The 104,866-nt window shown below is 49.5% G+C and overlaps 5 protein-coding genes and 1 pseudogene across 5 annotated transcripts; 5 read left to right on the top strand and 1 right to left on the bottom strand.

Annotated features, from left to right (window-relative positions):
- The first annotated feature begins 4,728 nt into the window (after window positions 1-4,728).
- On the top strand, window positions 4,729-11,416 carry KRT4 (keratin 4). The gene is made up of 9 exons (XM_026000050.2): window positions 4,729-5,214; window positions 6,830-7,044; window positions 8,157-8,217; window positions 8,577-8,672; window positions 9,225-9,389; window positions 9,647-9,772; window positions 10,204-10,424; window positions 10,676-10,710; window positions 10,819-11,416. Exons 1-9 carry the CDS (start codon window positions 4,729-4,731, stop codon window positions 11,004-11,006), a joined length of 1,593 nt encoding a protein of 530 aa, XP_025855835.1. The 3' UTR covers window positions 11,007-11,416.
- An 11,149-nt stretch (window positions 11,417-22,565) lies between these two features.
- On the top strand, window positions 22,566-36,328 carry KRT3 (keratin 3). Its single transcript, XM_072765214.1, has 10 exons — window positions 22,566-22,798; window positions 30,252-30,936; window positions 31,991-32,211; window positions 32,772-32,832; window positions 33,142-33,237; window positions 33,531-33,695; window positions 34,126-34,251; window positions 34,570-34,790; window positions 35,131-35,165; window positions 35,641-36,328. Exons 2-10 carry the CDS (start codon window positions 30,262-30,264, stop codon window positions 36,003-36,005), a joined length of 1,965 nt encoding a protein of 654 aa, XP_072621315.1. The 5' UTR covers window positions 22,566-22,798; window positions 30,252-30,261; the 3' UTR covers window positions 36,006-36,328.
- An 11,380-nt stretch (window positions 36,329-47,708) lies between these two features.
- On the top strand, window positions 47,709-56,597 carry LOC112921010 (keratin, type II cytoskeletal 2 oral-like). Its single transcript, XM_072765087.1, has 9 exons — window positions 47,709-48,365; window positions 49,649-49,869; window positions 51,239-51,299; window positions 51,983-52,078; window positions 52,672-52,836; window positions 52,944-53,069; window positions 53,706-53,926; window positions 55,234-55,268; window positions 55,688-56,597. The coding sequence occupies exons 1-9, from the start codon at window positions 47,709-47,711 to the stop codon at window positions 56,050-56,052; spliced, it is 1,947 nt and encodes a 648-aa protein (XP_072621188.1). The 3' UTR covers window positions 56,053-56,597.
- Window positions 56,598-61,762: 5,165 nt separating this feature from the next.
- LOC112921261 (ADP-ribosylation factor-like protein 2-binding protein pseudogene) lies at window positions 61,763-62,381 on the bottom strand (annotated as a pseudogene).
- Window positions 62,382-71,512: 9,131 nt separating this feature from the next.
- Window positions 71,513-77,307, top strand: LOC112921260 (keratin, type II cytoskeletal 3-like). Its single transcript, XM_072767880.1, has 9 exons — window positions 71,513-71,764; window positions 71,882-72,096; window positions 73,228-73,288; window positions 73,811-73,906; window positions 74,416-74,568; window positions 74,916-75,041; window positions 75,715-75,935; window positions 76,669-76,703; window positions 77,042-77,307. The coding sequence occupies exons 1-9, from the start codon at window positions 71,513-71,515 to the stop codon at window positions 77,305-77,307; spliced, it is 1,425 nt and encodes a 474-aa protein (XP_072623981.1).
- Window positions 77,308-94,419: 17,112 nt separating this feature from the next.
- Window positions 94,420-102,731, top strand: LOC112921008 (keratin, type II cytoskeletal 3-like). Its single transcript, XM_072767881.1, has 9 exons — window positions 94,420-95,248; window positions 96,998-97,218; window positions 98,259-98,319; window positions 98,942-99,037; window positions 99,268-99,432; window positions 100,510-100,635; window positions 101,270-101,490; window positions 102,152-102,186; window positions 102,490-102,731. The coding sequence occupies exons 1-9, from the start codon at window positions 94,520-94,522 to the stop codon at window positions 102,729-102,731; spliced, it is 1,896 nt and encodes a 631-aa protein (XP_072623982.1). The 5' UTR covers window positions 94,420-94,519.
- Window positions 102,732-104,866: the final 2,135 nt, after the last annotated feature.

Below are 104,866 nucleotides of genomic sequence, written 5' to 3' on the forward strand. Positions count from 1 at the left end.
CCTCAGGATTCGATTCCAGAGTCCAAGTTCTTAACAACTGGCTTATGCTGCTTTTCCAGAACGAGACGCCGAGAAGCAGGGGGTACGAGAGCAGTAAGGGACCCGGGACGCCGTCTAGGCCAAACTTCACGTATCGGCTGAGAGCTGGAGGGAGCTTGCTCCTGGTAGAGTAAAACAAGCCAACGGTGCCACTGAAATTACATTTAGAGCTTAAAAACCAAATCGAGACATTTAGATGATCATGCAATAGAAGTCAAAGGTCATCTCACTTGTCAGGAAGGTCCACTAACAACATGTTACTTAGAAATACTCGTTGAAGGCTGGGAATGGGCTCCCCACGCCGAGCTCCTGGAGTCTGAGGCCCCCAAGGGCCGCGCAGGGGTGGAGGCAGCGTGTGGGAAGCTCATACCCTCCCGCTCTGCACCGATCGGAGCATTTCTCCCTTCGTCTGTTTTGCAAATGGGGATATGCTTGTGTTTGGTTTTGCTGTCAAAATGTGTTGGGTACCCCCACTTGCTCATGCCCAGAGCCCTCCCTCCTGCGCCCCCTGAAGGTAGGAGTCCCAGCTCTCACTGTCCCCCCTCCCCGACCCCCTGCCCCTTCCTGAAATGCTGCCGGGCCCTCTGCTGCAGAGTCTCTGATCACCAGCTTGGCTCTGGCTCCCCAAAGAGTGACTCAGGCCCAGGAGGCCCAGTGACAGTGACTGAGGACCAGGGAGGGCGGGGGCGCTTCTCACAGCACACACCGGCTTTGGGGCCGAGTGAAAGGCCCTGGGATCCCTGTAATCCCCGGCTGAATGCGAGGGCTCGCCTCCCTCGCCTCCCTCGCCCAGAAAGCCCAAGGCAAACACACCTTCCCACCCGCTCCACACCCCTGTCAGCTGCTCATCCTCTTTGATAAGATCAGGAACAGCTGCCAGAGGAGGAAGGGTCACAGAGGGCAGGAGGGGAGGCTGTAGGGGTGGGATGGGGACCAGCTTGCAGCCATTGCAGTCTGCGAGGTCACCTTGTCCAGTCTCCTGGTCCCACCCCGGGCGGGCAGGAGGCATTTCTCCCTTTTCCAGGGAAAACTCCTTGCTGTCTCTCTCACTTCAAGGGTTAGATCCCTGTGCAGAGTGAGGGCGTGTCTACCTTCAGTTTCTCAGGCTGCAGTTTGAGGGGCTTGTGAACTTCTGGCAATTCTGGCTATTAATAAGGCCACAGAATATGGCTCTAGTCTAGACCTTTCTTCCTGTTTGCTTTGGGTTTATCGTAGGATTTGTAATTAAGTTAATTTGGATTTGCTTAATTGAAGGACATGGAATCGGGCCCTCGGGACAACATCCTACCTTGTTGGATACTTGCGAGGACAGGGCCACATAAAGTGAGCAACCAATCATGTGACGAAAGCAAGGACAGAAGGAGCAGAGGCAGCTCTGCAGAACGTGCCCCGGGCTGGTCGAGACCCTGTTGCTGCTCTGGTGGGTCATAGCTATGGGTTTGCAGACGTGGCCATATGCTTTATTTATTTTTTTCCCCCTGCAGGTATTGTGTGGGGCAGATGTGAAGCACCGTGGTGCAGAGTTAAGGTCACGGGCTTTGCAGTTAGAGACGCCTGGCTTCCCCCTGCCATCACCTCCTAGCTGCGTGAGCTCAGACGAGTTACGTGACCTCTCTGGGCCTCCGCGTCTGCAGCTCTGAGCAGAGCAACACCTCCTCAGGGTTATTGTGAGCAACGAACGTTCTGAGAAAAGCCCTCCGTGTCCAGCACATAAAGGCAGCTCTGGATGAGAGTCCCTTCTAACGGCCTTTCTCTTGTTTTATTTTTTTAATCTCAGGATGGTATGTGCCTCCGTTTAGCATTAGCTTTATGAGGAGTGCCTCAATGGGGAAGTACCCACAGGCACAAAATTAGACTGATTATAGATTATTTATTATCCCCCCCACCCTCAAATCCCTTCCACACCCACCTGCTTTCTGTTTCAGGCTCCGGGCATGAGTGGACACCCCTCTAGGTACAACACATCGCATCATTTTCTCCTAGCATTGGAGTGTCACGGCCACAGACTACAAGACCCAGCGGATGCATCAGAAGCCACCTTGGGGCTTGAGCTTTGCAGATACAAGCCTTCCTCCTAGCCCATGGGAGTTCTCATCACCGCAAGAGAATGGGGTGGTGAGTGGGAGGTGCAGAGACCCGGGTCGGGTGTGGGAGGGGTGGGGGTGGCCAGGGTCTGAGCTCCGGGCCCTCCCTCAGGCTGCGATCTTGGTGGCCTCCCCATCTCCTCTCGGGGCAGGACAGCTGGGAATCAGACCTCGGCTTCCCAAGGGGGTGGTGCAGACAGAGACGCCTGGCTTCCCACTGCCATCACCTCCTAGCTGCGTGAGCTCAGACAAGTTACGGGACCTCTCTGGGCCTCAGTGTCTGCAGCTCTAAACTGAGCAGAGCAACACCTCTTTCTCAGCTCTTTGCCAGGTCTCCTCTGCTCCCATAGCTGCAGCCCCAGATACCTGCAGTAACCCCACCTTCCCTCCCAGCCGCGCCCCCGCCTGGGGTCAAGGTGGGAGTCAGCAGACCCTGGGATACCAGTGCCCTCAGGGCCCCCTTGACCTGAATGGTCAATTCAGCCAGGTTTGTTCAGGTGCCCAATTCTGGATTGGCTGCTGTAGAAATTAAACAACTGGTCTCATCCCAGGCAGGATGACACAGTGAGAGGCTGGGGGTGCAGAGCCTTTGGGAGCAGACTGATATGAGTTCAAGTCCTGACTCCACCACGTGCGACTGCATGACCCCCGGGGAACTTTTAGGAAGGCAGGGTGGTGTCGTGTGTATAAAGCACTCAGCACGGGGCTGGCACAAAGCTGGTCCTCAGTAAATACTCACTGAAAGAGGGACTGAAGGTTCTACTGCATTCCTTGTAGGAGGTGGTCCTGGCTCTAAGATGCTCACTTACTACAGGTGGATGGACTATCCATTGGGCTTTCTTCCACGGACCTTCGATAGAGCCTGGGGCTTCCTGGCCTTGCTGTCACAGCTCCTCCACCTGCCCTCCATCTATTTAGAGGGCACCTGGGTAGGGCAAGTGGAGCTGAGCAAAGGTGGAAGTGGGGGATGCTGAGGGTGGGGTACAGACCAGATGTAGAGGTAAGAGGAGGGCCGGGAGAGGGGTTGAGGGTGGGAGTGGGGAGGGGAGAGAGCTCCGAGCCAGTCCAGTCCTCCTAGTAGCCCCATCCCCAAGAACTGGATCCACTGACCTACCTCTTTGCACCCCATGGGTCCTGCCTTTTCTCTTTGCAAGGGGGAAGAGCTGGTCATTTCTGTCGTGGCCAGCTTCCAGGTGGTCAGGGTCAGCTCGAGCCTATGGGAATTGCCCAGGCCCTGATCACTGCTATTCCCCGGATTTGGAATGGCAGTTTTATTAGGGCTTTAGAAGACGGGGAAGGGCTGCAGATTTGTCTAGTTTTTCATCCTAAGCAGCAGTGGCAAAGTCTGGGCAGGCTAAGAATGAATGCCCACTGACCTACACTGTGCCAGGCACTGCGAGGACGTAAGAGGCAGGTGTCCCTTTATAGATGAGAGGATGGGTTGAATGAGTTCAGCTGGTTAGTGGCCACAGGTGGGATTTGAACACAGATCCATGCCACCCAGTGGAGAAGAATGTAAGCGAGGGCTTAAAACTAGGACTTTGCATTTAAAAACATTGCTCTGAGAAGGTGCTCGTGGGTTTTGCTACTCTGCCAAAGGGATCCTGAGCACCAAACGGGTTACAGACTCCTGCCCTGAATGCTGAGACCGTTAGGGGAAAGCAGAACATGCTCTGTCCTGGGGAAGCCAAGCAAACGTTTGGGCAGCAAATGGAGCAGCGGGGCATGCCCGACGGGGACCTAGACTGGAGAACACTGATCTAGAATCCTCCAAACAGACACCCAAACAGAGGCCGGAGAAGGAACATGAGTTCCTTCTTATGAGTTCCTCAGTCCCCAGCTCCGCAATGGGCACGAAGTAGGTTCTCAACAACTGTGTCAGGTCGAGGTGAATCTTGATCTAGGTTTGGGAGGCTTCATAGGCTGGAATACGGATTTCTTCTTTTGTAGGTGCACATGGGGCTGAGCGCAGATGGGGGATTAATAATGCTGGTGATCAATATAGGTGCAGCTTCCGACAGTTTACAATGATCATAATCTCACTGCATCTGGAGAGGGGGTGAAGGCAAATATTCGTATTATTTCTCATTTCTGGGTGAAGCAACTGAACCCCAGACAGTGACGTGCTCAGGTTTGCAGAGCACGTATGAGTGGGCAATGCCCTGGAATCCAGGCCCTCTGCTTCCAGACTCGTGGAGGGAGAGGACGGGTGATAGGTCATCTCATGTGGAGCTGGGGGCCCGCAGGGAGGCTGCCGAGATGGTGCGCTGGGTGGCAGGCCCGAGGGGCTGGGCCTGGGCAGAGGCCTGTGATTCAGGAGGCCCTGGGGCACTCGTTGAGGCTCTCCCGAAGAGGAGTGTGTTGGGATCCTGTAAACTGTGCCCTCGGAATGACATCTGAAGGTGTGTTGTGACATACTCAGCAGGTACGAGAAGGATGGGCCTGTGCCAAAGGCCAAGCCCAGAGATGTTTCAGATTTTTCCCTTTATGCCCCTGCAACCAAGCCCTGCTGCTCCAGCGCATATAAGAGGCCGGGGCTGGGGCCGCAGCACTCACGGCCTGGCCCCCGGCGCTCCTCGAGGCTCCAGCTCGCTCTCCCCGCACCATGATCGCCAGACAGCAGGGCACCCGCGGCTCCCGGGCCTTCAGCTGCGGCTCCGCCGTGGTCGGAGGGGGCAGGCGGGCCGCATTCAGCTCGGCCTCTGTGTCTGGGGGCGCGGGCCGCTGCTCCTCGGGGGGCTTCGGCAGCAGGAGCCTCTACAGCCTTGGGGGCAGGAAGAGCATCTCCATGAGCGTGGCTGGGGCCCGCCAAGGCGCTGGCCTTGGGGCTGCTGCCGGTTTTGGTGCCGGCAGCTTCGGGGCAGGTTTTGGAGCCGGCAACTTCGGTGGTGGATTTGGGGGTTCCTTCAGTGGACGGGGTGGCCCTGGCTTCCCCGTGTGCCCTGCCGGAGGGATCCAGGAGGTTACCATCAACCAGAGCCTGCTGACCCCCCTCCACGTGGAGATCGACCCCGAGATCCAGAAGGTCCGGACGGAGGAGCGCGAGCAGATCAAGACGCTCAACAACAAGTTCGCCTCCTTCATCGACAAGGTGAGCTCCCCTCGGCCACAGGTGCTCGAAGCCGAAGCCCCGGGCTCCCGAGTGCTGGGATCTCAGACCTGGGCCTGCCGCAGGGGTGCAAACCACTGAGCTTCTCTGGGCCTCTGTGTTCCAGCTGTTAAAGGGGGGGTCCTTCCCCCAAGTCTTTCTCTTGGGAAGTGGCTGGTGGGCAGGCAGGCTGCTCAGACCAGCGCGATGTTTGGAGTCTTCCTAGATGTGCCTTGTGATACTCTGCAAGTCGCTCAGCTTTTCTGAATCCAGGCATCCCAGCGATAAAGTGGGTTCATTATTTCCCTGCTCTTTCTCAGATTTTCTGTTTCAGAAGTAGCATGGTTAATAATTTAATAATTAACTAAAATTAATCATAGTTGAGATAGTAATTTAACTATTGGCACTTTTGTCGTCAGAGCAGAAGAAAACCAGGCTGGTTTCCCAAACGAAAAAGGGACCATCGCCAATGGCAGATTCTGGGTTCCTATAAGACCTTGGAGGGTCATCTCCTTCATCCTCTTGACTCTGGGCAAAATTGCTCATTTCTGATTCTGTTTGGAGAGAGGAGGGGTTGGGTGTCTCCTTTGCTTTTTGTGATCCAACATCCTTTCCCATGCAGTGTCTATTGCAATAGGATGGATGATAACAAGCAGCTCAGCCCCGATTACCGAGTCACCTGGAGATTAATGAGTGAGTGGATGAGTATAGCCACTCAGCCAAGGATGCCCTGGCTCTTCGTGCATCAGTCTTAGTCCTCTAAGATGTGTGGGGCAAGACTAAAGAGTCTCGAAGTGACTGAGTGGAAGTGTTTGCTCTCCTGGATAGTCGAGTAAACCTTCAGTAGCTTAAAGAGGCTTTATGTGTGGTGACTCCAGGACATACAGATATAGAAGCAAGACCCCGGGTTTGGTGCTTCCTTGTCTCCTCTCCCCTCATCTCACCTTTTGGGTTCAAAGTGTGATCGGTCACCCTGACCTGCTTTCCTTTCAGCTCTGAAGCACATAAAGTGGGAATATCATGCTAAGCTAAGCTGCTACCCTGGTTTATCTGGTTAGATGTCTTCACAGAGAGAGGGAGAGTTCCGGGAAGTCCCCTTGCAGGGTGAGCCTGGCTGAGACTCAGAATGTGTCTTGGGCCTTGATCTTAACTACTTAGACTCAATCATGCACAGGTTTATAAAAGAGACACACCAGGTCCATTTATTTAAAAAGTTGTCAGTGAATTTATCACTCCTTTGCCTTGGGTCAGGATCACTTTGAATGCGAGAGTCCCCAGACTGTGGTTGTATCTCCTAGTTTTGTTTATTTTATTATTTCCTAGAAGGTCAATGTTCTTGTCGGCACCTCACCCCAGGGTCTCTGGATCGCTGTGGTCAAGAGGACATACTTGCTACATAGTCAGGCCCTATTGCTCTGGCTGTTGCTCCATCTTCTACAACACGTGTGGCCCATTTGCTGCCTCGGAGCAGCACCACCATGTTGACCCCAGTGGATGGTGCCTGGAGTTGCAACATGGTGGCCCTGCTTGCATGGCTCTTGGGTGACCTGGGTGGCCTTGGCTGGTCCTCCTGCCAAAGCTTCAGGCCCTCATTGATTGGTGCCTTTTTAAAACATAGGTGCGGTTCTTAGAGCAACAGAATAAGGTCTTGGAGACCAAGTGGAGCCTCCTCCAGCAGCAGACGACCACCACATCCAGCAAAAACCTTGAGCCCCTCTTTGAGGCCTACATCAGTGCCCTGAGGAAGCAGTTGGATACCTTGGTCAATGACAAAGGACGCCTGCAGTCTGAGTTGAAGACCACACAGGACAGCGTGGAGGACTTCAAGACCAAGTATGTGTGGAGGATAGAGGGATGCCACCTGAAAAAGTCTGCCCAGCCATGCCCCAGGGTCCCTGGGCTCCTGTCCAGTCATTTAGAATCCCAGGCTCTGAAGAGATTCCAAAAGGGTCAGAAAGGTTTTCTAGTTTGTTCCCCTGCATCTACATGGGCCCTTTTTAATGAGGGGAGGCCCAGTAACCCTAAGTTGCCCCAAGTAGAAAATTCTTGATACATTCAGGGAGTTGGGCTTGCCGTATACAAGATCAGAGACCATCCAGATGAGAAGTGGTGGACAGCATGGTCAGAAGAACACAGATTGTAGACAGATGGACCTTGTTTGGATACTGATTCCTCCACTTACGAGCTTTGTGCTTTTGTGTAACTTGCTTAACCTCTCTGAGCTTTATTCTTATTTATCTCTAAAATGAGGATAGTAACTCTAGTTCTTGAGAATTAGATGAAATTAAATGAGATTGAGAAAGCAGGTAGCATAGCACTGGACATATAATGAGCATTTAATGCACAGTAGCTCTTATTATGCTCACTATGGGATGGGGCTGAGAAAATGCCAACCTCCTCTCTCAATTCACTCTCACACCAAAGAGAGCTGGAGTGTTGGCAGCATCCTCGAGAACTCAATCCACCAAACAGATGGCCCTTCTATAGAAATAAAACCGACCAGGTTGTGGCTGGTTGTCCTCCTCACATCTTGTCTCTTGAAAACGGTCTTTATAGTTTGATTTTCACTTCTCTGAATAAACCAGGGTCTAGATCAGTATTTCATATATGTAATTAATAAATGTAAGTTGAATGAATATTTGTATGAAAATGAGAAAATGTGGCCAATTACCTGGATATGTCCAAATAGGTGTTTTTTTTTTAAAATATTTTATTTGTTCATTCATGAGAGATACAGGCAGAGGGAGGAAACAGGCTCCATGCAGGGAGCCTGATGTGGGACTCGATCCCAGGACCCCGGGATCACGCCCTGAGCTGAAGGCAGTTGCTCAATCACTGAACCACCCAGGCATCCAGTTAGGTGTTTGAAACGTAGCAGCAAGAGAACCGGGAAACACTAGCTCATTGTGGGGCGTCTGTCTTCTCCTTCCCATCCCTACCCCCAGGTATGAAGATGAGATCAACAAGCGTGCAGCTGCAGAGAATGACTTTGTGGTCCTCAAGAAGGTAAGAGAGGAAGGAGGGGAGGGAGAGGCTGTGAGGGTGCCCCTTCCCTTGGGAGTGGCCTTTGGTTTAAACCATGGATTTGGTCCATCCTGGCCTCACTTTTACCCCACTTGGTACTATCCAGATCTATGTGGTCAAAGGAGTGGGTAACTGAACCACACCCCAAGGAATTGAGGTTGGGGAAAAAAGTCCATTTGGATAATTAACTTCCATTTCTGCAGCTGGCTTTAGGGCAGAGTATGTCAAATGATTAGTCCTTTGCCACCTTGCCTGGTGCCGAGACTACCTTTGTGCATCACTTAACACTCCCCTGCCCTTATTGTAATTTCTGTACCTTGTCTCTTCTGTCTCCTGTGCAGGATGTGGACGCTGCCTACATGAACAAGGTGGAGCTGGAGGCCAAGGTGGATGCTCTGAATGATGAGATCAACTTCTTAAGGGTCCTCTTTGCTGCGGTGAGGACTCCATCCCCCTGCATTGGAAGAATGGAATCCCATATCTTCACAGATATGTTGTGGGAATTCACAGTTCTTTGAAAGGACCCCAGCTCCCTAACTTGCTGAGGATGCTCTTAGCAAGGTCATAGGTCAAAAGAGTTAAAGTGAGAGACTCACCCAGGAGGTTTTCAAAACCAGATGTTGTCTTAGAGGGGTGATTAGATCTGAAGGTTGCATGGGATAGAGTTTCTTGTTGTCTAGCATTTCCTTGGTGAAAGGAATCTATTCCATTCCCTTTGGTTTAATGCACTGAGCACCTACTAACATGGGGTAGCTTATGGATCCCAGAGAGCAGTAAAGACTAGAAACATTACTTTTCTGTCTTGAAATGTCACCAATCAGTTGATTTCTACATAGAAACTTACCATTCTCCCCCCTCCCTACACACTGGGATGCCAGCTCTGCTTCCATCTGAGCCTGTGGCATTGATTTTTGACCACAGTAGATTTCTGGTGTCAGAGATTAGGGGAGACTCTCTGGGGCACCTGACATGAGACATTTTCCCTGCAGGAGCTGTCCCAGATGCAGACACACGTCTCAGACACATCCGTGGTCCTGTCCCTGGACAACAACCGGGACCTGGATTTGGACAGTATCATTGCTGAGGTCCGGGCCCAGTATGAGGAGATTGCCCAGAAGAGCAAGGCTGAGGCTGAAGCGCTGTACCAGACCAAGGTGCGTGTCAGGGATCTCTTAGGAGATGGTTTCTGGGGCTCTGCTTTTGGTGTCTGTGAGCAGGTGATCATCATCTCAAGCCCAAGAGAAGTCAGAGATGAATTGACCTTCCAGGCATTGCTGATCCTGGTCTGATTTGAGATTGCTTGACAGTTTATATTATCCCTGACGCCTGTGCCTATTACTGAGCTCACTTGAGAATAGACCCTACTCAAATGTCTCTGACCCCTTGTTCCCTGTGTTTTCCTGGATATTAGGTCCAGCAGCTCCAGATCTCCGTTGACCAACATGGTGACAACCTGAAGAATACCAAGAATGAGATCTCAGAGCTCAACAGGATGATCCAGAGGCTGCGGGCTGAGATTGAGAATGTCAAGAAGCAGGTAAGTGTCACCATTTTCTGGCCATGGTACGAGGTCAAGGGCCTAAGAGAGGTCTACACAATAGACAAGAAGATCAGGCATTGGGCCAGAAGATCCTGAGCTTGCATGCAGGGGATTTGTGATTCCTTATAAAAGCCACACCCAGGTCTTTTCAGCAATGCCCTACTTAACCTGATATGACACCCACATAAATAAGGTTTCTTGTCTCTTCTTCATTGGTTTTTGCTCATCTTCATCTAATCAGCCTGGTGGGGACATTGGTGGGCCCTGGCTGGAGTAAATGAAATGCATAAGAGTAAAGCAGGTGAGGAGTAGGACAGACAGCACCCTCACATCTTAGCTCAGGAAGAACCGGGACAGGACAGGGGATAGATGGCAGGGCCTTGACAGCAGGACACTGATGATTGCCTGCTCAATGCTGTCATCTACAGTGCCAGACTCTGCAAACATCGGTGGCTGATGCGGAGCAGCGTGGGGAGCTGGCCCTCAAAGACGCCCAGAGCAAGTACAAAGAGCTGGAGGCCGCCCTGCACCAGGCCAAGGAGGAGCTGGCCCGGATGCTGCGCGAGTACCAGGAGCTCCTGAGCGTGAAGCTGGCCCTGGATGTGGAGATCGCCACCTACCGCAAGCTGCTGGAGGGCGAGGAGAGCAGGTGGGATAGGGAAGGCAAGAGCAGGAGTGGGAGGGAGGGAGAGACCCCAGCACCAGGAGTTTGCACCCTGCTGGGCCATCTGCTGCAGCGCCGCACAGGTGCATTACGATCCAGCGCGGTGTAGATACCAGGTTCACACGCAGTCCTTTAATTTGGCTGCGTAAGGATGGGATAGGTGCTCGAGGGCTGCTTATGGGCCAAGCATGGCTCGGGGTCCTACTGTGACTCACTGCTCTTTCTCTCCCCCGTAGAATGTCTGGAGAGTGCCAGAGTGCCATGAGCATCTGTAAGTTCCTTCTGTCCCTGCGATAGCTGGTTGTTCCCCCTGGTTTGGGCTGAGAGCCCTGGTGGCCAGTATTGTTGAATAACCGTATCCTTTGCCTCTCTCCTGCAGCCGTGGTTGGTGGTAGCGCTAGTGCCGGGGGCATCAGCGGAGGATTAGGAAGCTGCTCTGGGTTTGGCCTGGGCAGTGGCTTTGGCTCTGGCTCCGGAAGTGGCTTTGGATTTGGTGGTGGTGTTTGTGGCAGTTCCGGCAGCAAGATCGTCTCTACCACCACCTTGACCAAGAGATCCCACCGATAGAGGAGACAAGGTTCCTGCAGCCCCTGAGCCCAGCTGGGCCCAGCCCTGGTGTCTCTGTGCTTCTTTCACCCCCACCTCCACCCTCCCTCTCTGGGGCTCATCATACCAAAGTCACCTCAGTGTGGACTCTGCCCTCTTGGAGTTTGGTAGCTTCTTCTCGATTTGGGCCTAGTGACACACCTGGAATGGGAGGGGTGTCAACTGACAGAGGAGAACACTATCGGGAGCTTCATCTCCAGAATCATCAGGGTCATGTATGCCCCCTGCCAGCCCATGATCCCAGATAGCCCTCTACATGAGCACCAAACTCCCTTGTCACTTGGCAGCAACTGGCCCTACAAGTCAGGATAGGAACCACGCTGTGTCCCATCCACCTCTTTCCCTTTATCCGTCTTTGGGTGAATCTTTAATAAAACGCTTTTGTCATTCACTCTTGAGCCATTGTCCTTGTTCCCTGGGGAGAAGTCTCTAGATTTCAGGTGGGAGTAAAGGAGGCTGGGGCCGGAGGGATCTGCCTGCAACAGATCAAGATCATCAGCTAATTTGAAGGAGGAGTGCAGCGTGTGGAGCCTGAAGGCTGCCTACGGAACAGGGACACAAACTCAAAGTAGCCAGCACTTGCATAAAAATGAAAGGCAATCAGAGCAGAACCATCTTAGGGTTGAGGCTGCAGGGAATCTGGAGGGGAGGGGTTGAGGAGAGGCAGCCGAGGGCCTCTACTGAATGTGCAATGAGGGGTTAGGGAGCTTATGGAGATTTTGCACTCAGCGTCTAGCAAGGCCTCCCTATTTTCATGAGACTATGCAGAGGACTCCGTCCCACTGGACTGGCAAGAAACTGGACTCTCAGAAACTTGTTCCAAGAATCAGCAATGTCCCGACTGCTGGATGGAGGAGTGGAAGCCTGTCATTCTCACAGAGCTTTCGTGCTGGACTCACTTTGCCATCTCAGGTGGTTGTATCCGGGGTTATGTCTATACTGCTGTCCCTGAGTGATGGGGGTGTGGGGGAAAGGAGGCAGGTGGGCTAGAGTGATGGGGGGTGAAGCGGCCTGATTGGGGGCAGCCCTGGAGGTTATGACTGATGAAATGAAGAATGGGGTGAGGATAGTCAGAGGTGCGGATCTGGGCATAGCCTTTGTGGACACCCTGTTTCCATAACGGGACCACTTCCAAGATACCCGGAGGAGCCGAGGTTTCCTGCACAGCTTGCCATGTGGTCTGACCCAAATCCCTCTCACTGCAGATGCAGGATACACTCATTCCCTTGGCCACCCCGTTGGTACCTGCCACCCGGGGCTGCCAGGCACTTCATTCAGACTCCAGTCCCTCCAGCACTGTGCCCACGGGGCCCTGGTTGTGTGCAGACAGAGGACACACAGTTTGCCCAGGCAAGTCCCTGCCAATGTGGCCTTCACACCGACCGCAGGCAGGCTCAGGGCGGCGGGGGCAGGGCAGCAAAGGGTTAATGTCAGGGGCTTGTGCTCCCCAGCTGCCCTCATAAACCCCACCCTAATCCCCTCCTGTTTTGGGACTCACCCCCTAGTCTGCCACCTTCCCTTGGGGGAAAATGCTGAATTGGTTCTTTCTAAGTTCCCAGAGTGGGGAGGAGGAATCAAAGGTTAGAAGCAGGGGAGGGACTTCTCAAGTTCACTTACCAGGAAGGGGCAGGTCGTGATGGGCCACATGGAGGAGTTGGGGGCAGGTTAACAAATTTCTCCTGCCCTCTGAGCAAGGGAGGTGTGGAAGTAGCCACCCCGAGTGGGGTTGAATAAAATGATTTACAGGAAACTTGGATCAAGTGTGTGTGTATCTTAGAATAAATAAGTCTTTGGGGGCACCTGGGTGCCTCACTGAGCCCCTGCCTTTGACTCAGGTCATGGTTCCCAGGGTCCCGGCTCCCCGTAGGGAGCCTGCTTCTCCCTCTGCCTGTGTTTTTGCTTCTCTCTATCTCTTATGAATAAATAAATAAGTAAAATCTTTTGGAAAAAAAAAAGTGTTATTGTAGGAAGTGGCGATGTGGGTATGTTTGTGTTTTATTTCTATGAAGAAGACTCTGGTTGACATTCCTGTTGGTCTCTATTACCAAAACAGTTCAAGGGAGTGGATCCTGGCCATGATCCATACAGGTTTGGAGCTGGCTGGCTACACAAAGGGGACTATTCGAAGGGGAAAATCCACTTCTGGGATAATAGGCACCACTCTTCTCTTGGATCCTTTGAATTGGATCTGGCCAGCTCCTTGTGTTCAAGGGAACTATGGAGACAGGTTGCATTACCTGCCCCTTGGAAGGCCCCGCACTCTCTACCCTATCCAAAATGCTTTACCTTGAGGCCTCCTAAAATCACTTCTCACACTGTAATGCCCCCAGTGTGGGTGGGCAGATCTTTAACTCAGTTTATTGGGTTCCTCTGCTCTGACCCCCACTCTCCAAGCTCTTGACTTCTAGCCTTGGCTATAACCTCACAGGTGGTTTGGCTCAGGTTCCCAGGCTCCCAAGCAATGACCTCATTTGCATAGGTCTCTCTCCCTTTACCAAGACCTTGTTCTCTCAGTCTAGCCCTCCTGGTTTCAGAAAACTCTTGCCAACACTTCTGAAGTCTCTCTCCTTTGTCACTGGTGAAACTGAAGGATATTTAAAAAAAAAAAAAAAAGAAACTGAAGGATAAGGCAAAGAGGGGTTTATTTAGTGTTGCTTCTTGTGGATTTTGCCTACTGTTGGGACCTAGGCTTTGGATTCTAAGACCAGAGGACCTCAAAATAAGGCAGGTCCACTACCATGTCTTGGGTGATGGTCAAGGTTTAGTGAGGTAGCTATCTAGGGAAATAACTATGGGGGATATGTCCCCTTTTACTACCCCTTAGGGCAAGGTAATAGTGGGAAGCCCAGAACAAAGGGAAGGAGCAGGCTGAGAGAAGAAGTCATTTTAGCATCTGCTCCATCTTTTTGCTGTGTTGAAAGTAGAGACTGAAGAGTTATAGTTGCAGCCCATGGGGAGAAGGCTGGAAGTGTAGAGCTTTGGCCATGAAGGGTCTTGGGATGGGGCCCAGGACTCAGGCTGGTTGTTGCTCATGGTTTCTTGGTTGACTTGGGGTCAAGGTAAAATTGTTCTGTATCTTCAGGTTGTTTTACTAGAAGTGTGGATTCAGTCCTCAAAAATTCAAAGGAAAAGTTAGATGAGCTAGGAAGAGGTTTTTGGCAGAAAGTGTTTGGATTAACATTTGCCATTCACGTATCCATCATCCGCCATCTTTCAATCTATCCATCCATCCATCCATCCATCCACCCATTCATTAGCCTTTGAATTCTGTAAGGACAGGACAATGGTTTATTCATTTTGATATTTCAAGGCCAGTGTGTTTGTCACATCGTAGATGTTTAACGAATGTTGGTTTAATGAATGAACAAACATCCTAGGCAATGTAATAAGAATTAGACTATTCTTGGGCAGCCCGGGCGGCTCAGAGGTTTAGCATCGCCTTCGGCCTTGGGCGTCATCCTGGAGACCTGGGATCGAGTCCCACGTCAGGCTCCCTGCATGGAGCCTGCTTCTCCCTCTGCCTGTGTCTCGGCCTCTCTCTCTCTCTCTCTCTGTGTCTCTCATGAATAAATAAATAAAATCTTTTTAAAAAAAGAATTAGACTATTCTTTCAAGGGGTTTTCAATTGGAATATTAATTTCTAGATAAAAACACGAACATATATTACTTGGTAACCAGATAGACCTGCTCTTGGGAACTGCAAACAGGAGTCCATGGGAGTCCAGGAAAGGGTGAAATTACTTTCAGTCTTGGTCGGGGGCCGGCAATCACAGGCGGCTTCATGGAGGAGGTAGCATTGAAGTTGGGTCTGGAAGGATAGGTAGGCCTGGATGCTAGAGATGGGGGTAGGGGGTGGGGGGAATGGATGTGACAGAGGGCAGGATTCTAACATCCTCTAAAAAGAAATCCTTTTTTTCAGGAAGTCTCTTGACTTCCTTATGTTGGGGGCTGTCCATCACTGCTTCTAAATCTCCTGGGACTACTTCCATGGGATCCCGTGGTCACCTTATTTCCCACTGTGATCACACCCTCTGCTTTATGTCCAACTGGATTCCCTCGAAGTCTGCCGTGGAGAGAGTGAGAGCGCAGCTTTTCAAAACGTGGTGGAAAAAGCAATTGAAGTTTCCTGTTCACTTTCTCTTCCTCAGGTTAAATGATCATTTGACACTTTTCCCCTCTTCCCCCTTTAGGCTTTGTTTCAAGCAATTTATTTCATCATTTCCTAACTGGTGTTTGGAACCTCCTGGTGAGGACAAGATGAGGCTTCTGCTATTTGACAAGCTGCAGTTTGAGGAGCACACCGGACAGACGGCTCAGCACCAACACAGAGGAAAGCTCTATCACGCAGAGGAACCTCACTGATAAATGGTTATTGAGGGCGAGCCTCCCTCTCAGTTTCACTGTCCTATTTTTTAAAAAATATTTATTTATTTATTTATTTATTTATTTATTTATTTATGACACACACAGAGAGGCAGAGACACAGGCAGAGGGAGAAGCAGGCTCCCTACAGGGAGCCCGATGTAGGACTCGATCCCGGGACCCTGGGATTATGACCCGAGCCCAAGGCAGACAACCGCTGAGCCACCCAGGCGTCCCTCATGGTCCTATTTATCTTTTCCATATGTGCACTATTCCTTCAATTTAATCTTACAGCAGGATATGGAAGTGAGTTGTTTAAAATCAGGAGGCAAGTTTCCATCCTGGAAGGTAAGGAAGAAGAGGGTCTCAACGCCTTCTCCGTTGACCGCATAGTCTACTCTCTACACAGCAGCCATGTCTGGCCTTTGCTGAGGCACTTCAGTGGCTTCTCCTCTCAGAGCGAGGGATGGCCTTCTTCAGTGTCCCAAAGCCTCCATGGTCTGCCTCTCAGCTGCCCCAGACCTCGTCTATGAGGCCTCTCCTCTTCCTCAGTGTGCTTCAGATATGCTGCCCCAGGCCAGTCCTCACATGCTCCTCACACTCCTGCCTCAGGGCCTTTGCACTTGTGGCTCCCACTGCCCAGGATGCCCTTTGCTGCCATGTTTGCATGCCTTGTTCCTTCACTGTGTTCAGATTCTTGGCTCAGGTCCTCTTAGATCGTCCTCTGAGTTAGCACCCCCTGGTCATGCCTACTTCCTTCTCCTGCTGCGTTTATCTGGTAGTGCCTTTCATGGCCTGACCCACGTGTATTTATTTCTTTATTGTCTGTCTCTTACTGGTGTGTGGACTCTAGAAGAGTAGGGATGTCATCTGTTTTGTCCCCTATTGCATTCCCAGTGCCTAGAATGATGCTTGGTAGACAGTAAGTGCTCAATAAGTGTTCATTTCTTGAATAGACAGAGCCTGGGAAGGCTGAGCAGGCCTGATGTTTTTCATCTGTGGAAGAAGAAGGACATTATTCAAGAATGTGATGAAGAGGGGGCCCTGAGTGGCTCAGCCCATTGAGCTCCTGACTTCGGCTCAGGGCATGACTTCGGCTCAGGGCATGAGGCCTAGAATGGAGCCTCAGGTCAGGCTCTGTGCTCAGTGGGGAGCCTGCTTGAGGATTCTCTCCCTCTCCCCCTGCCCCTCCCCCCTGGATCGTGCCCTCTCCCGAATAAAGAAATAAAATCTCTAAAAAAATTGATGAAGAAAATGGGGTGCTTGGGTCATTACTGGAGCAATTAATTCATTGAATTGGCCTATGATTGTTCGAGAACAACAGAAGTGCTCATGTTAGTGCTCATTCTCATGTGAGGACAGAAGCACATCCCAGAGTGATGCAAAATGAGAAATCCAAAATAATAGCGAATGTTTTCTCAGTTTTCAGGGTGTCTAGGTACCATCCTTAGTGTTTGCTGTGCATTTTTTTTTTTAAATTTATGATAGTCACAGAGAGAGAGAGAGAGAGAGAGAGAGAGGCAGAGACATAGGCAGAGGGAGAAGCAGGCTCCATGCACTGGGAGCCCGACGTCGGATTCGATCCCGGGTCTCCTGGATCGCGCCCTGGGCCAAAGGCAGGTGCTAAACCGCTGCGCCACCCAGGGATCCCAGCTGTGCATTATTTAATTCAATTCTCACAACAGCTACAGAAGGTTAATCTGTTATTATTTTATCTTACAGATGAGGAAACTGAGGCTTGGAGAGGTTTGAAAACTCATCCAAGAACACAGGCCAGTGAGAGGCAGAGCCAGGATTCAAGCCCAGGACTGCCTGGCTTACCTGAGGAAAGCCTCCATCTTCCCCCAGGCAGGACCCATGTGGGCCAAGGTGAAAAGAGACAGAATTTTAATTTGCATTAGAAAGAAGCACTCAGTGTCCACAGCACAGATAGTAAGGGTCCTCCTAGGAGTTTTGCCACACATGACATCACCACACCTTAAACATTTTTTTTTAATTTTTAAAAAAGATTTTATTTATTTATTCATGAGAGACACCGGCAGAGGGAGAAGCAGGCTCCCTGCAAGGAGCCTGATGTGGGACTTGATCCCGAGACTCCAGGATCACTCCCCGGGCTGAAGGCAGGTGCCTAACCGCTGAGCCACCCAGGGGTCCCGTCAAATGTCTTTCATGCATGTGTATTACCATTCTGAAGTGTTTGCAGTTATAAAATGTAATTTTATTTAAAAGCATTTTTGAGTTCATAGTATAAATATAGGTTCTCAAATGATACTGGAAATATAAGTTCTAACCAATATGAAGGTCAATATAATTTTTTTCAATATAATTTTTTAAAGGCATTCATTCATTCATTAATTCTTTCATGAGAGACACAGAAGAGAGAGAGGCAGACACAGGCAGAGGGAGAAGCAGGCTCCACGCAGGGAGCCCGACGTGGGACTCGATCCTGGGACTCCAGGATCACGCCCTGGACTGAGAGCAGTGCTAAACCGCTGAGCCACCCGGGCTGCCCTCAATATAATTTTTTAATGTGGAAAATGGGCCTTCAGATCTGGAGAGGAGTGGGTGCCATGGAGGCAGCAAGGTCAGGCGAGTAAGACTCCTGTGGACCCCAACTTCACTGATCCCATGAAGAAGAGGTAGGCTCCCGCTGGAGTAGAGAGCACTGAAGCTCGATCCAAGCAGCACTTCCTCAGTTTAGGGTGGTGACTTGTGAGCTGGACAAGCTGAAGATTTGGTAAATAGCCTTCCATGGGGATCCTGAAGACGAGGAGAGGCTACGGGGAAGGAGAGGGGATGCCTCCTGGCTACAGCACCCTATGAGGCTCCTATTTTATATACTGTAACACAGTGACTCACTCACTTATCTAGGGAAGAAAGAATTTAGGATACTCAGTTAAGCTTCAAATAATCCAGATGTTCAGGATGAGTTGTAAGCCAACTGTGCTTTCTCCAAATATTTATTGGGTCCCACTGGTCCCAGAGGGCTGGGCCAGACCATCATGAATTTCAACCCAGGATTGCTTCCTCCCCCTCATCACCTGTATCACTCATGACTTTTCAATCAGAATCGACGTCCTAGTCCTGCTAAGACACTCCCAATCCCTGGTTTGCTTCCTGTTCCCTCGTGGGCAATGTCTGCCCTGAAATCCTGGCTGCAGAACAAGAATAGATTGTCCTTCCTCCTACTCCTTCTGCCGTGGGTGATAACAATGGTGGTTGTGACTTTGTTTCTCAAATATTCTTCTCCAAGCTAATTCCCTCCAGGGGAATGGCAAGTATGGCTCAGAATAAGCGGGCTCTGGCGATGGCTGGAATCTGCTCCGGTTGGGGGACAGTTGCATACCTTGATTCACTATGGGCTGAAGAATCCTAGGGGTTCATTCCCTGGACTTTAGGGCCCACACCCAGCCATACAGCAGCCTCATTCTGTCTGGCACAAAAGGCAGCCCCTCCCTCCTGTTCCACCCTCCAATCCCTTCCCACCCTAGCCAGGCCTAGCTCATCATTGTATTAGGGTTCATATTTTGCAAATATGAACATCCGTTCTGTCTAACATAAATGGAAAAGAATGTATTAAAGGACATTATTGCTCATGGCCCCTCTGGGGGCTGGGTCACCTGGAACCACGCTCAGCCACACCTGGGGGCTGCTCTGGTGACAATGACGTGGCCATTGCTGCTGTGCCTGTGATGCTTGGCATGAAATGACAACATCCCACCTCTGCCCATGGAGGCCCAGATGTGTCCGTCATCGCGCTCCTCAGGAAGCTCAATTGTTCTGTCCGTCCATGGCTATCTCCTTACATCCTCTGCTACAGAATCTGAGTCTCACGAGGGTCTACCTCCTTGGAAGATTCTAGGCCATAGGCCTGGCCTCCAGCTGTAAAGGAGTCTGGGAATGTGTATTCTGGCTTTTGCCCTAGGAACGTGGGGATCAATGTAGGAAATTGCCAAAACGTAGGAATGGTGTTCACAGATGTTGTGTAGACACAAATGACAAAAGTCCGCCACGGTCTCTCTTTTCTGCATCCTACCATGCTTGTTTTCACACTGAGCCTTGGCTCGTGAGCCCCTGGGCTGGGAAGCCTTCCCTTCTGTCCAATCCTGCCCTCCTCGAAAGTTTTGGCCCACGTGTCTTCACGAAGCCTCCTGCGTAATTCCCTGTTTTCTGACTCTCCACCTCTCACAGCACCCAACACACAGCACACAGTTTTACAGTCCTGCCCTGTTTGGCTTGTTTAGACCGTGAGCTCTTTGAAAACTGTCCTATCACATGGAGACTGAGAGTCAAGGCTCAGTAAACACTCCTCATATTCGTCCACTGGTTTCTCCGCGGTAGGCCGGCAGCTGAGCTCGCTTCCCTTCATCCCAAGTCACAAAGTTAGTATGATTTCTGTCTACCCAGCCCCAAGCTGTGCGCCCATTCCCTGTGGGACTTCCATGGATAAATGCAAGTGGAATCATCATTTTATGGGGTTCTTTTGACAGGTACAAAAGCTGAAATTCTCTGCATGAGTTGCAGAGGAAGGTAGTTAACACTGATAAGGAAGACTGCCTGAACCCACGTGGTGTGCTAGGTACTTTCTAGGCATCACAATGACCTTATGAGAGAGGCATCGTTAATAATTGAATTTTATAGATGAGGAAACTGAGGCTGAGCTTTAAAAGCTGTGCCTATGAGGCGCCTGGGAGGCTCAGTCGGTTAAGTGTCTGCCTTTGGCTTGGGTCCTGATCCTAGGGTCCTGGGATCGAACCCCATATCTGGCTCCCTGCAGCTCCCCCTGCTTTTTTTCTCTCTCTCTGTCTCAAATAAGTAAATAAAATATATATTTTTTAAATTAAAAAAACCGTGTCTATGTACACCTGACCTAATATGATGTTGCATGTCAATTAGACCTCCATTAAAAAAAATTTAAAAACTAGTTCTGTTTGGCTTCAAAGTGCCTACTCTTTAATATTAAGAAAATGAAATATGGCCTGATTTTTGCAATACATTTTTTTAAAGATTTATTTGCTGAGAGAGAGAGAGAGAGAGAGAGAGAGAGAGAGCGCTTGAGTGGGGGCAGGGCAGAGGGAGAGAGAGAAAGAGAATCTCAAACAGACTCCGTCCTGGGTGCTGAGCCCAACATGGGCCTCAATCTCACACCCTGAGCCGAAATCAAGAGTCAGACACTTAACGGACTGAGCCACCCAGGCACCCCTGCCATACATTACTTGAAACACTTGACAGATCCCATTCATCCAGCTCTGTTCCTGTAAGATCCAGAGGGATGGAGTGATTGGCCATTTAAAAAAATTTTTTATTTATTTATGATAGTCACACACACACACACACACACAGAGAGGCAGAGACATAGGCAGAGGGAGAAGCAGGCTCCATGCACCGGGAGCTCGATGTGGGATTCGATCCCGGGTCTCTAGGATCGCGCCCTGGGCCAAAGGCAGGCGCCAAACCACTGCGCCACCCAGGGATCCCTGATTGGCCATTTTTAATGGTTAATGATGCTGAAACCCACAGGATCTAAACAGCTTTGGTCATGTTTAATCCCAGGATGGGGCTCTGGCCCAGCTCTAGGTTTGGTTTGTTCTTTAAAGTCTGATTTTTCTGAGGGAGCAAAGTGGAGGATGGTGTCTACGTGTGGCCACCCTCTGGGCCTTGGGCTAATTTCACATGCCAGTAAGCCTGGGGCAGCAGCTGGGGAACGTCAGGGATCTAATTTAGACCTGTTGGAGAGGGGCTCTCAGGACTGGGCAAGAGGCAGACTGTAGGACCTCAAATGCCCAGTGAACTTCCAGCTGATTCTGTGATTGATTGATTTTTTTTTAAAGATTTTATTTATTTGAGAGAGAGAGAGCACGCTAGAGAGAGAGAGAGAGAGAGAGAGAGAGAAAATGCACAAGTGGGGAGAGGGACAGAGGGAGAGGGAGAAGCAGGCTCCCTGTGAGCAGGGAGCCTGACCACAGGGCTTGATCCCAGAATCCTGGGATCCTGACCTGAGCCGAAGGCAGATGCTTAATCACCTGAGCCACCCAGGTGCTACTGATTGATTCTTTTTAATTAAAATATAATTGACATACAATATTATGTTAGTTTCAGGTGTGCAAATAGTGATTCCCAAAATACATACATTACACAATGCTCACCACGATAAGCGTCGTTACAGTCTGCCGCCATGCAAAGTTACTGCAATACCACAGACTATATTCCTTATGCTGTGCTTTACATCCCTGAGACTTATTTTACTTCATTTTTAAAAAGATTTTATTCATTTATTTATTCAGGAGAGACACACACAGAGAGAGAGGCAGAGACATGGGGAGCCGATGCAGGACTCGATCATAGGACTCTGGGATCACGGCCTGGGCCGAAGGCAGACACTGAACCCCTGAGCCCCCCAGGCCCCCGACTTATTTATCGTATAAGTTTGTACCTCTTCATCCCTTTCACCTATTTTTCCCATCCCCCGACCCCTCTGGTTGAGTGATTCTTGACTGATTGGTTCTTGAACTGTGAGTCTACAACATTTTTTTTTCTGCTGGAAAGGAGGACACGTTCATTTTACATGTATATTTTGTTAAATTGCACATTAAATTTGAGAGGTCTGGTTCCTCAAGTTAAGTTGGTCTTAGCTTAGGCTACCTCAAATGGAATTGAACCCACTTTTGACCGGTTTTATTTGGTTGTAATCCAGCAAAGGCTTAATTTATTCATTAATTCATCAGTTGATTAATTGATTGACTCATTCAACCAAACAACTTTTATGAGCACCTACTATTGGCACAGCACTGTGCTAAGAACCAAGGGATCCTCTACATTAACAAGATTGTAAACTCCTGGAAAGCTTGTGGCTTTATTCTGGGGAGGGGGCCCAGATGATGGGTAGCCTGGGGGTAACAAATGAGGGAGAGAAGGACAAAATGGGAGAACCAGGTCACAGGAGAAAATTTCATTTCCTCTGCACTTGGGTCATTCCCAGCCACACCCACCGTTGAGGAACCCCCTGTCCTTTCCTCCTTGCTCTGCCAATGCCGCACAGGCCACACCCTTAGCAGGGCCTAACCTGCAGCAGGCAGAACAAAAAAAGACCTGTCCTGGAGAGATAAGCGGCTAATTTGGCAGGCAGGAAGGCTTTCCTCTTGGACAAGCCAAGCCCAGTCCCTAAGCCTGTGAAAAACACCAGGCTGGCAGGTTCTCAGGCTTGTGGAGTCAGGCATGTATGGCAGTACCGTGCCTCTGGCAGGTGTGGCTTCCTGGGGCGAGTGTGGGGTCTGGATCCTGAGCCCACAGACTCCTGGGAGCACAGCCCTGTGACCCAGGAATGGTCCCGTGTGTCTTGTTCACCACCGAGTCTCTACCTTGCACAGTGCCTGGCACAAGTCAGACAGTCTGTAAGTATTGGTTGAACAGGGGGGCGGGGCCAGATGGCGGAGGAGTAGGGTCCCCAAGTCACCTGTCCTCACCAACTTCCCTAGGTAACTTTCAAATCATCCCCAAAACCTATGAATTTGACCTGAGATTTAAAGAGAGAACAGCTGGAATGCTGCAGAGAGAAGGATTTGCGCTTCTAACAAAGTAGGAAGATGGGAAAAAAATAAACAAGAATCCAGTGGCAGAGGAGCCCCCGTGAGGAGCCGCCAGGCTAAGGGGGGTGGTGGGAGCCACGGGGACAGGAAAGCCCAGCCCTGGAGACGTGGGAACTTTAAAAATCCACACTGGATTCTTCCCAGATGGAAAGGTGCTCAGCAGGGAACTGGGGGCGGGTGCAGGGGGGCAGTGGAGACTCCAGGTTCCTGGGGTCACTAACAGAGGAGGGGTGCCCTGGGGAGAGTGCACCCACACCGTGGGCTGAGCTCAGTAAAGGGCTGGAGCACTCGGCGGGGCCTCGGGAGAAGCCAGGGGGGCTCCGGGTGGAGGGGGCTGCATCCCAGGATCCTGTGCTCCCCCCCAGGACAGGTGGAGGCAGCGAGGGCCCAGGACAGTGAGGGCCCTCCTGCCACCGGGCGCCCCCAAGCTGTGCAGATCAGCACACCTGCCCTGGGAGCACCTAGGCCAGTGTGGACTGGGAGCTACAGGTGGTTACTGGGGGAGCTGAATCCAGAGCTGGAGAGCTGGCTGCTGCCACTGTTGTTCTTCTTCCTGGTGTCACCCTGTGCCTGGGACAGAGCGGGCTGCCAGGGAACAGGGGCCTCATGGGGTAAACAGCTCCCACTGAGCCGTGCACCTGGCAGGGGGTGGGGTAGCACCCCCAGGTGCACACACCTGAGGATCAGCACAGCAGGCCCCTCTCCCGGAAGACCAGCTGGAAGGACAGGGGAAGAGCAAGTTCTTGGGCGAGCAGCACTGGAAAGCTCCAGGGGAAGTTTAGGGATTTACAGTACATAGAACCAGAGGATACCCCTCCTTTTTTTCTTCCTTTTTCGAGAAAAACTCCTTTTTAGCCACTCTGTACTGAGCAAAATGACTAGAAAGAACTCATCACAGAAGAAAGAATCAGAAACAGTACTCTCTGCCAGAGTTACAGAATTTGGATTATAATTTGATGTCAGAAAGCCAATTCAGAAGCACAATTATCAAGCTACTGGTGGCTCTGGAAAAAAGCATAAAGGATTCAAGAGACTTTATGACTGCGGAATTTAGATCTAATCAAGCTGAAATTAAAAATGAATTAGGGGATCCTTGGGTGGCTCAGCAGTTTAGTGCCTGACTTCAGCCCAGGGCGTGATCCTGGAGTCCCAGGATCGAGTCCCACATCAGGCTCCCTGCATGAAGCCTGCTTCTCCCTCTGCCTGTGTTTCTGCCTCTCTCTCTCTCTTTCTGTGTCTCTCATGAATAAATAAATAAAATCTTTAAAAATAAAAATAAAAATGAATTAAATGAGATGCAATCCAAATTGTAGGTCCTAAAGACAAGGGTTAATGAGGTAGAAGAACGAGTGAGTGACATAGAAGACAAGTTGATGGCAAGGAAGGAAACTGAGGAAAAAAGAGAAAAACAATTAAAAGACCATGAGGAAAGGTTAAGGGAAATAAATGACAGCCTCAGAAGGAAAAATCTACTTTTAATTGGGATTCCAGAGGGCACGGAGAGGGCCAGAGGGCCAGAAAGCATATTTGAACAAATCATAGCTGAGAACTTCCCTAATTTGGGGAGGGTAACAGGCATTCAGATCCAGGAAATAGAGAGGTTCCCCCCCCCCCCAAATAAATAAAAACCATTCAACCCTCGACATTTAATAGTGAAGCTTGCAAATTCCAAAGATAAAGAGAAAATCCTTAAAGCAGCCAGAGACAAGACATCCCTAACTTCTATGGGGAGAGATATTAGATTAACAGTAGATCTCTCCACGGACAGCTAGCAGGCCAGGAAGGGCTGGCAGGATATAGTCAGGGTCCTAAATGAGAAGAACCTGCAGCCAAGAATACTCTATCCAGCAAGGCTCTCATTCAGAATAGAAGGAGAGATAGGAGCTTCCAAGTTAGGTAGAAACTGAAAGAATATGTGACCATCAAACCAGCTCTGCCAGAAATATTAAGGGGTACTCTGTAAAAGAAAGAGGAAGTCCAAAGAAACAATCCACAAAGACAGGGACTGAGTAGGTATTATGATGACACTAAATTCATATCTTTCAATAGTAACTCTGAATGTAAATGGGCTTAATGACCCCATCAAAAGATGCAGGGTTTCAGACTGGATAAAAAAGCAAGACCCATCTATCTTCTGTCTATGAGAGACTCATTTTAGACCTAAGGACACCTACAGCCGGAAAATGAAAGGTTGGAGAACCATTTACCATTCAAATGGTCCTCAAAAGAAAGCAGGGGTCGTAATCCTCATATCAGATAAATTAAAGTTTATCCCAAAGACTGTAGTAAGAGATGAAGAGGGACACTATATCATAATTAAAGGATCTATCCAACAAGAGGACCTAACAATCATGAATATTTATGCCCCTATTGTGGGAGCTGCCAAGTATATCAATCAATTAATAACCAAAGTAAAGACACACTTAGACACTAATACACTAATACTGGGAGACTTCAACACGGTGCTATCTGCAAATGACATATATTTAAGCACAACATCTCCAAAGAAACAAGAGCTTTAAATGATTCACTGGACCAGATGGATTTCACAGGTATATACAGAATTTTGCATCCGAACACAACTGAATACACATTCTTCTCAAGTGCACATGGAGCTTTCTCCAGAATAGACCACATACTGGGTCACAAATCAGGTCTTAACTGATACCAAAAGATTGGGATTGTCCCCTGCATATTTTCAGACCATAATGCTTTGAAACTAGAACTCAATCACAAGAAGAAATTTGGAAGAAACTCAAACACGTGGAGGTTAAAGAGCATCCTGCTAAAAGATAAAAGGGTCAACCAGAAAATTAAAGAAGAATTAAAATATTCATGGAAACTAATGATAATGAAGATACAACTGTTCAAAATCTTTGGGATACAGCAAAAGCAGTCCCGAGAGAGAAATAAATCACAATACAAGCATCCCTCAAAAAATTGGAAAAGACTCAAATACACAAGCTAACCTTACACCTAAAGGAACTGGAGAAAGAACAGCAAATAAAACCTAAACCAAGCAGAAGAAAAGAGTTAATAAAGATTCGAGCAGAACTCAATGAAATAGAGACCAGAAGAGCTGTGGAACAGATCAACAAAACCAAGAGTTGGTTCTTTGAAAGAATTAAGAAGATAGATCAACCATTAGCCAGCCTTATTAAAAACAGAAAAGACTCAAATTAATAAAATCACGAATGAAAAAGGAGAGATCACAACCAATACCAAGGAAATACAAACGATTTTAAAAACATATTATGAGCAGCTACATGCCAATAAATTAGGTAATATAGAAGAAATGGAAGCATTTCTGGAAAGCCACAAACTACCAAAACTGGAACAGGAAGAAACAGAAAACCTGAACAGGCCAATAACCAGGGAGGGCATTGAAGCAGTCATCATCAAAAACCTCCCAGGACACAAAAGTCCAGGGCCAGATGGCCTCCCAGGGGAATTCTATCAAATGGTTAAAGAAGAAAAAATACCTATTCTACTAATGCTGTTCCGACGGATAGAAAGGGATGGAATATGTCCAAACTCATTTTATGAGGCAGCATTACATTAATTCCAAAACCAGACAAAGACCCCACCAAAAAGGAGAATTATAGACCAATATCCCTGATGAACACAGATGCAAAAATTCTCAACAAGATACTAGCCAATAGGATCCAACAGTACATTAAGATTATTCACCAAGACCAAGTGGGATTTATCCCAGGGATGAAAGGCTGGTTCAACACTCGTAAAGCAATCAACGTGATAGATCATATCAACAAGAGAGAAACCAAGAACCATATGATCCTCTCAATAGATGCAGAGAAAGCATGACATAATACAGCATCCATTCCTGATCAAAACTCTTCAGCGTGTAGGGATAGAGGGAATATTCCTCAGCATCTTAAAAGCCATCTACGAAAAGCCCACAGCAAATATCATTCTCAATGAGGAAGCACTGGGAGCCTTTCCCCTAAGATCAGGAACAAGACAGGGATGTCCACTCTCACCACTGCTATTCAACATAGTACTGGAAGTCCTCGCCTCAGCAATCAGACAACAAAAAGACATTAAAGGCATTCAAATTGGCAAAGAAGAAGTCAAACTCTCCCTCTTTGCCAATGACATGATACTCTACATAGAAAACCCAAAAGACTCCACCCCCCCCCCCAAAAAAAAAAAAGACTCCACCCCAAGATTGCTAGAACTCATACAGCAATTTGGCAGCATGGCAGGATACAAAATCAATGCCCAGAAGTCAGTGGCATTTCTATACACTAACAATGAGACTGAAGAAAGAGAAATTAAGGAGTCAACCCATGTACAATTGCACCCAAAAACATAAGATACCTAGAAATAAACCTAACTAAAGAGGTAAAGGATCTATACCCTAAAAACTACAGAACACTTCTGAAAGAATTGGAGGAAGACACAAAGAGATGGAAAAATATTCCATGCTCACGGATTGGCAGAATTAATATTGTGAAAATGTCATTGCTACCCAGGGCAATTTATACATTTAATGCCTTATCAAAACACCATGGACTTTCTTCATAGAGTTGGAACAAATCATCTTAAGATTTGTGTAGAATCAGGTAAGACCCCGAATAGCCAGGGGAATATTGAAAAAGAAAACCATAGCTGGGGCCTCACAATGCCAGATTTCAGGTTGTACTACAAAGCTGTGGTCATCAAGACAGTGTGGTACTGGCACAAAAACAGACACATAGATCAATGGAACAGAATAGAGAACCCAGAAGTGGACCCTCAACTTTATGGTCAACTAATATTCGATAAAGGAGGAAAGACTATCCACTGGAAGAAAGACAGTCTCTTCAATAAATGGTGTTGGGGAAATTGGACATCCACATGCAGAAGAATGAAACTAAACCACTCTCTTGCACCAGACACAAAGATAAACTCAAAATGGATGAGAGATCTAAATGTGAGACAAGAATCCATCCAAATCCTAGAGGAGAACACAGGCAACACCCTTTTTGAACTTGGCCACAGTAACTTCTTGCAAGATACATCCACGAAGGCAAAAGAAACAAAAGCAAAAATGAACTATTGGGACTTCATCAAGATAAAAAGCTTCTGCACAGCAAAAGAAACAGTCAACAAAACTAAAAGACAACCTAGAGGATGGGAGAAGAGATTTGCAAATGACACATCAGATAAAGGGCTAGTATCCAAGATCTAGAAAGAACTTATTAAACTCAACAGCAAAGAAACAAACAATCCAATCATGAAGTGGGCAAAGGACATGAACAGAAATCTCACAGAGGAAGACACAGACATGGCCAACACGCACATGAGACAGTGCTCTGCATCACTTGCCATCAGGGAAATACAAACCCAAACCACAGTGAGATCCCACCTCACCCCAGTGAGAATGGGGAAAATTAACAAGGCAGGAAACCACACATGTTGGAGAGGATGTGGAGAAAGGGGAACCCTCGTACACTGTTGGTGGGAATGTGAACTGGTGCAACCACTGTGGAAAACTGTGTGGAGGTTCCTCAAAGAGTTAAAAATAGACCTGCCCTACGACCCAGCAGTTGCTCTGCTAGGGATTTACCCCAAAGATACAGATGCAATGAAACGCCAGGACACCTGCACCCCGATGTTTATAGCAGCAATGTCCACAATAGCCAAACTGTGGAAGGAGCCTCGGTGTCCATTGACAGATGATGGATAGAGAAGCTGTGGTCTATATACAATGGAATATTCCTCAGCCATTAGAAATGAGAAATACCCACCATTTGCTTCAACGTGGATGGACCTGGAGGGTATGATGCTGAGTGAAATAAGTCAATTGGAGAAGGACAGACATTATATGGTCTCATTCATTAGGTGAATATAAAAAAAATAGTGAAAGGGAATAAAGGGGAAAGGAGAGAAAATGAGTGGGAAATATCAGTGAGGATGACAGCACGTGAGAGACTCCTAACTCTGGGAAATGAACTAGGGGTGGTGGAAAGGGAGGTGGGCGGGGGGATGGGGTGACTGGGTGATGGGCACTGAGGGGGGCACTTGGCGGCATGAGCACTGGGTGTTATGCTGTATGTTGGAAAATCGAACTCCAGTAAAAAAATATACAAAAAACCCAAAAAAATATTGGTTGAACAGGTAGTAGAATTCATGTTTGAATTTCCAGTCATCTGGGGCTTGGGCTGAAACCAGAGAAGTGCCAAAACTGTGCGGAGCAAGAAAATAAGCTTTAGAGATGCACCAAGGTGTGGCACAACGTACAGTTTCCCTGGGAAGTTTTCAAAACCAACAAGCAAGCCAGCAAGCTAACATTTCTCATGCTGAATTTTGCTAATGTCTCATCAGAGTGCATAGGTGCTTTTTTTTTTTTTAAGATTTTATTTTATTTATTTATTCATGAGAGATGCAGACAGAGGCAGAGACACAGGCAGAGGGAGAAGCAGGCTCCCTGCGGGGAGTCTGATGTGGGACTCGATCCCAGGATCCTGGGGTCACGCCCTGGGCCGAAGGCAGAGGCTCAACCACTGAGCCACCCAGGTGTCCCCAAAGCACATAGGTGTTAACTGCCCTTTTTCTCAGAAGACCGTCATGAACCCAAATGCCACTGCCTCCCGAGCTGCAGCCTGGGCCAGAGAGGGGGCCCAGGAGGCAGATTTGTCATGGCTCTGAGCTTTGTTTCCGGGAAGGGAGGAAGAGAGGCATCATTCCCTTCCCAAGCCCAGCGCAGAGCTGGGCACACAGTGGCTGTTCCATGACCACGTGTTGACCGCGGCGTGAACGGAATCACCCTTCTGTTGAGACACTTGCGCTGAGTCTTGGAGTGGGCTTCACTGTTTCCACTACCCAGACAACCGGACCCCCCGCAGCCTACCTCCCACTCCACTCTTGCCACAGTGGAGGGCAGGCAGGTGGCCGCTGAGCACCTGGCAGGGATGCGTGTGCCTCCTGGGTCCTGTCAGACAAAGCTAGGAGGTGGCCGTGCCCAAGCACGGGGCACGCCAGGCACCACTCCCGGCCACGTAAGCCTGCCACCTTAGCATTTTTACCATTTCAGATTATTTTTAAGGTGTGTTTGGTAGCCTGGAACAAACTTATTGCCTTGGAGGCAAACCCCACCCATGACTATTTGGGATTAATTATCTCTCCTTCGTTTGAGCCCAGCCACCTCCTTGAGGTATATAAAGGGATTTATTCTGCACAGGTCTTCAGTTCCCTTCCCTCTTCCTCTGACTCTCAGTGTCCTGCTTAACTCTTGTGCTTTTCTTTCATCAAGCTCTCTCACCATGAACAGACAAGTCTGCAAGACATCTGGTGGCGGCAGCCAGGGCTTCTCAGGCCGCTCCGCCGTGGTCTCAGGCAGCAGCAGGATGAGCAGCGTGGCCCGCTCCGGGGGAGCCAGTGGAGGGGCCTGTGGGTTCCGGGGTGGAGCGGGAGGCTTCGGCAGTCGCAGCCTCTACAGCCTGGGTGGCAACAAGAGCATCTCCATCAGCGTGGCTGGTGGCTCCCGGGCTGGTGGCCTTGGGGGAGGGCGTAGCAGCTGTGGCAGTGTCTTTGGGGGCGGCTATGGAGGTGGCTTTGGTGGTGGCTTTGGTGGTGGCTTTGGTGGTGGCAGAGGAATAGGAGGTGGCTTTGGAGGAGGGGCTGGTGGCTTTGGTGGAGCTGGTGGCTTTGGTGGAGCTGGTGGCTTTGGTGGGGCTGGTGGCTTTGGCGGGGCTGGTGGCTTTGGTGGAGCTGGTGGCTTTGGAGGGCCTGGTGGCTTTGGTGGCCCTGGTGGCTTTGGTCCTGGTGGCTTTGGTGGTCCTGGTGGCTTCCCCGGGGGAATCCAGGAGGTGACTGTCAACCAGAGCCTCCTGCAGCCCCTCAATGTGGAGATCGACCCCCAGATCGGGCAAGTGAAGACCCAGGAGCGCGAGCAGATCAAGACCCTCAACAACAAGTTTGCCTCCTTCATCGACAAGGTGATGGAGCTTTTACTGGGCCCCATTTCTAGGCTGGGACTTTGAGTCTGACATCTAGACAGCGCTCAGGATCAATCTCAGATGAGCCAGGCTGGAGGGGATGGTTAGGTAGAGCTCTAGGGTTCTGGAAAGACGTTAAGGGCTGATGAGCTTGCCCAAATGGTCACCTGAGTGGGAAGACAATGGGCCCCTCTTTGGTCCTGGATATCCCCAAGTCCTGCTTGTCTGGCTCCCTGCTCACATCTCCTGACCGTTGCCTTATCTAGGCCTTGACTGGCAACATATGTCAAGAGCCACGACCACCGGCAGGAGAGGGTCTGACCCAGAACTTGGCATTTTCCAGACCTGGCTGCCCTTTCAGGGTTTCCGGGAGGCCTGTTACCTCCATGCCCCCATGCCAGGCAAAGGTGGTAGATGCCCTCGAGAAGGGATTAAAGAGGCTTACCTGGAACCTTAGTCCTTGGAGGGCTGCAGACAAGCTGGCAACTAATTTGCACCTCTAATCGGCCTGGTCAGGAAGAGAAGGGTGCTTGTGCCCTCCCGACCAGGCTGGCTTACACCGATGGGCTCCCTCCTGTAGTGCTGATTGTGACATTTCAATTGTATCAGTTCCCAGTGATTCACATCCTGAAGGGCTGAGTGTCAGCAGAGCTTTAGGCGGAAGCTATGCCGCTGAGGTTCAAGCGCCTTTCTGCAGAGAGTAGACTCTAGTTTTGGAAGTTGGGCTAGAGTCCCAAGGTCCTTGGAGAACAAGTCCCGTGGTCATCTTTACAACTGTGCTTCCGGGACAGGGGCTACTTCCAATTTCCCCCACCTTTCTCTCCTCCTCCTGTAACTTCCCAACCATGCTGCATCTTTAGTGGCCCGACCGGAGCAATCATCTGCCCATAGCCTCTCCAGCTACAGTAGGGTACAGTAGGGACCTACCTTCGCATCCTTTCTAGGTCTTTGTGCTGGGGGATGGGGAGATTCAGACCCTCAGTCCTACCTGAGCCAAGGCCCCCCTGTTCCTCTGCTGCTGTTGCCTGATGCGGCTTCCCCCGATGCCCTGCAGGTGCGTTTCCTGGAGCAGCAGAACAAGGTCCTGGAGACCAAGTGGAGCCTGCTCCAGCAGCAGGGCACAAATTCCATCACAGGCACCAACAACCTAGAGCCCCTTTTTGAGAACTACATCAGCACCCAGCGGAGCTACCTGGACAGCATCCTGGGGGAGAGGGGCCGCCTGGACTCGGAGCTGAGGAACATGCAGGACCTGGTGGAAGACTTCAAGAGGAAGTGAGTGACAGAGGCACGAGTAGGAAGTTGCCCCTGGGCAGCCCCGTCTCAGAGTCCCAGCTCTTCCTGCATTCCTCCTGCCGGCGGCAGTGGTGTCACCCAGCCTGGCTTCCTCTCTTTACCTTCACAGAGGGCAGCTGGGTTCATTGGGCTCTCCACTCGCCCTCCTTCTCCAAGGACAAGTAAAGTAATGGCAAGAAGGAGGAGTTTAGGGTTGAGGAAGCACTTCCTCGTGATCCATGTTGGGAAAGATTCTGGTTCTAGGGTCTGAAGGATGTTGGGACAACTCATGGTGTAGTGACCAACAATCCCAGTTTCCCTAGGCTGGGGTCTTCTCAGGACATGGGACGGTCAGTGCTAAAACCAGGCCAGTGTGCTTGGACAAACTGGAATGGCCGCTCCTCCTAACCTGTAGGGGGGATGGTAAGGAGGATGTGTTCAGCTAAGAGGGGCAGCAGAGGGACAGGGATGGAGGGATGAACTTTCAGAGCTTCAGACAAAAGCGGTGTTTATGACTACCTCAAAACCCAAACTCAGCTATTCCTTTTTAATCCGTACAGGTATGAGGATGAAATCAATAAACGCACAGCTGCTGAGAATGATTTTGTGACCCTGAAGAAGGTAAGGGCTGTGTGTGAAGTTCCTGGGGCCTGTGGGCACAGGTTTCCAGCTGAGCTTACTCCACCACCAAGGAGCTGCCGAGTTCAGGCAGGAAGGGTAAAAAAAGCAGAAGCCAGGTGTGTCGTAGTCTGGAAAGATCCCTAAAAGAGTCAGTTTCTTTGTTTTGTTTTGAACCATCCCAGATGGGAGAACCAGCCTTGGACAAGAACCAGTCAGTCCTCAGCCTGTCCCGACTCTTTCCTGCTACATGTGCAGTTTGTTGTTTGTTCCTTGGGGGGAATGAGGCCTTTCTGCTTCTGTCTTTCTCAGGATGTGGACGCCGCCTACATGAACAAGGTGGAGCTTCAGGCCAAGGTGGACGCCTTAATGGATGAAATCAACTTCCTGACAACCCTCTATGATATGGTGAGGGTGCTACCTCCTAAGGGGGGGCAAGGGAAGGTGAGATATTCTCAGGGCCCGGGGCACTTTGGTATCTAGGGCCCAGGAAGACAGCCTAGAGGTAGGGCCCCTTGTTGGGGTTCCACAGGATGGACTGCTGACATGGGGTTCTCTGAGGGGCTGGGGGCCAGGGTAGGGCAGATGCAGCTTCAGAGCTGAGGCAGAGAACAACAGGTCTGTTGTTCAGGAGTCTTTCTGGGCCTCTGTGTGCTTGTTGCAGACGCCCCAAGAGTTAACAGGCCCCTCTGTGTTGGCAGGAGCTGTCCCAGATGCAGAGCCATGTCAGTGACACGTCCGTGGTGCTGTCCATGGACAACAACCGCAGCCTGGACCTGGACAGCATCATCGCCGAGGTCAAGGCCCAGTATGAGGACATCGCCCAGAGGAGCAAGGCGGAGGCTGAGGCATTGTACCAGACCAAGGTGAGAGTGAGGCACCTCTCAGAGGGTCTACTGAGGGTCTCAGGGGGGCTGTGGCCTATGGGGCTGCTGGGTGGGGAGTCCCCCGTGGTCATTGCGTGAACTCCTCTTGGTTCTGCTCTCTGGAGAGGTCTTTCTAATGGTTGTTCAGTTGCAGAAAGTGCTGCCTCTGGTGGAAAGTGGTTCCACTGCCTCCTGCCAGGCCACATGGGGCAGATTCTAGCTTGCTCAGGGACTGCAGGGAGGGAGAAGTACCACGGCAACCCAGGTGTTCTCTTCTCTGCTGCCTCAGAAGTGTCCCTGCTGAGACATAAACAGTGTCATCTGAACAAATGCTTACTAAGCACCTCAAGGTTGGGTGGGTGATGTCAGGGACGGAGAAACCCGTCAGGCAAAACTGCATCCATACCCCATCTTCCCTTCTGCTCTCCAGTTGGGAGAGCTGCAGACCACGGCCGGCAGACACGGGGATGACCTGAAGAACACCAAGAGTGAGATCATGGAGCTCAACAGGATGATGCAGAGGCTGCGGGCTGAGATCGAGAATGTTAAGAAGCAGGTGGGATGGCAATGGATACGGTACCGAGACGGACTGGTGGGGGTGGGGGCGAGGATCTCAGAACCCCTGGTCTGGAGTGGGCTTCTGGGGTCATCTCCGGCAGCACTGGCCTCTGGGGAGTTCAAAGGCCAAGCCAGTCTAGACAGCGGGTAATCTATAGGGAAGATACCTCGGTGGACGAAGACAAGATAGAGGTGTCGGGGAAAGTGATGTTGCCTGGCTTTCGGATGCTTGCTATGGCACAAGCTATTGCAAGATTCAGAGGGTCTGGGACCCTCGTCCTAGGCTCACCTCTTCCCCCGCCTCTCCCTGCCCCAGAATGCCAACCTGCAGACGGCCATCGCCGAGGCTGAGCAGCGTGGGGAGCTGGCCCTCAAGGACGCCAATGCCAAGCTCCAAGAGCTGCAGGCTGCCCTCCAGCAGGCCAAGGATGACCTGGCCCGGCTGCTGAAGGAGTACCAGGAGCTCATGAACGTCAAGCTGGCCCTGGACGTGGAGATCGCCACCTACCGCAAGCTGCTGGAGGGCGAGGAGTGCAGGTGGGCCTCTAATTCCATCTTCTCACCTTTCCTGACCGAAGGTACATGCTGAGGGCCAGGTAAGTGACGGGGCAAATGGGAACAGACGCCTGCTGTATAGGAGGGGCCCCCCTCTGCCACAGGCCTCGTCGCTTTCAGCAGCCCACTCTCTGCAGGGGGTGAGTGCACGCGCAGCCCGTGTGCACAGGGCTCTGTTACGGCCGGAGAAGGGGTGCAGGAGGGTGCTCATCGGCCTGGCTTCCAAATTCAGTCCTGGTTCCTGTTCGACACCTTCACCTACGAAAAATTGCTGGAAATTTGTTTGGTGACAGAGCTATCTCTCTTTTGCTTTCTCCTACAGGATGTCTGGAGAGTGCCAGAGCGCCGTCAGCATCTGTAAGTAGCCGAAACAACCAGACGGTCAGAGCTGATTCTGAAATCAGTGCCCTGAACTAACACAGGGCAGCAGCACCTTAGTTAAGAAACCCTTTCAGGGAAGTGGAGAGGTTCTCCGTGGGTGGAAGGGGCGGCGGGCCTGCTTTGGTAATTGTTCTGGGTTTAGGACACTATTAATAGGTCTGGACGGAATGGGGAATATCCATTAGGGGGCCTGTTAATGGGAGGAGAAATTCTGGGAGGTCTTCAACGGGATCATCAAGAATTGATTGTAGGAACTGCTGGAAAATTCCTAACGACTTAGCACCATGGGGCGAGCACCTTGTGTCATTAGAACGTATCACAGGGAGGACTAGGAGCAAAGCGGCCTTGGTGGCCTCCCCAGCATCCCGGGCCCAGGGGGTCGGCAGTTATGATACAGGGGGGTGGGTGCTGGGCCTGATCACTGATCGCTGCTCCTTCCTTTCTCCTGCAGCCGTGCTCAGCAGCGGGACATCAGTGGCAGGTGGCTTCGGCGGTGGCTTCGGCGGGACATCGGCGGCTGGTGGCTTCGGCGGCGGCTTTGGTGGTTCATCGGCGGCAGGTGGCTTCGGCGGGACATCGGCGGCAGGTGGCTTCGGCGGTGGCTTCGGCGGGACATCGGCAGCAGGTGGCTTCGGCGGCGGCTTGGGCGGCAGCTGGGGCGCAGGAGGAGGCGCAGGTGGCGGCTGGGGCCGGGCGGGCGGCCTCAGCTCGGGCTCCGGGGGTCGCTGCGGGCTCAGTGGCGGAGGCTTCAGCTCGGGCAGCAGCCGGGGCGGCAGCATCAAGTTGTCCCAGTCCTCGCAGCGCAGCTCCAGATGAGCGCCGCAGCCCCTGCCCGCAGCCGCCTCTCCCCTCCGCCCTCGGTGCCCCCCCAGCCTGCTCCCCTGCACCGACCCCTGCCCTGGGCTGCTCCCGGGGGGCTAGACGACCCAGGCCTCTGGCTCCTCCTGCATCCAGACCCCTGGCCGAGCAGCAGCTCGGGCTCCCCTCTGTGCCCGATTGTCCAGGTGTGGCCTCCGCCACTACCCTCTCCTGCCCTTGGGGTCCCCTCCCTGGGGGCAATGGTCACCAGCCCTGATGTACATAACACACAGACCCCTCTGCCAACCGTTCTGTCGCCAATAAAGTGCATTGTGTTTCAATCCGGCCTTTGGGTCCTCCCTGGCCACCTGGCTCCTCCCTGGCCTGACCCCTGTCACCCTCTCCCAGCGGGCTTGTAGCTGATCCGCACAACAGCTGGAGCGCTGATGCTCTGGCCTGAAGGCGGGCACTCCCTACTGTCCACTGTGTGGGATCCAGATGGGCGAGAGCTGGTGGTTCATGCATTGGTTGATTGGGGGTGGGGGTGGAGGCATGGGGGCCCTCACACTCCAGGAGGTCGTGTGGCCTCACAGTTCTTAGAGAGGAAGGTGGAACCTTGCGGACTACTATCTCCCCCTTGCCTTCTCTCTAAGAGGCCCTTGGGTTGGTGGGGGGCTTGGGGTCACAGGATTTCTTTCCTTGGCACTAGTCCCTACTCCAGCTGACATCCTGGAAGCCTTCCCCCCATCAGGTTGCACCTGGGAAGGGGTGAGCTACTAGAGCCCCAGGACCAGGCAGGGATCTTCCGAGAGCCACCCATCTCAAAATCTGACCACCAACCCCAGCCTGCTGGGGGTGCCCTGCAGAAAAGCATTCCGTGTCCATTAAATCTTTCCTCTTTGGAGCACATATTAGAGTTTCTGAGAAGTCTTGTAGCAAAGACTACCTGTTAGCTGTCTTTAACCCAGCATTTCCCACAGAGGCCTCCTTCTGGGTAAAAAACTCTTGACACCCCTCAGAAAATATCCTACATCTGTCTGCATGCACTCCGGGTCCTCAGGTTGTGTGCCAGTCATGGAAGCTTCTAGCCCCAGGAAGCCCTGATAAAGTATTAGTTGGCCATGGCAGTGCTGTCTGGAAGGTCATGGCTGAAAGAAACTCAGGGTCAAGGAGTCCAAGAGCTTTATTTGCAAAGGAGGAGACTGAGGCTCAGAGAGGTGTGGTGGTCTGCTTGGGGTCCTAGAGCCTCTGAGGGTCTGAGCAGGGAGTGCACCCAAGTATCCCGAGTCTAGAGCTCCTGCCCCTGTCCTGCACCCTCCTGACGTGGCCAGCTGCCTGGGCACCCAGAGAACATGTAGGCAATGGAGTAGAAACATTTAGCCCAGCTGAGCCAAGGAAGCAATATTTCCATCCTAGGCCAAAGCTGAATTTCTTTCAGAGAAGAGAAATGATAATTAAAGAAAAACAGAAACTGGGGCTTGAGGTTCATATGGGGATGCCATGTTCTCACTTAGCAGAGCGATCCAAGGCCAATTCTATCTGATTTCCCAGGAAGACTCTTCGAAGAAGGGGAGATTTGGTAGTTATTGCTTCAACTTTGGGCAGGAAGGTGCCTTTCTGGCCGGCATCCTTTTGTGGACAAGACTAGACGAGTGAGACTCAATGTCTGCCCCAGTTCAGACAGTTGGCCGGGTGGGAAGGCGCCAGGCCAGTGACGGGACAGCTGCTTCCCCCTGGACAAAGTCACTGTTCATGAATTCCTTCCTGCAACCAATATTCATTAAGTTAACTCTTGGGCACTGTGTAAATGTTGGAGATACGTCGGTGAGCAAAAATAAGATGTCCCGAAAAAAAAAAAAAAAGATGTCCCGCCATCGTTGTAGTAAGGGAGTACGACAACAGCAAAGGGAGCAAGCGAACAGATAAAAGAACTTCACGCTGTGATAAGTGTATGAAGAGGAGAACCTGGGGGCTGACGTGGAGAAATGGCAGGAGTTGTGAGCAGATCGGATGCGGGGTGGGCAAAGGAGCAAAGGTTTCCTGGTGGGAGCAGCTGGGTGGTGCTGGGGCCGTCTGCCGAGGGAGGGGAGGGGAGGGATGGAAGGTTGGATGGGTCTGAGGAGGTCCTTCAGGAGCTCGGCTTTGGGCAAGTTGGAGCTGCTCCCGAGATAGACATGTGGCCCACAGCTGGAGTGGTGAATGCGGTTTCGAAGGGACACATGTCAGGACTGGAGACTCAAGTTGGACGTCGTCTGCATAAGGACATTTAGGGTAGTTTCTGGAGCCCGGGAACCGGTGCCTCTCTTAGGTGGAGGGAAGAGAAGAGGGCCCAGGCTGAGCTCCAGCATCTAGAGACAGGGAGAAGAGAACAGTCAGCCAGGCAGTAGGGCCTGGTCCAGGTTTTCTAGAATGCCTACCCCTAAGAAGTCAAGGGGTTTCTAAATGGGCTCCGAGGGAAGCTCAGAACAGGGCCAGCCTTTCCGGGGACACTGTTCATGGGTCTCAAAGTTCACATTCAGCCGGTGGCCTCTTTTCTTTGCTGTTCTCCCTGGACTCTAGTCTATGCCCACTGCCCCCTGTGCATCCTGGGCGGGGTGGGGGTGGCTTACAGGAGATCCCCACTACCTAGTAGTCTTCAGGAGGCAGAGGGGAATCTATGCAGCTTCTAAAGGAAAGAAGTACCCAGAGGGGTAGGCTGGCTGAGGAAGAAGGCACCATGTAGAGGGCGATTTCTTGAAGGCGTCATTGTCCCAGAGGAATGACCAAGTCAGTGATTTTGGGGCTGAGGCCTGAGACCGAAGGAGTTAACTCCATGCTTGGCTGGATACTCTCCATCCAGCCCTGGTCATTTCTGACCTGGGATGCAAACCCTTCCAGGGAACTTGGCCTGATTCCGAGTGCTCTTCTTTTCTTTCTTTGCTTCAGCTTTTACAGAATTTCTGTGTGAAATCCCACGGTGATTTTTCAGGCGCTCCTAAGTCTTTGGGCTTGGGGTTGCTTTTTTGCACTTGACTAGATATTTTTATTCGTTGAGTAAGGAGCCAATTAGTGCTGTGTTGTCCATTCTTTTCCTGTCCTCTGAGGCATGTTTGTTTGCCCAAAAGGAAACTCTCTGAGATGGTTGAATAATGCTGACTTGAATGCCCTAAACTGGGATTTGGGGCCATTGGTGGTTGAATATTTCTTCTGCTCTCTCTGCTTTGTTTCATTCCTCCTTGTTTACTCCTTAGGTGTGGAGGGTGCATCCTCCTGTGATGACGCAGGGACCCAACTGCTATCCCTCACCCCCCTCCCGTCCCCATCCATTCCTCTCTGCTTACTGCCTCCCCACCCTCCACCTGGGAAGAATGCTGCAAACAGCCCCTTCCTGTTCTGAGAGCTTGTTGACTCACTGGTTCACACATTCCTGGATGTTAAGGACACCAAGATGGGTTTTTAGATTTCAGGTTTTTTCATTCTTTCTCCTTCTGGGATGTAGGCTACGGGCCAGAGCAAGTATTAACAGTAATGGGGACATGGCCACAAAAGGCTCAGCTAAGAGAACCTGGGGATTGTTCACCCCACAAGAATCTGATGATCAGGATTTGCATAGAAAGTTCTGGGTAATTTGTAGGAAACTCTCTGTGTGACTTTGCTCTGTTTTGCCTACAGCTGGGTGGGGTTTGTTAGGCAACCATCAGAAATCTCGCAGGTTGGGATTTGGGCTGCCCCTTCTCTGTCTTCTCAGCAGCCTGGCACCTGTGCATTCTCTCTCTACTTCCAAGGCTGGAAATATAGACATCCTGCAACAATCTTGGGAAGACTGAGAAAAACTCACTTGAGTTGAAAATATCTTTTCACATATTTTATCTATATCTCTCATGAGATCTTCTGGGATGTGAACCGTACAATGCGCATCTCTTTTGTGGCCTAAAATCAAGCTAATCACCACCAATACTTCCAGCCCAGGCTGAAGGCCAGTTGGTTCTCCTAGGAAATCACTGATGGGGGTGTTGTGGGAGCAACTGATATCCTTAGAATCCATGGTGACATCAAGTTCTAGAAAAGATGGGAGCGGGAAAGGATGGTTGTAGATGGCAGTAAAGCAGTGATTTTTATTGGGGGCAATCTCCCCTCCCCTACCAGAGAACACATGGCAATGTCTGCTGACATTTTTGGTTGTTGCAACTGGAGGAGTGCTATGGGCACCTAGAGGGTAGAGGACTGGTTGCTGCTTAGTATCCTACAATGCACAAGGCAGACCCCCGACAACGAATTATCCAGCTGTAAGGGTCAATAGGGCTGCTGTTGAGAAACTCTGCACCCAAGCAAGGGGTCATCTCATTCACCCCTCTCCTTAGGAAAGGATCCTTGGCCATACTGGTCTTGGTTAGATGTGAGCTGAATAGAGACCCTCCTGACTTTGAGGGAGGAAGACATTCTTAGGTGTTTGTTTTAAAATGGAAATGTCCTTCTACTCTGGACAAAGACAGGGAGAAGAGGCAAGGCAAGCAATGGGGCCTTACATGGGTATTTGCAAGACCTGTGCCTATGACCTGTGAAGTCTTGCAGTTCTGGAATAAACCTCACTGTTTTAGACCTCTGTGCCTTTGACAGTCTGTTTGTTCCCTTTTTTGGGAATACTCATTCTACCTTCAGTTCCTTGACTAGCTCTCTCTCTCTCCCTCTTTTTTTTTTTTTTAATATTTTATTTACTTATTTGGGAGAGAGAGAATGAGAGAGCGAGCACATGAGTGGAGTGAGGAGCAGAAGGAGAAGCAGACTCCCTGCTGAGCAGGGAGCCCAATGCAGGGCTCCATCCCATCGACCCTGGGATCACGACCTGAGCTGAAGGCAGACTTACCTGGCTGAGCCACCCAGGTGTCCCTTGACTGGCTCTTACTTACCACTGAAGGTCACTTAGGTACTGCCTCCTGCAGGCTTTCCTGGACTGCCACATGGTTCTGAGGTCTGCTGGGCTCCTGCCAGACCTGTTAACCCCTTTCTCTCACTTGCCATTTTATATTAAAATGACTAATTTCACTGTTCTTCACACTAGAATGGAAGGACGGATGCACCTTCTTTGTCTTTGTGACTCTCAGTGCTCACACTGTCTCCTCTGTGACACGGTGAATTTTACTGAGCTAATGAGGTGCTGGAAAAGGGTAGGGTGGGCTCTTAAATGCAATCGCCATCCTGACATATTTCACAAAAACCACGCGATTAAACAGCTCACTGTTGTTCAGCACTTACTGATGCAAGACGTACACCGGACAATTTGCACGTGTCATTTACTTTAATCCTCATCAGAGGAGGCAGGTGATAATTATCCTCATTTTCTAGATGAGGAAACTGGGACTCGAGAGGCAGGTAACACACCTGGCATCAGCCATGGCAGTGGCAGACCTGGGCCTCAGATCAAAGCCCACACTGGCAACCACTGGGCTCTATGGCCGAATAGGGCCCACTGATTTGGTCGCCCCTGGGATGCCCTCTCCTGTACTAGCTCTGGAGTGTGCTGCTAACAACTCTCCGGAGTCTTGAGGAGCCAGAAGCTCCAAAACTGAAGTTCCTGTGTTAGCAGGATAGGCTTTTCCAGGGTTTCCAGGCCCTGGGAGAGGGGGCAGGTCCACCTGCAATTCTAGAGAGTTCTGATCTCCAGTAGAGAAGCCAGAGATCAACCGGGGCAAACACCTTGATGATGATGGGTCTTTCTCTTTGATGCCAAAGAGGAATTCGTAAGGTTTAAAACTATTTTCATTCATACAAGTGGATGCTTCCAGGCATGACTGGCCATCGCATTCTGTGGGTGGGCTCTTTAAATGTCCAAGTGGACTTTTCACTCTGGGTGGTGCGATTTGACTTGCTGAAGTCCACATGAATCCACGATAGGCTTTGGGTAGGCTAACTGAAATCCTGGATCAGTCAGCTAATTGATTTGGGGCAAATTAATTAACCTCACTAAGCTTGTGGCCTTATCTGTAAAATGTGAGTGAACGTTCTGACCTTGCAGCATTTTTATGACCATTAGAAATGATACATGTAAATAGCTTAATTCAGTGCCTGGTGTGCAGCAGGCACTCACTCAACATTAGCCATTTGTATATTCTTTTTACAGATAGGTGAAAGGAGCAAAGATTTAAAAGAGGAAATAAAATATCGTCACTAAATCGTAGTCCGCGCAATTCTGGCAAATATGCAGTAGCTCAAATATTTATCGACTGATGGGCTGCATTATCGATGAGCCCCTGCTGGGAAACTGGCGTGGCCAGGTGTGGAAGCCTGGCTTTTACGGAACTTGCCATGCCCATGCCGTGATTCCTTGCAATCTGATGCAAAATTATCAGACCGCAGTGCTTCATTGACTTTAAACTGGGCTACCTACCCCTTAGCATTCCTCCCTCTTTTCAGCTTCTAAACTGGTAACTTCTAGGAGGGCTCTGTACACCAACGTCATCATCACAGGGGCTGCCATGTGCTGACTACTTGCCCTGTCTAGGCCCTTCCAATGCTGCTTCCTATAGTCTTCACAGCAACCCAATGAGGTGCTTATGCTAACAGAAAACTGAGGGCAGAGAGTAAAGAGACTCACTGGAGGCTCCCCCCACCCCGCCTTTTTAAAGATTTTATGTATTTATTGGAGAGAGAGAGAGTGAGAGAGAGAGAGCGAGCATGAGTGGAGTGAGGGGCAGAGGAAGGAGCAGACTCCCTGCTGAGCGGGGAGCCCAGTGTGGGACTCCATCCCAGACCCTGGGATCATGACCTGAGAGCTGAAGACAGACGCTCAACTGACTGAGCCACCCGGGTGCCCCGAGGCCTTGGAACTGGAAAGTGGTGAGGCTGGGGTTTGAACACATGCCTAACTCAAAGCTTCTATGTTTTCCACCCCACCACCTGCAAGGAAAGAGAGAAGTGCTATCATTTAGGTTCAGAAAATTCAGCACGCCAATGAAAAGGATGAGGCCCCTTCTGCAAGGTGCTTCCTGAGGGAAGACCAATGGTTTTCAGAAAGACTCAGCAGGATCCAAAGCTGGTGAGACATCTGCATTGATGGGAAAATCTGCTCCATTTTCCAAAATCCCAGAGCTCTTCTGATTTCATCTACCCGCAGGCTTTATTCTGCTCTCGACTTCCTCTCTCACGCATGGAGCAAGTGCTTTCTCTCCGGGGATGAGGCAAGTCTCTCTGACTGTACGCCTTAACTCCCTGGCTGCCCTACTGGCATGTTCTCATTCATTCTGGATGCATATCTGGGCTAGTGTTTCTCTAAAGGTATATTGATAGTGGTTAAGATAGAAAGGTTTTGTTATTAGGTTTGTTTGGGAAACTCTAAGTAAAAGTCGATTGTTTTTCCTATATGACTTCTCAGGGCTTTAAAAGTGTGAATGTGCTTTATTAAAACCCCAAGAAAAAGCTATAGAATTTTCATTTTCTGAATTTATTTGGCCGCAGAACTTATTTTTTTTTTTTAAATCAAATCTATCTTGGAGGATAGAATTTTGCCCCAGATAAGCCCTGGGAGAGAATCTAGTATGAGGTAAGGATTTAGGGGTGAGTTGAAGAGTATAATCAAGTCTGGAGAGATGATCAGAACTAGAATGAGTTATGATTGCTAGAAACTAAGATTTAGTAACACCAAGATTTACCCATACTTAGATTTGTTCTTCTTTTTTTTTTAAAGTTTAAAATTTTAATTCCAGTATAGTTAACATACAGTGTTATATTAGCTTCTGGTTTACAATATAGTCATTCAACAGATTTGTTCTTCTTTATCAAACATTAGCTATAGGGACGCCTGGTGCTCGGTGCTCAGTGGTTGAGCATCTACCTTCAGCCCAGGGCGTGACCCTGGAGACCCGGGATCGAGTCCCGCATCAGGCTCCCTGCATGGAGCCTGCTTCTCCCTCTGCCTGTGTCTCTGCCTCTCTCTGTGTCTGTCATGAAGAAATAAAATAAACAAACAAAAAACACATTGGCTATAAAGGGAGCTAGCTCTCTATGGTAATATATTTTTACTGTTCATTGGTTAAAGTTATTTCAGGAGTGATATTTTAATTTTATTTTCAAAAATCTTTTATTTTAATTCCAGTTGGTTGATATAGAGGGTCATATTAGATTCTGGTGTACAATGTAGTGGTTCAAAACTTACATACAACATCCGGTGCTCATCCCAATAAGTACCCTCCTTTATTGCCATCACCTATTTTTTAAAAAAGTGTTATCTTAATGAAAGAAGATGTTACCTGAATGATGGTTCATACACTGTGTAATGTCCAATATAAGCTTTTATTTCAACATAGTAGAGAGTGGAACATGAGGATTCTTAGTCCAGGAGTAGCATATCTAGAACGACTATTCATTTTTTTTTCTTTGGGGGACAAATTAATGATCATCTTGAAAACTGGATCTGTGAATCCGCATGTATACAGGGCATGTAACTATCACCCCTTCATCCTCGGCTCACGGGTAGAGAAGGTTGTCTTCTCACTGTGACCGAGAGGTCGTGACTGCTGTCTCACGAGTCATTCCTCCACCCCCAATTATATTATGGGCAACTCCGAAGCATTCTCACTGCAGTTGAATATCAGAGAACAATTTGGCTAGAGGGAATAACTCTGGTTGGTAGCAATTTCTCCTAATTTATGGGTGAGGAAATAAGGATCCAGAGCACTTAGCCACTTGGCAACCTTTACATGGAAGCTTCTGGCAGGTGAGGGATTAGAAGAACTCAGACTGCTGGCAGCAGGCAGCCCATTTAGACGCCACTGCTCTAAAAGATCCTGCAGTGAATAAGAGAAATATTGCCGAGGATGCTAAGTCTGGTTATTTCCAGAAGCTTCAGTCAACTGCTGAGAAAACAATCTCAACAGGCTAAATAGGGTGATGCTTTGGCAGGCTCAGGAGATGTGGGATGGGCAACCCAACCCAAACCTGTGCTTTTGTGACCTGCCCATTGCCTCTCTCTATCCCTCCGTTGCAGCATATGCCAGGGTGGCAGAGATGAACCACACTCAGGAAACTGCCATCTGCTGCCTCAGCAAAGGAGCCACGGGAGGGGAAGGGAATCAGAGACACGGATGTCTGTTCTTGTTTGCTTTGGGCTCTCACCTGGAGCGAGCCTGGCTCAGCTTTCTTCCCAGGGAGGCATTTGATCAGCTTTTAGGAGAACTGCAAAGAATGTGAATAAAGACCTCACAAAGGGGGACTGGCATTCAGTTGATGGGTGGAGTAAATGTCTCAAGAACCCAGCACAGATCCCCTTCATGGATTGTCTACGCATAGATAATGTTGATTTAAAAAATCCAAGCATTTTTTTTTTTCCTGGACCCTGTTTAAATCCCAAAACAATCTTGCAAGTAGGATAGAATCCTCATTTTACAAATAAAGAAAGAGAGGCTCAGAGAAGGCAAGTACCTTGTCCAAGGTCACTAATTAGCACAAGGTAGACAAGGGATTTGAACCAGGTCTTCTCAAGTTCCTGATGACAGGCTTCCTGTTAGACCTCAATGACCTTACTCTTGTGTGGCATTTTGTAATTTTCAAGGGACTTTCACTTATGTCATATCCTGTGAGTCTCACTACAAAACCACCAGGTAAAAGAGGATTTGACAGATTAGAACCCAGACTTAATGTGTTAAATCAAAGCCCAGGGTCACCAACCCAAGTCCCTCCCAGCACAGGTCCTGCTCTCTACTATGCCAGCTTGGGTTTCTTCCTCTCCAGCCTCACTCAGCTTTCTTTTGCTCCTCATCCTTTGGTGGGTTGCTCAGATGTGCAAAGTTGTTTTGAGAACAGCCAAGGCTAAACTTAAGTTATTTCCTTCCGCCACGTACTAGAGTACTTGCAATAGAGTACTAGCAATGATAGCTCGGTGTACGGTGTCCTACTAGGTGCCCCAAACCACAATACACATTTTATACTCATTTAACATAATGCTCATAACAGCCCGTGAAGGACCTGCTATTATAATACTCATTTTAAAGTCGCGGAAACCAAGGCACATAAAAGCTAAGTTAACTTGTCCAAGGTCAAAGAGCTAGTGAGGGGTGAAGCTGGGATTAAAACCAGGCAGACTGGCTCTAGACAAACTTGCAGAGCAGAAAATTAAGAATTAGCTGTAGAATAGTTAAAGTTGCTTGACTTCAGGATCTTCAGACCTATCCTCTGCCCTAGAATCCCTTGTCTGGAAACCAGCCCACAGAGTGCTCACCGCTGATTTGATTGGAATTCTGGAGATGTATCAACCACCTATATCTCTCTATTTTTTTTAAGATTTTATTTATTTATTCATGAAAGACAGGAAGAGAGAGAGAGAGACAGACAGAGACAGAGACACAGGCAGAGGGAGAAGCAGGCTCCCTGCAGGGAGCCCCATGTGGGACCCGATCCTGGGCCGAAGGCAGATGTTCAACTGCTAAACCACCCAGGCGCCCCTCAACCACCTATCTCTTGAGGAGTCTAGAATCACCTCCTCCTGCTCTGTCATATTTGTAGAGTCTTGAATGTGGATAACAACCTGAGAACATATTCTTGCCATGTGTGGCGTGGTTGGGTGTGGACGCGGGTTGGCATGGGGATGGGGGATAGTTGAGCTGTCAGAAGTTAGAACAGCAATGAGTCAGTGGACCCACTCCACCACCAAGGGTCCTCCATCCTCCCTCCCCCTAACTCCTGGGCCCAGATTGGACACCCATAGCCTAATCTAGGGCTTCCCAAACTTCCCTGATCATAAGGATTACCTGAAGGGCTTGTTAAAAATATAGGCACTCAAGCCTTTTCTCTGAAGATTTTCATTCTGTAAGACTTGGGTGAGACCTGGGTCTAGATATTTATATTCTTAGACACTGGTTATGGTCAGTTAACACATGTCAGTGGTGTACTTACCCTATGCAAGCAGCTGGCAATTCAGAATGAGTAGGACTCAGTCCCTTCCCTTGATGAGCTGAGGGCCTACAAGGGTGTGGACAAGTAAACATAGAAGTTTACTTTAAGACATAGTGGGAAGAGTACAGGGTATAGTGGGCAGACAGGGTAGGGTATCTAACCCAGGCCAGGTGGTAGAGGGGGTAGGAGATCCTAAGGCCATCAGATCTGACACAGCACACATCCTTATCCTGAGATGCTCAGCTCCAATGACGCGCTGGCTCCAATGGAGCCTTTGGCTGAGGTGGTGCCAGAGTGGATCTCTGCTCCCCTCTTCCCCCACCCCAAGCCCTTCTCTGGACATTTTTCTCAAAAGGTGGGCACAGATGACATGTTACCGGGCCGTGGCACTCTGGCATTGCAGGGAGGGACCCAGCTCACATGGAAGAAGCTGTCTGGTCCTCACCCCTGTGTCATGGAACTCAGCGCCTCCTAATCCCCTGGTGTCAAAACCCAATTCATCCTGCTGGATCAGGTGCTGTCTGAGTTCCCTAAGCCCCCTGAGGAAATCACAGGGAAGAAGGGAGGAGAGCTCCAGTCTTTTGTCAACTGTGGCAAGTTTGGGTGATTAAGCTAAAAAAGCAAAGTCATTTTGGTCCAGAGGATTAGTTTTGAGGTGTGTTGCAAATCTAGAAGTAACTTATTGCCTGCGAGGCAAACCAAACCCAAGATGACTCTCAGCTAATTGCCTGCCTTTCCTTGTGCCAAGCCTAGCTCCTTGGTATATAAAGGCCAGCCTCCTCTTCGTCCCCATCCTCTCCCTTCATCCCCCTCGGCTTTTGCTAAGTGATTGTTATCTGACCTCCAAGCTCTCTCACCATGAACAGACAAGTCTGCAAGACATCTGGTGGCGGCAGCCAGGGCTTCTCAGGCCGCTCCGCCGTGGTCTCAGGCAGCAGCAGGATGAGCAGCGTGGCCCGCTCCGGGGGAGCCAGTGGAGGGGCCTGCGGGTTCCGGGGTGGAGCGGGAGGCTTCGGCAGTCGCAGCCTCTACAGCCTGGGTGGCAACAAGAGCATCTCCATCAGCGTGGCTGGTGGCTCCCGGGCTGGTGGCTTTGGGGGAGGGCGTAGCAGCTGTGGCAGTGTCTTTGGGGGCGGCTACGGAGGTGGCTTTGGTGGTGGCTTTGGTGGTGGCTTTGGTGGTGGCAGAGGAATAGGAGGTGGCTTTGGAGGAGCTGGTGGCTTTGGAGGAGGAGCTGGTGGCTTTGGTGGAGCTGGTGGCTTTGGTGGAGCTGGTGGCTTTGGTGGAGCTGGTGGCTTTGGTGGGCCCCGTGGCTTTGGTGGGCCTGGAGGCTTTGGTCCTGGTGGCTTTGGTGGTCCTGGTGGCTTCCCCGGGGGAATCCAGGAGGTGACTGTCAACCAGAGCCTCCTGCAGCCCCTCAATGTGGAGATCGACCCCCAGATTGGGCAAGTGAAGACCCAGGAGCGCGAGCAGATCAAGACCCTCAACAACAAGTTTGCCTCCTTCATCGACAAAGTGAGGGCAAAGCTCAGAGGTGCCGTGGAGGGTTTGGGCTGCTCATGGGGTTGGTACATGGAGATGCCGGTGGGATCCGCCAGGCTTACAGGCGGGGGTATTGGCTTCTTGTCCTGGTTCTGCCTTGGGCCCCGCAGGCAGCAGGCATGTCTGTTTTACTCTTCAGGCCCTGTTTTCCCAGCTATGAAACAGAAAGGGATTTTAGCTTCTGATTTCCTTCTAGGGATAGGACTAGGGAAAACTAAGTGTGGGTCCATGTTTTCAAAAGAACATTCGATTTCTCTTGAAAAGCAGCTTCTTGACAATCTAAACCAGTTGGTAATCAAACTTGCATTAGTAAGAATCTTGGGACTGCCTCTCAGTGACGAGTGCTGGCAGCTGACTTACTTTCCAAATGGTGCTATGTTGTAGTTGATAAATTTATATTTTATACATATATCAAAAATATATATTATATATATATTGGCTGATACATATATTTTAAAGATTTTATTTGTTTATTCATGAGAGACACAGAGAGAGACAGAGACACAGGCAGAGGGAGAAGCAGGCTCCCTGCGGGGAGGCTGATGTGGGACTCGATCCCAGGACCCTGGGGTCACACCCTGAGCCGAAGGCAGACCCTCAACCACTGAGCCACGCAGGTGCCCCAGCCGATGTTAACTCGAGCTGTCTATGCTGGGGCAGGGAAGGGTGTGCTGATCTGGGGGAATGAGCCTGGGGTTTGAAGTTGAACCCAGGTCAGCTATAAGCTGAGTAACTGAAAGGGGAAGCAACTAGGGAAAATGTGAAGCAACTTAGGAAAAGTTAGATCCTGTTGACTATTTTCACTGCCGGTAGGAAGGTAAAGTTTTCACTTAAAAAATAATTACAAATAACTGTATTTACGCCGACCTTCTACACTTGTGTTCTGAAGGATTCCCATAGACTAGGGCAGTGCTGGCGGTGACTCTTAGCGTGGTCACTTAGTATCCAAGCCACTTTGGGCAACTTAATGTGTTAGAGACTCTGTTTCCTTATCTACACAGGGGATAATAACACCCTCTTTTATAGGTGGTTGTGAGGATTAAATGATTTAGAATAAGTGAAAATAGTGGGTATAGAGTCAACAACACATTGTGGCTCTCTCGTCCACATTCTCATCCTTCTCAGTTAAACAGAACAAAACCCAGAGGCTGTTACAGATTGAACTAGGTTCATCGCCACATTTCCACTCTTTGGGATGCATGATTCCCCTTTCTCAACTCAAGAGGCAAACGCCTTTTCTTTCTAACCTAACACAGGTGCGGTTCCTGGAACAGCAGAACAAGGTCCTGGAGACCAAGTGGGAGCTGCTCCAGCAGCAGACCACAGGGGCTGGCTCAGGACCCAACAACCTGGAGCCTTTCTTTGAATCCTACATCAGCTTCCTGCGCAGGCAGTTGGATTTGGCTCTAGGGGAGAGAGGAAATCTGGAAGGAGAGCTGAAGAATATGCAGGACCTTGTGGAAGACTTCAAAAAGAAGTGAGGGCCCCAAATGGGGAGTTTCCCCTTCCGGGGGATTAGCAGGAAGGCGTAACTCCAATTTAAGATTTTAACTGTTCCGGACTATACCTTCAGTCAATACTCTTGGATGGATTTGTTGAGTGAAGTGTGACTGAGTGGAAGGGGGTGAGAGGGCGGGGACTGAGACTTCTAAGTGGCTGATTATGACAGATTTCTCAGGATCCAGGCAGACCCCCTTCCATACTAGCCTCGATGGATGAGAGAATCCTCCCAGAGTTAGAAGCTGTTTGGGATGGAGAGTGCTCCACACTTACTGTGCATAGGAGTCACCTTGGAAGCTTGTCAGTCCTAGATATTCTGAATCAGTAGGTGTGAGGCATGTCCCAGGAGTCTGAGTCCCCGTAGTTCCCAGGGGTTCCTGGCAGATGGTCTAGTACTCTTTCAATGTGCCCAATACTCTGTTTCTGGAGCTTCAATCAGTCTCTTGCATGTTCGGGGTTGTAGTTGATACCCTCCGAGGTCTATGAGAGGCAAATAGGGCCTCTCGAGGTGGGGGGAAGTTCCAGACATCCCCAGGCTCAGGACTCACAGTGGTGGGCACACCTGCTCTGGGGAGGCCCCATTCTGGTTCAACTGCACAAACCTGATGGGCACCTGCTCTGTGCCAGGCTCTGTGGTGAGCTCTGGGAAGCCAGTGGCAACTCGGATTGACATTGCCCAGGAACCTCTCCTCCTGGAACCATTTCCATTTTTTAATCTTTATGAGATCTAGACCCTGGGTGGGAGATTATAGTCATTAACAAGTAGAGATCTCATAACCTTGATGCATTTGGAAGACAAGAGTTTATTCTTAACCTAAATTCCTGTAAGAAGCAACTCTGATTAATGGGAAGAGACACAGAACAGAGGCAGAAAGCCTCGTCTGAGCAAATACCTCTCTGGATCTCATATACACACGTTGCACTTTGTGATGTCTGTAGAGCCAGGCAAGTAGTCAGCCTCCTTGATGTCTTCCCCCACCCTGCCTACCCACACTTCAGCCTGTTCCCAGACTTTGCAGAGAAGGTTGAGGCAGTGGTCTGAGCTCTGAAAGGCCTCTAAGCAGGACTGGCTACATAATCCTGGGGGCTCAGTGCAAAAAGAAAACGCAAGGTTCTTGTTAAAAAATTATTAAGAATTTCAGGATGGCGCCCGCAGAGCCATTAGACGGAATGAATGTGAGGACCTTCTGAACTCAGAGCTCCGTGTAACTGCCTAGGTCACATGCCCATGAAGCGGTCTTGTCTCTGGGTGAGGGGATTCCACGTGCATGTTTGGGATCCTCATTTTTAAATTTTTTTTACTTCTGAAACGTCACTGTCCAAATGTGTTTTTCTCTCTGTCCCAGGTATGAAGATGAGATTAACAAGCGGAATGCAGCTGAGAATGAGTTTGTGGGGCTCAAGAAGGTAGGAGAACTGGGAAGAGCAAGTCGAGGCTCTATTTCTGGGCACTAACCCCATGGAGTCAGCTGCCCTGGGGCCCAGGGACCCTATGCTGCGTGTAGGGTTTACATTTCTCCTTATGTTTTTGGAAATGAAGGAAGCTGCTCTAAATACATTGTTGGTGAGGAAAACATCTTACAATGTTACTGCAATTAATTAATCAGTTAGTAATGTGAACTAATAATGAAGGTTTTATGTGTAGCATTAATCAAGGTTTTCAGCCTACAAGTGTACCCTGGATGTTATTAATAATAACAATCATCCAATACTTGCAGCTTACTTAACCAGTCATCATAAAGATGAGGTAGTGAGAAGAATACCCTCATTTCTATTCAGAAAGTTGGTAATATAATATCCCAAACCCAAAGTCACATGTTAAGTAAATGTGATTTTTCTACCCTTACTCCAATGCCTGGCTAATATGGTTTATATTTTGTTAAAGCATCCGGGTTTAATTGGTCAAGGCAACTAAAGGGAAGAAAACCGCTTTGATTTTCTTTTAAAAGGGAAAGTGAGGAGTGGAAATTAGGAGGAGGACAGGGGAGGGACAAGGAGGAGGGACAAAGGCTTAGGAAAGACCTGTGAGTGATGGAGGGGCAGTCGGTCATTCTTTTGGGTTTCTGATTTCCTGCCTTTATACCCTGCAGGATGTGGATGCGGCGTACATGACCAAGATGGAGCTGCAAGCCAAGGTGGACAGCCTGACAGATGAACTGAACTTCTTGAGGACCCTCTATGAGATGGTGATTCCTTGATTCTTGGTTTTCCAAGCTCCAGAGCCTTCTTTTCTGCATCTTCCCAGACATGCTTCCCAAGTAGGAGTTTAGGGGATAGTCAAGTAGCAGAACACCCCCAAACCAGCAACAGGGCTTAGAACTCAACCACGCCCTGCCAGGGAAAAGCTCATTTAGGTCTCCCAGCCTGCATAGACCTGGGCCATAGGGCCAGGGTCCCTTTCTGTCTTCTTTGTTTTCCTTCTGTCTTGTCCATTTTGTTCTACACCTTCCTTCTGGCTCCTAAACCAGTACCATAGCTAGCTCCTTCAGACTCCTCCTCCCTACTGCAGTCCCATGGAAACCCCACAGTTGAGCTCACTGGCTGATACTCTCAGGCTGACAGCCTGATTATATTTGCACATTAACTTTTTCTTTTAACATGGTTTCTAGCAGCCTTTTGGCTATAGTGGGATGGGGCCTGAAATGCAAGCTTCTTTTTCTAACTGTCTCATTCCTGGCTCCATGTTGGGATATATCTGCTGGTAGAAGATTCTTGGGCTTCTTCATTCCCAGCATCTTCTGGGGCCAAGGGATGGTGAAAATGATCATCTTCCCCATAGGAGCTGTCTCAGATGCAGAGTCATGTCAGTGACACATCTGTGGTCCTGTCCATGGACAACAACCGCTGCTTGGATCTGGACAGCATCATTGCAGAGGTCAAGGCCCAGTATGAGGAGATTGCCCAGAGAAGCAAGGCCGAGGCTGAGGCATTGTACCAGACCAAGGTGAGAGCCCACTCCTTGCCCCCATCCTCTAGGTTTAGGTCTTGCTGACCTTCATCAAGAATGTTCTAACACTGTAAAACCATGTTGATTGGTTTCTCTTCCATCAGCTTGGGGAACTTCAGACCACTGCTGGCAGACACGGGGATGACCTGAAGAGTACCAAGAGTGAGATCATGGAGCTCAACAGGATGATCCAGAGGCTGCGGGCTGAGATTGAGAATGTTAAGAAGCAGGTGGGTCTGGACCTAATGGAGAGATGCTGAGGGTCTTCTGGGCCTTGGGGAGAAAGAGAAGCAATAACTGCCTCTGTCACATGCTTTCTCTGTCCCTTCATGGTGTCAAATGTGGGATAGCAGTCTCTGGGAGAGTCCATTCTCCCAGAGATTCCTTCTGGAATCGGATTCTTGGAAAGCTCCCTAAGGAGATATTGTTGCTCATTCTGGCTTTCCCGGCAAATCTTGCAACTGTAGGGATGGCCTTAAACACAATTTCAGTAGAATCTGCCTTCAGCGAACTATTTATCATGCACTTCACATAACCTCAATGGCTAATTTGTATCACTGGAATAAAGTGATTAATTAGGCAAAGGAGTTTAAAACAGTCTCGCAAAAAAGAGCCAGTTACTAGGCCGCTACTACCTTTACTAGCAAGTCAGTGTTCTTATCTTGATGAGACACGAGTTAATTTCAATGGGCTAAAGACAAATAGACCAATTGCAAAATGGACTTCCGTTTTCTGGCCACGTGCATTTGCAATTTCTAAGGTGGGGGATGGAGGGATGCTGAACGGGGAAGAGAGTTTTCAGGAAAGATCAGTTGTTTGTTTCTTGGTCACTATGCAAATCGGTCTCCCACCTCTCCCTGCCCCAGAATGCCAACCTGCAGGCAGCCATAGCTGAAGCTGAGCAGCGCGGGGAGATGGCCCTCAAGGATGCCAATGCCAAGCTCCAGGGCTTGCAGACCGCCCTGCAGAAGGCCAAGGATGACCTGGCCCGGCTGCTGAAAGAGTACCAGGAGTTGATGAATGTGAAGCTGGCGCTGGATGTGGAAATAGCCACCTACAGGAAGCTGCTGGAGGGCGAAGAGTGCAGGTGAGAGCATGTGGGGTCAGCATTCTCCAGATAAGATTTTAAAGTGACCTTTGATAATAAAGAAAGAGAGCAAGATGATTGGAGAGGACAACTCAGACAAAGAGTGAGGAATCTCCTGAATGACAGAATTTAGGATTCAAGTGCCATCATTTTTTTTTGGTCAATCAAGATCATCCAATTCTCCATTTTACCAGGACATCAATGTTGTATTACACAGGCCTGTTGATCCTCCTTAGGAGCAATAAGTAAGGAAAACTGCTTTGGGGTTATGACAAAGGTTATAGTGAAGTCCACTGGAACTTTCTGAGACTACAAAATGTTCTGTGTGCTGTCCAAGACGGTAGCTATTAGTCACTTGAGTACTTGACTTGTGGCAAGCGCAACTGAGGAACTGAGTTTTATACTTAATTTAATTTTAATAAATTTAGCTAGCTTTATGTGGATATTGGACAGCACAGTATAGACAGTCCTGCAGCTTTCCACCCCTGAGGCTGTCCATAGGGAAAGGGGCTGATGCACACATACTCGGGAAAAAATGGCACAGTATCAAGTAGCAGATAAGGGCTTAGTGAGTGGATATCAAATGCCAAAGAACTATCAAGGATTGAGAGATCCTTCTGCTGACTAGCTAGTTGCTCTAAGCATCCTGCATTGTCTCTGTCCTCAGGCAGTTCCCAATCTGAGGGAGGAAGCAGAACTCAGGTGTGAGAAGGAAAATTAAGGATTTTATATAAGTCTCTATGAAAAGGAGTGGGAGTGATGATGGTGCTGTATGTGTCGGGAATTGTGGGACTAGGACAGAGTGGTTGACAATAGTAAGGCACACAGTGGCAAGGTGCACAGACATGCTCCATGTGTGCTCAGGCATGTGGACATGCCTGCTCCATAAACAAGAACGAGGCACAAGAAGAAGGGCTGTGTGGGCAGGACATTTTCAGACTCATCATGTGTTGGGTGTCAGCTCTTCTCACATTTTACCCATATAAACCACTGAGGGGCTAACCTACTGGGGGTTAGGTGTTGAGCAGTCAGCCCGGAACAGATGCTCTGGAAACTAAGGGGAAGAGGATGGACAGATGGAGAAACAGGATGGCTGGTGAAGCTCCTGAACATCTCAACTCCCCCAGAGCAGCCTCTTTTCCTGGGGAGATGTGGTCATGAAGACACTTGGAATAGCCTTTCTTCCTTTGGGGGCTTGACTCCTAGTGGGGCACATAGGGGCATGGCTCCCAGGGCTATGCACCCTCAGCTCCGTGGCTAATGACTCATGGCAGAAATAACCCACATCTTCTTCTCTCCCTGTTTAGGATGTCTGGAGAATGTCAGAGTGCTGTGAGCATTTGTAAGTATCCCTTCAAAAATGTTCTCCCTGGGTTGCAAAACGGGTGACCAGAGACATCCTCACTGACTGACCTATGGCAGGAAAGCTTGGCCTATGCAAGGAGTTCAGGCCACTAAACAGTGCTAGAGTCTCAGGCCGTGGTCACACACTCCCCTGCTAGCATAAGTGGGGAAACTCTAAGGCCAAAGCTAAAATGCCTGTGGTCTTGGGGAGTTCTCTAGGTTGGAGAACCAGAAATTTCTGTGGATGCTACTGGCTCTTGTTCTTGGGGGACACTAGAGGGCCAGGCTCACTCTTGTCATTTACCAGCTGAGGCCTCAGGGGAGTTGAGCATCTTTCTCAAATTTGCACAGCCGAGCAGGGTAGGGTTGTCATCCAAACCCAGGTCTTTGCCTAACCTGAGTGCCTGTTCTCCGCAGCGGTGGTCAGCAATGTCACCAGCACAAGCAGTGGCTCTGGTGGAAGCCGTGGAGGGTTCAGTGGTGGCAGCAGCGGTGGCTACAGAGGCGGCAGTACCAGCAGAGGCAGCAGTGGTGGCTACGGAGGAGTCAGCGGTAGCAGCAGTGGGGGCTACCAGAGTGGCAGCAGCGGGGGCTACCAGAGCGGCAGCAGCGGGAACAGGCTCAGCAGCGGAGGAAGCAGCTCTGTGAGCCAGAGCGGAATTGGCTCCAGCTCTGGTGGCATCCAGACCTCAGGAGGCAGCAGCTATAAGTCTGGCAGTGGAGGCAGCACCAACATCCGCTTCTCTCAGACCACCAGCTCCAGCCAGCACTGCTCCAAGTGATCCTCTGGGGTTAAGCGTCCATGCCCACCTGCATCCCTCTCGGCCTGCCCACAGCACTTCCCACTCTGCCTGGCATCAACAAATGCCAACCTCCACCTCGCTTTTCTTCAAGTTCCCTGGAGAAGGGGCTGAACTTCTTCCTGGCTCCTCCATCCCCATGACCTCTCCTAGGCCAGGGAGGTCCAGCTGCTAATCCCAGATGGTGGTGCCTCTAGATGAGCCTATGATGGCTCCTGAAGATGGTAGCAGTACGTGAGCCCAAACAACTATGGGCCTTCCCAGCCTGGTCTGTTCCCACCCTGACCCATCTCTCTCTCTCACTGGTAGTTGATGGTCTGAAGCAGGCATGTTTCAGCCCCGCTGAGGAGGGGGGTGCTCGAAGGTGAATGGTCAAGTTCTCTTGGACTGTTGGTTCTCAGGGTGCCCTCCCCACATCTGGGCATCATGTCCTGACTTACCTCTGCCCCTTTAATTCCCCCAGCTGTGGATGCTCTGGTGATGATTATGTTGCACTTTCTTTTCTCAATAAATTGCACTGTATGTCACATTCGGGTGTTTGGCTTTCATTCAAGGAGTCATAGGATAAGCTGAGGTTCAAGAGTGGAGAGAAATCAGGTGTGGATGGTGGTCTTCCAGAAGTTCAGTGGTGGCTATAAAGGATACTCAATAGTCGTGTCTTCTCCTTTATCCATTTGCCTGGGTTCTTGTGATAGGTCTGTCCAAGAGTGTTAATGTTGCTTAAGTGGGGGCCTCCACCCCCAAGGAGGTCTTCCCATCCATCCTCTTTGCCTCTGAGTTGGCCTCTTGGATCCAGTCTTGGAAAAATAAGGTTTTGCAGTTCATCAAGAGAATAGATTCTACTCGGCCTGCGGTTCCTTTGCTCCAGCTCTCATGTCAGCCAGACAGTGAATTCTCTTGCTGCAAACACATCTCCTAGAGTCTGGAGGGATCAATGCATAACACCCTCTTTTCCCTGACCAGATTCTGAGCCAACTAAAAAGTAAGACAAAGGAATATAGGACCTTAGGATTAGGCCAGATTTCCCACCCGGGCAGACACAACATAGGGCCATCATGGCCTTCCCTAAGGGGTGAGGCCTTTCATGGGAGATAGGAGAGCAGAACATCAGCTTGCTATGAACAGTCAGATCCTAAGAGATGGAGGCGCAGAACTATGCATGCCCAGTTCTCCCTTCCAAATTAGCTTTTCAGGAAAGAGAAAGAGAAAGAGAGCCACTAGTGGAGTTCACTCTAAATGGGTATAAAATTAGGATTGAGGAAGATGCATACTTGCCCTTACACTGGCATTTCCTGGCTGTTCCTAGAAAGCTGAAACCCAAACCTAGGGAGGAGAGGGGCAATGAGACAGCCACTGAAGGAAGCAGGGGAACTGACAGCTTTGGTGGAGTCTCTGTTCCTTTCCCCACGCCCCAATTCAATCCCATCTTCGTGCCTTTGAGCATGATAACATTCTGGTGTGTAAGTCACTGTGTATCATACATGATCTCCCCACACCCATAAGTCAGAGCAGAGCTGGACTAATGAGAGGTCATTTGTACACTAACTGATGGGCCAAGAAGAGTGCCAGGACCTGGCCTCCATGTCCTCGAGCCTGATCCAATCTCCTACACTCACCTCATCTGATCTCCAAAATACAGCAGTTGGATCTCAAGCCTTGGAGGAGACTAATTTTAAAGTTCCTACCCTTGAAAGTGTGATAAATCCTTGCCTATCTTTTCAAGGCCTGCTGGCAGGAGGTAGCCCCCTTCCCCATTTACCCTTGGCACAGCTCTGGGTACTGTGGGAGCAGGAGAGGCCATTCTGGTTTGTTGCTCTCACAAGCCAGCAGGAGACATTATAAGAAACATCACCAGCCCCTAGGAAGACACCCCAGATGCTCTGCTCCTTTGTTGCCTAACTAACTTCCTGGGTAGAGGCTGAGTGCCCTGGACTAAGCCAGCTCGCATCAGACGGAAGCAGCAGAGTTTGAGGATGGTTGCTCAGTCTCTTTTCCATCATTCCATGTGTGGAGAGCTTGTTCCTGGGTGCTACCTCAGGGCCCTGGGGCATGCAGCGAATACTTAGGGCTTAACTGAAAGAATGAAGAGAGTCATGACAGCCAGACCTGCCTCCCCGCAGCCGGGAATAGGCCACACTCCAAGGCAGGATGAAGCTGAAGTTGACACTGAGAGCCTGGCAACTTCTTATGAGCTCTTGTGAGGAGAGATGGTGGAGGGGGTTACAGAGGGAGGTGATGAAGGACTGCAGGATACTTGGAATCAAGAAAGGGGTTGATCAAGGCGTGTTGGAGAGGAAGCCCGGAGCAGGCCTGGCAAGAAGAGTCTGGGCAACCTGGAGGAAGGGCAAGGTTGTAGAAGAGATATCCAGACCAAAGACCAGGAGAATTCTGGGACTAGCATCATGTTTTATATTCTTGACACAGGCTGGGATTAAACCATGCGCTGGTGGAGCAGGGAAGCTTCCAAGGTGAGGCCTCATTTTTGGGTCCAGGCTAGAGGCTGGAGAGAATCAAATGTCTCTAAGTATATGGGGAGCTGGCAGTCCTGAGCTTTCTGAGTCATTAAGAATCCCTCATATTTGGGATCCCTGGGTGGTGCAGCGGTTTGGCGCCTGCCTTTGGCCCAGGGCGCGATCCTGGAGACCCGGGATCGAATCCCCCGTCGGGCTCCCGGTGCATGGAGCCTGCTTCTCCCTCTGCCTGTGTCTCTGCCTCTTTCTCTCTCTCTGTGTGACTATCATAAATAAATAAAAAAATAAAAAAAAAAGAATCCCTCATATTCATCTCCCATGTGAAGATAGAGCTTTGGCAACTTTTTTGCTTTTGAAGGCAGCCAGGACATGCAGAATAGGTATTTACCTTACGGAATGGCCAGAGGGGTGACAGGAGCCTTCCCAAAGTGAAGCTTGAAATCCTGTCTCCTCGAGGCAACTGCTTCTTCATTCTCTATCCTGTATCCTTTCTTCCTTTTTTTTTAAAAAAAGATTTTATTTATTTATTTGAGAGAGAGAGAGAAGTGTGGGGAGAGGAAGAGGGAGAGAGAGAATCTTGAACAGACTCTGTGCTGAGTGGAGCCCAGTGTGGGGCTTGATCCCACGACTCTGAGATCATGACTTGAGCTGAAATCAAGAATTGGACGCTTAACCTACTGAGTCACCCAGGCGCCCCTATCTTTTATTTTTTATTCTTACTTTTTCCCTCTTCTTCTAAAGATCTTCCTATAGAGGAAGATTCCTCTATGATAAAAACAACACATATCTGTAGCAAAAATGCATAAAACTTAGCAAAGTAAAATAAAAAGATGGATTTATAATTCCATCTCCCTGTGACATTTTCCTATGTGTATGCATGTGCACACCCTCCCCCCCCACACATGCGTAGAGATAGGTGCAGGCAGATGTATCCTCTTTTACAGAATAAGGTGTTTAACAATACATATTGCTTTACAAACTGGTTTTTCACCTAATCTATTGTGGAATTCATTCATTTAGTCATTCAACAACTAGACTGAGTGCCTATCATTTTCCAGATATTGTGCTGGGCTCAGGAATAGAGAGGAGAGCATATGTCGTCTCTGTTCTCATGGGGTTTACAGTCTGGCTGGGAAGAAACTTACCAAATGATATTTTTCTACAACAACCAATATAGATGGAGATCATTATTTTACTTTTCAGTGCAGACTCTTATTTTTTTAAAAAGTAGGCTCCACATCTAATATAGGGTTGGAACTCACAACCCTAAGATCAAGTCACATGCTCTACCCACTGAGCCAGCCAGGTGCCCCTTAGTTTCTTATTTTTACTTAAAAAAAAAGCCCACAAAGGTACACACTGGGGATTAAACTACATTTTTTCCTTTTTTAAAACAAGATTTAAAAAATTTATTCATGAGAGACACACACACAGAAGGCAGAGACACAGGCAGAGGGAGAAGCAGGCTCCATGCAGGGAGCCCGATGCAGGATTCAATCCCGGACCCCGGGATCACACCCTGAGCAGAAGGCAGACGCTCAGCTGCTGAGCCCCCCAGGCGTCCCTTTTTCCTTCTTTGTAGAGGTGTGGCATACATGTTTTCTGGTCATTAATATTCTACCAAACATTTTTATCAAACTTAAGCCAGACAGAGGAGCATTATTAAAGCTTTTTGGAATCCCCCTTCCATTCAGACTGCATTAGACCAGTGAATGTCACTTTGGGAGGGAGAAGAATAGAGGTGGGAAGGCACAGCTTGAAGAATCACATTTTTACTAAACTCATCCTAATTCCAACCCAAAACCTAAAAGTTGATTTATACAAGAAAGGATTTTAAGTGAGTCTGCATAAATACTTACTATGCTATACGGAAAGGATAACTTTAGTTTATATTCAGCATACAGTGTGTATTCATTGGTGTCCAATAAAACAGTAACTCCAAAGAAGGAAATTCTTTTGCCTTCATAGCACCAACAATTAAAAACTACAGCCATTTAATACTTAGATCTTTAAGTAGGTAACCACAGACATTTTTTTAAAAAGATTTTATGTATTTATTCATGAGAGACACAGAAAGAGGCAGAGACACAGTCAGAGGGAGAAGCAGGCTCCATGCAGGGAGCCCGATGTGGGACTTGATCCCGGGACCCCAGGATCATGCCCTGGGCTGAAGGCAGACGCTCAACAGCTGAGCCACTCACGCGTCCCAATCACAGACATTCTAAGATTAAACCTACCAGATTAGTCTGAGTATTCATCTACAAAAAATACTTTTTTTTAGGGGTGGCTGGCTGGCCCAGTTGGTAGAGCATGTGACTCTTGACCTCAGGGTTATGAGTTCAAGCCCCACTCTGGGTGTAAAGCCTACTTAAAAGAAAAAGAAATTTTTTCCCCCCCAAAATGATTCTTATAAAAAAAGATCTTTTGCAGCAGTGGTACTACATCAGGACCAGAAGAAGAAAATGATAAAAGAACTGCAAACTTAAGTCTAGGAGTTGATTTTCATATGTAGCTTTTGGGTAAAAGACATCCTTTTTTAGTTTGTTCCCACAGCCAAGACTAGTTCTGATTTTCCCATAATGGTGGGCTGAATATAGAGGAGTTTCAGAAATCTGAAGACAAGGGCAGCTGTTTATGGTTTTTTTTTCCTGTTTTGTTTTTGTTTATGTATTTAATAGATGCTGAAAGCAGTTAAGGATAGGGGCACCTGGCTGGCTCAGCAGTTGAGCATCTGCCTTTCACTCAGGTCATGATCCCGGGGTCCTGGGATCGAGTCCCACATTGGGGTCCTGGCATGGAGCCTGCTTCTCCCTCTGCCTGTCTCTGCCTCTCTCTCTCTCTGTGTCTCATGAATAAATAAAATCTAAAAAAGCCCAAAACAATAACAGCAAAATTCCTAAATAAAATCTCCATACAGGTGGGCCATTGGGTTTGAAGGACTGAAACTCTCAACCAGAGCTGTGAGCACGGGGAAGATCTACGCAAGTGGTGCCTGGAACAGGGAGGGGTTGTGATTGTGTTGTTCTACTTGTCACAGGAGCATGTATTCTGGGGGCAGGGGCCTTCTAGGTGGAACGCCTGACATAGTCTTGTCCCAGGGCAGTCTGACTCTCAGAAGCACCTGAGAGAGGGGTCTGTTTTGGCAGGAGAACTAGGGCTTACTGAATAGAAGAGGAAAAGAAGACGTCCTGGGAGCCTCAGGAAATTATCGTTTTGACCCATCAATACCTGGTGTTAATAAGCCCTGTAGGACGGGGCCAGCCTTTCCAGGTGTGTTCTCCAGTCGCCGGGAGCAGAAGCCTCTCCTGGCTTATTCCCGCCTTGTCCAGGAGGCCGCCACTGCTGCAGGTGGGAGCTGGTGCTAGAGATTGCTCTAGGGAAGGGGCCATGGGAGATGATTTGCACAATGAAGTCACTCCTAAACCACTGCTTAAGGCCAGCCCTTGGCCTTCTTTTTCTGCTATATAGTCCAGAAACATCTGAATGCCAGAAAGTCCGTAAATGTGAACAGCATGTTGAATAGGTCATTGGCCACCTCTCTTCACGGTGCTGTGCTGTTGCTACGGACGCCGCCTTGTCGAATTTGGGAATCCACGCCCGCAGCTGCTCTTCAATGTACTTTTCTACCAAAGAGAGGTATTCAGTACAAGCGGGTGTGCAGCTGAGTTCATGCTCTACCTCCTGGTAGTATCTGTCCATGAGGTTTCTCAGCAGTACCCGGACCCCTGCATCCATGACAACGTCCTGGGTAGAGCCAACCACAGCACCAAATTGGCCTTCAGAGATGGAAGAGATGGACGATGAGAAGCTCCCTTTTCCCAAGACTTCTGCGGCCTCCATTGGCCTCGGCTACTGGCCGGCGGGCTTCCCCGCAGCCAGGGCTGGCGAATCTGCACTCTGCACCGGGCCCTCATGCCTGACTTCCAGGACCCACAGCCCGTCAGCTGTCACAGTGGCCGAGATCACCATTCTTAATGGCTGCAGAATATCCCATTATGTGGATGTAACACATTTTGTTGCGTATGTTTTTTCCACTGTAATAAACATTGCTGCAGTAAACACACATGTCCCAGGACACTTGTCCCATTCGTTCTTTAAGATAACTTTCGAGATGTGGAGTTGCTGGGCCACTTTAAAATTTTGATTTAGGGGATCCCTGGGTGGCTCAGCGGTTTAGTGCCTGCCTTTGCCCAGGGCGCGATCCTGGAGTCCCGGGATCGAGTCCCACGTCAGGCTCCCAGCATGGAGCCTGCTTCTCCCTCTGCCTGTGCCTCTACCTCTCTCTCTCTCTCTCTCTATGTCTATCATAAATAAAATAAATAAATCTTTAAAAAAAATAAAATTTTGATTTATATTGTCAAACTACTGTCCAGAAAGAGTGTACCAGTTAGTAATTTTACAAATAATATAGAAAACTTCCTGTTTCTCCAGTTGTACGAACACTCTGTGATATTCTTTTTTTTTTTTTTTAAGATTTATTTATTTATTCATGATAGACATAGAGAGAGAGAGAGAGAGAGGCAGAGACACAGGAGGAGAGAGAAGCAGGCTCCATGCCGGGGCTCCAGGATCACGTCCTGGGCCAAAGGCTGGCGCCAAACTGCTGAGCTACCCAGGGATCCCCTGTGATATTCTTTTTAAATTTTGAGTTTCCTAGGTTTGATTTTCATTTCTCTGATTGCTAATGAGATTGAACCTTATAAATATAGTACATATTATTTTAATTATTAACATTTTAAATATATTAGCTATTTAATTTTCTTTTCTGTAAATTGTTTCCATTTATTCAGTCCATTTTCTCTTTGGATGATCATTTTATTTTTCTTATTAATCTACTCGTCCAAGACAAGGGTTCCAATAGCATCTGAGCCACTCAGAAGGCTAGAATCTAGGCAACATTCTTAATTAGGCCAGGATGAGTGCCCTGTGGGGGAAGTAGTGGTGAGGAAGGCAGAACCTGGCCCAGGGCCCGGGAAGCCAGAGGGGGCTGACAGGATTGCAGGGAAGTGGGGCCAAGTTCCAAGTGGGGGGAGTCACCTCTAAAATCATGTCTGCAATGGTAGATGAGATGATGAAGTTGGGAGGCGGGGTGGCTAAGAGAGAAATGGAAGCTGGATCAGTCCCATAGCATGAGGGGTCTGCTGTGGATGGCCCTCCAACACTAATCCTGCTTTATCCACTTCCCTACAGCATTGATCCTAAAAGCACTCCAGTACATTTTCTGCCCACAATTTCCATCTCAGTGTCTGTTTCCTGCTTATTTGGGATTTGAATGAGGAGGATGCCTCTCTTCAGGCAAGAGCTAGTTCTCCTGGGGAGAGTAGAGAAGACCCTGAGATCCTTGAAGGCCCTGGAAGTGAAGAGCCAGTGGCAGTGGGCAGCCCATGGCTGATACCAAAGATTTATGACAAAATTCTGCAGGGATTTGGAAGGGAGTGGGTCCCATGACTTGCTGCCATCTGCTTAATTATAAACCTTGCCTGGGACATTCAGAAAAGCTGAGCTGTGGGTGGGACAGGGATTGATTGATGTGCTAACTGATTGGGTCAGTCTCCCCAGCCCACCTCCTACCTTGTCTGTCCATTCTAGACATCCCCTCCCCACTCCACCCCCCAACCATGGCTGAGTCTCTTGAGGATTCCACTGTGATGCCCAAGGTCACTGAGGTCAAGACTTTATTAGCTGATCTTTGGCTCCTAAGAGATGGAGATAAACTCCTAAGAATTTTCCCTGCTGCTAGGCTGCTGCAGCTAACCTCCCCTAATCTGCCTTTTACTGGCAACTGGGGAGAGCGATTGGCAAAGGTGTGCATTAAAGCTCCTTTCTCGTGCTACTGTTTAGACTAGTCTTTTGGTTGTTTCAAGACAGGTTCCACCTTACTAAAGATGCAGTTACTCATATTCAAAGCCTACACAGTACACATTTGAAAGCCCATAAATTTCATGAATTTATTTCATGTACCTTTTGCTCCGAGAAAATAATTACGATGCAGGGTCTTATCTGTCCAACAGTAATCCTTCATGATGGAGATTCAAAGAAAAACTGGGACTTGAGGCATTTTTAACAGTTGTTTTCAACTTCGAATAATTATTACTGTTCAGTTAGAATGAAGTGCAATTTTTTTTTTTTTTAGGGTGGGTGCAAAGGGAGAACAAGAAGCTCAGTCAGGCTTCATACCCCATGCTCAACATGAAGCTTGACATAGGGCTCAATCTTGCAATCCTGAGGTTGTGACTTCAGCTAAAATCAAGAGTTGACACTTAACCAACTGAGCCAGCAAGGCACCCCAAGTACAAATTTTAGCAGAGTTGAATGGGTCTGCCCAATTTCCCTGTCTGCACATGGCTGATGCATCTGAGTTTTTTTGACTGTAATCCCTGCCTCATCCACCACACACCTACACACACACACACACACACACACACACACACACACACACATGCTTGCCTTTTTGAAACAGAAAAGCACTTGTTAAAAAAATAAAATTCAGTTGAGTAAATGTGAAGATCTAATTGGCTTTATTAAATGATTCGAGTTGGGCAGCATCCCATCTAGCAAGTAGAAGGGAGCTCAATGACCCAAACAAAAGGATTTTAAAGGCAGGGGGAGGGCATAAAAAAAGGAGAAAGGATTTATTAGTAAGGAAGGCATTGTTCAGGCAAGGTTACCTTTCCAAGAGGAGTGGAAGGGGGTCTATCAGTAAATTTCCTGGTATTGACCAGGAAATTCTACATTGATTGGCTAACGGTCGAAAGTGCAGTTAAGTTAGGTGTTAAGTCTTAGTTTGCTGACTTGTCCTAGATGATGCTATTTTGGGCCTGTGATTTTTCTTTTTAACACACCAGATAGCAAAAAACAAAACAAAACAAAACAAAACAAAAAACAAACAAACAAACAAACAAAAAACCCAAAAAAACAAAAAAACCCCCACAAAACTAAACAAAACAAAAACAAAACAAAACAAAAAAAACCCAAAACCCCAAAATCCTACCACCACATGTAAACACACAGATATGCACCTGATGAGGACGCTGGTGAGAGGTAGTTAGGTTATTTGTTTGATATGCAAGCCATGATTTTCTGTTATTGTACAGAGGAGGACACCATTAGCTAAGAGCTAATATGTACCAAATGCCTATTATTCGTTAGGACCTGTTCTAAAATAATTCTTACAGGGAAGCCCATGTGGCTCAGCGGTTTAGCGCCGCCTTCAGCCCAGGGTGTGATCCTGGAGACCCAGGATTGAGTCCTGCGTTGGGCTCCCTGCATGGAGCCTGCTTCTCCCTCTGCCTGGGTCTCTGCCTCTCTCTCTCTCTCTCTCTCTCTCTCTGTGTGTGTGTGTCTCTCATGAATAAATAAAATCTTGAAAAAAAATAATCCTTACAACCACACTATGAAAGAGATCATATTGTTATCCTTGTCTTATTGATGGAAACCAAGGTGTAGCATGTTAAGCAACTTATGAAAGTCATGTAACTGGGAGCTGGAGGTCATAATTTGAACTCAGGTACTTTTACTACAACATGGTTTGACTGACCCAAAGACCAGTAGGATACAAGGGAAGAAAAGGTTTTCTAGTAGTGGATTTTTTTTTTTTTTTTTTTTTTTTGCCTCAAGACTCATGATGCCCAACTCTGATGTTCCAAGGTCTCCTTGGCCTATCTGGTCTTTTTGTGAATTGGAAAAAGGTGTCCACTCTGTGCAGATACAACTCCACAGGTTTGGCAGAGGACAGCACTTTGTGTAAAGTGAAAGATGCCTGCACTCTGGACTCCTATTAGCCGATTTCTGGCTAATAGCCCATGCCATAGCACATAGATAGGTGACCAGAGTATGGGTCTGATTTTGGCCTTTTTACTCTTGACCTGGAACTCTTGTATAGGATACAACCCACACAAATGTAAATGGAAGCCTTGTTGGTTTTGTGTCTGAGCTCTGAGATCTGGGGAGGGGGGGTGGAGAATATCTCTAATTCTTGTTGACTCCTTGGTTTGTAGTCTCTGCAGCTGGCCTGCCTCTGTACCTTTCCATTTCCAGGGTTGGCACTGTCTTTCTGGAATAAGACAGTAATAACACCTGCTCTCCAGTGACTCAGGGTCCCACGGACTCTTACGGCTTTAGATTCACTTCAGCCGGCAAAGGATGGGTGTGTGCTCTCTTCAGCAAGGAATGCTTTGTCCATAATCCTGACACACTGGCTCTATCCATGGTTTATCCACCACAAGCAAAGAAGAGTTGCCAAGTTACATGAGAATGAAGACTGGGAACCTATTTATGTGGATTGTAACCCTTTAAGGAATGAAGATATTAAAAATAATATCTTTATAATATAGTTATTATATTATATTATATAGATATCAACTTTAATATAAAGTTAGTGAAGTGACACTGAAACCGATGCTTTATATGTAGCAACACGATAACACCATGTTTCAACTGTAGCAAGGAGATCTGGGAGAAAGAGGCCATACAGGTATTTTTAGGAAGCCAGCAAGAAATGTACTTTCAGGAGTGCAGTGCTCATGATACAGGGATTATGTACAGAGAAAGATTCCAAGGGTTTAGGAGTTGACCAGTGATGGGGAAATAGACACTGAATTTGGATTAACTGAGATCTTGAGGTGAGAAGGGGGAAGAGACAGACAGGATAACAGTGAGAAGGTGTCATGGGGTCAAGAGAAGGACTTTAAGGATGGGGAAGACTTGAGCATAGAGGAGGGATTGAGGACCTGGTGGGGAGGAGGGTAACTGACTGAGTAAAGACCTAGACGAGGCAGGTGGGGAGGCTGTCGTGTAGCCCTGTACAAGAGGAAGAAAAATAAGGTGGGTGTGGAGGCAGCTAAGAGTGAAGGCACAGAAGAGATGACCAAAGGAGATCACTTCTGACAACTTGAATTTTCTCAGGGAAGTAGGAAGCCAAGTTATCTTCTTCTGCAGGCAGGAGATGGGGACTGAGAAGGGGCTGGAGGAGAGTAGTAGAAGTTTGGGACAGAAGTCAAGGGCATGGACAAGAAGCTGACAGGACAAGGGAGGGATTGAGCACCTGGCCAAAGTGGAGATCAGGACTCTGTTGTCCCCCAGATTACATGATTCCCCCAGTAGTGCTCAGCCTTTGTCATAGGAAGGGAAAGGAAGGTTGTAGCTTTGTCCTAGACATGGGACTTTGTTAGGCTGATGATGGAAGAATTAGCAACATAAAGAAATCAAGGATGCTGGTGAGAAGGTTGTTCAGACAGATGGTCACTAGACTCTTCCCATGAGGGATGGGACAGCATTAATTTTGTTCGCCACTTCCTACCACCGGGTCAATGGCTGGCACAAAATAGATGCTCAAGAAGTATTTGTTGGATGAATGAGTAATACTTAGGTTGGGAAGAACAGGAAAAGAGGCCATGAGAGCACTAACAGACTAGGAGAAAATGAAGGGATGAAGACAACGGGAGTCTTTAAAAGACTGAAGAGCAGGTGTGGTGAGAGGTAGGCAAAAATAAGCTGAAGGATGAAAGGTTATGGCCAGAGAGTGGGGATTTGGGGTTTAAGCTTCGAAGAGGGAATTGTTCCTTGTGATGATCCAGGGCATGGCCCTGAGTGGGTGGCCGAGGTGGAGGAGGAAGAAGATGAGTGTAATTGGGAAGATTAGGCAATCCTCAGGCAGGGATATGGGGTGGGTCGCACTCTCAGAGGCAGAACTCTCCAAGGATGATGGTGAAGGAAAGTCAGGGAGCATCATGGGATCCCAGAACTCGAAGGGTAGGAAAAACCTCAGAAGTGGTTTGGCCCAACCTCCTACCAAACAATAGCAAGAAATTGGCTCGGAGGGAGTGGTAAGGCTTTAATATTAAAGTGGGACGCTGGCGAGGGAGCGAGGAGCAGGGGGCAGATGTGGAAGGGCATTGGAGGTCAGGAGAGAAGCTCATTCTTCTATAACAGGAAGCCTAGTCATTTTCTGGATGGGAGAGTGACATGTTGAAAGTGGTGTTTGCATAACGTCATGTTGGCAGCAATGTAGGGGTGGAAGGGAGCAAGGAGAGACTAGAGGCTCCGGTGAGTCTCTGGGGGAGAAGTGAACCACATCCAGTTCCATGACCCACCACAGTGTGCCAGGTTTCCATGACCAGCATAATTTCTTCCCACACAATGGGTCAGGCTGGCACACGCCCCTGCATCTGTGTATACAACATGCTCCCTCTGTTGCCTTCAGTAGCTTCGGACCACCCTGTTTTGAACAAAGCTATAATGTTTGCTGCACAGCCTGGTTCCTGCAAGTCTCTTCATCACAACATGTGGTACTGCCTGCTTTCTTCATCAATTTGGCTCCTGATGCTCCCTCTGGGAAGCCTTCCATGGCTAACTTCCTGCCACAGTTCCCATTTCCGCCCCCTCCTGTAACTGCAGTACACATGTGGCTAATACTGGCTCTGTCCCTGCTTGTCTCGTGTTCTGAGTGAGAGTGTTGACAGGTATATAGAGCACATAGGTGTATAGACCACATCTCCTTCCTCTGAGCTCCTTGTACTATCACCTAATAGATGCTCAATAAATGCCGGAATAGACCTGCTTTTTCTTAAACTTTAGCTCTCATGCTGTCCTGGGTGCCTTGCAATGAGCATGTTTCCCACAAATCTTTGAGAACTGACTTGACATCCCATGAGGTATTCTCATGGTGCTGTCTACAGAGGCAAGGCATGGTGTTAGGTCCATGCAGATTCTCAGGTGCGAATAAATGTGTGTTTCAAGCCCAGTGTAAGCTCTGGAAGAGCTCTGTAAACTCTAGTACACCTGGGCTTGCCTCCCTCTTTCCTTCCCTTTCTCCTTCCCTCCCTCCTTCCCACCTTTCCTTCTTTTCTCCCTTCCTTCCATCACATGTAACTAGAATGTACTCAAGTCCCTCACCCAGGGTCAGATGGTAGTGGACTTGTGCCTGACACGCAATCAGGACATCCTTTCCCTCCAGAGGAGATGCCACAGCAGCCCGGAGTGCTCCAGCTCTCCTAACCTTTCTGCTGGGAAGGCCTTCCACATCTCCCACTGTAGTGTGTCCTTTTCCTTGGCCCTTGTTCACTAGAAACTCATCTCTCCTTGTAGCTAGGATGGCTGTTGCTATTACCACAAGTGTGGAGTTCTTAATGAAACCATCTCTCTTCTGTTTATTTATATTGAGGACAATGCAACCTCTCTCCCAGGCCCTCGAAGGAGTCAGGCTGCCACGACAAGCATCTAAGTGGGATGTGAGGGCGCTTACGAGGGGTAAGAGACTGTGGGAGTTCAAGGGAGGTTCAAGGCCTTCTCATCAGTTGAGTCCCTTCTCCTACCCATGGGCTTTCTCATTGTGTTTCCTGTACACTTAAAATGGGCTTGATACACCGGTAGCATTTATAGCAAAGAGGGAAGTCATCCACACAAATGCTGCTAATTTATCGGTCTGTGCCTTAAAACATTATCCTGAGCTCGTAGGTACAGGGCTCTGTCCTAAGCTTGGGATAAGAGACAGTCTGGGTGGGAGGAATTGTCCTAGGGGACAAGCCTTTCTTGTCCGGTGTGATAATGGAGGTGGGACACACACACACAGGGACCGGCATAGAAGGGCAATACCAGAACTAGGACAAGTTGGGCAACCATTCATCCTACAAAACTTATGAGCCCACCATAGGCCAGGGTCTGTGCTAGGTGATGGGGGCATTGTTGGAGCAGACAGATAAGACCTGGCCCTCATGACGCCTATTGTCCAAGGGACTGGGCTGCAGCCTTCATGCAGGGAAGAGGAAGGAAGGGAATTCAGGCAGTAGGACCCACAGGAGACTGAAAGGGGGAGGCTTCCTGGAAAAGGGGACTGAGGAGGCATATTTAAAAGGGGAAGAGACGTGGTATGGGAGTGAAATAGAGGATGTAGGGGACCCCAAGGCAGTGAGTTGAACAGGAGCAATAAAACCATGCAGGAAACAGGGAGATGGGGCACTAGAGCTCTCTTGGTCACCCCAATGGTGAACAATGCTCAGATAAATGTCTCTAGTATCTAGTCCATTCACTCAGGCCTCTGAGTCAGTCTGGAACATCTGGCCTGACATCTACCCCCCTGTGACTGGGATAGGAGAGGGGCTCCTTGTGTCTCAGAGCTTGGGACAAGCCAGCAGAGGCTCTCTGGTGAGTTCCATGGGTACACACTGTGAGACTTGGAGGTGCTCCAGTTAGGAGGGAGCCCATTTTCCATTCTGTCTCTCCCAAATACAGGAGTCTGTGCCAGCCTCGTTGGTTCTGGGAGGCAGACAGCATAGTGACACCAGTGGACGCCCAGGGTTTTGGGGGAATGAAAAAGCCACAGAGTCACCTAATAGAACCAGCTGCCTCCTGAGAGGCCGGTGCCTGAGGCCCTGGGACTGGGCTATGCCTGGCAGGAACCAAGCTCATTCATTAAGGGAGGGCCCCGGTTCGGTAGTGCACAAAGTCTACAAGAGGCTAATTACAGGAAAGACTTGAAATGGAGACTCTGGGATTACAGCAAAGGAAATTGGTATGGAGATTAGTTGTAGCCATAGAATGAAACCCTGGAAATCATCCAATTAATGAGCCAGTTCACTGGGACCTATAAAAGAGGCCACTTCTCTGCCTATGTCAGAAGATACCCTTTCCTCAGAGGCTTCGACCAGGACATCTTTCTGTGGCCAGAGAAAATGATGAGCCAGCAGTCCAGCAGGCTGTCCCAGGCCACCAAAGGTTCTAGGGGCTGCTCTGCTGTTGTGGTGTCTGGGCAGAGCTGTATCAGCCCAGGCAGGTCCCAGTCAGCCTCGTGCTCTGGGGGACGCAGTGCCTCCACAGCCTGTGCCATGGTAGGGGGTGCCTTCGGCAGCCAGAGCCTGCACAGCGTCGTGGGGAGCAAGCTCAGTGTGGCCAGAGGTGCCACCCAGACTGGGAGCTCAGCCTGGAGTTGCTCGGGTGCCCTTGGAGGGAGCCTGTGTGGGGTTGGAGGAAGGAGCATGAGAGGTGGCTCTGGAGGAGGCTACTTTAGCAGTGGAGGGAGACGTGGTGGTTTTGGAGGCATTCCCGGTGGAGCTCAGGGCTTTGGAGGTTCAGGGGGCTTTCCCCTCAGCATCCAGGAGGTGGCCATCAACCAGAGCCTCCTTCAGCCCCTGAACATGGGGATCGACCCACAGATCAGGGAGGTGAAGACCCAAGAGAAGGAGCAGCTCAAGACTCTCAATGACAAGTTTGCCTCCTTCATCGACAAGGTGAGGGCCCCTGGTGAGGATGGGGCCTGGGAACATGAGGCCTAGGTTGGGGCAATGTGTCTGCTCATGAGCCAGAGGCTGGGTAGGCCATGACCCCTGCCCCCTGATTGACCACAGGTACGGTTCCTGGAGCAGCAGAACAAGGTGCTGGAGGCCAAGTGGTGCCTCCTCCAGGAGCAGTCAGCCACCTCCAGGGCCAACAACCTGCAGCCCTTCTTTGAGTCCTATATCAGCTGCCTCCAGGCCCACCTGGACAGGCTGCTGAGTGAGCGGGGTCAGCTGGATGAAGAGCTCAGCATGATGCAGGTGCTTGCGGAGGAGTACAAGAGGAAGTGAGTGATGGAGGTGCTGTGGAAACAGCCACTGGGTCTAGGTGGTCGTGGGGGAGGTCAGGAGGTGTGGAGGCTTTCCAGCTGGGAAATTGTTGGTGCACGTCCTCAAGGATGACACAGGATGGGGTGTCAGGTTATGGGTCCGATGAAAGGAGGATCTGCTCTCCTTGTTGGTGCCAAGGAGAATAAGATCTGTGACAGCGTGGGCATCTCGGGGGCCCTCTTCCAACAGGGGCAGATATGAGGCACTTTGGCATTTAACAACAATGGGTCTCATACTTTGCTGCTTACCAGAATCACTTTGGGGGCTTTATGAATTCTGAATGTCCAGGTTGCACTCATGACTCATTGCATGAGAATTTCTGGGCATGGGAGCCAGGCATTGGTAGCTTTTACAGAGCCTCAGGTGATGCCAGAATATTGCCAGTTAGACAATGTGTTTGGGCTGGGTGATGAGGGAGATTCAAGGGGAGGTAGGACACAGATGGAGAAGGGAACAGCTGGGACCTTCGGGTATAGGTGGGAGGAGCCTTGGGAGTGAGCACAGGTTTTGCTCATGAGGACCGGACTGATTCCCTGCAGTGGAGAATCCAGAGACCTGTGTGCTGCCCAAGGATACCAGGAGTTATGAGCCAATTCCATCACATCTCTTATCTCCTTTTTTTTTAAGATAAAGATTTTATTTATTTATTTATTTATTTATTTATTTATTTATTTATTTATTTATTTAAAGATTTTATTTATTTATTCATGAGAGACAGAGAGAGAGAGAGAGAGACAGAGAGAGACAGAGACACAGGCAGAGGGAGAAGCAGGGCTCCCCGGGGTAGCCTGATGCAGGACTCAATCCCCTGACCGAGGATCATGCCCTGAGCCGAAGGCAGATGCTCCACATCTTTTATCTCCTATTTCCAATATCCTGGAGTGTCGGAAATGGGGTGCCGGTGTGCTTTTAAAGGCCCCACCATGGGAATAAAGCATGCCACTCAACCAGCTTTATCCCTGATCGTATCCAGGGAACAGTCACCTGCAGCTCTGCCCCAGGTTACGTACCACCTCCTTTCCCTGGGCACACGTGCCCGTACCTTTGGCTCAGCCACCCTCAGGCATGACCTCTTTCCTTTTTCGTAGGTATGAGGATGAGCTTAACAAGCACTCAGAGGCTGAGAATGACTTCATGGTCCTGAAGAAGGTGAGCAGGCCAGGGGGGAGAACAAGCCAGCACAGGAAGGAGACGGCACAAGGGAAAGGGGGAAAGGTAGCATCTTTCCAGGGATGTGAGACTGGATAACACTTTGCCTGGAGCAGGAAGGATGGCCAGAACCCGGGACAGTGCCAGCCTGGCACTGGGGCCTATGCCCGAAGGGTTTTCTATCTTTTGTTTTCCCTGTAGTTAAGACATTTCTCCAGTGTGTTTGGCTCAACAGTTGCAAAACTGCTTGGAGCCAGTCTTTACAGTTTATTTATAGTTTATTGCCAACTATTAATAACGACCATCATAATTATTCAAGCTGCAAAAACGGATAATAATGACCTTTTCTAACAAGTGAATTCAATTATCAAAACTTCCTACTGCGTGCATAAATTCTGCTCTAGGTGATTTTTGCTCCCTCGACTATGTAAACATGATATCAATGTTATTATTAAATGCAATGGTGTCTAATGAGAAAAATACTGAAGCTAAGAAGGTGGATTCTCTGTTTTTTACTTTCAGGATGTGGATACTTCCTACGCGACCAAAGTAGACTTGGAAATAAAAATGGAAAGTCTGATCAGTGAAGTAAACTTTCTGAGAACCCTCTTTGAAGCTGTAAGGACCTTTATATTTTCCTCTAGGGTGGAAGCCGTGATGTGGGGTATCAAAACTTGCTTGATTCTGGGGGTTCAGTCTCTTTTGTGAAATCTATTTGGCAGCAAACATCTGTAAAAGCTTTCCCATTTTAATACCTATTTCTTCTTCATTTCTTCGATTTTACACCTCCTTAACTTATATTGCTTATGCTCTCTCTCTCTTCTCCTTCCCATGGCCCCAGGTTTTCAGAATCTGCAGTTCATGCCTTTAGAATTTCCATGTGCATAGAATCCCAAGGGAAATCTGTAAAAGGAGAGTTAAGGACAATCCCTCACTGCCTGCTGGGAATTTTTTTGCTGCCTGGTTTCTGGATCACTGTCTTGTCCTCTTCCTTTCCCTACAGTAAGACTTGGTTTTCTAGACCCCACAACTTTCCTGAGCCAGTGCTTGGGAGGTTTAGGGCATCCTAGAGAGGTGCTGACACTGCCCAATGGTGTGTCCCTGTGTGTGTGCAGGAGTACAACCAGGCCCTGTCGGAGTCCAGTGATATGTCTGTCATCTTGTCCATGGACAACAACCGGCATCTGGACCTGGACAGCATCATCACCGAGGTCAAGGCCCAGTATGAGGAGATCACCCAGAGGAGCAAGGCTGAGGCTGAGGGGCTATACCAGGTCAAGGTAAATAGGGCTCCCTGGATCTTTCTAGACTCACAAGCTTTTTCCAGGGCCCCTTCACCGCTAGCCCCTCCTGGCACCATCCCAGATAATGCACATTTTGTTCAGCGGGAACCCACTGAATTATCTTTCACAAATACCTATAACTTGCAATGTTTTTCATTCCACTGCCTGATATGTTTAAGGGCAACTGTGATTTTTAGTTAAGCGATCCTTTCCTTTCCAAATGCCTGACGGACCTCCATGCTATATTAGGACTTCCTGGATTGACTGCACTTCTATTCTCCTTTTCAAATGCATGTATTCGAGGGTTAGGGATAATTTCTCCCTGTCTGCTTCTTACCCACCAGCTTGGGGAGCTGCAGACTACAGCCAGCAGGTATGGTGATGACCTGAGGAGCACCAAGAATGAGATTGCAGAGCTCAACAGGATGGTCCAGAGGCTGCAGGCCAAGATCGAGAGCATCAAGAAGCAGGTAGGTATGGCTCCCCAAAGCCTGAGATTGTGACTCTGATGACAGTGGTGCTCTGAAGTGCCAGTGGGGCACCTGAACCTAGCATGCTGGAAAGTCTTTCTGGTCGCCATTGGAACCTACAATGGAACTCCCCAGGTAATACTATACAGAGTGATGGCTTCTGTATGTTACCTTTACTCCCACCCATCATCTTCAAGATAGAATGGTCTTCCCTCATGTCATTGGTTGTGGCCCCAAGACTCCATGAAATATGTGGTTTTTGGGGTCTCATACCATGAGTTAATCTTTTTTAAGAGGTCCGGAAGCAGGCAGCCTGGGTGGCACAGTGGTTTAGCACCGCCGTCAGCCCAGGGCCGGATCCTGGAAACCCAGGATCGAGTCCCACGTCGGGCTCCCTGCATGGAGCCTGCTTCTCCCTCTGCCTCTGTCTCTCTCTCTCTGTGTCTCTCATGAATAAATAAATAAAAATCTTAAAAAAAGAGGTCGGGAAGCAGGTGATCAATATCTCTGGGCAAAGATTCAAGTGACCATTGGAATTTCCTAGAATAGTGTAGCTATACTATGAAGCACATAGGTTAGAAGTTTTCATTAAGGAGACAGATGGACCTATGCTCACCTGCCATGTGCCCAGGTAATTTTAGAGATTCGATCCTTCTTTCTTCTCCCACTTCAGAATACCAACTTGCAGGAAACAATTGTTGACACTGAGCAACAGGGTGAACAGACCCTCAAAGGTGCCCAGGCCAAGTTGGCAGAGCTCAAGAAAGCCCTGAAGCAAGCCCAGAAGAACTTGGCCTATCTCCTGCGTGACTATCAGGAGCTGATGAACATCAAGTTGACATTAGATGTGGAGATTGCCACCTACCAGAAGATGTTAGATGGCGAGGAGTGCAGGTGGGTAGGGGCTCTGGTCAAGGCAAGCAGGACAATTTGAGAATCAAGTTTCAAAGGATTGTACGTATGGTCCTTGGTTAGACACAGTGGCAGGGGACAAAGAGGCTCTCAACAAATGCTTGATTAACAGAATGGTACTACCTAGCACTCTCCCCTTTGGGCTCAGGGACACCAACTTTATCTGCTAGAGCTGAAATCTTAGAGCTTCCCAACAGGCAGGTAGTGCACCCCAATGACAATTGGCCATTGTCAGCCAATCCTGATATGATGGAGGATACAGATGAATACCAGTGGGTCCTAGTAGCTTGCTCCTCCTATTGTCCAAACTGGTTTCCACTTCCCTCTGCATCGGTGACTCTTCTTTGCCTCTCCATCTCTGGCACAGAAAAGAGTTGCATCGCTTTTGGTATAGGCCAGGCACTGTGCCAGATATTCTTTATGGTTTAATTTACTCTTTTCAATAAACTGATGAGTATATTATTCCAGGGTTTCCAGTGAGGGGAACCCAGGCCAAGGCGATAGCAGAATCAAGTATCCAGAGATACATTATCTCTCTGCTTCTCTGCATCCCCATCCTAGCATCCCAGGGAAGCCCTTCTCATGGGTAACTTCAGTCCCTGATGCTGCAGCTCATATTACTGTACTCTGACATCCCAGGGGATAATTCTGAACAGAGATGCTAAGAGGAACCACCATGAGGTTTCCATGATATTTATTTTGTTTTCCTACACAGGATGTCTGGGGAGTGTCAGAGCCCAGTGTGCATCTGTGAGTATCACAAGCACTCCATTTCCATTGTGTGAGATGATTTCTCATGGCTTCCCTTCAGCTCCTCTACCCACAAATTGTTTTTTTCTACAGCCTGACTGCCAGGGTAAAAGAAAGGGGGGGGGGGCGAAAGGGAAGCCAGATTTGCATAGGACTTATCTAATGTCCTGTGGAGTGTATGTCCTGGATTTGCCTTCAGACAAAGAACTCCCTCCCATGAGAAGGGGGTTTCTCCTTCTCTTTTTTTGATTTTCTCTGCCACTCATTCTTCAGACAGGAATGCATGCAATGGGCATTTAGACAGACGGGGGACACTGAGCAGCCCATTCTCATTGCAGTTGTGGTCAACCACACATCCAGCAGCAAGAACATTAGTCCTGGGGGCAGCAGCAGCAGCAGAAGCAGCAATGGCATCCGGGGCAACAGAGGTGGCCAGGGCATCCGAGGAGACAGTGAGTCCACCAACGGGAGGAAAGGCATCCAGTCCAGAAGCACAAGCACCTCCATGGATCCGAGTCCCAGACTGGGCAGCTCTTCCTCCTCCTTGGCTAAGATTGTGCAGATCGCCGCCAGCAGTGACCAGCGTGCCTGCATCAAATACTGAGACTGGGCCCTGATGCACGACTATAAAAATTTCCCCTGCCTTTAGCCACATCTCTCTACAATCACTCCTCTCTCCCCAGGGTTGGAGATACTATACCGTCATCCGCTTGGAGGCTCAAAACCAAGAAGGGGCCCAGGTAGACATTGTCAAGTTAGGAGTTTGTCCCTGAGCCCATCACACATTCCACTACTACCTACTGTCCCCTTGTATATAAACTTTGCCTTGCCTCCTCTCGGCTCTCTGTTTCTTTTTCTTCATTAAACTGCAGTATGTGATGATGGATTTGACTATTTGACTCTGAGTTTTGCAGAATAATAGGAACTCATGATGTTTGCTGAATCAGAGGGCAGCACACTCAAAATGTGGCCTGCAGGAAGTTACGTTAGCAGCTGTGCATGGAGTGAGTGAGAGATGAGGAGAGAATGAGGGTGCTGAGGGAGTTTTTGGGGTTAAGCCAACTGGGCCAGACTTCACAATTTGCCCAACTGCCATGCTGTGCTTCACTCTTTCTGTATCTATATCTGGGCAAGCCACAGCCTGGGGCTGGAACACTTCTCATGCTGGCATCAGTCATCCTTGCCAAGAATTCCAAATGGCTCAGTGATAGCCAAGTAATTGCACTGCCCAGCCTGGGTCACCTCAGGGGGCAGCCTTTCTTTATCTCCTCCCTTGGGGGTTTTGGACCACAGTGGTGGGAGAACATGGTCAGAAGCTCCCCCTATATCCTCATTCCTCATGGCTCGGGGGCATTTGCCCCTTTTCCCAGCAAGACTCTGCAGGATTCTGCTTCTCTTTCCTTCTCACATCCTGAGATCTCAAGGCTCTGGAAAATCAATAAATGAAACCAAGTTTTATTTAATAATTTTCACCCACTCAGACATTGTTTTGAGAACTTCACACATAAATAATCTAATCTTCATGATGATCCTATGAGGTAGGCACGATAGCCTCACTTTGCAGATGAGAAAAAGGACCACAGAGACATAAAGATCACACTATGCCAACGGTTGCAGTTATCAAGTGGTACAGCCGGGGTTTGAACACGAGTAGTTGGGCCCTAGAGTCCATACCTGTAACCACATGTGTGGTTCTGTTTTTTTTTTTTTTTTCTTTGTGGTAGATTTGGGGGGTGATCTATGGTCTTTGAAGGCAGAGGCTTACTTTATGCAGATCCCTGCTCTGTCCTTGGTTCTGAAATCTGGTCCAGATACCTGGGGGACTCTTCTATTTTAAGAGGCTGACACTTGTCATCACTCACTCCAAACTTGACTTCTCAGTCCCACCTTTAGTTCCGACTACTGCATATGCTCACAGATTTTCTGCTTAAGATCAAGTAAACATTTGTTTCAAAGCTCAACTTTAAAAAAGACCCAGACTTGTCTATTTTGTTTTATTACCTTTAAAACCAAGAACAACAACAAAAAAGTCTCAAGGTCTTTCCTTTTTATTTTTTAAAAAAATATTTAATTTATTTGAAAGAGAGAGAGAGAGTGAGAGCACAAGCACAAGCAGGGGGAAGAGCAGAGGGAGAAGCAGTCTCCCCCACCGAGCAGGGAACCTGACATGGGGCTTGATGCCAGGACCCTCAGGATCATGACCTGAGTCGAAGGCAGGCACCCAATTGACTGAGCCACCCAGGTGCTCTCAAAATCTTTATGGATAATAAAACTTACATAATTTTTCATGTTTACTTTTTTGTCTCAGTTGCTGGGGAATATTTTTCATTGGATGATTAGAATACTTGCTTCCTTTTTAAACACATTGATGATGATGATTATGAGAGAGAGTGGGAGTGAGAGGGGGGAAGAAGGGCAGAGACAGAGGGAGAAAGAGAATCTCAAGCAGACTCCATGCTTATTGCTGAGCCCATCTCGAGACTTGATCCCATGACCTTGGGATGACCTGAGCTGATATCAAGAGTTGTACACTTAACTGACTGAGCCATGCAGGTGCCCCTGGATTATTATTATTATTATTATTTTTTTAAATTTATTTATTATAGTCACACAGAAAGAGAGAGAGAGAGGCAGAGACATAGGCAGAGGGAGAAGCAGGCTCCATGCACCGGGAGCCCGACATGGGATTCGATCCCGGGTCTCCAGGATCGCGCCCTGGGCCAAAGGCAGGCGCTAAACCACTGCGCCACCCAGGGATCCCTGGATTATTATTTTTAATTTAACTCCCTTATTATTGGCATGGAAATACAAATAAAGAAAATTGAGAAGACGGTCTTCTCTCGATTGGAGCTAGGCTTATGATGAGCACATTGGAAACTGGGCACTCACAGAGGAAGAGAGTGATTTAAAATCTTAGCTGTTAGTATTATGGTAATAAAAATAACCTCTGCCTCTCAGGGATGTTTCAAAGCATACATGAAACAATGTACGTGAAAGTATTCTATAAAATGAAAATACTCACATATTGTGCAACAGGTATGCAAATTTTTATTAGCAAGTAGATTATAAGCTCTTTAAAGAGAGGAACTATGTCATATATTGTTTGTAAGTTAGATAATACTAAAAAACATTTACTTGTTGACTGATGGACTGATTAAATAATACAAGGCATGCCAGAGCTCAGCACAATTCCTAGAAAAAGAAAGGTACTCAATAAATGGGAGCTATCACCATTATTATTGCTTTTTTTCCCCACCATTATTTCAAGGATTACTTTTGTTAATTAATTTCTAAAGAATCAGACTCTCAAGGCTAGAAATGACGTCAGGGGCCCTGAAAAAGAATCCCCATTTAGATATTGAAGTCTTCTCTAAAACACCTTTCTGCAGTCAGCAGCCCACTCTCTCCCATGGAAGCTAACCCCTCCTTCATTTACCTTGTAAATTCCGCTCATGGGTCCAAGTATTTTTTTTTCCCTCTGTGACCATCGGGAACAATTCTGAGTCCTCTTGTGCATGACAATCTACAAATGTTTGAGGATGTTTTTTCCCTTCCTTGGATTTCTTCTCCAAGTGGAATACCTCCATTTCCTCCTCTGCTTTGGGGCGCCCCCTGCATCCTGGGTGCTTTCCCATAGACATCGCATCATCTGGACATCTGGAACCCAACCCAAACTTCCAGACGTGGCCCGACTAGACTAGCCCAGGAAAAGGGTGGTCATGGGGTTTCTTGTTGTGTACCCTCCAACCTTGTAGGTGAGCTTGGCAGCTCCTTCCTGCCGCTGACTCATCCTGAGCTGCTGCCGTTTTATACAAGCCATTAGGAAACCGTCTCCCGGTGCTGAACCACACAGCTGCTTTGCTTGAATACATCTGTAGGGTTTTATTTTACATTAATCTCTGTTAAATCTTTCTTGTTAGATTTGGCACAAGCTCTAACCTGTCAAATTATTTTTGGATTGCCCATCATGCCATCCAATTTATTACTCCAACCATGCTCAGGCCAGTTGTGAATGTGAGCTATATGCAAAGCTGTCCTTGCGTGGGTGTACTAGAAAGAGAAACTGCTGTAAAGGAAAAATGACTTATTTTTAATAGAAGGGAAAGGTGTTATATTTAATCTTAAGGGAAGTAGCTTTTGATAAATCTTTTAATTATAGAAAGTTTCCAATAAATGTAAAAATAGAATAATGCAATGAATGCTTGCTTCTGTATCCATCACCTAGCTCAACAATTAACTCATCATTCTGTTTCATTTCTAGTCTCCTCACTCCTTTTACCCCTCCAGATTATGTTGAAGCAGGTCCCAAACAGAATACCATTTTATTCATACATATTTTTAAAGTTTCTCTAAAAGATAAGGACTCTTTAAACAATATAACTACATTAATGTTATCACCCTTAACAGGATAAACATTAATTCTTTAATATGATAAAAAAGTCCAGTCCAGTGTGTCAACTATATTCAAATTAAAAATTTAAAAAAAATCAAGTCTGGGTTCACATTTCCTATAATGTCTTGTGAATGTTTTCAGTAAAATCACCTATTTGGATCAGGGTTCAACATTCAAATAATGTTCATGCATCACAATTAGTTCATAGCCCTCTTTTTTATTCCTTGTAATTTATTTGTTGAAGAAACTTGGTCAGTGGTCTTGTGGATTTAGTGTCCTACTAAGTTAGTGGCCCCCCACCTCTACCCTTCTGCTGTGATATTGTTCAACATGTTCCTCTTTCCTTTGACTTTACATTTCATGATAACCCATTAAAATGGACCTTTTAGGGTGAACTATTCTATAAATTTTAACACAGTTATGCATGTATAGATTCATGAAGCCACCACCACAGCCAGGGTATAGAACACTTTCATCGTCCCACAAAACTCCCTCATCTTATTTTTGTATAGTGCCACATTCCCTCCACCTCTAACCATGGGCAACCACTGATTTGTTCTCTGTCACTACAGTTTAGTCTTTCTGAGAATCTCATCTAAACAAATCACAGAGCAGGTAAACTTTTGAGATTGACTTCTTTCCCTCAGCATAATGCCTTTGAGATTCATCCAATTTGCTGTATCAACAGTTTGCTTCTTTTTATTGCCAAGAGTATTCCATGGAATTGATGTGCTATGGTTTGTTTATCTCCTCAAGTCTTGAAGGATATTTGAATTGTTACCAATTTTTGTGATTATAAATGGAGATGCTATAAGCATTCATGTGCCTGTTTTCGTGTGAATGTAAGCTTCTATTTCTCTAGGGTGAATTCCCAGCAATGGGATTTCTGGTCATAGGGTAAGTGTGTGTTTAACTTTATAAAAAATTGCCAAACTGTTTTTAAAACTAGTTGTGCCATTTTGCATTATATGAGAATTGCAGTTAAATTGTATTCTCCAGAGCAAATGGCAAGTATTTCTAAACTTCAGCTATTCTAAGACATCTGTATCGGTATGATTCTTTGTTTTTTATTTTATTTTATTTTATTTTTGTTATTTATTTATTTATTTATTTATTTTGATTCTTTGTTTTGAAGAATACATTGATTCTTTGCTTTTGAAAGGTGAGATCCACCCCCTCCCTCTGCCCCTGAAGTCTCGGGAGGGTGAGAAAAATGGGCATTTGTTACCCTGCATATAAAGTTAGAGGGATTTTGAATTTTCAAGGGAGGTCCAGGAGAGAAGGACAGAGCTGCACCATGGAGAGAAGAGGTGGGTGAGGAGGGCTCAGGGAGGAACAGGGGTCCCTGCAGCAATGTCAAGAGATCACACGTAGAGGCCATTTAGGGATGCATTTCCCAGGGGAAGTATTTTTCAGGGGATGGTGATGACATTTCTATCACAGGGATGCCATATAAAGAAGCGGGGGCATTCCTGGACCGTACCACACTGTCTCTCATTACTGTACATCATTGGCAAAGGAAGAGGGCTAGAGGGCAGCTGTGGGCCAGAGTGGACTGGGGGCAGGATAGTAGTCTCGGGGACTGGGACCAACAGGTAGGAAGAAGATGTGTGGTAGACTGACTGGGGAAGATCTGGCTCAGGGCTCTAAGGCGTGTGGAGAATAGGGAGGTACTGAACCCCTGCAGAACCGAACAGGGGCTGGACATCTGGTTGATTATTAAAGGAAAGGAGGTTGGAGGATTGAGGGCATCTGGATTACATTTAAAGAACAAATCTTACCTTACTGTTCCCCCATGAAGTCCTTTAATGCTCCCCACCGCCTGAGGATGCAATCTGACATCTTCATATGACATATCGGGCCTTCTCGAAGGGGTTCAGCCTATTTCTCCAACACTGTCCCCGGACACCACCCTCTTTTGTGTACTACCTGTACCAGTGAGCAAAATACTTCCATTTTCTTAAATACTCTGAGCTATTCCAGCCTTGGGTCCTTTGCACATGCTTGCCTTTGGCTGGCATAGTCTCTGAGACCCCATCTTCCTTCAGTTCTGGCATCTGCTCTTGTGGATAGATCTCCTCCATGTCTGCCCTTCATCTGTGTCACCAGCAGGCCCTGGACAGACCTCTGTCTTTTGCGGTATTTTGTATTGATATGTCTGCCTCCCTTGCTGGACTGTGACCCGGCAGTCTGAGAGGCCAGAGCAGGCAACAGCCATTTTTTTGTTTTTGTGACTGTGGCACATGGCAGTCCTGGACCCAGAGCAGACACTAGATAAATGAATGAGGGCTGAGGATGGAGCATCCCTTTAGGGGGCACTGTCTAGATCAGAGAATGGGATTCAGCTGGTCACTGGTGCTATGTTCCCTCCAGGTATTTTTCCATCTGTTTTATGAACAGCCCAGTTGATATCTTTCTGAGACCCTATTTCCCTACCCCAAAGCATCCTCTTGCCTTTGGGGTAAGCTGCTCCTATGGAAATGAGATAAAGTTAGTCCATCATAAAGTGTCAGTAAAGACTTGCTGGCCCTGAGGTCTCATGGTGTGTGTGTGTGTGTGTGTGTGTGTGTGTGTGTGAAGATCTCCCCAAATGTATCTTGATCTCGTATCCTGAGGCTCCCATCTCTGCTTTCACACCAGGGTCTGTGTCTCTCAATGTCCGAGGTGTGATTCTCATTCCCTTCGTCAAGATGGGGAGCTTTCAGTGGACGAGGCTGCATCTCACCTTCTGCATCTTCTCCCCCCACCCCACCCTCCACTATCCAATAGTGAACTAATTGAAAGGACATGAGATGGACTTTTTTATTGATCACGATACAACATAACCTTGTTCTTCGGAAATGCGACACGATTAGGGAGCAGTAGTCTGCACCGCAAAGTCAATGCCAAAACCTGGTGGCTGGTGCAGAGCTAGAAGGCAGTCTACCTGGTTATACTAAATATTTCCTACAACAGACAAATTGTATCACTTCCCGAGCATTCTTATTAATTTCCACCAGGGCTATAGCACGTGTTTACGTAGCTTTACCGAAAAGAGCTTCAAGATGAGGAGGCACCTGGGTGGCTCAGTGTCTGGCAAAGGATTGATGAATTCTAATGAATTATTATTAATTCATATTGATGAAAGGCCCAGAAACCAGATTATTAATAATAATTATCTTATATTTTTTAGAGATTTATTTATTTATTTATTTATTTATTTATTTATTTATGATAGACATAGAGAGAGAGAGAGGCAGAGACACAGGAAGAGGGAGAAGCAGGCTCCATGCAGGAAGCCCGACGTGGGACTCGATCCTGGGACTCCAGGATCACGCCCTGGGCCAAAGGCATGTGCCAAACCGCTGAGCCACCCAGGGATCCCCTAATAATTATCTTATTATTACTATAATATACTAACTAAAATGTGCGTAATGATAAAGTATATCAAGTGCTTAGTCTGTGCCTGGCCCTGTGCTAGGCATTGGGGCTTCTGTGACTCAGGAGGTGGTGCGTGGTCCCTGTTCCCATAGAGCCCTCCGTCTGGGGACCAGATCTGCCTTGTAAGGCAGCAGCAGCAGAGCTGGGCCTCAGGTGTGGTGGCGGGGTGCTGGGCCTAGACTGAATGAGAGGCTCCAGAGAAAGAAGCCTGGACATTTGGTGATTGAGCCATGGAGAGAACACTGGATAGGAGCCCTACCTATTGCTGAGTGATCATTTGGGGTTTACCTGTCCTCACCGTGTGACTGAACAGGTTCCATCTCCTCTTTGATCTTCATGGTCCTTATCTTTCCGAAGAGACCTTTGGAAGTCTCTAATCTTTGGGGTATTTCTTAAGTCACTTGGAGTAGGAGGTGGCTCTATGTTTGTTTTTCTTTTCCTTTCTACAGCAGGTTGTCTGGGGTGTGTCACAACTCTAAGTGCATCTGTGAGTATCTTACACATTTTTTTCCCTTGAGGTTGGGTTAAATATTGCTCCTGAGATTGCATAATTACTTCCCTTAGGACAAAGCAGAATGATTCAAACTCTCACAAGGGGAAAATAGGTCTCTATATAACAAAGGCATTACCGAGTTTCCCACATTCCCACCTCTTGGAGCTGGAGGAAAAGAAGAATGTATCTGCTGTTATTGCTTATGTCAGCTCTGCCACAGCTGAGCTCACCTGCTCACCACCTGCCACGGCCACCTACCCTCTAATACACCTGTGTGCCTCTCACTTCCCACCCCTCAGCCCGGAGCACCTCCACCTTCTCCATTCATCCATGGAACCAGCACCTAAAGCAGGAAACAGACATTCTCATTACCCCAGAAGTCCCCAGCCTGTTCTCTCTTCCAACCATCCCTCCCGTAGGTTAGTTTTAAATGTTTTTGTATTTTATAAGAATATATCAGTAGAATCATACAGTTTGTGTCTGGACTCTTTTGCTTAACACGATATAGCGAGATTCCTCCAAAACCAACCAGATGGTTGCAGATCTTTCGTTCTCATTAGTGAGCTGCTGTGTGGTTAAACCCAGGTATTTACATACTTTACTACAGTCAGACATGGGGTTGGTGTCTAGTTTTCAGCTATTATGCACAATCCTGCAATGAATATTCTAGTACACGTTTTGTGGCGAATACATGAATATGCTGAATGGTTTGTGTACATCTAGCAGTGGAATTGTTGGGCCCACAGGGTATGGTGTGTTCAGGGGTATACCAGATACTCCAAACACTTTCCCAAAGCAGTCATCCTCGTCCTTGATGACACTTGGTACTTAATATTTCCTTTCTTTGGTAGTTTAGCCTTTTTGGAGGGGGTACTGTTGTCTATCTTTGTGGCTTTAATTTGCACATCCCTTAGTGGCTAAGGAGGTTGAATTCCTTTCACGTGCTTACTGGTCGTTTGAGTGCCCTCTTTCATGCCAGTCTTCTGCCCATTTTTTAGTGGGTTGTCTGTTCTTTTCTTGAAAATTTGTAAGGGTTCTTTATATGTTCTGGATATGAATCCTTTGTCAGATATATGGAGATTTCTTCCCGCTCTGTGGGTTGCCTTTTCACTTTTTAATGGAGCTTTTTGACAGAGTTACTTAATTTTATGAATTCATCATATATATATATATTTTTTGCACGGTGCTTTTCTTTTTTTTTTTTAAAGGTTTTATTTATTTATTCATGATAGAGAGAGAGAGAGAGGGGCAGAGACACAGGCAGAGAGAGAAGCAGGCTCCATGCACCGGGAGCCCGATGTGGGATTCGATCCCGGGTCTCCAGAATCGCGCCCTGGGCCAAAGGCAGGCGCCAAACCGCTGCGCCACCCAGGGATCCCCTGCACGGTGCTTTTCATGTCTTGTATTCAGCTCTGTACTCTAAGGTCATGAAGACATTCTCTGGGATCTTCCAAAAGGCTTACTGTTTTACCTTTCTTTCTTTCTTTTTTTTTTTTTTAAAGGTTTTTATTTATTCATTTTTATTTATTTATGCATATTTATTCACAGATAGAGGCAGAGACACAGGTAGAGGGAGAAGCAGGCTCCATGCAGGGAGCCTGATGTGGGACTTGATCCCAGGACTCTAGGATCAGGCCCTGGGCTGAGGGCGGCGCTAAACCACTGAGCCACCCGGGCTGCCCTGTTTTCCCTTTCATGTTCAGATCTGCTGTTGACTTTTGTGTATCTTTCCCCCCGTACATACATCAGTCCGGAGGTTCTGTAGCATTCAATTATCAAGAGAGACGTCCATCTGGGTAATCTTGGTGGTAAGCACACAGTTGTTTGCTATGTTGCTTTCCGTATGATTGAAGTATTTTACAATAAAAAATTAAATGAAAAAATATTTAAGCATTAATATTTCCCTGGGTTTCCTCTTCGATCCACTTTTCTTTTCATGCTACACAGTCTTCCCGAGTCAGTTTGCCTACTTCCATCCTATTCGTCTATTTATTTAAATTTCATCAAGCGCCAATTCAGTCCATGTACCGTGAAGTTGCTGGCCACAGAGATGAATATAACAGGGTTGTCCCCTTAAGGGACTTGCGGTCTGGTATATATGGTGACAAAGAATTGCAGTAAAGGTCCTTGGAATAGCTATTCCAAAGGATAGCTCAGAGCTCAGGTTCTTTTCAACATGAGTGTTCAATCTTTCCTTCTTCCTCTTCTTGTCGCCTTTTAAAAATCAACTTCACCGAGGTATAATTTGCATACAATGACAATGCAGCCATTTCCGGAGCACATTTCAATGAGTTTTGACAAAGGTACATCGCCGTGTAAATACAGCCACAATTAAAATATAGGATATCGGGATCCCTGGGTGGCGCAGCGGTTTGGCGCCTGCCTTTGGCCCAGGGCACGATCCTGGAGACCTGGGATCGAATCCCACGTCGGGCTCCCGGTGCATGGAGCCTGTTTCTCCCTCTGCCTGTGTCTCTGCCTCTCTCTCTCTCTCTCTCTCTGTGTGACTATCATAAATAAATAAATAAAATTAAAAAAAAATAAAATATAGGATATCTTCCATTATTTTCTCCCACGCCCCTTTGCTGTCAATCACCTGCCAGCCCTCAGGCCCAGGCTGGGCCCTGCTTCCTGTCACTATAGGTTAGTTTTGCCTCTTCTAGAATCTCACATAAATGAAATCATACAGACTACACTCTTTCTGTGTCTGGCTTCTTTCCCTCATCATGATGTTTTTGAGGTTCATCAAATACATGTATGCCCTAGGCTGTGGTTTGCCCTTTCTTGCCTTTTCTCAGTGATGTGTTTCGAAGCTCCCTGCACTCTGGTTGATGCCTCACATTCTTCAGCATTCGCAGCTATGGCAAAGGCTGGCTGCTTGGCCCGGCCTCTTGGACTAGGTAGAAGTCTCTGTATGATCTGAATTCAGGACACCTGAAGACAGGTGACTCTCTTATTGCTCCCCGAGCCTTTCATAAAGATGTAGAAGTTTTCCTTATTTATTTATTTATATTTATTTATTTATTTATTTATTTATTTATGATAGTCACAGACAGAGAGAGAGAGAGAGAGAGAGAGAGAGGCAGAGACACAGGCAGAGGGAGAAGCAGGCTCCATGCACAGGGAGCCCGACGTGGGATTCGATCCCGGGTCTCCAGGATCACGCCCTGGGCCAAAGGCAGGTGCTAAACCGCTGAGCCACCCAGGGATCCCAAGTTTTCCTTTTTTAATGTGGTTGCTTATGTTATAGGAATTAGAATGCTAGAATCAGCAAACCGGAGCTTTAAAAAAATACCAGTGCCTGGGCCACATTCTCTAAGACCCTGATTCAGGAGGTCAGAAGTGAGGCTTGAGGATCTGGATTCTTAAAAGCTGCCCGGAGGTCCTGATGTGCAGTCAGCACTGAGGGCCACTGCCCACAGAGTAGACTCTCGATTCTGCAGCTTGGCACAGGTCGACCATCACGATCAGTTTCCACTGACACCTTCAGCTCCTTCTGCATCAACTGTCCTCCTCTGCCACGTTCCCTACTCTGCAAGCAGGCGGGATCTGTCACCAACACTCCCCCTCCCCTGTGTTTGAAATGTTTTCCACTCTGGCAGGGATGCCTTTCTCTTATTGTCCATCCACTGGGCCCACTCCTACTCATCCCTCAATACTTCACTCGTAATGACCTCCTCTATGAGGCCTTCCATAGCCTTTCTTCTTCTTATGCCTGTACTACTGAGGTCAAAAACACGGACCCTGGTGTGATATAAGAGTTGTTGATATTACTGTCTCCTCCTTCAGTACAACTGTGAGCTTCTCTAGATGATGGACTCTGTCTTGTGCAGCATCATGTTCCCATTGGGTAGCCTGGTGCCTGACACAGTAGGTGCTTAACAAACGATTGCTGAGTGAATGAGTGGACGTTTGGAGAGATGACCGAAGGGATGGTGGTCCTTGATGTATCCCTCACGGGCGTTGAAGTCCTAGGGGAAATAAGGGCTGGGGACTTCTGTCTGGGTTCTCCGAGCACTGAGCCTGACCCGCACTCCCAGCTCCGGTTTTCAAGCCTCTTGGGAGAAAGCAGAGTGAGAGGGTAGGCTGGGCTGGCACCTGCCTTCTGACTGTATCAGTCTTCAAACCTACTTCATGCTTAATGCGCTTGTCATTTTCATTTGGGGCTACAGGTAGTTTGAAAGCATAACGTCTGTGAGTCATGAGAGGGTGTGCGTCTGTGTGTGGCGTGTTTGCCCATTTGTCTGTCGGTTCAAATAAGTGAAAGGACTTTAAAAAGTTGAAGACGCTCCACGAATGTCAGATGCTATTACGTGTTGGCACATATGCTTATGAGGCTGGGGCTTGGCACTTTTTGGAAACAAGAGCTTCTCAAGTTGTACAAGGCTGGCTGGCTGCTGGGGGTAGACGGACTGTTCCAGGAGTAGGGCCTGCCCTCCATGGGCTTTCCCACTGATTGAGGGGAGGAAACACATTCTCATTTGACTTTGGGCATCGTAAGGGCAACGGTGTCTCAGGAGCTGTAAGGACACAAGAGCTCAAGGGGCCAGGCTATCCATACAAGACATCGCTGTGGGGCTGGGCTGCTTGCTTGTTCCTAAATTATGGGTCAGTTTGGGTGTAAAGAAAAGGGGGAGGCGGTTTCAAGTCAGAGGACCCTTCATGGTCCCTAGGACAGAGGAGGAACCATTCAGAAGAGGTCAACACAGTCCCCAGCCCGGCAAGGTGCTCCGGAAGGGTGGCTGGGGAGTAGCTGAGGGGGAGGGCAGAGGAGCCTCACACGAGGGCTTCGGTTAGAGGTGGGGCTACTAGCTGTGAGCCGCTTAGTGTCAGCGTGGTTCGTGGTTCGTGTTCGTGGCTCTGGCCTGTGGACCATTGGCTTGCAGATTGGGAGTGTGACCCTGACTAGGAAAAAGGGAGGTGGGGGAGCACAAACTCTCCCCTCTGCTGGGGTGCCAATGCCAAATGCCCTTGCTGGCGACCACGCTTAGACAAGAGTAGGGTCCTGTTTGTGCCTTTTCTCCTCGTTCCACGCTCTGTTTCATCTGCCATTTCCCAAACTTGGTCAAGTCCGAGTCAGTTGTTCAGAGTCAGGGCCTGTTCCGTGAGCTGGGCGCTGGGTGGGAACACAGAGCATCCTGTGGGGTCCCCAACAGGGAGGCTTTTCCGGAGGCCTGAGTCTTGCATGGCTGCTCCCCAGACATGGGCTCCCGACTGGGACAGAGCTGCACCAGGGCCGCTTACTGTCTGTGGGCCCTCGGACAAGCGATTTAACTGCTGAGTCCCAGTTTTCCTCTTCTGTGAAATGGAGCTACGGGCCCTTCCCTATAGGTTGTGGGGCGGGTGGAAGGGAAGAGGTCTGTAAAGGGCAATCACAGCCCGCCCCTTGGCCAGCATGCCCAGGCTTGCCTTTCTTGCCTTTCTGCTGGGATTATGCTCCCTCCGTTAACACAGCACATTGCTCTTCAGTTTACAAAGCCCTTTGTTGCACTGACCTCACCTCTGACCCCCAGCCGCTCTGCTCCAGGCGGAGCAGGGTTTTCTCAGCTCCATTGTGATTGGCCTCCCGGCAGGGCCTCCGGAGCCCAGGAGCAGGGCTTTCTGTTTCTGTCCAGGGTGCTTCCTGCAGCACTGCTGGACGGCCCCCACGGTGGCAGGGTCTGGGCACTTTGAGGAGGCCCCCTGGGCATCAGGAGCCCTGTCCTACAGGGCTGCAGCTGCCGAGTTCTAGATGCAGTAAGGCTGGTCCCTCCTCAGCACCGCTTGGCTCAGAGCTCACCTGGTATTGGACAGCAGTTCCCTAGGGAGTGGCGTCCCTCTGATTGCAGGACACAGGGTGGCAGTTGGTCTCCGACACCAGAGCTCAGTTCCTCACCCCCCCTTGGCCTCCTGAGCCAGTGCTCCCCCACACCTCCCCTCTGTCCTGATGCAGCCCGTGCAGGCTTCGACCTCCACCTTGACCTCCTCAGCTGCACTCACCAGCTCCACTCACCCCCTGCTGTGCCACGTGTTGCCAAGCTGGTCCTTAACCCTGAACGCCTGCATCTGAGTGTCCGGTTTCCCAGAGAAGCCGGGGCTCCCTGCAGTCAGGAGCAATTTCTCCTCTGTGCCCCTAATTCCCCCAGTGAGGGCCCAGCTTCCCCAGAGAAGAGGGGGGTCTTGGTCATGGCACCAGCCTTCGAGGCATAGCCACGCCCAAGGAGAGGAAGGGCTGCGGGACCCTGTGTGTCTCCAGAAGCACCTGTGCCCTCCCCTCTGCAAGGGCCCAGCTGGGCTAACTCTGTTAGCAGCACACTCTTCCTCTCCCAAAGACGCAGCGAGGAGTGCAGCTAGGCTTTATAGGCCGCAGGTGTGGGGGATTAGCAGTGGCTTTGCCAGGAAGAAGGGATTTGGGATGGGCCCTCATTAGAGCCTCCAACTTCCACCCCAATTTCTCTGGAATTTGTTCTTGATGTTTAAAATGCAAACTGACTTCTCAGCATATTCAAACTGGGCCAGGTCCTTGGCAACTGTCAAGGGGTGGAAACCACTGAATTGTTCTGAAGTGCTTCCCTCCATAGCAAGGCTTGGAGAGCCTGGCAGGCAGGGGCAGGAAGCCAGTGTGGGGCATTTCCTCATTTGCTCTCCCGGGTCTCTTTTGACGAGGGCACGGGCTATGATGGAAAAGCAGCGTTCGGATTTAGGAGTCAGGAGCAGCCTCGCAGGCCTTCGAAGAGAGCAGCTTTATACATGGTTACGAAGTCCCCTCCGCACATCCCCTGGCCACCAGCCCCCCTCCACCCGCTTTCCCCAGGCTGACCCTGTCCTCAGCATCACAGATGGCAGCAGGCCGAGGCGGCAGAGGCAACCAGGCTAGGACACTGGGGCCCTTTTCTCCCAGGCCCATACCTCCTTTGAACTCCGGGCTTTGGTAGGTCCAATGTGAGCCCCCTGCTGGGGTCTGAAGTGCTGGTTGTGCAGAGGAAGAAGGCTCAGGTGGTGGCTGCAGCGAGACAGCACCTGGGTAGTGAACCCTGTGCCCCTATTCAGACCCAGTTGCGGTGTCTTGGTTTTTTCAGATCAGCGAGATGCTTGGAGCAAGCATCAGGGCGTTGGAGGAATGGGGCACGTAGGTTTTGAAGGGGGCAAGGAGGGCAGTTCCCATCTGTATCCTAAAGGGAAAGAGAGCGCGGGGCGGGGCACGGACGGTCGTGTGTGTGGCTGTGAGTCCGTCCTACGGTGCGTTAGCGGGAATGCACGTAGACGTGTGGGTTTTGCTTCTCTGTCTCTGCAGGTCTTGAGTCTGGTGGTCTGAGGATCTGAATTCCGAGGGTGGGAGGGCTGGATGAGTCAGAACCTCGACTTGCCCCAACTTGCTTAGCCCGCCTTCCTTGAGGGTCTCCCGGACTATGTGTGCTTGAAGGGTTTTGGAGCCACTCTAAGGTTTGGCCGGTCACTGGTTTAAACCAGTCCTCGCCCCAGTGAGCTCCTAGGGGAGCTGTTTCCTTGCACTCCTGGTGTTAAGAGTAGGTGTGTGGCGGCCAGAGGTGAACGGGGTGAACAAGAGGAGGGGCTGAGATAGATGAGAAAGGGTTCGGGGTGGGAGGAGCCTGTCTCTGAGCATGGGGGCCAGATGGGAACAGAAGAGGGGAGGCTCACGGTAAAGGGGGACGGCGTCAGTGGAGACTCCTTTTCCGGAGAGCACCTCGGGTTTTGCTGCTGGAAGCAGAGTCCTCAAGACTGGCCTTTGCTGTTGAAGGGAAATCGAAGACAAGTGTTAGAAGAGGGGCCTACATTCACCTGCACACGATTTTTTACTCATACGTGATCCTCTCGACAACCTGAGGGATGGACAGCCTTCGTCTTTTTTTTTCTTTTTTAAACTTTAATGTCAAGAAGAGGAGGGAAACTGGCAGATTCAGTGGGCCTTCTGTAAAATTTCTAGGTTTTAGGCAGGGCGTCCTAGAAAGAGAATTAGAGGTGAGGACAGGGGTGCTACAGGCTGGTGGGAGATACACGGTGCAGTGTTCCAACCTCGTGGAACACGGAGTCCGAAGACAGCGGAGACGTTTGTCTCTCATATGGAAGAAAGAGCAAATGTCAAGAGTCTTAGGACAAAGATCTACTCCTTGGCCATGATGTGTTCGAGGTAACTGGCCCTGGAGAATACATCACGGTGAGAAATGGGAACTTCAGAAAACTCATGATGGAAAAGAGCCTTCGTTTGCATATGGTCGAGTTAAGTGGCCACTGCCTGGCTAGAGAACAGAGGTGATTTTTATAGTTCTCATTCTTCTTCTTTTTTTTTTTTTCCCCAAAATGTCCAAAATTTATTTATTTATTTATTTATTTATTTATTTATTTATTTATTTTTATAAATTTATTTTTTATTGGTGTTCAATTTGCCAACATATAGAATAACACCCAGTGCTCATCCCATCAAGTGCCCCCCTCAGTGCCCATCACCCAGGCACCCCCACCCCCCGCCCACCTCCCCTTCCATCACCCCTAGTTCGTTTCCCAGAGTTCGGAGTCTTTCATGTTCTCATTCTTCTGAAAATTTCCTGGGGAGGAACCCAACCTTCCTAGATGGGGAAGGCGGTGTCTCTCAGGTGAGCCGAGGGAAGGAGGCCTTGGGAATCCTGCACTCATTTTCCTAACATGAGCCTGGGAGAGGAAAGGCTGGTGGTCTCTCCGACCCGGACCAGGCGGTCTACACCCCTCTTCCTGGCTGGATCGGCCTTCATCCAGCTTTCTCCTCTCGCAGGCTCCTCCCTCTCCTCTCCATCCATTGCACGTGCCTGTGCTTCTCAGACTGACCCTTCTCTCCTCCCACCCCAGCTCTTCTTCCAAAGCCCTCATGGCCGAGGGCTTCCCTGTGTGTGCTTCGCATGCCTGCTGCTCTCCTCCCTGGACGGCAAGAGCCCCAGAGGCAGCTGCTGCCCCTGCCCTGACTTCTGCATCTCCCTCCACCTCCTCAGTCTTTCTCCTCCTGGCTCTTCCCTTCTCCCTGCCCCTCCTCCCCCTCCCTCCCTCCAGGTCCTCGCTGGGGCCCTGCACTCATCCCCATAATCTTCTGAGGCTGGATGGGCTGGCAAAGTGGCCACAGGGACGCAGGACAGGTTGAAAAATGCTGACCTGTCACACCCGGGGGCAGCGAGGGTGTGTGTGGGGGGAGCTGTAAGTTTCTTGGGGATTAGGGGCAGTGTCCAGCCCTGCAGGATGGCCCCTCTCCCAACCTGAGCTTATTTCAGGTGAGTAACCCTGGGAAAACAAAGGAATTTGGAAATTTGGGGTGATTACCAAGGTGTGTTATGAATTTTGGACTCAACTTCTTGCTGCCAGGCAAACGAAAGCTGATAATACCTCAATTAGTTGCTTGGCACCATAAGCTGGCCAAGCTCCCTGGCCCTATATAAGGGCCCAGAACTTCAGAAGGTATCTGAGTTTCCTCTAGCCTTTCCATCCATCCATCCATCCATCCATCCATCCATCCATCCTTCCTTCCTTTGGAATACTTTGCTGTCCACCATGAGTCGCCAGGCCAGCCACAGCCAACAATCTTGCAGATCTTCCAGCGGGGGTGGCCGCCAGGGCTTCAGTGGCCGCTCAGCTGTGGTGTCGGGCCAGAGCCGGGTCGGCTCCACAAGGTCCTCCTCGACGTCCCGCTCAGGCAGGGGCAGTGGTGGGTCTGGTGCCTGTGCCATGATGGGAGGAGGTTTCGGTAGCAGGAGTCTCTACAACCTTGGCGGCAACAAGAAGATCTCCATCAGTGTGGCTGGAGGCAGCTCCCAGGCCACCAGCAGGGGAGGTTTAGGAGGCAGTGGTTTTGGAGGTGGTGGAAGAGGGATGGGTGGGGGCTTTGGTGGAAGGGTTGGGGGCTTTGGAGGAGGAGCTAGAGGCTTTGGAGGAGGAGCTGGGGGTTTTGGTGGAGGAGCTAGAGGCTTTGGAGGAGGAGCTGGGGGTTTTGGTGGAGGAGCTGGTGGCTTTGGAGGAGGAGCTGGAGGTTTTGGTGGAGGAGCTGGTGGCTTTGGTGGCCCTGGTGGCTTTGGTGGGCCTGGTGGCTTTGGTGGCCCTGGTGGTTTTGGTGGGCCTGGTGGTCCTGGTGGCTTCCCCGGGGGAATCCAGGAGGTGACTGTCAACCAGAGCCTCCTGCAGCCCCTGAATGTGGAGATCGACCCCCAGATCGGGCAAGTAAAGACCCAGGAACGGGAGCAGATCAAGACCCTCAACAACAAGTTTGCCTCCTTCATTGACAAGGTGAGCCCATCTTGGGACAGCTGGACAGTTAGCGAACCTGGCCTAACTGGGATGGTCTTCTCATTGTGAATCTGAGGAAGAACTTGTGGGTTCATCCTCTGTGCATGTCAGCACGTGGTGTAACAGCAGATGACGGAAATATCTCAGTCCCCTATTGGATGGAGTTACTGCCCCCTCCACATGCCCCATCACTGTGGTTCATCAGAGGCACTGCTGGGACTGGTCGTTGCCACCATGGATGTCCCCTCACTGTTGCCCTCTGACACCCGAGCCCAGAAGTCGCTCTCTATGCCAGGGGAACCGTGAGCTCCTTCCCTTTGAAGGAGAGGCTGACTCTGCCGAGGCTGGTTTTGTCTGAGAGAGGAGTTCACCTGCCATCAGCCTAAGGAGAGGGATGCACGGAGCTTTGGGAGGTGGGATGGGTGAGGGGAGGGGTACCTCCTCCTTGGTGGTTCTCATAGGAAGACTTCATTGTGAGGAGCTGTGGGTGTTGAGGCCATTTGACCCTTGTATACAAGTGCAGGTGTGCAAGCAAGGCTGAGATGTTTTCTAGGGATTTCTGTGCTTTGGGTGTTCCATGCAAGGGCCACTATGATAATTTTTGTGGTCACCAGGGGGTAATTAGGTTTGGGTGGCGGCTAATTGAGCGTTTCAACCATACTGTTGAGTAGGATGTGGGGAAATCTCTTTGTGATCCTGGGACAATATTAGGCCTTAAAGAGAGGATTTGTAGGGCTTCTCCGGAGTCCCATCACCCTACCTAAGTGTCCTGGGCAAAGCTGAAGGAGGAAAAACATCTTAACATTGGAATACCAGCCCTTTATATAGGTGAAACCCTTCAAAGTCAAGTGACCTGCCTGTTCCCAGCAGAAACCGGGGTGTCCAGATAAAGTGTTCACAGGAACGTAGACAGGGTGTGGCGGTGCTGTTCCTCCACAGAAGGTGGGCCCAGGAGCCGCTCTCAGCAGCAGCTCTCCTCATCCTTCAAGGAGGAGTCCTAGCTCTTGGGTCCTGAGTGTCCAGTATAAGGCCTGGCACGAGCTAGGTGCCTTGCATGTGTTTGTTGAATGGCTGATTGATTGATATTATTCCACATGTTTCTGCAGTTGGCCTTGAGCTTGTGTGCAGAAATGTTTTGTAGCAAATGGAAGTTTGAGACACGTCTAGCTGGTGGTGCAGTGTAAACGCAGCTGAGCCCCACACTTAACCAGGCTTGACAGAGGGGGCTGGCTGAGTCTGGGTGCATCTGGACCCTGTTCCTGGGTCAGGGGCTGCCTACATGCCATTTCCTCCGCAGTATTTGTTCTTTCCCACCTACGTGCAGTGGGCCCACCTGTACCGCAAATCTCCTTGCGGGGACTATGTCCACTCTAGGATGTTGGAATCTCCTATTTGTTAAATACTGAACGATTGAGGCATGAATGATGGAGGGATGGATGGATGAATTAATGAATGATATTGCAGGAAGATCATCGAGCGTAAGTATCAGGAAACCTCAGTCCTGTTTTGTTACTGACTTGTGTGACCATGGTCATCTCTGGGTGCGGTTGGGCTCTGTCTCCCCCACATCACGCCAACCCCGCTGTCCACATGGGGGTTACACTAAACCCTTGCAGCACTCAAAGAGCAGCCCTGCAGGAGAGACCAGGAACCACCAACCCCCCCGGACCTTCTTTAGGGAAGTCATGAGCTGCCATGACTGGGGCTGGCCCCAGACAGCTCCTCGATGCTCTTCTCATTGGGCTGTAGGTGCGCTTCCTGGAGCAGCAGAACAAGGTCCTGGAGACCAAGTGGAGCCTCCTGCAGGAGCAGGGCTCCAGTTCTAACACCAACAACCACAACTTGGAGCCTTTTTTTGAGAACTACGTCAGCAGCCTCAAGACTTTCCTGGATGGGCTCCATCTGGAGAAGGACAAGCTGCAGGGAGAGCTGAGGGGCATGGAGGAGACGGTGGAAGACTTCAAGAAGAGGTGCGTGCTGCCCGGGGTGATGCAGGGCTGGGGGGGGGCAGGGAGGGCTAGAGAGTGGGAGGGGCAGGTGGCAGAGGGCCTGGGCTCTGGCTTAGCTCTGTTCCAGCTGGCTGAAGCTAATAGGGATTTATCCCATCCTAGAGAGGCTCACGGCTTGCTGGAGGCAGAGGTCCTTCTGAGGATTTCATGGAGGGGTACATACGTGTAATAGAACCTACACACGCTGAGGCTCATTCACGAACTCGCGGACTCAGGAAACATCCTCTGTCCTTCCCGGCCTAGATTGCCTTCAAGTTCCCCTCCAAATAGGAATTTTGTTTCCCCTGTCAAGAAGCCGCTCAGCGAGCAACAGCTTGCTGTGCCTCGGTCAAGCCCCATTCTGCTGCTTATGAGCCCTGTGATCTTGGGCAAGCACCTCGGCTTCTCTGTGCCTCCGCCTCCTCACTGTAAAATGGAGATAGTGATGGTGTTGACCCTATTGGGTATAATGAGGATTGAATGAGTTAATACAAGTATAATTCCTAAGGCAGGACCTGGCACATTCCCCTCCTCCTCCTCCTCCTCCTCCTCCTCCTCCTCTTCCTCCTCCTCCTTCTTCTTCTTCTTCTTCTTCTTCTTCTTCTTCTTCTTCTTCTTCTTCTTCTTCTTCTTCTTCGATTTTATTTAGGCAGTGAGGAGAGGGAGAATCAGGCTCCCGAGCCCGACTTAGGGCTTGATCCCAAGACCCCAGGATCATGATGTGAGCTGAAGGTAGACGTTGAACTGACTGAGCCACCCAGGCGTCCCTAGGACCTGGCACATCCTTAGCGATCCATTACTCCAGTGCCCAGTAATTACCATCGCCATCGCTAAGTGGTACCTGGCGCCTAGTGGATGCTCAGTAAAGTCCGTTGCACGAGCTCTCACCTGAACCCAGAAGGCTGTGCATTGCCGTGACACGTGTTTTAAGCTAAACTGAGTCCATGTTACTTATGAGAAGTGCTCGGGGGCCGTGGGGACATCCCAGAGAAGGTGGATCAGCGAGGGGCTCTTTCCCCCAGATATGAAGAGGAAATCGGCAAGCGTACAGCTGCAGAGAACGACTTCGTACTCTTGAAGAAGGTGAGGCTCCCCCCGGCCCCCACCTCCCAGCCCAAAGCCCCACTAAGAGGAGTAGTTTGAAGGTTGAAGGGAAGTGCAAGTTTAGTCCTGCTAAGCTCAGGGTCTCCTGTAGGCCTAGTGGTTGAGTGCAGCGGCCAGAGAGGGAGCTCGCCGGGCAGGGCCTGCAGATTCCCGAGGCAGGCTAGAGAGGGCCTGCCAGACCTCGGCCGTGCCCCTTCCTGGTGGGCCCGTGGGGTTGATGAAGCCAGTTAGGACTTGGGTTTTGATTAGAAAATGGACAAAGAGAAGAAATAGGGTTTTGTTTCTTCAGGAGTACAGTTCCAGGACCTATTTAAAGAGAAGCTTTGAGTGTTGCAAATTTAGATTCTCCCTCAGACCCTCCTCACAAACCTTCCTCATGTGAGCCCAGGGTGGCGGTCCCAGCCCCGCTCACCCTGCCCCTCTCAGCCTTAGCCTCTTTTGCTCCTCTCTGGCCTTGCTCCTTGCCAGGCCAGCCTGCCAGACAGTGGTTTAGTCCTGTTAGGACATTTCCCTTGAGTGGGAACTCCTGGGGGGCAGGTTCCCGACCCAGAGCTGAGCCAGCCCACGGGTGGGAGGGGATGGTGACGAAGCGATCCCCCAGGACGTCGATGCTACCTACATGACCAAAGTGGAACTGGAGGCCAAGGTGGAGAGTGTGACAGATGAGATCAACTTTTTGAAGGCCCTCTACGATGCCGTAAGTCTGACCTTCACCTCAAGCCTCTGACCCACCTGCTTTCCACCCCCTGGGGAGGAAGGCACTCACCAGAGCTTCATCAGTAGGCACTTGAGTTACATCTGTGCTTCTGACAAGAGTGACCCCTTCCCACCGGGCCCTCAGTCAAACCCTACGCCTCCTGAGCTGGTGGCTCCCCATCTTCTGGTGTGCATCTGCTCAGGAACGGGCATGTCCGCCTGGCACTGCAGGAGCTGTCCCAGATGCAGTCAGACACCAGTGACACGTCCGTGGTCCTGTCCATGGACAACAACCGCTGCCTGGACCTGGACAGCATCATCGCCGAGGTCCGTGCCCAGTATGAGGCGATCGCCCAGAGGAGCAAGGCCGAGGCTGAGGCGCTGTACCAGACCAAGGTGGGTGACACCATCATGAGACTCTGGGGACTCTTACTCCCCCATCAAGCTATCTGGGTGGCCCTTGCCTCTGAGTCATTCTCTTCTATATCTCCAGAATGGTGGTTCCCTCCCTGCCACACTGGTCTGGTCTCACCCACATGTATCTCCCTTCCTAACCAGTGAGCTCTGACTTTGCTCTAATTTGGTGCTTCTTAACAGGAGGGGAAGGCAGGATTTTCTCCCAGGAGACATATGGCAAAGTCTGCAGACAGTTTTGGTTTGTCACACCTGGGGTGGGGATGGGGGTGCTACTGCAGTCCAGCAGGTAGAGGTCGGAGATGCCACTAAACATCCTATAATGCACAACCCCATCGCCCAGCAAAAAATCATCCTGCCCAAAATGTCAGTAGCACCAAGGTCGAGAAATCCCTCTCTGCCTGCATTCCCTTTATTGCCTTCCATTTCCACTTCCATTTCTCCTCCACCAATCTGCACCTTGTTATGTGCTCTGATTCGATCACACCGAGGGATTGAAGCCAGTGTCTGGAAAAAAGTGGGGGGAGGGAGGAGGAGATTGAGCAAATGAACCCCAGACACCAAGAGTTCTGTCCCCCTCTTCCCATCCTAAATCTGAATGGGGGCACACACTGGCCCATATATTGCTGACTCTTCTGGCTTTTCTGCCCAAGGAGGGGGCAGCCTGCTGGTTAAGAAGATGGTTCTAGCATCTGACATGTTTGCATTCAAGTTCCGGCACTTTCACGCCATAGCCGGAGGAGTTTAGTCATGGGATGTAAGCAGTCTGTGTCTCAGTTTTCCCATCCTTCAAATGGAGATAATCATACCTTTCTCATCAGGTGGTTGTGAAGTATAATGAGGTAAAGCACAGGGCCCTGGTGTAAAGTGTCTGTTGCACAAACACAACTATCGTGCTAGAAGGCAGGTCCCCTGATGCAGGGGAGGAAGCACCTGGCGACCTTGGCCAAGTCACGTGTCTGTGTTTTGGTGTTTCTATCTGTGACCTGAAGCGTTGGGTCGGGGGATCCGTAAGGCCCCCGCTGGCTTTCTGAAGGGTGACTCTTTTCCTGGACACAGTTGGGGGAGCTGCAGACCACGGCCGGCAGACATGGGGATGACCTGAAGAACACCAAGAGTGAAATCTCGGAGCTCAACAGGATGATCCAGAAGCTGCGGGCCGAGATCGAGAGCATCAAGAAGCAGGTGGGAAAAGGAGGAAGAGCATGTGTCTGAGACCGTGGGCTTACGCCTGCACCATAAAACTCAGCGCTCAGCACTTACTGCAGTGAAATCATGTCCTAGACGCAGGCATGCTAGGATTGAGCAGGTGCAGTTCCGGGCTGGGTGCTGAGCAAAGGTCCTGTCCCCCGGGAGTCTGGCGGCTGACGTGGGTCAGGAATACTGAATACTGCGGCCAGATCAGGGAGGTCGGGGAAAGCAGCTGATTGTGTGACGACTGAATTGGGGGAGTAGCCTAGGAAGCCCGCATGTCGATGGGCTAGGGCAGAGGAAAAGTTTCCCTGATGATTCAGGAAGACTTCCCGGAGGAGGGAGGTCTTCAGAAGATGCTCAGTCTCTTACCATGAAAGGTGAGAAAGGTGAAGGAAGAGTCCGACCCCTCATGAGCCTGGGCTAGATCCTTGGGGCCAGGTGTCGCTAATCCCACTCCTTCAGGTACTGGGACCTAGATGGAGGCGCAGGTTTTAGCCTCTGTGGGCCGCGGCTTCCTCATTTGCCCCATATCAGGTGACCCACGTGTAGGCACCAAGCACACAGGGCAGGCCCTCAGAATACGAATCTAAATTGGACCCCTGGCCCCCCCCCCCCCCCCCCCCAGAATGCCACCCTGCAGACGGCCATCGCTGATGCAGAGCAGCATGGGGAGCTGACCCTCAAAGATGCCAATGCCAAGCTTCAGGACCTTAAGGCCGCCCTGCAGCAGGCCAAGGAGGACCTGGCCCGGCTGCTGCGCGAGTACCAGGAGCTCATGAACGTCAAGCTGGCCCTGGACATCGAAATCGCCACCTACCGGACCCTCCTGGAGGGCGAGGAGTGCAGGTTGGTGGGAGTCCCTACGGTTCCCAAGAGCCCAGAGGCCTGGTGGCTCTCCTGCCTGAGCCTGCCACCAAGGGGTGCGTGCGTGTGCTCAGCGCTGGAGGAGGCCGTGAGCCTTGGCAGGCCCAGCCCCTTCCCTTCAGGCCGCGAGCTGCCAGGCCTGCAGGAGAGCTGCGCTCCTGTGCAGTAGCCTCACACCAGAGCCTCGTCTCGGACGGGCTTCCCCACCTTTCTCGTCTCGTGTTTCAGCTGCAAAACACGTGTCTGCAAAGAGCAGCCCCGGCAGGAATCTTATTTCTAGGGCACTTCTTTCTCATCGCCCTAAGTGCAGGTTTCTGTAGAGTAGGCTCCTGCAGCCTGGCCCCTGGTACCCCCTGGGTACGGGCCCCTGGCCCACGTGAATTCAAATAGTATTTACTGAATCAAGACGATCCTGAGGAGTGGTAGGAGGATGGGTACCGGGGTGTGCTCCTTGGCGGTTCCTCTGTAGAATGCTAGTGGAAAGGCACTAATTGACCCAGAAAAAAGACAGCACGCCATGATTTTTCGAGCACCTATCCACCTTACTTATTGTCACCGTCAGTGGCTGCTGACCTGGCAAAGTGCCCCTGGGGAAGGGAGGAGCTGCACGGGTCACTGACGCTGGGGTCTGGTCCTCCCGCAGGATGTCTGGAGAGTGCCCCAGCTCCGTGAGCATCGGTGAGAACCGGGGCCTTTCTCTGGGACGGGGTTGGAGACTGTTTCTCAAATCACTGGCCAGCGCTGGTGTGAGACCATCCTAGCGGGGCTGGGATGGACTCGTGGGTGGCAGCTGGGTGACCCAGTGGCCCTGAGTCCCAGAGCGGCCAACCTCCTTCCCCTGCAGGCCGCAGGCCTTCACCACCCTGGGCCACCCTGGGCGGAGTCTCTGGGCGGGACTCCGGGGGAGACCGGAGGGCAGGGGGTGGCCCCGGGGACTGTAGGCCGCCCCGCAGGCTCCCTGACCCCACATGCCCTTTGCAGAGATGGTGCACAACAGCAGCAGTGGCGGCAGCAGCAGCGGCGGAGCCCTGGGGGGCGGCGCCTTGGGAGGGGGCGCCCTGAGGGGAGGTGCTGGGGCCCGCGGGGGCCTGGGGGGCTCGGTGGTACGCGGGGGCTTCTCAGGTTCTGGGGGCTCATGTGCCGTCAGCGGCGGCGGCAGCAACAGCTCAGGCCGCATCTCTCAAAGCTCTTCCCAGAGCCAGCGGTCCCACCACAAATTCTGAACGGGGAGCCCCAGGTGTCCCCAGGACCCCTTCACCTGCCCGCACACCCCCGCTCCACCCGCTACTCCACACCCTGTGGGGCCCTTTCCCAGCGCATCTTCTGATCTGCGCCCTGGAGCCCGCCCCCCTTTCCAGACGACTGGTGCCGCAGCCCAAAATTTGCTGGGAAGGAGAATTGGGTTGAACGGCCATCTGTCCCCACAAGGCGATAGGGCAGGGCTCGGGAGCTAGGCTGCTCCATCACCTCGCCCCGCAGGTGCCCTGGGTCCAGCCCCACACCCCGCCGCCTTATGGGAAAGCCCCAGCCAGCCCCTGCATGCACCCCTCTCCCCAACTTTTAGTCGGGGACCCCTCGGCCCTCACTTCCTGCTGGTGCTCGGGTTTCCCATGAGTGGTACTTGTCCCTTTTTGATTCCAAGAGAAGAACTCTCTGTTCTCTATCTTCAATAAACTGCTTTGTGTTTCAGACACGGTGGTAGATTTTTCATTCTGGATTCATTCCATGGTCACTGGTTCTAATGTCCACGCCGGTGGGTCATGCCTGTGTCTTTCCCACAGAGAGTTCTGGGCTGAGCCCGGAGGGAGACTCTAGCGAGGAAGTTCCAGGGCTCCCAGGCAAGAGAGGCAGGTCTTCCAGGTGGAACGGATGATACAGATCGACTTCCTTTAAGATTTGAATCCATAAAAGTTTCATTATATTTGAAAAAAAGTTCTAGGCTAGACTTCCTTGCTTTTCAGTCATTCCAAGTATGTCTGAAATTGTGCATTAGTTGCAGCTACGTGTAATCCACCGAGTTGCTGGGAGACAAATATTTTCCAAAAGCAATTATAAAAATTCAAATACTCTATAGCAAAAAAAATATACATATGCCGAGGGTTATATCTCATCATGTTTGATATGATGCAGGGTGAAGCCTTCTGATATGAAGAGTTATGAGAGCTGACAAAGAACTCAGAATGGCCTCATGACAGGTCACTCCCCACCCCTGCCCCAGACACAGCACCCCCCTCAAGGCAGATCCAGGGGTACTTGCATAGAACACAGGTTTAGTGCAGGGCCAGGGTGGCCCCTCTCAAACCAGGGACATAGAGGTGGGAGAAGCACAATCAAAGGTGAGCCAGCATATGCGTACGTGCATGCGTGCCTTCTTCATAAATCATGGTCCTCATTAGCCTAAAGGACTGACAAAGGACGTCAGATAAGCAGAAGACACACCTTAGAGTGATCACAGAAACTCTTAGCTACGTAAACACACACCTGCGACGGAGCCAAATGCTCACCAGGCTGGATAAACACAACACGCAGCTGCAGCTTGGACAGAGAATGTTCTAGATCTAGAGCGAAAGTTTGCCTGGAACAGCCAGAGCAGACAGAGAGGGAACTGTAGGGCCTGTCCCATTGTAGCCCGTCCTCATGGGCCTGCAGCCTCAGCTCTCAAAAGCAAACCCACTGTTGGCCCCCCGCCCCCCGCAACGGGCCGGTGAACGCGGCCTGGAGAGACGTGCCTTCAGCCTTGTGGCTTGTTGCAAACTGGCAAAAATTGCCATCTTCCTTTAAATAGGACGATTAAAGAAGAAAGCTTTCTGCGTCTTTCAAATGACTTACAGAATATCACAGGACCATGTTTTCTTGCTCACGGTGCCCTTCCGATTGGTCAAGGGAAGCTGCGGGGAAAACACAGTTTTTGTGTTCATAGAAATTTGCATGTATTGTGCAGCAATGGAATCTTGGTTAGGACCGATGGTCTCTTAGGATTTGCCTGGTGCTCTGCTAGCAACTTTTTTTAAAAAAAGATTTTATTTATTTATTCATGAGAGACACACAGAGAGAGAGAGAGAGAGGCAGAGACACGGGCAGAGGGAGAAGCAGGCTCCATGCGGGGAGCCCGACGCGGGACTCGATCCTGGGACTCCAGGATCATGCCCTGGGCTGAAGGCAGGTGCTCAACCGCTGAGCCACCCAGGGATCCCTTCTAGCACTTTTTTTTACGAATGAACTCATTTAATCTCCACAGAGGCGGGCAGCGTTATTATCTCCACTTTACAAATAAGGAAACTGAGGCACAGAGCGAGTACGTGGGGGAGCCGGGATCCGAGCTCAGCAGCCTAGCTCCAACGCATCCTGAAACTCCCTC

Source organism: Vulpes vulpes, chromosome 8 (genome assembly GCF_048418805.1).
Source record: "Vulpes vulpes isolate BD-2025 chromosome 8, VulVul3, whole genome shotgun sequence".
In the NCBI taxonomy this organism is placed as follows: Eukaryota; Metazoa; Chordata; class Mammalia; order Carnivora; family Canidae; genus Vulpes; species Vulpes vulpes.

Excerpts from the sequence above, each read along its gene's own strand:
- KRT4 (XM_026000050.2), top strand. The coding sequence starts at position 4,729 with ATGATCGCCAGACAGCAGGGCACCCGCGGCTCCCGGGCCTTCAGCTGC. Across the intron at positions 7,045-8,156 it reads GTGGAGGACTTCAAGACCAA|GTATGAAGATGAGATCAACA; the intron begins GTATGTGTGGAG and ends CCCTACCCCCAG. Across the intron at positions 10,425-10,675 it reads CTGGAGGGCGAGGAGAGCAG|AATGTCTGGAGAGTGCCAGA; the intron begins GTGGGATAGGGA and ends TCTCCCCCGTAG.
- KRT3 (XM_072765214.1), top strand. The coding sequence starts at position 30,262 with ATGAACAGACAAGTCTGCAAGACATCTGGTGGCGGCAGCCAGGGCTTC. Across the intron at positions 33,696-34,125 it reads AGGCATTGTACCAGACCAAG|TTGGGAGAGCTGCAGACCAC; the intron begins GTGAGAGTGAGG and ends TCTGCTCTCCAG. Across the intron at positions 34,791-35,130 it reads CTGGAGGGCGAGGAGTGCAG|GATGTCTGGAGAGTGCCAGA; the intron begins GTGGGCCTCTAA and ends TTTCTCCTACAG.
- LOC112921010 (XM_072765087.1), top strand. The coding sequence starts at position 47,709 with ATGAACAGACAAGTCTGCAAGACATCTGGTGGCGGCAGCCAGGGCTTC. Across the intron at positions 48,366-49,648 it reads TTGCCTCCTTCATCGACAAA|GTGCGGTTCCTGGAACAGCA; the intron begins GTGAGGGCAAAG and ends AACCTAACACAG. Across the intron at positions 55,269-55,687 it reads TCAGAGTGCTGTGAGCATTT|CGGTGGTCAGCAATGTCACC; the intron begins GTAAGTATCCCT and ends TGTTCTCCGCAG.
- LOC112921260 (XM_072767880.1), top strand. The coding sequence starts at position 71,513 with ATGAGAGGTGGCTCTGGAGGAGGCTACTTTAGCAGTGGAGGGAGACGT. Across the intron at positions 74,569-74,915 it reads AGGGGCTATACCAGGTCAAG|CTTGGGGAGCTGCAGACTAC; the intron begins GTAAATAGGGCT and ends CTTACCCACCAG. Across the intron at positions 75,936-76,668 it reads TTAGATGGCGAGGAGTGCAG|GATGTCTGGGGAGTGTCAGA; the intron begins GTGGGTAGGGGC and ends TTTCCTACACAG.
- LOC112921008 (XM_072767881.1), top strand. The coding sequence starts at position 94,520 with ATGAGTCGCCAGGCCAGCCACAGCCAACAATCTTGCAGATCTTCCAGC. Across the intron at positions 99,038-99,267 it reads TGAAGGCCCTCTACGATGCC|GAGCTGTCCCAGATGCAGTC; the intron begins GTAAGTCTGACC and ends CTGGCACTGCAG. Across the intron at positions 102,187-102,489 it reads CCCCAGCTCCGTGAGCATCG|AGATGGTGCACAACAGCAGC; the intron begins GTGAGAACCGGG and ends TGCCCTTTGCAG.